This window comes from Bos indicus x Bos taurus, chromosome X (genome assembly GCF_003369695.1).
Source record: "Bos indicus x Bos taurus breed Angus x Brahman F1 hybrid chromosome X, Bos_hybrid_MaternalHap_v2.0, whole genome shotgun sequence".
Classification (NCBI taxonomy): domain Eukaryota; kingdom Metazoa; phylum Chordata; class Mammalia; order Artiodactyla; family Bovidae; genus Bos; species Bos indicus x Bos taurus.
The window spans coordinates 784,277-927,162 of NC_040105.1; the positions used below are offsets into that span (position 1 = coordinate 784,277).

At 51.2% G+C, this 142,886-nt stretch overlaps 2 protein-coding genes across 4 annotated transcripts; both read left to right on the forward strand.

Annotated features, from left to right (window-relative positions):
* The first annotated feature begins 30,282 nt into the window (after positions 1 to 30,282).
* AKAP17A (A-kinase anchoring protein 17A) lies at positions 30,283 to 40,970 on the forward strand. Its single transcript, XM_027534005.1, has 5 exons — positions 30,283 to 30,460; positions 32,690 to 33,467; positions 33,986 to 34,134; positions 37,136 to 37,376; positions 38,997 to 40,970. Exons 2-5 carry the CDS (start codon positions 32,706 to 32,708, stop codon positions 39,948 to 39,950), a joined length of 2,106 nt encoding a protein of 701 aa, XP_027389806.1. The 5' UTR covers positions 30,283 to 30,460; positions 32,690 to 32,705; the 3' UTR covers positions 39,951 to 40,970.
* An 11,746-nt stretch (positions 40,971 to 52,716) lies between these two features.
* On the forward strand, positions 52,717 to 95,675 carry ASMT (acetylserotonin O-methyltransferase). Of its 3 annotated transcripts, none has more exons than XM_027534491.1 (8): positions 52,717 to 53,084; positions 56,071 to 56,245; positions 58,364 to 58,493; positions 59,129 to 59,197; positions 70,324 to 70,442; positions 71,455 to 71,595; positions 74,192 to 74,314; positions 95,398 to 95,675. In XM_027534491.1, exons 1-8 carry the CDS (start codon positions 53,016 to 53,018, stop codon positions 95,511 to 95,513), a joined length of 942 nt encoding a protein of 313 aa, XP_027390292.1. In that variant the 5' UTR covers positions 52,717 to 53,015; the 3' UTR covers positions 95,514 to 95,675. The 3 variants fall into 3 exon arrangements, with proteins under 3 accessions (XP_027390292.1, XP_027390290.1, XP_027390293.1); XM_027534489.1 differs by lacking the exon at positions 95,398 to 95,675 and adding an exon at positions 77,634 to 78,639 and having other exon boundaries at positions 52,747 to 53,084; XM_027534492.1 differs by lacking the exons at positions 52,717 to 53,084; positions 56,071 to 56,245; positions 58,364 to 58,493; positions 95,398 to 95,675 and adding exons at positions 58,561 to 59,050; positions 77,634 to 78,639.
* Positions 95,676 to 142,886: the final 47,211 nt, after the last annotated feature.

The following is a 142,886-nucleotide window of genomic DNA, read 5'->3' on the forward strand; positions in this document are numbered from 1 at the left end:
ACTGAGGCTCGGGAGAGATAAGGACACCCTCTCAAGAGCCAGTTAGACCCGTTTTGCTGGTGGACACCTCTCGCCTATGTAGTTTTATATTTATAGAAGCTCTCTTTTTTTTTAAGTGCAGCATCATTGTGATGAGAAAGTGGTGTTTTTCTCATTTGATGGAAGAGGAAATTGAGGTTTAGTCATTAGGTCACGGGGTGGCCATGGTCAGACACACAGCTAGGGGTGTATCTCAATCTGTGGGAAGAAGCAGACTCCCAGTGGCCTCACCAGACAGACGCACACACCTTCTCACGGTGAGGCCAGACCGTGATGGCCCACTCCGTGATGCTACGGGTGGCCCTGTGGTCTTCCCCTCTGGCCTTCACAGCTTCCCAGAGGATTGGGGCCTGTCTACAGATCCATCCTCACGACGGAGCCCCAGCTGGACACGCAGAAGCAGCTTTGGCCCAAGAGTCAAGGGCGGCCCTTGGTCACACTGCGCTGGACGCCAGCCAGCTAACACTGATGTTCTGGCCGCTGTCTCGAGTATCAGCGTCCCTCAAAACCATGGGCGGTCTGTCCACCAGCTGCAGCTATTTAAACTGGACCCTGCGGCGGTCAAGGGCTTTCTACCGTGGGTGATCAGGCCGCCCCCGCCCACTGGGGACACTCAGCGGTGTGTGTAGCTGTTTCTGGTTGTCATCACCTCCAGAAGGGTGTCCTGGCACGTGGTAGGTGGAGACCAGGGATGCCGTGGGGTGCGGGACTCACCACATCAGAGAGTCGTGCATCCCCAGGTGTCAATAGTGGTGAGTCTGAGACATCCTGACCTAGCTCAAGAGACTTCATCGACTTATGCATGTATCCATCATCACTGATCATCTACCTGTCACTCATCCGTGTAGGAATCATCTAAGTATCTGAAGACCTATCATCTATCTCCCATCCATTCACCCATCCATCTACCTGCTAACATGTATCATTTAACCATCACTCATCCATCTAGGAATCATCTAAGTATCTAAAGACCTATCATCTATCTCCCATCCATCCATCCATCCATCCATCCATCTATTATGATCTATCATTTAACCATCATCCATCCATCTATCCGTCTTCCTATCCATCCATATCTATCTATCATCATCTGTCTATCATCCACCCATCCATTATCATCTATCATTGAGCATCATTCATCCATCTAAGTATCATCTAGTATCTATATCCACCTATCATCTATCTGTAATCTATCCATGCACCTACCCATCTGTCTTTTCATCCATTTGTCTATCTGTCCATCCATCATGTATGTATCTATCCATCCATCCACCATCTCTCTTCACCCATTCATCCATCCACCTATCCATCTTTCTATTCGTCCATGTCCATCTATCTTCTCTGCTCTTCAGTAAGCTTCCTGAGCCCTACACTTCACTCCTGTCTCTATAAGCCTCTCAGGTTCCTGGTATCCTGTCTGGTTCCCCATCCTCTCTCTTGCATGGTCCATTTTAATCAACGTGGACAGTGGAGGAGGAAATGGCAACCCACTCCAGGATTCTTGCCTGGAGAATCCCATTGACAGAGGAGCCTTGCCGGCTACAGTCCATGGGGTCGCAAAAGAGTCGGACACGGCAGAGTGACTAAACAAGGACAAAAAACGTGGACAAAGAGTTATGTTTTCACAGATCAGCCCGGTTGTAAGGCACCTCGTGGTCTGAACCAGGGGGACTCCCCTGGTGGTTCTGTGGCTAAGACTCCATGCTCCCACTGCAGGGGGCCTGGGTGCAATCCTTGGCTGGGGAACTAGAGCCCTCGTGTTTCAGGGAAAGTTCCCATATGCTACAATTAAGACCTAGTGCAGCAAATAAATAAAGGAATACTAATTTTAAAAGAAAGCCACAGACGGGAGGGAGGCTGTACAAAGCCAGCAGCCCCGGTCCCGCTCTGGTGCCCAGACCTGGCCGTCCATCATTTGCATGGCTGTTTAGAAATGGCGATGGCGGTGTTTATTTAGAAGGGAGCTGAGCTTGGAAAGGAAATCGGCCACCCGTGGCGGGGACAGGCAGCTTGTGGTGGGGGGACCTCAGCAACACCCGCGCCATTGGCTTCCTGTGAGCGTGACTCAGAACCTGCAGGAGCCGGCCAGGCTCAGCAAAAGCTCGGGCAGACAGTGTTTATAGCCCGGGATGAGGAAGTCAAGCGTGGGGGTGTGGCGGCCGGCAGCTGCCTCTTTCCTCTCTCTTTTTAAAACGGAGGTACAGCTCACGGTTTGAAAGCATGGGCTCCACTGGCGTTCAGGGCATTCACCGCATGCTGCCAGCTCCGCTCCTGCCTAGTTCTAGAACACTTCCACCATCTCCACGTGGGCTCGTATTTTAGCATCAAGAACAGCCGTCAGAGAGAGGGTTCAGATTCCCCGTGCACGGAGCAGTCCTTATCATCACCATCAATCACCATCATTATCGCCACCACCATCACCACCACCATCACCATTATTATTAGCGTCACCACCACCACCATCAATCACCACCATTATCACCACCACCATTATTATCACCACCACCATCATCACCATAAATCAATCACCAACATTATCACCATCAATCAATCACCATCAATCAATCACCATCATTATCACCACCACCATCATCACCATCAATCAATCACCATCATTATCACCATCAATCACCATCAATCAATCACCATCATTATCACCACCACCACCATCACCATCAATCAATCACCATCATTATCACCACCACCATCATCACCATCAATCAATCACCATCAATCAATCACCATCATTATCACCACCACCATCACCATTATTATCACCACACCATCATCACCATCAATCAATCACCATCATCACCACCACCCATCATTATCACCACCACCATCACCATTATCATCATCACCGTAATAATAAGGCAGTGTAGACCATCAGCTGGCTGGATGACTTTGAGAAGGTAACAGAGTCACTTGCTGCCTCAGTCTCCCCATGTGTAAAGGGATGTCAACAACATTCTCAGAGGGACATCATGACGGTTCCAGGAATCCACCTGAACACCTACAATGACAGCCTACAGGGAATCCTGCAAGATGCGGGATGAACCCCCGAGCATGAAATCAATCAAGGACTTGCTTGCCACCAGTGTTGAACAGACAGGTGGATCTTCCTCAGTCTTTAAAACGACCCTTTTAGGCGATACTGTTCTTATGGAACTTGTTCTTGTGCTTTGCAGCAGGGTTCCGTGAGCAAGTGAGGGGCTCAGAGTGGGGGCATTTGGGCAAGGTCCCAGGTCGCGACTTCTCCAGAGCACCTTCTCTCTCCCTCTGACTAGGATGAAGACAGCAAGACTTCAAGGAGAATTTATTAAGATGTATTCAACCCTGGTGCCTGCGAATGTGGCCTTATGTGGAAAGACAGTCTATGAAGATGTGATTAAGATATAAGTTAACGTTAGCCCATTAGGGTGGATCCTAAGCCAGTGTGACCGGTGTCCTTGTGAAAACAGAAGACGCACAGATTGATGCAGAAACACACAGACAGAAGACGTCTGTGCAAAGATGGAAGCAGAGGCTGGAGGGAGGCGACCACAAGCCCAGGAACACCTGGAGCCCCGAGAAACTGGAAGGGGCAGGAAGGACCCTCCCTTGGAGCCATAAGAGGGAGCACCGCTCTGTAGAAACTTTGACTGTGGAGTTCTGGCCTACAAAATGTCAGAGGAAAAAATTATGGTGTTTTAATCCACTCAGTATGTGGTCATTTGTTATGACTCTCCCAGGAAGCTAATTCAAAGGAACTGACTGGGAACCAGCCTCCTCTTTTGTTTTGCTGTCCATACATTCATTCATTCGTCTATCCATCACAATTCACCCACTCATCCATCCATCAATCCAACAAAGTATCCATCCATCCACCCATCCATCCAGTCACTCACCCAACCATCCATCCATCCATCTACCCACCCATCCATCCATTCATCCATCCATCCACCCATCTATCCATTCACTCACCCAACCATCCACCTATTCATCTATCCATCCATCATCCACCCATCCATCCATCACCCACCCATCCATCTATCCATCCATCCACCCATCCATCTATCCATCCATCCACCTATTCATCTATCCATCCATCATCCATCCATCCATAACCCACCCATCCATCTATCATCCATCCATCCATTCATCCATCCACTCACCCACCCACCCATCCATTCATCCATCCATCCATTTACCCATCTGCTCGTCCACCCAACTATCCATCCGTCCATTTATCCACCTACATATCTGCCCATCCATCCGTCCATCCATCCATCCATCCACCCATCCATCCATCATCCAACAAACGTCAGCTGAGCCCACGCTGACTGATTCTGGCCCCTCGTTTACAAGGCCGCAGCCCACACATGCTTCCCGCCCATTCATTCTCGGTGGCTGTGACTGAGGAGTTGTCTCTGCTTCTACTCCATCCACCTGCCGGCCTGCTGGTCCAGCCCTGCTCCGACTGCTCAGGTGCCTGTGAGATAAACACTTGGAGACCCATGCCTCCAGCTGCAGGGTAACTCGGAGGAGCCCGCAACCCTGGCTGACGGGCCTGGCCCATGGCGGTGACTGGCCGGGAGGCTGGGATGCGCGTCTCCTAATCCGCCCACTCCCTCCGTTCCCTTTATAGCACAGGATATTACAAAAGACGCTTCCTACACTTCCCGTTTTTTCAGTAACAATGCCACTTGTTGGAGCCCATGCTTGGTTCATCCTTGAGTGGGTAATCCCATGGTATGGCGAAGATGCAAAGGGCGCATGCTGGGGCTCTTTGTATGGACAGTTAAGTTCAGTTCAGTTCAGTCACTCAGTCGTGTCTGACTCTTTGCGACCCCGTGGACTGCAGCACACCAGGCCTCCCTGTCCATCACCAACTCCCTGAGTTTACTCAAACTCATGTCGATTGAGTCGGTGATGCCATCCAACCATCTCATCCTCTGTCGCCCCCTTCTCCTCCCACCTTCCATCTTTCCCCGCATCAGGGTCTTTTCCAATGAGCCAGTTCTTTGCATCAGGTGGCCAAAGGACTGGAGTTTCAGCTTCAGTATCAGTCCTTCCAGTGAATATTCAGGAGTGATTTCCTTTGGGATGGACTGGTTTGTGTGGACAATGGGGTCTAAATCTTGGTCCATTTGGAACGGAGCAGGATGCTATGGTCATTGCCCACCACCCCCATGTCATCTGCCTGCCTTTTAATCAGAGAAGTAGGAGATGCAGAAACAAAGGAAAATAGTCAAAGGAGACTAAATAATAATAATGTAGTCTTTAAGCTGGAGAAAGCTGAGCCCCGAAGAATTGACACTTTGGAACTGTGGTGTTGGAGAAGACTCTTGAGAGTCCCTTGGACTGCAAGGAGATCCAACCAGTCCATCCTAAAGTAGATCAGTCCTGAGTGTTCATCGGAAGAACTGATGCTGAAGCTGAAACTCCAATACTTTGACCACTGGATTCGAAGAACTGAGACTCATTGGAAAAGACCCTGATGCTGGGAAAGACTGAAGGCAGGAGGAGAAGGCGACGACAGAGGATGAGATGGTTGGATGGCATCATCGACTTGATGGATATGGGTTTGAGTAAGCTCCGGGAGTTGGTGAAGGACAAGGAGGCCTGGCGTGCTGCAGTCCATGGGGTCGCAAAGAGTTGAACGTGAGTGTGCGACTAAACTGAACTGAGTCATTAAACATAGACAGGGACCTTTACCTCTTTCTCAAGGACTCTATATTCTGAGCCATATCCTGTGAGCTGTCTTATAGATACTAGAACATCAGGTAGAGAAGATAACTACATGATGACCAGATTGTACCGAGGACGTGAGCTGCCACTGTCCCGAGAGTTGGCCACAAAGAAATGGAAACAAGTGCATCCCTGGAACTGAAGACGAACTGTAGCTTAAACAACCAAGATGACGCTGGTGAGATCACTGATGTCCGATGTGAAGGTGACTGTTCAGGATGACTGTTCTGTTTCAGCATATAGTGCTCCCTCCTTCTGTCTATAAAAGCTCTCACCCCTTGCTTGTTGGAGCGGGGGTGGTGGTGGTGGGGGTGGGTAGTTGGCCTCTGGACAGATGTCCACCACTCTCCGCCACCCCCCACCCCCCACCCCCAGCCAGTTGCCAGCATCTGAAATAAAGCAAACTTTCCTTTCCACCAGCCTGGCCCGTCTATTGGCTTTTAAACAGCCAGCAGCCAGATTCCACACCCTCTTTCAGTAACACATTGCCCCGCCCAAAGCGTGCTCGTGTATCCCGTACCTGTGATCTCAGCACAGCACAGGGTCTTCTCCCATTTCATTATTGTATTACAGAAACAGGAGCATGTGGCTAAGCTTGAGACATGGCAGAAAGTGGCCCAGCAGGCTCTGAAGCGGTGGGTTGCCACCCTGAGACCTGGGGCGGGCGGGGGGGGGGGGTAGGGAGATGTGAGGTGGCCTTCTCCTCGAGCCCCATGGCTGCACTCGTCCCTCCACCATTTCCTTGTCCTTTCCCTGGTGGTCATGAACTGGGGCGGGGGGGGGGTGATTCTGCCCCCCAGAGGAGGCTTTGCTGATGTCTGGGGACAATTTTGCAGGTGACGATCTCTGGGGATGCTAGAGGCCTCTGGTCGGTGAAGACCAGAGATACTGTTTAATAGCCTACAGTGCAGAGCAGGGCCAAGAATTATCCCATCTAAAAGGCCCGTATCAGTGGTGTGAGTAGAGAAACCCTGTCTAACCACAAGAGCCGTCTATCTCAGGATCTCTGTACCTACCTCTTTCATCTATCACTCTCTCTATATACATCTCCATTCCTACATCCTATCATCTATATCTATCCATCTATCCATCCATCTATCCATCTATCTGTACACCTATCCATCTATCCGTCATCTATCCATCTATCCGTACATCTATCCATCCAGCCATCTATCCGTCCACACATCCATCCTCTATCCATCCATCCATCTATCCATCCATCCATCCTTCTATCCATCTATTCATTGATCTAGCCAGCCAGCCATCCATCCATTCATCCATCCATCCATCTATCCATCTATCCATCCAACCATCCATCCATCTATCCATCCATCCATCCATCCATCTATCCATCTATCTATCTGTACATCTATCCATCTATCAATCCATCCATCCATCTATCTCTCTATCCCTCCATCTATCTGTCTCCATACTTACCTATCATTTATACCTCTCTCTGTCTTCTATCTATCCATCTATCCTCCATCAGTCACCCAAACTATCATCTATTTATCCATCTATCATCCATCATTTATCTATATTTTTCTTTATGTGTGTGCTATATATGTTTACCTATCTATGTGTGCATGAATGCTAAGTCACTTTGATCATGTCTGACTCTTGGTGACCCCATGGACTGTATGTAGCCCCCCAGGCTGCTCTGTCTTTGGAATTCTCCAGGCAAGCATACTGGAGTGGGTTGCCATTCCCTCCTCCAGGGGATCTTCCTGACCCAGAGATTGCATCCAAGTCTCATGCATTGGTAGGCAGATTCATCTACTATTTTTTTTTTAATCCCTCTGTCTGTCAGTCTATCATCTATGCATCTATCTCTGTCATTTATTATCTCTGTATCTGTCTACAAATCAAAAAATTCACCTCCTTGTCTGTCTATCCAACTCTCAGTTGTCAATCTGTCTACCATCTATGAATCATCTATCTAATTTATTTGCAATCTGCTTGTCTATCTGCCTAGCATCTACTCATCTTCCAGACCCAGGGATCGAACCCACATCTCCTGTGTCTCCTGCAATGGCAGGCAGAACCTTTACTGTGGAGCCACCAGCAAAGCCCTGAGTTCCCTGCCAGGCTCAAAAGCAAACCCGGTCACCAGTTGCCTGTCAAAGCATGGCTTTCCCTAAGAGAAGGCAGACCCTGCATCCACATGTCCGTCTGTCCAGCCAGGAGTGGGTGGTGGACACGGCTGCAGGACTCTCCCTGGGGGCTCCCAGCGCTGACCCCAGGGGACGTTCCAGGGGACACCACCCTGCAGGCCATGTGTGTGCTCATCTGCTGGGTCAAGGCTCCCTGAGATGTGGTGTTGGCCCTGAGGAGGGTCTGTGGTGGGCATGGGTCATCTCCTGGGGGAGCAGATGGGGGGCCTGGACAATTTCCCACAGTCAGGGACCAGGATAAGGTACCAGAGGGGCATGGGATTCCCGGTGTCTTGTCCACTCCTGACTCCTCCCAGACAGGAAAGGGCCCTTGGGCAGGAGCCCAGGTGGTGGACACACCCATGGAGGGAGGGACAGAGAGGCTGGGCCAGCGAGGAGGGGCACCCTGGGGAACCCCCAACGGCCCACCCCCCCAATCCCTGTTACTAACCCATCACTCCCGGCCTTCCCACCTTCATCCCTAAGATGAGAACACAGGCCTCAATAGGTTTGGAGGGGGTCCCAGGTGACCTCTCAGGGGTGGTATTGCCCCTTCGCCCGCCTGTGTCCGTTCAGCTGAGTGGGGATGTTTCAGAAACCAAGGCTGATGTCTGGAGGGTCGGCCCAGCCTCCAGACTCGTCCCACGGCCCGGTTCCTCCTCCTAGAGCGAGCAGGGGTCTCCAGGATGCGGGGACCACATACAGGGGGTGCACCCCCTCCAGCCGCGAACCCTGGCCATGGCAACGCAAGGCTCCCCCTCACCGCCGCCCCCCCACCGCTCCCGAAAACGAAACTGCGATTCTTTCAGCTCCTGGAGGTGTTTTAAAAAGGAAAGTCCGCGCTCACGTTCGGCCCAGGTGCCCATTCCAACCCAACCACTCACCGCACTTCTAAAGGGGCTGACGGAGCGCGCGGGCCCCGCCCGGCCCCGGTTCCTCTGCGCTCCTGCCCCGGGAGCGGGGTAGGGGGGCCCCTTCTGACCCCCACGCAGAAGACACACGACAACCTAACAGAGAGCAGAGAAGAAGAAGGGGAGGGGAAAAAAAAAAAAAAAAAAACCTCCTTGGTTTGGAATCAGAACCATTACGCTGCGTTAATGCCTCCTCGCCAGGCGTGACCCTAAGCGCACAGACTCCCGGTTTGCACCGCCAGGAATTCCCAGGGCGGAGACCAGTGTGCACGTGGGGCTTCACTGCTCTCCAAACTGGGGGTGGTTTATAAAATACAGCTTTCCAAGGAAAGAACCTGCCTGCCAAGGCAGGAGACACAAGAGACTGCGGGGTTCGATCCCCAGGTGGGAAAGATTTGCCTGGAGAAGGAAACAGCAACCCACTCCAGTATTCCTGCCTAGGAGATTCCGTGGACAGCGGAGCCAGGTGGGCTACAGTCTGGATTCGCAGTTTCTGGGTGAATCGGGGCCAGTGAGGTGATCTCAGGGCTCACGGGGGCCCCCCAGTGGCTGGAACCCTCCCCGACCCAGGAGGCCCCCACCCCCACCCCATCCGGCCCTGTCTCCGTCCCCTAGTCGTGCCTGGCCACCTTCAGCGCTCATCTGCTCTTCGCAGGTGAGTTTTCCTGAAGTTTGCACCAGTAGACTGTGTTCAAAGCATCTCCCCGCCAAGCGGTCGCACCTGCAATGCAGGAGCCGCAGCAGACCCGGGTTCGATCCCTGGGTCGGGAAGATCCCCTGGAGACAGGCATGGCAATCCACTCCTATTCTTGCCTGGAGAATCTCCATGGACAGGAAGGGCCTGGCGGGCTGCTGTCCGTGGGGTCGCAGAGAGTCGGACACCACTGACTGAGCGCGCACCAAGGCCCTGTCTGTCTGAAGCTTTTCCTGTCTTGTCCACGCCCCCCACCCCCGAGAGAGGAGGACGCACGCAGCCCTCCTTCCCAGGCTCTCACCCCCGTAAGTCCCTTCCCGGGCGGCGCCCCGGGTTCCACACAACGCGCGTAAAATCGGAAACTGGACGCACCTGGAAAGGCCGATGCGCGTCCGCGGTGCAGACGCAGCCCGGGGCTGGATCCGAACGCGCGGCAGCCGTGCGTCAGACCGAGCCTGGCGTCAGGAAGCCGCCGTCCCGCCGCCCCCGAAGGAGCCCGGGGTGGGTGTCAGGGCGTGGCGCGGACTCCAGCATCGCCGCCCTGTCGGGCGCGCACATTGCGCGCGGGCTTGCACCCTCGCCGGATTCAGAGCCTCGAAAGGTATCCCCTCGCCGGCTCCGGGCGGCCTCCGAGGAGACCCAGGGTCGGTGCAGAAGAAACCCGTTTTGAAATTTCCTGTATAACCGTCTGACGGAATGCAGTCTCCTGGCGTCCAAGCCCGCCGGGGTCCCCTCCTATCAGCGCGCGCCCTGCCCCGGGGGCGGGGTGCAGGGGCGGGGAGCGGGGTGCGGCCCACGGCTGGGACCTCGTGGTGGCTCGTGCCGGCCCTCGCAGAGACTGCTTCGGGGACACGCAGCCTCTCCGAGAAGGTCTGCAGCTTGCAGACGCACACCAGACCCTGCAGACCAGGAGGGGAGGTCGCCGGCCCTACGGTGCCGCCGGCACTGACCTGCAGTGAATCGTAGACCGAACAACGCCTGACGATTTTTATTAAAAAAAAAAAACAAAACAAAACTGTGCTAAGCCAAGAGACTTCCTCTTGCAGGCGAACCTGAGTGCCTGGCGACCTCTTTTGGTTCTGCAGCCAGAAGGTGACCTGCGCAGGTGACCCACGCCCCTGGGGACTCCCAGGAAACCCCTTCCCTCTTCCATCTGGACCGACCCGGATTCATGCCCCACCCTCACCCCGACCCACCCACCCCTGCCCCAGACCCCCGGCCGCTCGGTCGATGGGGCACTCCAGAGCAGAGGGGGAGCTGGGCCGGTTGGCGTGGCCCACGTGAAGAGGTGAGGAAGGGGACTTCACAGCAGGTGCGCTGTGATCAGAAGGAGGCAGCTGCCGGGAAAAGACCCTCCGAGAGCCAAAGTCCAGCCCTGGGGCCCAGGGTCATGCGGGAGAGGGGATGAGGGTGCTGATTCTGGGCGGCCGTCTTCTGGGAAGTCACAGGGGTGCTGAATGAGCGAATGTGCAACCGCAGTTTGGGAAAACCCGGGGTCATCCGTCTACTTATGGGGTATGGAGGATGTAAGTACTTCTATGTGCTTCCCTGGTGGCTCAGACGGTAAAGAATCCACCTGCAATGCGGGAGACCTGGGTTTGATCCCTGTTGGGAAGATCCCCTAGAGGAGGGCATGGCAACCCTCTTCAGTATTCTGGCCTGGAGAATCCATGGACAGAGGAGCCTGGTGGGTTACACTCCACTGGATCTCAAAGAGTTGGACATGACTTAGCAACTAACTTCTTCTTTCTATCTATGTATCTAGTCATGTCCAACTCTTTGTGACTCCATGGACTTTAGCCCACCAGGCTCCTCTGTCCATGGGATTCTCCAGGCCAGAATACTGGAGTGGGTTGCCATTCCCTTCTCCAAGGGATGTTCTGGACCCAGGGACTGAACCTCGATCTTCTGCGTTGAAGGCAGATTCTTTACCATCTGAGCCACCGGGGAAGCATGTCGATTTTTATTTTGTCTTGCTTGATTGCTTTTCTTTGTTCCTGTGTTTTCTTGGTTCTCTGATTGAATGTATTCTTTGGAACTCAGGGAGGCCTGGGGTCAAAGCTTTGCTACAAACTAGAAGGCAGGCTGGGGACACTGCAGGGCAGGTCTGTCCTGGGAAGGCCTCGTAGGCACCTGCCCAGTTACAGTGGGGAGGGACACGTCCATTCTCCACGTGGTATGAGATTATTTAGTTGTTGAAAAGCACTTTCGGATGACAAGATGGCAATCTGGCAGCCAACCCAGCTCCACTCTCATGCAAACGGCAAAATTTGTCCACTTGGTGTCTTTCCAGCAGCTGGGGGGTCTACTCTCCATCCTGGCTCTCAGGGGTCCCGGCTCTAGCAAATGTGAAAGTAGAAGGTAAGAGAAGCCTGATCTGCTACTGAGCAGGGTCAGGCCACACCCCTGGGTGGATGCTGATGACATCTGGGGTGAGCCTGTGGAGGGGAAATCCAGTTGCCCACATTTCCTCTTCCTCCCCACGGAGACCAGACCCATGGGTGGATGGATGGATGCATGAACGATGGATAGATGGATGATGGATGGATGGATGATGGATGGATGATGGATGAATGGATGGATGGATGATAGTGGATGACGGATGAATGGATGGATGGATTATGGATGGATGATGGATGAATGGATGGATGGGTGATGGTGGATGACAGATGGATGATGGATGGATGGATGATAGATGTATGGATGGATGATGGATGTATGGATGGATGATGGATGGATGGATGGATGATGGATGTTTGGATGGATGATGGATGATGGATGGATGATGGATGGATGGATGAATGGATGATGGATGGATCGATGATGGGTGGAAGATGGATGATGGATGATGGATGGATGGTGGATGATGGATGGATGATGGATGGATGGATGAATTGATGAGAGGATGGATGGATGAGTAGATGGATGATGGATGGATGATGGATGAATGGATGGATGGATGATGGTGGATGACAGATGGATGATGGGTGGATGGATGATGGATGATGGATGGATGGATGATGGATGGATGCATGCATGCATGGATGGATGATGGGTGGAAGATGGATGATGGATGATGGATGATGGATGGATGATAGATGATGGATGGATGATAGATGGATGGATGAATTGATGAGAGGATGGATGGATGAGTAGATGGATGTTTGGATGGATGATGGATGATGGATGAAGAATGGACGATGGATGAAGAATGGATGATGGGTGATGGATGGATGATGGATGGATGGATGATGGATGAAGAATGGATGATGGTGATGGATGGATGATGGATGGATGGATGAGTAGATGGATGTTTGGATGAATGGATGGATGGGTTGATGGATAAGTGGCTGAATGGTCTAGGTCATGGTCCTGAGCCTGCACTTTGGTTTCCATCACAGCTTTCAGAGCAAAGTGGGCCCCAAGAGGCAATGAAGCCAGCCGCTAGTTTTGCAGGAACCACAACTGGCCTCTCAGAAAGGCGGGTCCCTGTACCACGGCCTCCGGGTTCCTGTGCAGCCCTGGGTGGACCACTTGGTACGGAGAATCAGGTGAACACACGGGAAGAGGAAGGGACACACCCTTCAGCTCACCTATCAGCGCTCTCCATCAGGTCTGGCGGTTTCTCTTGAGAGGCTGGCACTGACAAAACCTCAAGAGGAAAAACAAGGTCATGGGTACAGGAGGCTCAGGGGGAAGGTTTCAGTTCCCCATAGCCCTGGCACGAGGCCAGGCTGTGAGGTCTCAGTGTATGAGTGCTAAGAGAGTCAAGGGGATCAGAAAGGGCTCTTGGTCCCACTAAGTGGGACCCAGGAGGAGATGAGTCTGCATTGTTCAAGTGGCATGAGTTACAACAGCCCAAAGCTGGAAACAACTGGTGTCCATGCATGGATGGATGGTTGATAAATGGATGAGGGATGGGTGGATGGATGGATGGGTGGATTGGTGGGTGGATGGATAAAGGATGGATGATTGATAAGTGGATGATGGATGGATGATGGATGGTTGGATGGATGGGTGGGTGGATGGATCGGATGGATGATTGATAAGTGGATGAAGGATGGATGATGGATGGATGAGTGGATGGATGGAGGATGAATGGATGATGGATGGGAGGGTGGGTGGATGGATGATGGGCGGGTGGGTGGGTGGATGGATGGATGGTTATGTGGGTGATGGATAAGTAGGTGAATTAAAGGATAGATGGATGGATGGATGATGGATAAACAGCACGGGGTCCATCCACTCAGTGGAATATTACGCAGCCATGAAAAGGAGTGAGGCTCTGACACAGGCTGCAGTGTGGCCGGACCCTGAACACACACTGCTCAGTGAGACAAGCAGACACATCAGGACGCACAGTGTGTGATTCCACCTGTAGGAAACGTCCAGAACAGGCAGATCCACAGAGGGGGAAGTGGGTTTGTGGTGGCAGTGGCCTGGGGGAAGGGGGATGACTTATTGGGTGGTGTGTCTTTGTGGGGGGATGGAGACGTTCGAAACCTCGGTAAAGACGACAGTTACACAACACTGTGAATTTTGAAATGATTCATTGAATGCTATGTGGATTTCACTGACATTAAAAAAGAATCAGACAGACTCTGTCCTTGAGAGTGTCAACTGCCCCAGGGCTTTTGAGTCTCCTGCTGGGTCCCTGCTGCCCACCAACCAAGAGCCCAGAGCCCAGGGAACAGATGGGATGTGTGACGTGGAAATAGGGTCCCTGTGTCACCTGTATGATCCTGGCAAGCAGAACGTGGCTGGCTGCATACAAAACCGACGAGACCCTGGAGATGGTTGTCCGCAAGCAAAAACAAAAAGCGAAACTGACAAATGGTACCAAATCAGTAACCTGCACTTGGCTCACCGTGGTTTCAGATTCGAAAGCCCCTCAGCGTGAGTTCCTCATGACGGTTTCTGTCCTGGCAACGCTGATCCTGTAACTGAAAGCAAGCCCTGCGCTCCTTGAGACGCTCGAGAACCCAGCTCAACATGGCTGGGCCATACAGAGGTGTGCAGGCTCCTGGCCAAGGACGCAGCCCCCCGAGAACAAACCCTCTGCTGCCAGCTCTGTCTCTGTCCTCTGGGTCTCCTGGCCCAGGGTGTCCAGAACCCCGATTTCTCTCCACCCCCCAAAGACTCAAAATCTTGCATGTCTTAAATAATACCACTGTGGTGGTCTCTGGGGGGGGGGGTGTGTCTGTGCTAAGTCACTTCAGTCGTGTCTGACTCTTTGCGACCCCATGCAGCCTACCAGGCTCCTCTGTCCATGGGATTCTCCAGGCAGCAACACTGGAGTGGGTTGCCATGCCCTCCTCCAGGGGATCTTTCAGACCCAGGGATCAAACCCACATCTCTTTTCTCTCCTGCATTGGCACATAGGTTCTTCACCTCTAGAGCCACCTGGGAAGCGCAACCAGCTGCTACAAATGACCATAAGCTGGACATATTAAAATAATTGGAATCTATCATCCCCGAGTCCTGGAAACCACACGTGTGAGGTCAAGGGGTCCCAGGGCTGAGCTCCCTTCACAGTCTCCAAGGGAGGGTCCTTCCCACCTCTTCCAGCTTCTGGGGGCTCCGGGCATCCGTCCCTGGGCTGGTGGCTGCCTCCCTCCCATCTCTGCCTGTGTCTCCACGTGGCTTCTCCTCTGTGTCCATGTGTCTCCTCTTCTGTGTCTTATAAGGACCCTGTCCTTGGGTTTAGGGCCATCGTTCTCCAGAAGGAACCTCACCTGGATTATTGCATGAATTAACCTCTGCAGAGAGTGTTTTCACTTCAGTCACAAGGGTGGCATAAGTCTTCAGGCCCCAGGGCTCAGCCACAGAGAGAAGGGAGCCCCAAGGCTACCCCCAGACTCTCCGTGGGAGCATGGCTTGCTTTGTGGTGGGGAGTGGGTTAATTCTGAGACAACCTGGGGGTTGTGGGCCCACCCGCAGACGACACCCACCTCTGTGTGGTTTCAGGGTTTTCCTCTGGGGCAGGTCTTGGCCCACCCCACATCCAATCTCCTCTCATCAAGGCGAAGACAGAACGGCTCAGAGAGAGGGACCCCCTCCCTTCTTCCTTCTTGTCAAGATTTCCTGGCTTTCGACAGCTCAGAACCGAGTCTGGAGGGGCAGGGAGATGAGGAGACAAAGTAGGGAGGGCGTCCGTCTGGCAAACGTGTCCTGGAACGGCATGCCTCGGGCAGGGGGATGTGTTCATTTCTTCCCTCGTGCCATCCACAGGTGGATGGGGTTCGGAACAAAGTGCTTTATTTTGTGCCCCAGGCAGAGGGGCAAGGTTCTCTGAGGTGGGCCATTGTGTGTGATTATAGTAACAGACGCAACAGAGAGCAAATCCAATAAACAGTTCCAACGTGGAACCAGAGGGGCCTTTTCCAAGCAACACATCCCAGCAGGTACTGTCGCGGGCTGATCCTACCCGAACTGCTTTCCACGTGCAAAACAAAGAACCGTAAAGCTTGTGTGCATCTCTGCATCTGCAGAGAGGCACAGTGAATGCTAGGGAACTGGTTCATTTACGGAAAGACCCAGATGTGAGGGCCCTGGCCACGATGGGTGCTGAAACCCTCTGCACAGAGGGAGAAGGGCCCCATGGCACCCTAAACACTGTTTCCAGCTCTAAAGTGAAAAGTGAAAGTGTGAGTCTCTCAGTCGTGTCTGACTCTTTGCGACCCCAAGGACGGTAGCCCGCCAGGCTCCTCTGTCCATGGGATTCTGCAGGCAAGGATACTGGAGTGGGCTGCCATTTCCTCCTCCAGGGGATCTTCCTGACTCAGGGCTCGAACCCTGCATTGTGAGTAGACTCTTTAACATCTGAGCCACCAGGGAAGCCCTATCCAGCCCCTAAATATCCCTGCAATTCCGCATGTCGGCCATTGTCACAGCAGCTGCAAGATGCCTGGTGAGCAAAGAGGTCAAAAAGAGATCCAAGAGAAGGCAGGAAGTGAAGAGCCGGCCCCACCCAGCCCCTCGCTGTAGGAAGCAGCAAGTTTACCTGTGAGCCAGGCTGGGTGATTGAGATGGGCTGCAAAGCTAGCTACTGTCTTGCGGGGAGGGAAATGCCAGCAAAAACTGGTGAGGGTTTCCCTGGGTTTGCTGATCATACGTCCTTGGGGAAGCTGTAAAACTAGCAGCCCCAAATTCACTGATCAGCAGAGCGATGCTCGTGGCATGCGATCTTTGAGAAGAGCGAAACTTGTTGCAAAAATGCACAAGGAACCAAGCAGTATCGTTTTAAACAAGGATGGGACGCACGAGGTGAAGTTCATGAAACATGAAGTGCAGAGACTGGTGGTCCCTTGATCAAGAGAATTTTGTCCAAAGTGGCAATTCTCGCAACTGAGGATGAGATGTGTGGAGAAGGAGAGTTTGAGAAGGGTGATGGATGGACGGATGGATGGGTGAGTGGATGGATGGGTGGATGGATGGATGAGTGGGTGGATGGTTGGGTGGGTAGGTTGATGGATGGATGGATAAGTGGATGGATGGATGATGGATGGATGGGTGGATGGATGGATGAGTGGATAGATGGATGGGTGGATGGATAGATGAGTGGGTGGATGGATGGATGGATGAGTGGACGGATGGTTGGGTGGGCAGGTTGATGGATGGATGGATAAGTGGATGGATGGATGATGGATGGATGGGTGGGTAGATGGATGGGTGGATGGATAGATGAGTGGGTGGATGGATGGTAGGTTGATGGATGGATGGATGGGTGAGTGGATGGACGAGTGGCTGGGTACGTTGATGGATGGATGGGTGGATGGATGGATGGATGAGTGGATGGATGGATCGATGGATGATGGATGGATGGATGAGTGGATGGATGGGTGTGTGGATGATGGATGGATGGATGAGTGGATGGATGGGTGTGTGGGTGGCCGGATGACTGGGTGGGAGGATGGATAGATGACAGATAGAAGGTTTATGGGTAGGTAGATGGTGGGTGGCTGAATGGATGTATGTGTGCATGATGAATGGATAAAGAGGACAAAGGCGGCCAGTGCTGTGAATTCTCAGACCCTAGTTCATTTCACTTGGCACTGGGATTCTCAGTCCTTGCAACTGTGAATGAGAAATATTGACTTCCGTGTCACAAAACAAAGACGATTGCAGCCATTCAGCCCCTACTGTCACCTGGCCATGAGTCCTGAGGGAACTCAGGACTGAAATAAACGGAATGCACACACCACCCCCGCCCCGACACAGTCCTCAGCCACCGTGGCCGCTCCCAACAGAGCACCCTGAGAGGATGTAGGGGAAAAACAGGATACTGGCCCCAGATTACTGAGGTGCGCACGGAACAAATGACTTCAGTGAGCTCAGACGCCTGCACAGAGATTCCCAGGTGGGACTGTGGTAAAGAATCCGCCTGCCAATGCAGGAGACAGAAGAGACGCAGGTTCGATCCCTGGGCCAGGAAGATCCCCTGGAGGAGGAAATGGCAGCCCACTCCAGTCTTCTTGCTTGGAGAATCCCATGGACAGAGGAGCCTGGTGGGCTACAGTCCATGGGGTCGCAAAAGAGTCGGACACAACTGAGTGACTGAGAATGCACGCCACATGCATGGATTCAGGTGAGAGACCCAAAGACATCATTTCTTCGAAGGGAAGAACTCTTGTTTATCTTGGTTTTGTATCTTTCTCTCCTGTTCCAAAGCCTCTCTCTGATCCTCACAACATCTCACTGTCTACTTCTCACAAAAGAAATAAGCCAAACCCTCTGCATCCTTCACACCACATCTATAACACCACTCACAGACCAACATCTAATGAATTCCCAGAATCTGTAGCACAGGCTGTGCTGTCAGTGAAATGTCCTCCCCGATCCCCAGTTGCTTAGCAACCTTAAACAGCCCAGAGTGGTACCCTGGGTCCTTTCTCACAGAACCTTTTTAATTCTTGCAAGCTCACCATCAAGGGCTGGACACAGGTCACCCCTCCTTGTCCAATCAGCCCCTGGACAATTTCCAGGGACTTGGGGTGGCTTCTGTTTGCCTCGCACCAGCCCTCAAGGGTCTGTGTCTGCAAACCCCAAAATCAGAGATGACGAACGTGTCGTACCATCGGCGGGAGAGAAAGGGAGGCGGGCAGAAAGACTCCAAGAGAACCGTACACATCTCAGCTTTCCTTTCAGGAAGGAGAAAGGGAGAGCTCGGGCTGGTGTCATTTATTAAATAGGAAGACTTTCTTGTGGGGATTTTCTCAAGGCAAGAAAAAGAGTCGGACACGACTGAGTGACTGGAGCACGATGAAGTCGTTGTGGACACAGCGGGTGGAGGAGAAGGCAGGAAAAACGGAGAGAGTGGCGTTGACACCTACACGTGTGTGTGCGTGCTGAGTCGTGTCCAATGCTTTGAGGCCCTATGGAGCCCCCCAGGCTCCTGTATCAAAGGGGGTTTCTCCAGGCAAGAACACTGGAGTGGGTGGCCATGCCCTCCTCCAGGGGATCTTCCCCACCCAGGAATCGAATCGGCGTCTCTTATGTCTCCTGCGTTGGCAGGCGGGTCCTTTACCCACTGAGACATCTGAGAAGATCCGACGCATGTACACGACCGTGTGTGAAACAGACAGCTGGTGAGAAGCTGCTCTATAGCACAGGGAGCTCAGCTTGATGCTCTTGATGACCTAGAGAGGTGGGTGGGGGGAGGGTCAAGAGGGAGGAGATATGAGCATATGTATAGGTGATTCACATTGCTGTTCAGCAGAAACTAACACAACATCATAAAGTGATTCTCCTCCAATTAAAAAAGATCTTATGATAAACCTCAATGGAAAAGAATATTAAGGAGAGAATGCACATAATACGTATAGCCAAATCGCTTTGCTGTACAACAGGAATTAACAATATTGTGAATCAAATTCTTAAGGAGCTGGGAATACCAGACCACCTGACCTGCCTCCTGAGAAATCTGTATGCAGGTCAAGAAGCAACAGTTAGAATCCGACACGAACAATGGACTGATTCCAAATCGGGAAAGGAGTATGTCAAGGCTATATATTGTCACCCTGCTTATTTAACTTCTATGCAGAGTACATCATGAGAAATGCTGGGCTGCAGGAAGCACAAGCTGGAATCAAGTTTGCCGGGAGAAATATTGATAACCTCAGATATGCAGATGACACCACCCTTATGACAGAAAGCGAAGAAAAACTAAAGAGCCTTTTGATGAAAGTGAAACAGTAGAGTGAAAAAGCTGGCTTGAAACTCAACATTAAAAAAATGAAGATCATGGCATCCGGTCCCATCACTTCATGGCAAATAGATGGGGAAACAATGGAAACAGTGAGAAAAAACTGTTTTTTTCTTGGACTCCAAACTTGGACAAAAACTTTTTCTTGGACTCCAAAGTCACTGCAGATGGTGACTGCACCCAAGACATTAACAGACACTTGCTCCTTGGAAGACAAGTTATGACCAACTTCGACAGCATATTAAAAAGCAGAGACATTACTTTGCCAACAAAGGTCCATCTAGTCAAAGCTATAGTTTTCCCAGTGGTCATGTATGGATGTGAGAGTTGGACTACAAAGAAAGCTGAGCCCTGAAGAATTGATGGCTTTGAACTGTGATGTTGGAGAAGACTCTTGAGAGTCCCTTGGACTGCAAGGAGATCCAACCAGTCCATACGAAAGGAAGTCAGTCTTGAATATTCATTGGAAGGACTGATGCTGACATTGAAGATCCAATACTTTCGCCACCTGATGGGAAGAACTGACTCTTTGGAAAAGACCCTGATGCTGGGAAAGATTGAGGGCGGGAGGAGAAGGGGACGACAGAGGATGAGATGGTTGGATGGCATCACCGACTCGATGGACATGAGTTTGAGTAGGCTCCAGGAGTTAGTGATGAACAGGGAGGCCTGGTGTACCACAGTCATGGGGTCGCAAAGAGTTGGACACGACTGAGCGACTGAACTGAACTGAAATCAACAACACTTCAATACAAATAGATATGGAAAACATGATGATTCCGGGGCTCACTGTGTAGATCTGGAGTAGAAAGACTGTGGAGATGCGAGGAGCTTCTGAGAAATGATGGAGGAGACTGCAAAGCCTGAAGACACTTGACTCACGTCTGCAAAGCAGCAACAACCACCCTGAAAATACAGCTCAGCTTTGAATGCCTGGAGCGGGGAGGGCCCTTGCTAAAGCGACCTCCTGCTCCAGGAAACACCGTGTGTGTCTGTCTACAATCTTGTGATGGGCCACATAGGCGAAGGGAAGTATGAGATGAAGGTGGACTTATCGCAGCGAGCTCTAACCACAGCCTCCACCTGGAAGCTGCCGGCAGGGGTATGGTTTGGCTTCTTGTCAATCGGCCAGGATCTTGTTCTCCGGGGGAACTCCACCGGAGGGCTCTGAGCTCCTGGCCCCCAGGGAAAGTCCTCATAAGGACCTTGGGCTACTGCCGCCTGGGCTCCGTGCAGAGGAACCCTGTTTGCAGCAGGAGGCCAGGTTCATCTCAGCTTCCTTCAACGAGCCCTGTGGTCCCTCCCGCCTTTGAAGCTCTCGTCCTGTTCTCCTACGGGGACTCCGCCTTCACCTCCGCAGGCTATCAGCCTTTGTCATCTTCCTTCAAAGCCCTGCTGTAAATCGTAGCTCCTCTGTGCTTTGCTCGTGTGTAGTGAAGATGCTGTTGTTGTTCAGCTGCTCAGTCGTGTCCCAATCGCGGTGACCCTGTGGATGGTAGCCCGCCAGGCTCCTCTGTCCATGGGATTCTTCAGGCAAGAATACAGGAATGGGTTGCCATTCCCTTCTCCAGGGGATCTTCCCCGCCCAGGGATCGAACCCGAGTGTGTTGCATTGGCAGGTGGATTCTTTATTGTTGAGCTACCAGGGAAGCCCCTGGCTTGTATGCAGTGAAGACTTGACCTGACTCAAAGACAGGTCCAAAGCTCCAATCCTTTGGCCACCTGATGCAAAGAGCTGACTCAGTGAAAAAGGCCCTGGTGTTGGGAAAGATTGAGGGCAGGAGGAAAAGGGGATGACAGAGGATGAGATGGTTGGATGGCATCACCGACTTGATGGACATGAGTTTGAGCGACTGGACAACAACAAGGACAGGTCCGTCTTTGCCTCCAGGCCCCGGAGTCTCCTTCTCAGAGGCGTGCCTTTGTCTGCTTGGGGGAGTTAGTAACTGGACCCTTTGATAATGCAATTTATGATGGGGACTCTGGGACACACCATGTCAGATCCAAACTCCAGGGGAAGACAGAGACTGCAAATGTTAGCTTCCTGAACTTCTGGGAGGGGCTGGAGACCAAAGAACAGACACGTGGCTAGTATGTGTTTGAGTATCAATAAATATTGGATGCTGAGGTTCAGGGGAGCTTCCCTGGTGAACAATATTCCATGCATATTGTGACACATTGATGCTGGCATGAATGGATGGATGGATAATTGAACTGGTGGATGGGTGGATGGATAATTGAACTGGCGGTTGGATGGATGAATTTAGGAATGGGTAATTGAATTGGTGGATGGATGGATGGATGGGTGGATGGATAATTGAATTGATGGATGGATGGATGGATGGGTGGGTGGATAACTGAATTGGTGGGTGGATGATGGATAATTGAATTGGTAGATGGATGGATGGGTGGATGGATGGATGGATGGATGATGGATAATCGAATTGGTGGATGGATGGATGGATAACTGAGTTAGTGGATGGATGGATGGAGGGGTGGATGGGTGGATGATGGATAATTAAATTGGTGGATGGATGGATGGATGGATGGGTGAATGGGGGGATGATGGATAATTGAATTGGTGAATATATGGATAACTGAATTGGTGGATGGATGGATGGATAATTGAATTGGTGGATGGATGGATGGGTGGATGGATAATTGAACTAGTGGATAGATGGATAACTGAGTTGGTGGATGGATGGATGGATGGGTGGATGATGAATAACTGAATTGGTGGATGATGGATAACTGAGTTGGTGGATAGATGGATAAATGAACTGGTGGATGAATCAATGGACAGATGGATGAATTGAGGGACAGACATGTGGACTAATGGATTGTGCCCAGTTTTTCTCCTGTCCTGGGGAAGCTCCTCCTACATCATGACCTTTTTCTGATGTAGGCTCACTCTGGACTCCTTACATTATGGGACAGCTCCATTAAAGCTGCAGGTGTCTCGGAACTAACTCAACCCAAGTGGACCCTCTTGCCTCCTTCCTACTCCAGAGTGTCCCTTCCCCTGTGGGTTTCCCCCTCAGCTCATGTCATTGACCTCACTCGGTGGCCAGAGCCTGGGACCTCAGGCGCACTCTTACCCCCGTAATCCAACCAGACACCCCTGATCAAGCTGTGAGTCCTTCATCCCATCCTCACCCTCCTCTCGGCTCCTTCGACCCGGCAGCCGCTACCCACCCCCCTCACCCCACCCTACACTGCCGATCCTGGTGTGGAGCCACCTGGGAACGCCGAGTCATGACAACAGTGGGGGATGTCACAGATCTGCAGCGTAAGGTCTTCCCGTGAGCACGTGGGTGGGTGAGAACATCCGAGCCTGACTCAGCATAGCCGTTACTGTAAGAGCTTACTCGGCATCCTGTGCGTGCCCGAGGGCTGTCTACAGTTTCAGGTCTCCTGCAGCCAGAGCCTTCACTTCACACACCCTTTTACACCTACAGGGACTGTGTGTGCGCGCGCATGCTCAGTCATATGGTCACATCTGTCTATTTGCGATTCCATGGACTGTAGCCCGCCAGGCTCCTCTGTTCATGGGGTTTTCCAAGCAAGAGTACTGGAGTGGGTTGCCATGCCCTCCTCCAGGGGATCTTCCCCACTCAGGGATTGCCTGGGTTGGCAGGCAGATTCTTTTCCAACTGAGCCACCAGGGAAGCCTCTTGCTTGTGTGTAATGAAGAGTTAACCTGAATCAAAGACAGGTCTCTTTTTGCCTCTACGATTGAGTTTCAACTTTGAGGATGCGTGCATGCTTGGTCTGTCAGTTGTGTCTGACTCTTTGCAACCCCATTTGCATCTGACTCTTTGCAACCGCATGGACTGTAGCCCCGCCAGGCTCCTCTGTCCGTGGGATTCTCCAGGCAAGAATACCGGAGTGGGTTGCCCTCCTGCAGGGGATCTTCCCGACCCAGGGATTGAACTTGCATCTCCTGCTTCGACAGGTGCGTTCTTTACCACTAGCGGCACCTTGGGGAGCTGCCACACAAGCGTATGGAATACAGCTTACACATACGCTTTTGTGTATCTGTGGGGAAATCATTCCATAGGACGAATTACCAACTTCGAGATGGCAGACTCAAAGAGAATGCAGGCACGTTGAAAATGGCATGTAATAGAATTGGTCCAACCTCCTTTGGAGAATCAGACGAATTTGTGCACGCAGCACCAGCAGAGCAGAGACTGGATTGTCTGCTCTGTCTTCCATTCGCAGGGTGACTTTTTCTTGTGCTGCGTAGTAGTCATGTACGGATGTGAGAGCTGGGCCACAAAGGAGGCTGAGCACTGAAGAATGGATGCTTTCGAACTGTGGTTCTGGAGAAGACTCTTGAGAGGCCCTAGGACAGCAGGGAGATCAAACCAGTCCATCCTAAAGGAAATCAGTCCTGAATATTCACGGCAAGGACTGATGCTGAAGCTGAAACTCCAATCCTTTGGCCACCTGATGCGAAGAGCCGACTCATTGGAAAAGACCCTGATGCTGGGAAAGATTGAAGGCAGGAGGAGAAGGGGACGACAGAGGATGAGATGGTTGGATGGCATTACTGACTCAATGGACAAGAGTTTGAGCAAGCTCTGTGAGACAGTAAAGGACAGGGAGGCCTGGTGTGCTGTAGTCCATGGGGTCGCAAAGAGTCAGACACCACTTTCAACTGAACAGCAGAGGGCACGAGAAATTGCATTAAAAGTTCTGGACTAAATAAAGAATGATCGAATAGACTGAGCATGAATGAACAAGATACTGAGTTGCAGAAGACAGACGGATTCCATAAACTGGGTAACATTCATGGGAAATGACCAGGCTGATGCCTTTGCTAAGGATGGATAATTTTTTAGACATGTTGGCTTCAAAACCAGACCAAAGGATCAATCTAAGGGAGCTCTCTCCAGTTCATTAAGGAGGTGTATGCGCCATCTGGTGGAAAGGAGTGGTTCTGAGTGAAGTCTTTAGATTTCCTGGTGACTCAGTGGTAAAGAGTCCACCTGCAAAGCAGGAGACACAGGTTTGATCCCTGGGTCAGGAAGATCCCCTGGAGGAGGGCATGGCAACCCACTCCAGTATTCTTGCCTGGAGAATCCCACGGACAGAGAAGCCTGGGGGGCTACCGTCCTCGAGGTTGCAAAGAGTTGGACGTGACTTAGTGAGTGAAACAACAACAACAGACTCGAGAGTCATGGATCTGTGAGGTGGATGGACAGAGGCATGGCCTGATGGGCAGACAGAGAGGTGGGCGAGTGAGGGCACATACAGATTCCCAGGTGGATGGATGCATGGACAGGTGAATGGACACAGATGCATAGGTGGATGGATGGATAGTCAGACCAATGGATGGCTGGATGCATGAGTGACTGATCGGGTGGATAGATGGATGGATGGATAGATGGATGGATGGGTGGATGATGGATGGGTGGATAGATGGATAGATGGATAGATGGGTGGATGGATGGATGGATATGATGGATGGATGAATGGATGGATAGATGAATGGATGGATGGATGGATGCATGAGTGAATGATTGGATGGATGGATAGATGCATAGGTTGATAGATGGACAGATGGATGGGTGGATAGATGGACGGATGGATGGATAGATAGATGGGTGGATAGATGGATGATGGATGGATGGATGAATGTATGGGTGGATGGATGATGCATGGATGGATGGTTGGATAAATGCATGAATGGGTGGATGACTGGATGGATAGATGGATGGATGAATGGATGGATGGATGGATGGTGGGTGGATGGTGGATGGTGGATGCATAAATGGATGGATGAATAGATGGATAGATGGATGGATGGTTACATGGATGGGGGAGTGGATGATGTATGTATGGATGGATGATGGATGGTGAGGTGGATGGATGGATAGATGGATGGATGGATGGATAGATGGGTGGATGATGGATAGACGGATGGATGGATGGATGATGGATAGATAGATGGATGTTGGATGATGGATGATAGATGGGTAAATGGATGGATGGATATATGGATGGATGGTTAGATGGATGGGTGGATGGATGGATGATGCATGGATGATGGATGGATGGATGATGGATGGTGGATGAATTGATGGTGAATGGATGGATAGATGGATGAATTGAGTGGATGGATGGATGAATGGATGCGTTGTTGGATAAGTGGATGGATGGATGGAGAGGTGGATGGATGGATTGCTGGATGAGTGGATGGATGAGTCAACGGATGTTTGGACAGATGGGTAGATGAATAGATGGATGAACAGATGGATACGTAGGCAGACAGATGTTGGATGGAGGCTACGTGTAGAAACAGCACAGTCAGCTCTGCCAGTCATCCTCAGGTCGGTCATCAGTGGTCTGACCAGCACCATCTTGGCTGTTTTAGGTACAATTAATCTTCCATTGCACGGTCGGTTTGTTCCCATTCTTTGAGGCCAGTCCTCAGATCTGTGACAGCTTATGTCATGCCTACAGCCTGGCCATGAAGTTGTTAACTTCTCCCCCTGGTAGAGGGTGTCAGTATCTACAAAGCAGCTCACAGGACGTGGCTCAGAACTTCTATAGCTCTCGCGTGCGTGCTCAGTCGTTAAGTCGAGTCCGACTCTTTGTGACCCCATGGACTGTAGCCCACCAGGCTCCTCTGTCCATGGGATTTTTCCAGGCAAGAACACTGGAGTGGGTTGCTGTTTACAACTTCACTACAGCCCTTCGGGAGGAACTAAAGGTACTTGACTATGCTTTATGAGTCAACTGTTATAATTTAGTCTTGCTTGACTGATTTGGTGTGGTTCTGCCATGTTCTTACTTCTCTGATTAAACTTCTGCTTCAGCTAAAGCAGAAGTTCAAGTTTATTTTTTACAGACAGAAGGCAGGCGGAGGGCATGGGAGACAAGGACCATAGGTTGTTGCTTCGTTTCAAAGGGACACTGGAGATTGTCGGCAAACCGCAGAAAGCCTGCTGACAGACCCGGAGCAGATCCTTCCTGGGAGCACTCGGAAGGAACCGAAATGCACCCATGCCTTGGTTGGTTTCAGACTTTCTGGTCTCCAGAACAGTGAGGGTATACATTTCTGTTCTCTTTGGGGTAACAGCTTACAGCAGCCCTTGGAAATGAATAGAGCGATAAGATTTAAGCACAGAACGCACACCATTGTCTGCATGGGGTAGAGAGGCACACTTTCCTGTGGTTGGTTGTTGTTTGGTCGCTAAATCGTGCCCAACTCTCTGCGATCCCATGAACTGCAGCACGCCAGGCTTCCCTGACCTTCACCATCTCCTGAAGCTTGCTCAAACTCATGTTCATGAAGTTGGTGATGCCATTCAACCATCGCATCCTCTGTTGCCCCATTCTCCTCCTGCCCTCAATCTTTCCCAGCATCAGGGTCTTTTCCAATGATTTGACTCTTCACATCAGGTGGCCAGAGGATTGAAGCTTCAGCTTCAGTCCTTCCAATGAATATTCAGGGTTGATTTCCTTTAACATGGATTGGTTTGATCTCCTTGCTGTCCAAGGAACTCTCAAGATAGTTCGAACGTATCAATTCTTCAGTGTTCAACCTTCTTTACGGTTCAACTTTCACAACCATACGTGACTATAGCTTTGAATACAGACCTTTGTCTGTAAAGTGATGTGTTTGCTTTTTAATATGCTGTCTAGGTTGGTCATAACTTTTCTTCCGAGGAGTAAATGTGTTTTAATTTCATGGCTGCAATCACTGTCTGCTGATTATGGAGCCCAAGAAAATAAAACCTGTCAGTGTTTCCACTTTTCCCCATCTATTTGCCATGAAGTGATGGGGCTAGATGCCATGATCTTAGTGTGTTCTGTGGTTGGTGATGACTTAATGTCCATATGTTTATTCTGGATGTGTTCATCATGTATGGCTGTGTAATAAACGACTTCAGACCTAGAAGCTTCTAAACAACAGACATCTGTCATCTCCCAGTTTCCCTCAGTTGGAATCCAAGCACATATTCCTAACAGGGTCTTCTCCTCAAGGGCTCAAAAGCCTGAGATCAAGCTAATAACCAGGGCTGGAAGGGGGATGTCTCTCCTTGGGGGTGTGGGTCTCTCTTCCAAGCTCAGTGATTGTTGGAAGAATTTCAGTTTCTTGTATCGGAACACTAAGAACCTCAGCACCCAGAAGCCACCTGCCAATCCCTGGCAAATGATCTCTTTCCACTTTGCTTCCTCGAAGGCAACCAGGCTGTGTTTCTATCATTTCAACGCTCGCTGACCCCGACAGCTGATTAGGTCAGGTCCACCTAGAACACTCTCTCATTTCATTAGACTGACAGCATCGATACCTTCACCACTCAGAAGCCACATGCCAATTCCTGCCAAATGGCTTCTTTTTTCCACCAGGCAACTGGCTTCCTCGAAGCCAACCAGGCTGCGTTTCCGCCGTTTCAAATGGTGTGGATCCTGACACCTGATTAGGGCAGGGCCACCTGGAATAACTTCTCATTTCATTAGCTTGACTCTACAGATGATAGACGACTGTAATTTCAATTGTAGAATTCCTTCAGCTGTGCAACATCACCCTGGAAGTGACAGCGTATCCTATTCCCGTTCCTCGTCATGCTCAATGGGAGTGAAATTTACATACCTGGTATTTATCACTCCTCAACAGAGGATTAAAGCTACAGGTCCCTGGGAACTTTGTTTCTGTGTTTCTGGGGGAACATTCCATGGAGGGATATTTTGCTGAAAAATGTAAAAGGACTTTCTTTGACTATTTCCCAGATTATTGCAATCGTCTCTTAGTCTTGCTGGTCCCAAAGAAGTGAGTATCTCACGTCTTAATTCGCTTTGCTTGGTTATTGGCAGTTTCCAAATTTAACAGGTCCCCAGGGCTATATTTTTGCCTGGAAAATCTCACGAACAGAGGAGCCTGGTGGGGGCTACAGTCCAAAGGGCCACAAAGAGCCGGACACGACTGAGCAGTGGGTTGCCATTTCCTTCTCCAGGGGATCTTTCTGACCCAGGAATTGAACCCAGGTCTCCTGTATTGCAGGCAGATTCTTTACCAACTGAGTTATGAGGGAAGCCATTTTATTTATACCATAAAATGACCTAAATGTACGGAGAAGGCAATGGCAGCCCACTCCAGTACTCTTTTGCCTGGAAAATCCCATGGACGGAGGAGCCTGGTAGGCTTCAGTCCATCGGGTCGCTAATAGTTGGACACAACTGAGCGACTTCACTTTCACTTTTCACTTGCATGCATTGGAGAAGGAAATGGCAACCCACTCCAGTGTTCTTGCCTGGAGAATCCAGGCAAGGACGGGGGAGCGTGGTGGGCTGCCGTCTATGGGGTCGCAGAGTTGGACACGACTGAAGTGACTTAGCAGCAGTAGCAGCAGCAGACCTAAATGTATTATTATGCATAAGATACATATTACAGGTAAAGTTATACAGAAGTTCATTATTTTTGCAATGGGTTATAAATAACATGGGTTTCCCACGTGGCATAGTGGTAAAGAACCCACTTGCCAATGCAGGAGACACAAGAGACACAGGTTTCACCCCTGGGTCAACAAGATCTCCTAGAGAAGACAATGGCAACCCACTCCAGTACTCTTGCCTGAAGAATCCCATGGACAGAAGAGCTTGGCACGCTACAGTCTATGGAGTCACAAAGAGTCAGACACAGCTGAGTGACTGAGCACACACACATATAACACATAAAGTATATTATATATTTATATTTAAATTTTATATATTAAGCGATTTAAAATAATAAAATGCATAGATGTATGACAAAAATATAAAATAATAATGATGCAATATGTGTTATTTTCAGATATCCTTAAAACTAAACATGAAACATAAATGTTAAAATGTAAAATTTTTCAATATTAAAATACTAGATATTTACACTAGCACTATATTACCTAAGTGTGTGTAGTTACATTATGGGAAGTGAAAGTCGCTCAGTTGTGTCTGACTCTTTGCGATGCCTATAGTCCACGGAATTCTCCAGGCCAGAATACTGCAGTGGGTTTTCATGCCCTTCTCCAGGGGATCTTCCCAACCCAGGGATTGAACCCAGGTGTCTGGCATTGCAGGCAGACTCTCTATCAGTGGAGCCACCAGGGAAGCCCCGTTACATTATATGTATGCTACGTTATAGCATAATATAACAATGTCATACAAGCAATCCATACTTCTAAGGAATTAAATCAGTAATTAATAAATATGCATTTGTCATAGTTCATAATGAAGTGATATTATATCTTATGTGCGACGCATAACTATAACAGCAGTGTACCCCACACAGCTGGCCTGAGTCCTGAGTCTGGTGCCTTCACGCTGGGGCCCCAGGTGAGGCCTCTGCCTGGACCTGAAAACAGGTAGCAGGGTTGGGGGCGGGGCGGGGCGGGGCGGGGTGGGGGAAGGGCGCGGCGAGCTCGCGCACGCGCACCGCAAAGCCCGGGCCGGCCGGCCCCACCCACGGCCGCCCCGGAAGTCCCGCCTCTGGGGGGCGGGGCCATGGCCAGGAGGAGAAACCTGGACCCGCCGCGCGGCCAGCTTCCGCGGGCCCGAGCGGCGGAAGCGGAAATGCGTCACAGGGGCGGGCGGCGGCGGCAGAGGAGGCGGCAGCGGGTCGCGTCGGGGGCGCCTCCGGCGGACGGCGGTGGCGGCGGCGGCGCCGGGCGGGGAGGCCGGGCCTGCCGGCGTCGTCGGGGGCCCGCGGGAGAGCTGGGGCCAAGGCGGCGGCGGCCTGGTACGTGGACGGGGCCCCGCCCGCCGGCGCGAGGGACCCCGGGGTGTCGGGGGGCCGGGGAGGGCGGCCTCGCGCGGCGGGCGGCCGGGGCGCGGGTCTCGTGGGCCTGCGGCCTTCAGGGGTCGAGAGCCTTTGAGGGGCCTGGGCGCTGGGGGCATGGGGGTGACGGAGAACCGGGGGCCGGGGGCTGAGGGGGTCTCCCGGGACGGCCGGGGCGGGGGTGTCCTGGGCCTGCGGACTTGGGAGTGGGGGTCTGGGGACTTGGGGGTGTGGGCTTTGGGGGTCGAAAGCCTTTGAGGGGCCTGGGGGTGACGGACAACCGGGGGTCGGGGGTTGAGGGGGTCTCCCGGGACGGCCGGGGCGCGGGTGTCCTGGGCCTGCGGACTTGGGAGTGGGGGTCTGGGGACTTGGGGGTGTGGGCTTTGGGGGTCGAAAGCCTTTGAGGGGCTTGGGGGTGACGGACAACCGGGGGCTGCGGGGGTCTCCCGGGGGTGCTGAGAGCGGGGGAGGGGGGGGTTTCTGGGGGGGATTTGGGAGAGGGGACAAAGGCGATTGAGCAGAGGAGGGGAGGTCCCCAGGGAGCTGCGGGGTTGGGTCAGTGGACAGGGCTGTGCAGGCGAATCGGGGTCCACCAGGGTCGGAGGTAAGCAGGCTGTACCGGGGCTGGGGGTGAAGCTAGGGGTTACTGGAGGTTGGAGGGGGTTACCGGAGCCATAGGGGGCGGCTGGGGAGAGAGAAGGTGGGAGTTGGGGCAGTAGGGTGAGCATTTGGATGGGTGGAGGCGATGGGGATCGTGAGGGGCTGCCAGGGGTGTGTTGGGGGTGGGGTGTGCAGCGAAGGGGCTGGGGGTCGTCCCCAGGGTGCAGGGGCAGCTGGGCGACCAGGGAAGATGGGAATCTCCAGGGTTCCTAGTAGGCAGTGGGCTTCTGGAGTCTCTGACTCCAGGCCTCTCTGAGGTCTTTGGGGTTTTCTGCAGGTGGAGGGGGGCTGTCGCCACTCAGCCCAGGCTGAGCCCCCTCATTAGTGCCCCAGACCCGGGCCAGGTGACTCTTTCTCCAGCTGGGATCCCTCCACCCCAGTCCCTGCAGCTTCTCTGGGGTCTGGGTGTGTGTGTGTGCTTAATTGCTCAGTCGTGACTCTTTGTGACCCCGTGGACTGTAGCCCACCAGGCTCCTCTGTCCGTGGCATTCTCTAGGCAAGAAGACTGGAGTGGGTTGCCATGCCCTCCTCCAGGGAATCTTCCCGCCCCCGGGATTGAACCCAGGCCCCTCGGAAGCTTTCAGAGCCATCTGGTGGGCGGGCGCACAGCCCAAGGCCACCTCCATTACTGTGTGCTGTCCATGGGTCAGGTCTGGCCCTGCTTTGCGGAAGTAGGCACCTGTCCGACCGGTAGGGAGAAGCTGGTTGAGGGGGAGGAGAGCACAGTCAGCTCCCCGTCCGTGGCTTCCGAGAGGCCCTGCGGCTCTGATAGTTTTATCTGGACACAGAGAAGGTGCTTCTGCCCTCGGTAGAGATACTGAAGTCAACGGTCCTTAGCCGTTCTCTCAGCCTGAAAGTTCCTTCCTGTTTCTGCGGGCTTCCTCCTGCACAGACCTTCCCAGGTGTTTGTGTGGGTTGTCCCTTCCCCGGTGAGGCATCTCTGCACCCTCCATGGAGGTGGCCTGTCCCCCACACCCCGAGGGCAGGGACCCTGCTCATCTGGGCTCCCGCCATCCCAGCCCTGCTGGAGCTGTGTCTGGGTATTGGGGGCAGCTCAGTGCCCATGGAGGCTTGGGGCAGGCAAGTGTTCCTAAAAGTTTTGCAAACCCATCTTTTTTCCCCCTGTATTTGTGTAATCTGATTAAAAGGGCCCATATGTCAGGGGCTGGGGCTTCCTTGGTGGTTCAGACAGTAAAGCACCTGCCTGCAATGCAGGACACCCTGGGTTCGATCCGTGGGTGGGAAAGACCCCTTCCTGGAGAAGGGAAGGGCAACCCACTCCAGTATTCTTGCCTGGAGAATTTCACGGGCAGAGGAGCCTGGCGGGCTGCAGTCCACCGGGTCCAGAGAGTCTGACACGACTGAGCAACTAACCTTGAGGGGCTGAGGGGCCTTCCCTGACGTAGCGACCAGTGTGTCGGGCAAGCAGAGGGCAGACGGGCCCCCCTGCCCCGGGCCGCGTGCTGGCCAGCCTGGGGGTGGGACACCGGGCCGGCCATGAAAACGCGGCGTGCGCGTCTTGTGTTTCAGGCCCAAGGTCCCGGCTATGGCCGCGGCCACCATCGTGCACGACACGTCTGAGGCGGTGGAGCTGTGCCCGCCGTACGGCCTGTACCTGAAGCCCATCACGAAGATGACCATCAGCGTGGCACTGCCGCAGCTGAAACAGCCGGGCAAGTCCATCTCCAACTGGGAGGTGATGGAGCGGCTCAAGGGCATGGTGCAGCACCACCAGTTCTCGACGCTGCGCATCTCCAAGAGCACCATGGACTTCATCCGCTTCGAGGGCGAGGTGGAGAACAAGAGCCTCGTCAAGTCCTTCCTGGCCTGCCTGGACGGCAAGACCATCAAGCTGAGCGGCTTCTCCGACATCCTCAAGGTGCGCGCCGCAGAGTTCAAGGTCGACTTCCCCACGCGCCACGACTGGGACTCCTTCTTCCGCGACGCCAAGGACATGAACGAGACGCTGCCGGGCGAGCGGCCGGACACCATCCACCTGGAGGGGCTGCCGTGCAAGTGGTTCTCGCTGAAGGAGTCGGGCTCGGAGAAGCCGAGCGAGGAGGTGCTGGTGCGCGTGTTCGAGCGCTTTGGGGAGATCCGCAACGTGGACATCCCCATGCTGGACCCTTACCGCGAGGAGATGACGGGCCGCAACTTCCACACGTTCAGCTTCGGCGGCCACCTCAACTTTGAGGCCTACGTGCAGTACCGCGAGTACGCCGGCTTCATCCAGGCCATGAGCGCGCTGCGCGGCATGAAGCTCATGTTCAAGGGCGAGGACGGCAAGGCTGTGGCCTGCAACATCAAGGTGGGGAGTGGGGGATGGGGGGCGGGGCGGGCTGCGCCCCAGGGCCTCGGGCACGGGAGGGCTGCCTGGGGCCCCCACGCTGCGGGCGCAGAGTCTGTGTCTCAGGAAGCGTGGGGGCAGTGGAGCGCTCTCGCAGCCCCCGCTGAAATGAGGGGCGCTGCCCAGCATTGCCGCGGACGCTGGCCCGGGCGCTGGGTGGTGAAGGCAGCTGGCCACAGGGAGTGGGGGGCGCCCCACCGCAGGAGGGGGGAAGGAGCCACGCTCTCGCGGGCGCCGGGGCAGGCAGGGCTGGCCTCTAGGCGCGCTCGTATTTCCGGCGGAAGGGGCCGTCCTGGAAGGGCTGGGGTCCCGAGCGCTCATTTCGAGCCCTGCCCTCTAGTCCTGAGGTCCTCCCGGTCAAGGGCGTTAGGGGAGCCCGCTCTCTGCGGTGAGTCTGAGGCAGGCCGCCTGCTGAGCGCAGGGCCGTCTGCATGTGCAGGACAGTGCGAGCTCGTTCTAACCCTGCCCTGCCTCCGAAGGTGTCTTTCGATTCCACCAAACACCTGAGCGACGCCTCCATCAAGAAGCGGCAGCTTGAGAGACAGAAGCTTCAGGAGCTGGAGCAGCAGCGGGAGGAGCAGAAACGGCGGGAGAAGGAGGCGGAGGAGCGGCAGAGGGCTGAGGAGAGGTGCGTGCTGCCGGGCCGGGCTCCGCGGGCCTGTGTGCCGGTGGGTGGGGGGGGCGGGGGGGGCGGGAACGCCGCGGGAGTGCGCGGCCTGCGGCCCAGCCCCAGGGCACCGCCGGTTCCCGCTCTGCCTTCCCGCTGAGCCTCCCGGGGCGCCGTGCACCACCTGCTGACGGGGGCACAGAATTTTTGTCCATCTTACAGGCTTTTGGCATTCAGGCTGAGGCTGCCTTAAAGTGAAGTAGGCAAGTGAGGGTATTGTCGGCTTTTCCCAACAAGAGATATTTAGAAGTCCTGTAAAGTAACAGGCCTCTCGGGTCAGGACCTTTGTCTCCCGCTTTTACGTTCCGCGCTAGTGGAGAACCCGCCTGCCTGCCAGTGCAGGGGGCTTACGTGGGTTCCATCCTGGGCGGGGAAGATCCCCTGGAGAAGGAAAGGGCAGTCCACTCCAGTGTGCTGGCCTGGAGGGTCCCGTGGACAGGGGAGCCTGGCGGGCTGCAGTGCGTGGTGCCACAGGGTGGGGCAGGACGGAAGGGACTCAGCCTGGCGCCCTGTGAGCCCCGCAGGCAAGCTGGCCTGTGGACGAGCTGCATTCTGGGAAGGGGGCAGCAGTCCTGGTGCTCCCTCGTGCCTCCTGTGCTTGGGTGTTTCTTCCCCGCACTTGTCCGTGTGCGCGATGGGCAAGGTTTCTCTTGTGTGTTTTGCAGTGTTGAGTCTCAGGCGTGTGTGGTCTGGGGTTCATTCCTCACCAGCCTGTGTGTGTGTGTCTGGGCTGACCTGACTTGCGTGTCGCTCCGGCCTTGGGGCTCCTATGTGGTTCCCGTTTGGTTCCGATGGTCACTAACGCGGATTTGGGCCTGTCTCTGGGGTCAGCGCTTCCCCGGTCTGCCCCGGAACCCATTTCCAGAGCCGCAGGTGCTGGGGATGGTGCCGGCCTCTGTGCAGGCAGCCGGCCAGGATGTGGACACGGGTAGGGGGTCGGGAGCCCCGGAGTGAGGCCGTGGCTGCAGAGAGGACAGATGCCCGGAGAGGGCGGGGTGTCCTGGCCTCGTGGCGGGCCTCAGGTGGCGGCCACAAGCGGGGAGCAGTTTGGATCTCACACTGGACGAGGCCCTAGAGTCGGTATGCCGGCCACAGGCTGAACCAGGGAGCTCCGGCGGCATGCGCACCACGGGTCCTGGTCCCAGGCAGGGCCCGTCCTCTCTCTTCCACAATCGACCTTGTCCGAAGTCCCTGAGCTGGGCGTCACAGAGCTTACCCCACGGCCTTTCTGGGGCGTCACAGAGCTTACCCCACGGCCTCTCTAGGGCATCACAGAGCTTACCCCACGGCCTCTAGGGCGTCACAGAGCTTACCCCACGGCCTCTCTAGGGCGTCACAGAGCTTACCCCACAGCCTCTAGGGCGTCACAGAGCTTACCCCACGGCCTCTCTGGGGCGTCACAGAGCTTACCCCACGACCTCTCTACGGTTTCGGGACAGGCACTTTTCTCCACCTTCACGTTAATGTGGGGAAACCGCCCTGAGGGTGGCCTTTGAGCTCAGGCGGCAAGGGGTGTCGTGGGGGGAGACCAGCTCACAGCCGGCGGGGCGGTACCTCTGACAGGGCTGAGGAGGTTGGGCATGGCTGGCCTGGCATGAAACGTGGGCCCGTGGGTGCCCAGGAGGCCCTCGGGTGTGCAGGGCTGTGTGTCCAAGCCCAGTTGGCCTCACTGTTAGCCTGCGGGCCAGCCCGGGAGCCTGGGCGTCTTGTCCTTCGTCAGAGGCGAGCGAGTTGGTCCTTTGCTGCTAATGAGGTACAGCGTGGCCTGCAGCAGTCCTGTTCCTGGTCACGGGCCCTTAGCTGGACAGCTGAGGGCTCTGGGCACTCAGGGCCCCTGACTAGCAGTCTGAGCGGCAGCCCCTCACTGATCCCTGCCGAGGGAGACCTTCTGGCGTGTGGCCTCCTGGACGCCAGCGTTCTCGCGAGCCGCCTTGCCTCCCTGCGTGGCCGCCTCTGCAGCTGGAGCTTGGGTCCTCCGGCCTCCTTGTCCAGCTGCTTCTCTGCTGACCTGGCACCCTGGGAGTGATGCCGGCTCTTCTGCACAGTATCCTTCCTGGCCCTGGCGTCCCCGTGCCACATGCTGTCCAGGGCGGCCTTGCGTCTCTGCTGTGCCCGCCCTGCCCCTGGCCTGAAGGTTAAGACTGAGGGGTGCGAGTGTTCCATGAGGACACGCTCATTGGTCTTCCTGCCCCTGGAGGTCTGGATCCCTCCCAGTCGTGTGGGGGTCCTGGTTTCTGGATGAGGACAGGGTGCCGTTGGGTCTGAGCTGGCCGGCGCTGTGCGGGTGCTTACGGGACCGCCACTGTCTCCAGGTGCTATCTACGCGGTGACCTCACGGGGTTTCCCCCAGGGATGCGTTATGTGGGGCCCCCCGTTGGGGGACACCCCCTCCCCAGAGCAAGCAGATTGGCTGTGTGTCACTGAGCGTGTGCCTTTTCTGCAAGTCCCCATGAAACGTCATGCTGTGTGCTCTCGGGGGCTTCCAGTAGCTGGGTGCTTCTGGAACCTTCCTGTCACCGGGTGCATGCCTGCTCCCCTCCAGCTCCGGGGCTGGGGGCTCGGGGTGGGAAAGCCCAGGGCAGGGGTCTCTCCGGCGTTGGGAGCAGGGCCTGTCCAGCGCTCGGGCTGTGCCTGTGTGGTGCCCGTGGTGGAGGGCCTCCTCCCTGTGCTGCTGAGGCCCGTCCTGGTTCGTCTGCTGTGGTCCCTACAGGAGCAGCTGGATCTGGTGAAAAACTCCGCTTCCCACCATCAGCCTTGTTCAGTTGTCTGGGCTGGGGTTGGGTTTAGCCAGGCTCTCCCTGGAAACATGGGAAAGCCTCGCCCTGTGCGCGCCTCGCTCCTGGGGTCCTCGGCCGTGGCTGAGATGTCTGTGCGGACAGAGCGCTAAGGAGCCAAGTGCTGCGATCACCAACCCGGGCCCCATGGCCCTCACGGAGCCGTCGTGTCCCACCCGCCCGCCCAGGAAGCAGAAGGAGCTGGAGGAACAGGAGCGCGAGCGGAAGCGCGAGGAAAAGCTGCGGAGGCGCGAGCAGAAGCAGCGGGACCGCGAGCTGCGGCGCAGCCAGAAGAAGCTGGAGAAGCTGCAGGCGGAGGAGCAGCGCAAGCTGCAGGAGAGGATCCGGCTGGAGGAGCGCAAGCTGCTGCTGGCACAGCGCAACCTGCAGTCTATCCGGCTGGTGGCCGAGCTGCTGAGCCGCGCCAAGGTACCGCCCGCCCAGGGGGACGCCCCGCCCTCGGGAAGCTCCGCCCACAGGGAGTGACGCGCCCACAGGGACTGCCAGCCTCTAGGGATGACCCACATCCATGGGCGCTCCACCCATTGCGGGGTGGCCCACGCTCGGGGATGCCTGGTACAGAGGGAGGATCGGCCCTTGGGATGCCGTACCCTCGGGGAGGCCCTGCCCACATGGCCTGCCAGCCTATAGGGATGCCCTACGCTGGGCCATGCCCCCTCACAGGGCCTGCCAGCCTATAGGGATGTCCCATCCCCATGGATGACCTGCCCACGGGTATGCTCCGCCCCTGGGAAGCTCCGCCCACAGGGCCTGCCAGCCTATAGGGATGCCCTACCCTGGGGGATGCCCCGCCCACATGGCCTGCCAGCCCATAGGGATGCCTGGCTGTTCAGGGAGGATCGGCCCTTGGGAGGCCTGGCCTTCACGGACGTGCCGCTTCTCCCTGGCGCCCGGTTCTAGCCCAGGGATGGCGTTTGTCGCGGGGGACCGCGGTTGCAGCCCCCTGTGTTGCCCCAGGCCCGGGCTGTACCCCGAAGAAATGGCAGCGCTGTGGGTCTGCGTCCCCGCAACCAGGCCTCCGAGGCCCGGCGCCGCAGCCGCGGGGTGGCCGGGCTTCCCCAGCGATGGAAGGGCCCCCGCCTGGCCCCACGACTCTCTACGCGCTCCCGCCGAGCCCATGGCACCGGTGTCCTTCAGGCCAGGCGTCCCCGACCGCCCGGGAGGACAGGGCGGGCTCCAGACAAGGCGCGGTCCCCATGTCAGTCCTCGGAGCCGGGCTGTTCTCCTGCCCCCACGGCCGTGAAGCTGGAGGGTCCCTGCTGCCCTGTGTGGGTGGCGCGCGTAGAGCCCAGGCAGGCGCGGGGCGACCCTCACCTGCCATCTGGTTACAGTTGTGACCAGTCTGCGGAAAGGAGAGCAGCGTGCGCGCCGAGAGCTGTGTTCTTATTGCGTGGTGAACGTTGAAGACCCCGAGCAGGCCAGGCCTCCACGCCTCCCACACCCACGCGGGATGTCAACTGTCCGCACAGTAATCTGGGGCCCACGTGGCAGGGAGCGTGCACCGGAGGGCCCGGGCCGCCCTCGAGGCGCCCCCCCACCCAGGGCTGTGCCGAGGAGGTTTGCCGGGCTTGCTCCTGGCTGACGATCGTGGCTTCCGAGCGTGCCACCCGGAGAGGCCTGGTCCGCCCGAGAGGGGCCTTTCAGGAGGGCTGTGCTGGGAATCGGCCGGGCTTGCTCCTGGCTGACGATCGTGGTCTGCGAGCATGCCATTTGGAGGGGCCTGGGCTGCCTTGAGAGGCGCCGCTCCCCGCCACCCCCGCCAGGGTTGTGCCCAGGAGCTTTGCCAGGCAGCCTCCTGGCTGGTGATCATGGCCTCCGAGTGTGCCACCCGGAGGGGCCCGGACCCCGATAGGCGCCCCTCCCCAGGGTTGTGCCCAGGAGCTTGGCCGGACTTAACCCCCAGCTGCCGGTCGCAGGACTCCCGGTGTGGTTGGACCCAGCGGGCCGCGCTCCAGCCGGGCTGTCCTTGGAGCGCCCACCCGCGCTGAGAGCCCGGCTCATGCCCCGCCGCCCCGCTCTGTCCCGCAGGCCGCCAAGCTGCACGAGCACGAGCACAAGGAGGAGAGCCTGCGGCTGCAGCAGCTGGAGGAGCGGCGGCGGCTGCAGGAGGCCGAGCTGCGGCGTGTGGAGGAGGAGAAGGAGCGCGCGCTGGGCCTGCAGCGTCGGGAGCGTGAGCTGCGCGCGCGTCTGCTCAGCCTGCTGCTCAGCAAGAAGGCGGACGAGCCGCGTGCCACCGCTGCCGAGTCGGGCCCCGCCTCCCCCGCCGACCTGCTCCGGCCGGTGTTGGACATCCTGCACACCGTGTCGGCCTCGGCCGGCGCCGCGCCCCGGGACCGGGAGCCCGCGGTGCGGCCGGCCGCCCCCCAGAACCTGAACGGGAGTGCCGCCGCTGCTCCCGCTGCTGCCCAGGAGGAGGCGGCCCCGGGCAAGGAGGGGCAGGACCCTCGAGGCCCGGACGCCGGCCACTCGGAGAAGAGGTGCCCCGCCGTGCTGGCCTGCATCCCGGACAACACCCAGCAGCCCAAGGCCGCGCCCGCCGCCTGCGAGCCGAGTGCGCCCCGGAAGGACGCGCGCTCCGAGCAAGACAAGTGCAACCGGGAGCCCAGCGGGGGCGGCGGCCGGGCCGGCGGCGGGGCGGGCCGGGACGAGGGCGGCGATGGCGAGCGCAGGCACAAGCGGGAGCGCAGCGTGCCGCGGCGGCGGGCAGGCAGCCGGGAGGACGGCAGGCCGCGCAGGGAGCGGCGGGCGCACCGCAAGCGCTCGCGCCAAGGCCGCAGTGCTAGCCCCGAGGAGCGCGGCCGCTCCCGCAAGTCCCGCAGCCGCAGCCGAGAGCGGCGCAGCCGGCGGGAGAAGAGCCAGAGCCGTGGCCGCGAGCGGGACCGCAGGGCTAGCTCCAGCCGGAAGCGCAGCCGCCATCGGCGGGGCGACGACAGGCCGCGCTCAGGCTCCGCCGGCCGCCACCGCAGCGCCTGGAATAGGTAATGCAGGCCGCGCGCCCCGGGGCCGCCTTCCCGGAGACCGGCCGTGCCACGGGCGCCCGGGGAGCGGCCCGGGGAGCGTCCCGGCGAGGAGCGCAGGGCCCCAGGCTTTTCCTCCAGAGTATCCTCCAGGCGGCAGCCCTAGTGCGTCGGGCTCGTGATCACGAGCTTCGGTTTCCCATCAAACTGTTGATCCAGTCGCTTTAATGTCGCCGGTCCTCCCTGGATCAGGAGAAGCTCAGGGGGCTGCGAGCCTTGAGCATCGGAGACCCCGCCGGGCGCAGCCAGACCAGCTGCGCGGCATCGGGCCACCGCAAGGAGACACCGTGTCCTGACCTCACAGGAGCAGAGCCAGGCCGCAGTGACGGGGACGTACCGGCTTCCAGTCCGTCAGCCGCGGCCCCACCGGGCATTAAGAACAGGAAGCGTCTCGCTGGAGGTCTTTGGTTTGTTTTTTGTTTCTCCCGTTTTTTGTTTTGTTTTTCCCCTTTTCTGTAGGGTTAACCTGTCGGGAATGAAGTTTGGGTGGGATGCTAAAGGCAAGTGGCTGTTGACGCGATTGTCACCGGAAGGAAGCTGCGTGCTCCGAAACACGGAAACTCTTTACGGGCGTGGGCTGGTGCAGACGGGATACAGAAGAGTCCCAAACATTCACTTTGTACGAATTCAAGTCATTCAGCATACAACAGAAGAGCGTCAGGTGGTACACAGGGGTCCCAGACATTCACTTTTTACAAACTCAAGTCATTCAGCATAAAACAAAAAAGCAGGCTGGTTTAAAATTAGCTTTGGTTTCTAGTCAAGGTTAGCCTGTGTGGTTTTTTTAAGAAGCCGTTTTGCTAAATTATTTTTACTTGGAACGTTTCAGATTTAAGGCTGCAAACTTGTTAAATTTTATAATTGTCAGCTTCTCCAAGGGAAGCTTGGAAATACTTAAAAATAGCTGTAACGTCCACCTTAGGAGAGATGGTGTTTATTCCAGTTTGCATTTTTATGGTAAAATAAAATCTTTTTTTCCAATGAACTCATGTTTCCCATGCTTACGTGGGGAGTTTTTGTTTTGTTTTCAAGGTCTTTAGGCTGTCACTAGCTGAGCATAATCTAGTGTGTTTAAAATCACTTGGTCATTTGTAAATGTTCACTTCACATGCCATTACTATCCTAACATAACTCCCTGGAGAGCATGGTCCTCAGAGGTGTTTGGTTTGTTTGCAAGTGAAAGCGTTGGTCACTCAGTCGTGTCCAATTCTTTGTGACCCTGTGGACTGTAGCCCTCCAGGCTTGTCTGTCTGGGGGATTCTCCAGGCAAGAATCCTGGAGTGGGTTGCCATTTCCTCCTTCAGGGAATCTTCCTGACCCAGGGATTGAACCCTGGTCTCCTGCATCGGCTGGGAGATTCTTTACTGTCTGAGTTACCCCTTTAGCAAGTTTACAAGAGCAGTTTTTTTTAAAGCTACAGCGCTATTTTGAAAAAGTGATGGAAAGACAGTGGTTGTTTCTAAACTTGAGGTAGTGGGTAGGTGTTGGTGCTCTCGCAGGGACCCTGGTTCTGAGAGAGGGGCACTTGTGTGAGTCACTAATTCGTGTCCATCTCTTTGCCGCCCCGTGGACTGCAGCACGCTCACCGTCTCCCAGGATTTGCTCAAACTCCTGTCCATTGATCCGTGACACCATCCAACCATCTCATCCTCTGTCGTCCCCTTCTCTTCCTGCCCTCAATCTTGCCCAGCATCAGTGTCTTTTCCAATGAGTTAGCTCTTTGAATCAGGTTGCCCAAGTATTGGAGCTTCATCTTCAGCACCAGTCCTTGCAATGAATATTCAGGACGGATTTCCTTTAGAATGGACTGGTTGGATCTCCTCGAAGTGCAGGGGACTCTCAAGAGTCTTCTGCAACACGAGAGTTTGAAAGCGTCACTTCTCTGGCGCTCAGCTTTCTCTATGGTCCAGCGTCACACCTGTATATGACTACTGGAGAAACCATAGCTTTCAGTATATGGGCCTTTTATCGGCAAAGTGATGTCTCTGCTTTTTAAGATGCTGTCTAGGTTTGTCGGAGCTTTTCTTCCAAGGAGCGTCTTTTAATTTCTGGCTGCAGTCACCATCCAGTGTGATTAGGGAGCCCAGAGAGTAAAATCTGTTACTGCTTCCACTGTTTCCCCATCTATTTGCCATGAAGTGATGGGACTGGATGCCCTGATCTTAGTTTTCTGAATGTTGAGCTTTAGGCCAACTTTTTCACTCTCCTCTTTCACCTTCATCAAGAGGCTCTTTAGTTCTTCACTTTCTGCCATAAGGGTGGTGTCATCTGCATATCTGAAGTCACTGATATTTCTCCTGGCAATCTTGATTCCGGCCTGTGCTTGCTCCAGCCCAGCGTTTCTCATGATGTACTTTGCATAGAAGTTAAATAAGCAGGGTGACAATATACAGCCTTGACGGACTCCTTTTCCTATTTGGAACCAGTCTGTTCCATGTCCAGTTCTAACTGTTGCTTCCTGACCTGCATACAGATTTCTCAAGAGGCAGGTCAGGTGGTCTGGTATTCCCATCTCTCGAAGAATTTTGCACTGTTGGTTATGATCCACACAGTCAAAGGCTTTGGCGTAGTCAGTGAAATAGAGGTCGATGTTTTTCTGGAATTCCCTGGCTTTTTCTGTAATCCAGCGATTTTTGGCCATTTGATCTCTGGTTCCTCTGCCCTTTCTAAACCCAGCTTGAGCATCTGGAAGTTCTCAGTTCAGTTACTGCTGAAGCCTGGTTTGAAGGATTTTCAGCATAATTCTTACTAGCACGTCAAATGAGTAAAATTGTGTGGTAGTTTGAGCGTTCTTTAGCATTGTCCTTCTTTGGGATTGGAATGAAAACTGACCTTTTCCAGTCCTGTGGCCACTGCTGAGTTTTCCAGATTGGTTGGCATATTGAGTGCAGCACTTTCACAGTATCATCTTTCAGGATTTGAAATAGCTCAACTGGAATTCCATCACCTCCGCTAGCTTTGTTTCTGGTGATGCTTCCTAAGGCCCACTTGGTTTCGCATTCCTTGTTGTCTGGCTCTAGGTGAGCGACCACATCGTCGTGGTTATCCGGGTCATTAAGATCTTTTTTTGTACAGTTCTTCTGTGTATTCTTGCCACTCTGCTTCATCTCTTGTGCTTCTCTTCAGTCTTTACCATTTCTGTGCTTTTTCATGCTCATCCTTGCATGAAATGTTCCCTTGATAGCACCAGTTTTTTTGAAGAAATGTCTAGTCTTTGCCATTCTGTTGTTTCCCTCTATTTCTTTGCATTGTTCATTTAAGAAGGCTTTCTTTTCTCTCCTTGCTGTTCTCTGGAACTCTGCATTCAGTTGGGTATATCTTTTCCTTTCTCCCTTGCCTTTCACTTCTCTTCTTTGCTGAGCTATTTGTACTGCCTCCTCAGATAACCAGTAACTTCCCCGGTGACTCAGTGGTAAAGAGTCCGCCTGCAATGCAGTAGCCCCGGGAGATTCAGCTTCTATTCCTGGGTCGGGAAGAGTCCCTGGAGGAGGAAATGGCAGCCCACTCCAGTATTCTTGCCTGGAGAATCCCACAGACAGAGGCGCCTGTGAGCTACAGCCCGTGCGGTCACAGAGCATGGGACACGACCGAGCGCTCCCGCAGAGAACCACTTTTCCTTCCTGCAGTCGGACCTCTGTGTGCTGGTCCGACGTCCACAGACTCCACCAGCCTCGGCTGAGAACGGTGTTTACCAGCTGAGCTTGGTTGAATCTGGTGACAGAGAACCACAGATGCAGGAGACGAACTATGGGACTTTAACATTGGAGAACTTGGGTACCAACCGTGGGTCCTGGGAACCCCACCCAGGGTAATGGTGTCGGGGGCTGGGGGACGTTTGGGAGGTGACAGGTGATGCAGGTCGAGCCCCCGTGCACGTCTTCATTAAAGACTCCTGGACTCCCCAGGGAGCTCCCTCATCCCTCCCACCACGGGGCACACAGCGAGAAGACACCCTCAGAGCCAGCAGGAGCACTCAGCAGACACTGTGCCCCCGCCAGGGTCTTGGACATGCAGCCTCCGGGACCCTGAGGAGGGTTCTCTTATTTCTAGGGCCCCCTCACCTGCTGTGGGACACCACGCGAGCCGCAGTACCCGACACCACGTGATGTCTAAGACCATCCAACCACGTCCCCTCTTGCTTTAGGGCAGCAAGCTAAATCATCCCACCGTGCCGTCTCCAGACTAGAAATGAAAAGTGTTACTCCCTTCAAAGAGAAAACACGAGGACAGCAATAGTACTCACCACTGTCCTCGCTGACGGCAATACAAGGGGAAAAGGCGCTGGCAGGGGTGTGGAGAGATTGGCTCCTTGTGCGCTGCTGGTGGGAAGGTAAAGTAGGGCAGCTGCTGTGGGAAGCACTTCAGCCGTTTCTTAAAGTGAAACGCGGAGAAGGAAATGGCAATCCACTCCCGTAGTGTTGCCCGGAGAATTCCATGGACACACTGCAGTCCATGGGGGTGGCAGAGTCAGACACGACTAAGCGACTAAGGCTTAAACGGTCAAACGTAGAAGTTCTGTGGGATCTACTTGCCCCACTCCTACGAATACACCGGAAAGATGTGAAAAGAGTTTTCCGAGAAAGACTTTCTACGGTAATTTCATAACAGCACCATTTACAACGGCCATGAGTATGGAAACCACCCAGGTGCATGGGTGGATGGATGGATGGGTGGGTGGGTGGGTGGATAAATGGATGGATGGCTGGGTTGATGGATAGGTGGATAGATGGATAGTGGGTGGTTTGACAAATGGATAAACAGCATGGGTTCCACGCACACAGTGGAATATAACGCAGCCTTGAAAAGGAGCGAAGCTCTGACAGGCTGCAATGTGGGTGGGCCCTGAGCACACGATGCTCAGTGAGCGAGGCAGACAGAAGGACGCTCGGTGTGTGACTCCATTGATCGAAAACACCCACAACAGGCAGATCCACAGAGACAGCAAGTGGGCTTGTGGTGCCAGGGATGGGAGGAAGAGGCTGAGGAGTGACTTTTAATGGGGACGGGGTCTCCTTGGTGGGGTTGGGAATGTGATGTGATAGGCGTGATGTCTCCACAGCACTGTGAAAGGCCTCAGACCTTGCGAGCTCACTTAACACAGTTTTACGTTATGTGCATTTTTGTTGCTCAGTTGCTCAGTCGTGTCTGACTCTGCAACCCCATGGATTGCAGCACGCCAGGCCTCCCTGTCCATCACCAACTCCCAGAGCTCGCTCAAACTCATGTCCATCGAGTCGGTGGTGCCATCCAGCCATCTCATCCTCTGTTGTCCCCTTCTCCTCCTGCCCTCAATCTTTCCCAGCATCAGGGTCTTTTCCAATGAGTCAGCTCTTCGAATCAGGCAGCCAGAGTATTGGAGCTGCAGCTTCAGCATCAGTCCTTCCAGTGAGTATTCAGGGTTGATGTCCTTTAGGATTGACCGGTTTGGTCTTGCTGTCCCAGGGACTCGCAACATTTTAATGCAATATTGACCATTTTCCTTGAATAAAAACCTAAGAAGAGGGTGTTTTGGCTTCTACTTTTGATTTCTCCTTTCCCTGGGAGGATCACTTGGTGTAATGACTGGACAAAAGTGCACAGAGTTAAAGCCAACCTCCTGACCGTGGGTGGTGGTGAAGGAGAGGGCAGCTTTATTACAGCAGGTGCTGGACGGGGGCTGGACAGGTGTGGGCGGGTGCTCAAAAAAGGCAAACTCCCCCCAAAGGCTTTCAGTCATACTTCTTTAGAAGGCCACGTGGTGCCCGAGGGGCCGTCAGGGAACGTCTGTGATCAGCTGGTGCAGGGCTGCTCGATTCACAGTGAGAAAATGTCACAGCTGGGGTCATGGGGGTGGGGGTGGAGCAGGGGTGGAAGGTTCTCAGCCATCAGTCCTCAGGCGCCAGTCTTCTGAGGGCTCCTTGCTCCTCAGGTGGTTAATTTCAGCCACCTGGTGGTAATTTCAGCCACCTGGTGGTGATTTCAGCATCTGCAAAACAATTCCGGACGAGTGCATCAGAAAAGGTTAGCCGTGAACTTTAGGGAGGAAGTGAATCGGAGGGCGCGGGGGATGGGGTCTCTTCCTGCAAAGGCGCCTTAGGGTCCTGCTCGGTTACAAGGATTTCCTGGGCGCTTTGGGCTTTGTCAACGTTTCAGTCCAGCTCAGACTGCAGCACGCTAGGCCTCCCTGTTCATCACCAACTCCCAGAGTTTACTCAAACTCATGTCCATTGAGTCAGTGATGCCATCCAACCATCTCATTCTCTGTTGTCCCCTTCTCCTCCTGCCTTCAATCATTCCCAGTATCAGAGTCTTTTCCAGTGAGTCAGGTCTTCGCATCAGGTGGTCAAAGGATTGGAGTTTCAGCTTCAGCATCAGTCCTTCCAATGAATATTCAGGACTGATTTCCTTTAGGATGGACTGGTTGGATCTCCTTGCAGTCCAGGGGACTCCCAAGAGTCTTCTTGTAATCCCCAGACATCGGGCAGCCCCGCCCTCTTGGGCCAAGTGCAAAAGATGAGGGTGGCATGGCCCCCGCCCTCCTGCCCCCCAGGCTCCCCCCACGTCCCCCCGATCCCAGGCTCAGACGATACCATCTTCCTCACGTCCACCAGTCCCCAGCGCTCTGTGACCCTCCAGTTACTCGTAATGTAGCCACGCGTTCTGGGAAACACTTATTCAGAAGGACAGTGCAGATGGTGGAGTGCAGTTTATTACACCGGAGGGCCCAAGGCAGAGTCTCCTCCTAGCCAAGGACCCTGACCAGCTTTTCTGAAAACCTTATATACCCTAAGCATCGTGCCCAAACCCACCTCCCCAAATTCCCTGAAACTAGTCTGATGAAGGAAGAAGATGCAACCAAAGTTAACCCGTGATTCGTATGCCTTAAGCCGAGGTGGTTAACAGTGGACAATTATCAATAGGCCTGTGGTCATACCCCAATAAGCAGAATAGAATGTATGATTCTATTTGGTCACACAGATAATTAGGGTATTCTTTTAGACGACTGAGAGTCTAGGTACGAATCCTGGGGTTCTTCCATCTGGGGGTCTGGTTTTCCAGTTGGTTGTTGTTTCCATAGATACTGGGCATAGAGCTCAAAGTCCACAGTCCAGCCGGAAATGGAGTCCTGCTCTCAAGACGGAGCCTGTTCTGTGTTTCCTCCTTTGGAAATAAATCCGTAGGGGTTTTCTGGGGAGCGTGTGACAAATGGCCACGAGCTGGGGACTTAAATAAGAAACACTCATCATGCACGCTTCTGCCCGGTCGTGTCCGACTCTTTTGCGACCCCGTGGACTGTAACCATCCAGGCTCCTCTGTCCATGGCAATTTCCCCTGTAGCTCAGATGGTAAAGAACCTGCTTGCCATGCAGGAGACCCGGGTTCAAAGAATGAGTGAGCGACTTGGAGTTTCACTTGCAGCAGGACAGGGGCCCTTCCCTGGTGATTCACTGATAAAGGATACACCTGCAAAGCAGGAGATGTGGGTTTGATCCCTGGGTTGGGAAGGTCCCCTGGAGAAGGAAATGGCAACCCACTCCAGTGTTCTTGCCTGGAGAATCCCATGGACAGAGGACCCCGGTGGGCTACGTCCATGGGGCCGCAGAGAGTCAGACACGACTGAATGGCTAACACACGTACTGGAGTGGGTTGCCATTTCCTTCCAGGGGATCTTCCCCACCCAGGGATGGAAACTCGTCTCCTTTGTCTCCGGCATTGCAGGCAGATTTTTTTTTTTTTTTTTTTACTAGCCGAGCCAGTGGGGAAACGAAGAGATGCTCATGCTCCCCCTAAGAGTGAAGATTGCGCAGGCCACAATTCACACCCAGTGCAGCCAAATAAATAAATGTTACTTAAAAATCCGTACGTTGATTCCCTGCAGGGCCCCTGCGGTAGGAAGTAGGAATGTGGAGTTTCTTCAAAGTTAACCCGTGAACTGAGGGCACTCACGTGAAAAGGAGGCCAGGGTGTCCCAGGGCTGAGCTCCCTGCAGAGGCTCCGGGGGAGGGTCCTCCCCGCCTCTTCCAGCTTCTGGGGGCTCCAGGCGTCCATCCCTGGGCTGGTGGCCGCCTCCCTCCCGTCTGCCTGCGTCTCCACGTGGCTTCTCCTCTGTGTCCGTGTCTCTCCTCTTCTGTGTCCTATAAGGATCCTGTCATGGGGTTTAGGGCCACCCCCAGCCAGGAGGACCTCATCTCAGACCTTGCCTTTATCACACCTGCAGAGACCCAAGGTTCCAGGAATTTTAGGGGAACAGTCTTCAACCCAGAGCAACATCCCAGTTTCAGAGATGTTAGATGTTTTTGTTTTCTTTTTTTTTCTATGTTTTTGCCACCCACAGTACATGGGGTCTTAGTTCCCCGATCAGGGATTGAACCTGTGTCTTCTGTAGTGGAAACTACACTGCCAGTCAAGTGTCTTAAAAGTTCTTTTTTTTTTTTTTTAATCTGCATTTTGGAGTTGATGCAACCATTTCTCATGTAATGACTGGTGGTTTAGTCACTAAGTCATGTCTCACTCTTTGTGACCCCATGGACTGTCAGCTGCCTGAGTCCTCTGTCCGTGGGATTCTCCAGGCAAGATTACTGGAGTGGGTTGCCATGCCCTCCTCCAGGGGGATCTTCCCGACCTACGGATCGAACTTGGGTCTCCAGCACTGACAAGTGGACTCTTTATTGACCGAACCACCCAATGACTAGCTCGTGTTGAATCTTTGATTTTACACATCGGACCTGGAGTGTTTTAAAAGCCAAAAACCTGATTTCCTGATTCAGGGGATCCAAGCTGGCCCATTTGAATGCAGAGTTCCAAAGAATAGCAAGGAGAGATCAGAAAACCTTCCTCAGCAATCAATGCAAAGAAATAGAGGGAAACCACAGAGTGGGAAAGACTAGAGATCTCTCCAAGAAAATCAGAGATACCAAGGGAACATTTCATGCAAAGATGGGCTCGATAAAGGACAGAAATGGTATGGACCTAACAGAAGCAGAAGATATTAAGAAGAGGTGGCAGGAATACACAGAAGAACTGTACAAAAAAGATCTTCACGACCCAGATAAGTGATCACTGACCTAGAACCAGACATCCTGGAATGTGAAGTCAGGTGGGCCTTAGGAAGCATCACTATGAACAAAGCTAGTGGAGGTGATGGAATTCCAGTTGAGCTGTTTCAAATCCTGAAAGATGATGCTGTGAAAGTGCTGCACTCAATATGTCAGCAAATTTGGAAAACTTGCAGTGGCCACAGGACTGGAAAAGGTCAGTTTTCATTCCAATCCCAAAGAAAGGCAATGCCAAAGAATGCTCAAACTACCGCACAATTGCACTCATCTCACACGCTAGTAAAGTAATGCTCAAAATTCTCCAAGCCAGGCTTCTGCAATATGTGAACCGTGAAATTCCAGACGTTCAAGGTGGTTTTAGAAAAGGCAGAGGAACCAGAGATCAAATTGCCAACATCCGCTGGATCATTGAAAAAGCAAGAGAGTTCCAGAAAAACATCTATTTCTACTTTATTGACTATGCCAAAGCCTTTGACTGTGTGGATCACAATAAATTGTGGAAAATTCTGAAAGACATGGGAATACCAGACCACCTGACCTGCCTCTTGAGAAACCTGTATGTAGGTCAGGAAGCAACAATTAGAACTGGACATGGAACAACAGACTGGTTCCAAATAGGAAAAGGAGTCCGTCAAGGCTGTATATTATCACCCTGTTTATTTAACTTACATGCAGAGTACATCATGAGAAACGCTGGGCTGGAAGAAGCACAAGCTGGAATCAAGATTGCCAGGAGAAATATCAATAACCTCAGATATGCAGATGACACCACCCTTATGGCAGAAAGTGAAGAACTAAAGAGCCTCTTTATGAAAGTGAAAAAGGAGAGTGAAAAAGTTGGCTTAAAGCTCAGCATTGAGAAAACTAAGACCATGGCATCTGGTCCCATCACTTCATGGGAAATAGATGGGGAAACAGTGGAAACAGTGTCAGACTTTATTTTTCTGGGCTCCAAAATCACTGCAGATGGTGATTGCAGCCATGAAATTAAAAGATGCTTGCTCCTTGGAAGGAAAGTTATGACCAACCTAGACAGCATATTAAAAAACAGAGACATTACTTTGTCAACAAAGGTCTGTCTAGTTAAGGCTATGGTTTTTCCAGTGGTCATGTATGGATATGAGAGTTGGACTATAAAGAAAGCTGAGCGCAAAAGAATTGGTGCTTTTGAACTGTGGTGTTGGAGAAGACTCTTGAGAGTCCCTTGGACTGCAAGGAGATCCAACCAGTCCATTCTAAAGGAGATCAGTCCTGGGTGTTCATTGGAAGGACTGATGTTGAAGCTGAAAATCCAATACTTTGGCCACCTGATGTGAAGAGGTGACTCATTGGAAAAGACCCTGATGCTGGGAAAGAACTGAGGGCAGGAGGAGAAGGGGACGACAGAGGATGAGATGGTTGGATAGCATCCCTGACTCAATAGACATGAGTTTGAGTGAACTCCCGGAGTTGGTGATGGACAGGGAGGCCTGGCGTGCTGCGGTTCATGGGGTCTCAAAGAGTCAGACACGACTGAGCAACTGAACTGAAACTGAAGCTGGCCCAGGGGCAGGTCTCTGAACGGCCCCTCCCCCAGGCAACTTGCCCTTGCCGTCAAGATTGAGAATTCGGGCAGATAAACATCCTGTTCCTTCAAGTCCCATCATGGGTCCTGAGATCGGAGACTGTGGCCGACAGGAGGGTGACCGTCCATCTGGAGAATAAGATGTGCTGATGGTCAAATAGTCAGAGGCTCTGAGTCCATGGATCCAGTCCCCATCCTTCCTTAGTTGCAGTTCAGTCACTCAGTCGTGTCGGACTCTTTGCGACCCCATGAATTGCAGCGCACCAGGCCTCCTTGTCCATCACCAACTCCCGGAGCTTGCTCAAACTCATGTCCGTCGAGTCGGTGATGCCATCCAACCATCTCATCCTGTGTCGCCCCCTTCTCCTCCCGCCTTCAGTCTTTCCCAGCATCAGGGTCTTTTCCAATGAGTCAGATCTTTGCAGAATTTCTTGTCTGGCCTCTGATCTGTTCAGTCAGTTCAGTCGCTCAGTCATGTCCGACTCTTTGCAACCCCATGGACTGCAGCACGCCAGGCCCCCCTGTCCATCACCAACTCCCAGAGCTTGCTCAAACTCATGTCCATCTTGTCAGGGATGCCATCCAAGCATCTCATCCTCTGTCATCCCTGATTAGTTTCCATTGATTAAGGAGGCCAGGAAACCCTGGTTAACACTTTCTGCTCCTGGAAGAGTGAATCCAAGCTCCGACCTTGAATTTCAGGGTTCAGTCTCAGGTCGTGCTGATCCTCTTTAACCCTCCATCTCATCACTAAACTAATCGCCTTAAGTGAAGATCCGGGATTGATTCCGCAGCCTCAGGGGAGCTGGCTGAGAAAGGGCTGCCGGCGGTTTAATCAAGCAAATGCACTCAGTGGCCAGTCGTTCTGTCCCCCTGGGGGTCCCTCCTGAGGATCCCCCCATGGCCTTCCCCGTTAGGCTTTCTGCCAATAAACCTTTATCGAAACCCTGTCTACCTACCACCTGTCCGGTTAACAAGGCTTTATTGGAACCTTGTTCCATCACCTGTGTGGTCAGTATTGCTTTATTGGTATCTGTTCCACCACCTTTTTGTCAATAAAGCTTTATTGGCACCTTGTTCTAACACCTCTCTGGTCAATAAAGCTTTATTGGTATCTGTTCCACCACCTTTTTTCTCATCAATAAAGCTTTATGGGAACCCTCGCTTGCCCAGCCACGAAGCACAGAGGACCTCTCTGAGGCACAGCATTGGTTCATAGTTGGAGCTTTCCCCCAGCCCCTTCTCCAGCAGCGTGTGCCCAGAAACAGGGCATGAGGTACAGCGTGGTCAGCGGACACGGAGGTGTGCTTGCCGGGGTTCAGGGGAGGCTGTGTGGTGGGGGGTGGGGGGTGGAAGCTGAAGCACCCATCTGGGCTCCATGAAGCTGAGCGTCAGAGATGGCTGGGAAAGAAAGAGCGTATCCCCAGTGGGGCTGTAGTGGCTCAAGGCAGGACAGCAGCTTAGGGCAGGTTCTGGGCTTCCTCCCACAACAGCATGGCTCACCACGGTTCCTGGCGATTGAAATGCCACTGCCGATCACCGTGATAAACGCGGATGCACTGACCACCCCTGTGTATGAGGCTGAATCACGGGTCCCCAAACAGCTGTCCACGTCCTCACCCCCAGAACCTGAGAACCTGGCCTTGTTTGGACAAAGGTTCTCTGCATACCTGATGGAGTCAAAGATCTGAGATGAGGTCCTTCCTGAATGGGGGTGGCCCTAAACCCAAGGACAGGGTCTTTATAAGACACAGAAGAGGAGAGACAGGGACACAGAGGAGAAGCCATGGGGAGATGGAGGCAGAGACTGGAGGGAGGCGGCCTCCAGCCCAGGGATGGACGCCTGGAGCTCCCAGAAGCTGGACTAGGCAGGAAGGACTCTTCCCTGGAGCCTCTGGATGGAGCTCAGCCCTGGGACCCCTTGAGCTCACACATCTGGTCCCCAGAACTGGGGGAGCACAGATGTCTGTGGTTTTAATCCCACATTCTGTGGTCATTTGTTATGGCTGCACCCAAGACCCACCCTCCCCCACCCCCGCCACCCGCCGAAATGAAGGGCCCAGAGACTGTTCAGTCCATGCAGTGAGTCATCATCCCTAGTGATTAGTGGGCATGTGGGTTTGGGACCAGTTGCACCGCTGATGGTACAAGGATGGGAGGGGGCTGGGGTGACAGGCGATTTTCGGGCTGTGTGCTCATCAGAGACAGAAGGTGTGAACAGAAGCCCCAGGGGTCCCTCGTAAGCTCTCTCATCCCCTTCACCAGGTTAATGGAATCTCCTAGAACAATCCGTCTTGGGCTCGCTCCCCGGCGTCCAGCTTACAGGGTCAGTAGTGACATGCTGGCCATCTGCCCAGGTTGCTCATAGACTGGTGAAGCCCAAAGCTAAGATAGCCGGGGTCCCTCCAAGCCAGACCGGCCCAGAAGGAAGATGTGCTCCCAGGAGGGTGAGGGCTACAGTCTCCTGAAGGAATACGCCAACGGCTTCATGGTCTCCCAGGTAGGAAGAGGCTCCACCGGCTGAGGTTCTGTTGCCGGGAGGTGAGAAGGACAACAGGCACTCAGTGCTGAGCGAGGACGCGGTCTCCTCCGGGGGGCGCGAGGGTGCGCTGGGACTCTGGGCGAGTCCACGGGCAGAAGCTTGGCCATCGGGGCCTGGGGCCCTTCTAGGGATGTGTTGGCCCTCACGGAGTGGCGTCTCAGAACGACAGTTGTAGGGGCTTCCCTGGTAGCTCATTTGGTAAAGAATCTGCCTGCAACGCAGGAGGTCCAGGTTCCACACCTGGGTCGGGAAGACCCCCCGGAGGAGGAAATGGCAACCCGCTCCAGGATTCTTGCCTGGAGAATCCTGTGGGCAGAGAGGCCTGGGGGGCTACAGCCCATGGGGTCAAAAATGAGTCAGACATGACTGACTAACCCTTTTTTCACTGTGTTAGTGAAACAGGAGTGCATACAATCTTATTAGAATAAAACTTAATATAAACCGAGTATTAAGAAATAACATCTCAATAGAAAAAAGGTGAATCCGGCGTTGAGGATAAAACTGAATAGGACCTCAGCAGAACAACAGACTTAATAAAATCGTGGGTGGGTTGGGAGGCTGGGATTGAGACATATACACACACTGTTGATCGTGTGTATAAAACAGGACGGATGAGAACCTGCTGTACAGCTCAGGGAACTCTACTCAGAGTTCTGTGCTGACCTGCTGCTGCTAAGTCGCTTCAGTCGTGTCCGACTCTGTGCGACCCCACAGACGGCAGCCCATCAGGCTCCCCCGTCCCTGGGATTCTCCAGGCAAGAACACTGGAGTGGGGTGCCATCGCCTTCTCCACTGTGCTGACCTACATGGGAAGGAAATCCAAAATAAGAGGGGATATATGTATAAACGATGGCTGATTCCCTTTGCTGCCCAGCAGAGACTAATACAACATTGTAAAGCTACTGCTGTAAAATTAACTTTAAATATTTCAATAGAACGAGAGTGAATCCAGTGTTAAGAGAATAAATGTAAATACAACCTGAGTGGAATGGGAGACTGAGTAAAACTCAGTAGAAGGACGTCCCTGAGGGCTCAGTGACTAAGACTCTTGAGTTCCCAACGCAGGGGCCCCGGGTTCGACCCCCGGTCAGGGAGCTAGACCCCACGTGCCACGACTAAGACCTGGTGGAGACTAAGAAATATAAGTAAAAATAATTTAAAAACTCAATAGAATAAAATATGAATACGACCTTAGTAGGATGGGTTCAAAACATCTCAGACTCTAAGAGGGATTGCAACTTTACTATAATTAGAGTTAATACAACCTCAGTAGAAAAGCGAACGCTATATTAATTGGATAAAACTTAATGCAACCTCAGGAGGAAATTGATAAAACCTCGATAGAACGAGAGCGCACCCAACTTTCAGAGAATATAACGTCCTCCAGCCTTACAGAATGAGAGTCAATACCCCGTTAACAGAACAAGAGCTGAAACCATCTTAATAGAATGTGACTGAAGACAACCTGCGTACGAGGAGAGTTAATGAAATATGAATGGAAAAAAACCTGAGTGCAACCTCGATGGAGTGAGCGTTTATAATATCTCAATAGAATAAGACTGCACCCAACGTTAAGGCAAGAAAATGTACTACGACCACTTGGAATAGGAGTTCATGAAATGTTTTTACATAGAGAGTGAACGAGACCCGAGCACAGCGCTTATACAATCACTGCAGGGTAAGTGTCAGTCACTTAGTCGTGTCCGACTCTGCAACCCCATGGACTGCAGCCCGCCAGGCTCCTCTGCCCATGGGATTCTCCAGGCAAGAATGCTGGAGTGAGTTGCCATTTTCTCCTCCAGGGGATCTTCCCGACCCAGGGATCAAACTCGGGTCTCCGGCATTGTCAGGCAGACTCTTTCCTGTCTGAGCCACCAGGGAAACCCCAGATGCGCTTGTCTGCTGAAACCCAGGAATAGGGAGTGAATAAAACCTGAATATAGGCGCTGGTATAATCATAGCAGGGTAAGAGATCATGCCAACTTCACTGAACAAGAATCAACACAACTTTAACAGGGTGAGAACTGATTCCGCGTTAATAGAATACGGCTGAATACGACCTTCGTACAAGGAGAGTCAATAAAATCCTAATAGAAAAAAATCTGAATGCACTCTTAATGGACTGTTCATGACATCTCAATAGAACAAGAGTCATTACAACTTAATATAATTAGAGTTAATATTGAGCTCACTGCAAGAGCTGATACCATCTTAAGAGGATAAAGCTTAATACAATCTTAATATAGTAGGACTTGGAGCGACCTATTAAGGATAACAACTAATAAAACCTTAAGAAGAGTAGATACAATCTTTACAGAATAAGAGTTAATACCGTCTTAACAGAACAGGAATGGATATGGCCATTTTAATGTAAACATTTAATTTTATACTGGGGTATAGCCAATGAACCGGAGAAGGCAATGGCACCCCACTCCAGTGTTCTTGCCTGGAGAATCCCAGGGACAGGGGAGCCTGGTAGGCTACCGTCTATGGGGTCACACAGAGTCAGACATGACTGAAGTGACTTAGCATAGCATAGTCAATGAACAATGCTGTGATGGTTTCAGGTGGACAGCAAAGGGACTCAACTATACACACCCATGCGTCCATTCTCCCCCAGCTCCCCTCCCACCCAGGCTGCCACACGACACTGAGCAGAACTCCCTGTGCTGTCCAGCAGGTCCTTGCTGGTTCTCCATGTTAAATACAGCAGTGTGTCCATGTCCATCCCAGACTCCCTGACCATCCTTTCTGCCGCCAACCATAAGTTCATTTTCTAAGTCTGTGAGTCTTTCTATTCTGTAAGTTGGGTTGTGTCATTTCTTTACAGATCCCACATGTAAGGGGATGTCGGATGATATTTTCCCTTCTCTGTCTGACTCACCCTCCTGAAGAGTGTGAGTCTTCGGAGAACTAAAGCTGACTCTGTCTTCATTGCCCCGAGGTTCTCTTTGCTGCCTGTGAGCTGGGGGTGTTTGAGCTCCTGGCAGAGGCCCTGGAGCCCCTGGACTCAGCAGCAGTGTCTTCACATCTGGGCTCCAGCCCCCAGGGGACAGAGCTGCTACTGAACACCTGTGTGTCCCTGAAGCTGCTGCAAGCCGACGTGAGGGGAGGAAAAGGTAAGCACCCTGGCTGTTTGGAAGAAGGCGTTTTAAAGGTGCACTTTCAGCACAGTTTTCTGTTTTATTTTTCTGGAAAGAGCCACAGAGTAAGTCTTCTCAGCCTGGAAGGCCGGCCACGAGGTCTCTGCAGATGACACTCATCTCTGCCTTTGGAGCATCAGAGCTGCTGGAGACAGACAGATGGGCGGGGCTGATCCTAATAAAACTTTATTGGCCAGACAGGTGGTGGAACAAAGATCCAATAAAGGTTTATTGACTAAACAGGTGTTGGAACAGGGTTCCAATAAAGCTTTATTGATCAAACAGGTGGTGGAACAGGGTTCCAGTAAAGCTTTATGGGCCAGGCAGGGGGTAGAACATGGTACCAATAAAGCTTTATTAGCCAGACAGGTGGTGGAACAAGGTTCCAATAAAGCTTTATTGACCAAACAGATGCTGGAACAAGGTTCCAATAAAGCTTTATTGTCAACACAGGTGGTGGAACAGGGTGACAATAAAGCTTTATTGTCAACACAGGTGGTGGAACAGGGTTCCAGTAAAGCTTTATAGAACAGACAGGCGGTGAAACAGAGTTACAATAAAGCTCTTCAGCAGAACAGGTTGACGGAACAAGGTTCCAATAAAGCTTTATTGGCAAAAACAGATGGCCAAAACCGGGTACCAAATTCGGGTTGTCATTTGCTGACTGTGGATCAGGAAGTTTCCAGAGGCTGGTGTTTGCACTGAAACCCTGATGAAATATCCAAGCAACGAGACAGAAATGTGACCGAAAAGTTACACGGGAGTAATTTTTCCATCATGCTCAACTGCTTCTTTTCAAGGGTTGCCCTTTGTGTTAAGATCATATTCTTGTTTTGGTATTGAAGCTGCCTTCCTCTTACAGAAGATGGTCCTTGCCAGTTTTTACTTTTAATGCCCCTTCTTTGCAAAATTAAAAATTGTAAGCCCTATATCAGTCACTTAGATTTTTTTTTTTTTTTTTTTAGAATCTTGAGAATCTGTGAAATTGCAAAGTGTAGGGACCACTGCCTGGCAGAATAGGGGTGGGTGGGAGGGCAGTGGTAGAGGTGGGTGATGGGCTTTCTCCTTGAAGCAAGGACTTGCGTCCCCGTTGGATTTATGGGGTGCAAACAGAGAAAGTGAGTTAACTTGAACAGGAGGACGTTGTTTGGGGGTTGACGGTACTCAGATGGCTGTGGGCTTGGGAATCAAGCAGTCACACCCTGTGAGTAAGCTTTGCAGCCCCCTCCCTTTCCCCCACTGGCACCCCCAGCGCGGGCTGCGGTCCAGCCAGGACACACCTGCGGAGGATGGCGGACGTTCAAGGGGAAGCTCTTGGGGGCGGGAGGAGCCTGCTGTACCTGCAGACCCTCGGGTAGGCACGTCAGGATGTGGGCTAACCTGCCGGGCCGGAGACGCTGGGACGCTCGGCTCAGAGACCAGGTTACAGGACCTCCGGCTGCAACGCTGTTGCCCTGGGGACCCCTTGGAGCCCCGCAAGCATTCGGCAGGTACAGATTGGGCAGAAACAGTGAGCGCATTCAGTGCAGTCCAGTCGCTCCGTCGTGTCCCACTCTTTGCGACCCCATAGACAGCAGCACGCCAGGCTTCCCTGTCCTCCTCCATCTAGAATTTGCTCCAACTCATGTCCATTGAGTCCGTGATGCCATCCAACCATCTCACCCTCTGTCGTCCCCTTCTCCTCCCACCCTTAATCTTTCCCAGCATCAGGGTCTTTTCCAAGGAGTCAGTTCTTTGCAGCAGGTAAGGCCAAAGGATTGGAGCCCCACGGACATGTATCACGTGTCGTCTACGGGGTCGCAAAGAGTCGGAGGCGACTGAGGGATTGAGCAACACTGGGGCTCGCTGGCCCTTTCCGTTTGCTACATCGGATCTTTCCGTGGGATTTACGAGGGCTGAAAGCGGCAGGCAGGACACGCAGCCCCTGCACCACAGGCCAGCCGGTCCTTCGGGACGAGGGTCCAGCTGTCGGGGTGCCGACCGTCCCAGGCAAGAATCACGTCTGCAGTCAGGAAGTTGCCAGCATAACTGTTGGCATCTTGGCGATGCCTGGGTGTCTAACTTTATTCCCCCGCCCCTTCTGTTTGTTTTCAGCTGTGTATGCAAACACGGAGCTCGCCAGCACCTACCTGGTGAGAGGCAGCCCCAGGTCCCAGCGGGACATGCTGCTGTACGCGGGCAGGACCGCTTACGTCTGCTGGCGCCACCTGGCGGAGGCAGTCAGGTGCGTGTCAGCCGCGCCCGCGAGTCCCCAGGGCCGCCTGCGGGCTGGCTTCCGGGCGTGCCAGGAAGCAACGTGTTAGGTTTCTTATTGCGCGGGTCTCCAAGCTCCCGGATCTAGGTTTCTTAGCGCGCGGGTCTCCAAACTCCCGGATCTAATGCCTGATGGTGTGAGGTGGAGCTGATGGAGTAATAATAGAAATACAGGGAAGAGTCACTGCAAGGACTGATGCTGAAGCTCCAACACTTTGGCCATTTGATGTGAAAAACTGACCCACTGGCAAAGACCGTGATGCTGGGCAGGACTGAAGGCGGGAGGAGAAGGGGGCGACAGAGGATGAGCTGGTTGGATGGCATCACCGACTCCATGGACATGGGTTTGAGCAAGCTCCGGGAGTTGGTGATGGAGAGGGAGGCCTGGCGTGCTGCAGTCCGTGGGGTCGCAAAGAGTCGGACACGACTGAGCGACTGGACTGAACGGAACTGCAAAGTGGAAAGCGATTCCCGAGTAGTCTTGGGTTACTCGTTTCCCGCGGAGGCCGTCTGTGATGCCAGGGGAAGGTCTGTGAGTGCAAGGCCGCGTGAACGGAGTGCAGTGACGTCTCGGGGCCTGAGTGACGGTCTCCTCCTCGTTTTCAGGGAAGGGAGGAACCAGTATCTGAAAGCCTTCGGGATCCCGTCCGAGGAGCTCTTCTCTGCCATCTACAGGTGACGCCGCCCACCCACTCCCATAGCGTCCTGCTTGAGAGTTACATTTGTGTATTTCTCATTGAAGGATAATCCCTTTGCAGAATTGTGTGGGTTTCTGCCACACATCCGCATGCATCAGCCATCGGTTGGCCTGCGTCCCCTCCCTCTTGAACCTCCCTCCCACCTCCCTCCCACCTCCCACCCCTCTAGGTTGTCCCAGAGCCCCGGTTTGAGCTCCCTGAGTCATCCCGCAGATTCCCATGGGCTATCTGCGTCACACATGGTGATGTACGTCTCTCCGTACCTCCCACCTTCTCCTTCTCCCTACCTCCCCGGGTCTGTAAGTCTGGTATGTCTGCATCTCCACTGATGCCCTGCAAATGCATTCACGAGTACCCTCTTTCTAGATTCCATATGTATGTCTCAGTATACGATATTTGTTTTTCTGACTTGCTTCCCTCTGTGTAACAGGCTCCAGGTTCCTCCACCTCATTAGAACTGACTCAAAGGCGTTCCTTTTTGTGGCGGAGTAATATTCCATCGTGTATATGTACCACAGAGTCTTTATTCATTTGTCTGTCGATGGGCATCTAGGTTGCTTGAAATGTTACAGCAGTCGTGTTGATTTACAATGTTCCATTAATTTCCGCTCTACAGTGAAGGGATTTGGTTATGCAAATATACACGATTTCATTTTGTAACAACTGAGTAATATCCCACCCTATATATGCACCACATCTTCTTTCTCCATTCCTCTGTTGATGGACATTGAGGTTGCTTCCATGTCTTTGCTGTTGGGAATAGTGTTGTGATGAATCCTGGGGGGTGCGTGTCTTTTCTAATTATGGTTTTCTCCAGGTGTATGCCCCAGCGGCGGGACCACAGGATCGTGCGATAGCTCTCTAGTTTTTAAAGAACATTCCATACCGTTTTCCATAATACCTGGACAAGTACACATTCCCACCAAAACTGCAGAGGGCTCCTTTTTCTCCACGAGGTCTCCAACACTTAATGTTTGCAGAGTTTTTGATAATGGCAGTTCTGACCGGTGCGAGATGATTTACCTGTTGTAGGTTTGATTTGCGTTTCCCTAATACTCAGAACCCCACTCCAGTCCTCTTGCCTGGAAAACCCCATGGATGGAGGAGCCTGGTAGGCTGCAGTCCATGGGGTTGCTAAGAGTCAGACATGACTGAGCGACTTCACTTTCACTTTTCACTTTCATGCATTGGAGAAGGAAATGGCAACCCACTCCAGTGTTCTTGCCGGGACAATCCCAGGGATGGGGGAGCCTGGTGGGCTGCTGTCTATGGGGTCACACAGAGTTGGACACGACTGAAGCGACTTAGCAGCAGCAGCAGAGTTGAGTTTCCACCTGGTGGTTTTTTTTTTTTTTTTTTCAGGTATTCCAGAGTTTGATTCAGTTATACATAGAGGTTTATTCTTTTTTAGGTTGTTTTTCTCACAGAGGTAGTTACATCATGCTCAGTGACTTCCCTGTGCAATTCAGCACAGACTTTTGGATCATCAATTCTGTATATATGAGTGTGTACATGTTCATTCCTAACCCTTCATTTGTCACTTTCATATAACATTTTTTTTTTTTTGGTAGTCATAAGTTCCTTTGAGCTTCCCTGGTAGCTCAGCTGGTAAAGAATCCTCCTGCAATGTTGGAGACCCCGGTTCGATTCCTGGGTTGGGAAGATTCCCCTGGAGAACGGATAGGCTACCCACTCCAGGATTCTTGGGCTTCCCTGGTGGCTCAGCTGGTAAAGAATCCACCTGCAATGCTGGGAGACCTGGGTTTGATCCCTGGGTCAGGAAGATCCCCTGGAGAAGGGAAAGGCCACTCACTCTAGTATTCTGGCCTGGAGAATCCCATGGACTGTATAGTCCTTGGGGTCGCAAAGAGTTGGACACGACTGAGCAACTTTCACACATAAGTTTCTTTACTCCGTTTCAGAGTCTGGCTCTGTTATGTAAATTAGTTCGTTTGTGTGAACACCCAGAGCCCCCCGTCATGGTTATATGATAGCTGTCTTTCTCTGACTTCCGTCACTTGGTACCGGAGTCACTCGGTCCATCCAGGCTGCTGGCAGCGGCCTTATTCCGTTCTGCTCTGCGGGTGAGCCGTATTCTTGCACAGAGAGATCTGCCTTTGTTTTCCTGTCAGGGGACGTTTCGGTGGATTCGGTGTCTTGGCCAATGTGCATTGTGCTGCCCTGAAAACAGGAAGGCGTGTGTTATTTTGAAACATGACTTTTTTTCTGGATCTGAGCCCAGAGGTGGGATTACTGGATTGTACGGTTTCTGGATGCTGAAGTTTTGTAAGGAACCTCCATGCCGTTTGCCACGTTTGCTGCACCAGTCTAGCTTCCCACCAAGACTGCGGGAGGATTCCGCTTGCCGCCTGCCCTTTGCAGCACTTGATCTTTGTAGATCTTTCTGAAGATGGCCATTCTGATCTGTTCGAAGGGATGCGTCATTGCACTTTCGATTTGCTTCTAATAATTACTGATGCTGAGCATCTTTTTATGGGCCTGATGCCAACCTGTATGCCTTCTTGGACGAGATATCCATTTTGATCTTTGGCATATATATATATATATATTTTTTTTTTTTTTTCCTTCTTGGGTTGTCTGTGTTTGTCATATTGAAATGCATGAGCTCCTCATAAGTTTTGGAGTTGAATTTCTTGTGAGTGTCTTCATTTGCAAATACTTTTTTTTTTTTGCAGTCTGAACACTATCTGTTTCTTTCGTTCAGGGCTTTCTTTGTTGAGCAAATGCTCTTCAGGTAGATGAGGTCCTGTTTTCTTTTTGTTGATTATTCATTATACTAATATATATAGTTCAGCTCAGTCACTCGGTCGTGTCCGACTCTGTGACCCCACGAACTGCAGCACACCAAGCCTCCCTGTCTATCACCAACTCCCGGAGTCCACCCAAACCCATGTCCATCCAGTCGGTGATGCCATCCAGCCATCTCATCCTCTGTTGTCCCCTTCTCCTCCTGCCCCGAATCCCTCCCAGCATCAGGGTCTTTTCCAATGAGTCAACTCTTTGCATGAGGTGGCCAAAGTACTGGAGTTTCAGCTTTAGCATCAGTCCTTCCAATGAACACTCAGGACTGATCTCCTTTAGGATGGACTGGTTGGATCTCCTTGCAGTCCAAGGGACTCTCAAGAGTCTAGGCTCCTCTGTCCATGGGATTTCCCAGGCAAGTATACTGGAGTGGGTTGCCAATCACTTCTCCAGGGGATCTTTCCATGACCCAGGGATGGAACGTGGGTCTTCTGGGGTCTTCCTGACCCCGGGATTGAGCCTTGTGGGTCTCCGCACCGCAGGCGGATCCTCTACCCTCTGAGCCGCCGGGGAAGCCCGTGTGTTACGGTAGAGCACGGCTGCTTTCCCGCATTGCGTTAATTTCAGGGGTGCGGGAACTTGATTCATTTATACACAGACATCTGTCCATTCTGTCTCGGGCTCTCTTTCCCATCTAGGTAATTAGCGTCTGTTCAGTAGAGTTCCCTGTGGTGTTCAGCAGGTGTTTTTGATCATCACATCGTATATGGGAACTGGAATATGTCCATTCCAAACTCTGAAATAACCCCATCCCCATTACAGCTTGTGTGTGTGTGCATGTGTGTGTGTGTGTGAGACACTTATAGGTAATTTCTCTCAGTTTCAGAGTCTGTCTCTGTTGTGTAATTAGTTCGTCCGCATGAATATCTACAATCCAGGTGTAGGAGGCATCTCAGGACCTTTGTCTCCCCGTCTCTGACTTCCTTCCCTCCCCGAGTGTGACGGCCACTCGTTCGGGGCATGCCGCTCTCCGTGGCCTTATTCCGTCCTCTGTGTGGCTGAGTCGTGCTCCAGGGGAGAGGTGGGCCCCACTCTGTCTTCATTTTCCTGTCGACAGACATTTCGGTCGATTCGCTTTCGTGGCCTTTGTAAATCACGCCGTCCTGAAGACAGGGGTGCGTGTGTCATTTCGCATCGTGATGTTTCTCTGGATCTAAGCCCACAGGTGGGACTGCTGGGTCGTACGTTTTCTGGAGGGTTAGTGTTCTAAGGACGCTCCTTGCTGTTTTTCACAATTCCTGCCCTGATGTAGTTCCCTAGCAAACGTGTAGGAGGATTTCCTTTTTTTCTCCGCCCTTTGTTAGCACGTGTTCTTGGTAGAATGTCTCGATGATGGTCGTGCTGACCGGTGTGAGGAGATCCCTCATTGTCTTTGAGTACCTTCTAATAATTAGTGATGCTGAGTGACTTTTCGTGAGTGGAATGGCCCTCTGTATGCCTTCTTGGAAGGAATATGTATTTTTATCTTTGGACCCTTTTTATCTCTGATGTTTTGTGGTTTTGATATGAGACGTGTGAGCTGTTTGTAGCAATTGGAGGTGAATTTCTTGTGTGTATCTTGGTTAGAAAAAATTTCTTTTCCATTCTGAGAGTCTCTTTCTCTATCGTTTTCGATGTCGTCAGTTGTCAAAATGCATTTAAGGTCTGTGCCCACATGCTTTTTTCTTATTTTTGGCTCATTGTTCATTTTCTGTGTGGTGGATCCAAATGAACCTCTTCACGATTGTTCAAGAGGGTTGTGAAGTAAAAGTCGCTCTGTCGGGTCTGACTCTGCGACCCCATGGACTGCAGCACGCCAGGCCTCCGTGTCCACCACCATCTCCCAGAGCTTGCTCAAATTCATGCCCATGGAGTCGGTGATGCCATCCAACGGTCTCATCCTCTGTCGTCCCCTTCTCCTCCTGCCCTCAATTTAATGACAGCAAGCGCAGCTTTTATATGTGTCGTTACAAAGCCCAGCCACGAGGTGGCAGAATTTCTCCAGAAACTGTTTTTTTTAACCCCTTTTTGTAGTAGAAATGTTAGTTTACTTTGGAGAACGCTTCATTCCTCCGATATTGTATTTGTTTCAAGGGTACAGGAACTTGGATTTCCTTATACATAGATATTTATCTCTTCTTTATTTTTCCACCATATAGGTGGTTAGAGTGTGTTCAGTAGACGCCGTTTTGCTATTCAGTAGGTCATTTTGGATCATCTGTTTGATTATATTATAATCTGGTGGCTCGGTGGATAAAGAATCTGCCTGCAATGCAGGAGATTAGGGCTTGATCCCCAGGTTGGGAAGATCCCCTGGAGGAGGGCATGGCAGCCCACTCCAGTGTCCTTGCCTGGGGAATCCCACGGACAGAGGAGCCTGATGGGCTACAGTCCACGGGGTCGCAGAGAGTCGGACACGACTGAGCCACTCAGCATGAACAAATGTGTGTGTTATCAGCAAACTCTAAATGGATCCATCATCACTAACTTTTCTCGTTTTTATAAGCGTAAGTTTCTTTTCTCTGTTCCAACGTCTGTTTCTATTGGGTAAAGCAGTTTGTATCCATTGTTAGATTCCAGCCACAAGTGGTCTCCTTCTCCCTGTCTGCCTGGCTTCTCTAGGGCTGATCATCTCTGCTTCCTTCTCTCACACTGGACATGGCATTCTCTCCTGCTCGTTCGTGGGTGACTTGATGGTTCGTCGTGTCTGTGAGGCCCCCTCTTCTTTACCCGTTCACCTGTCCCCGAACACTCAGGCTGTTTCCGTGTCGTGGTTATTTTCCTGGCGCGGCTGTGATCTCCCGAGTGTACCTATGTTTTGGAAACCCTGGGGCTTCTCTGGCTCTGTGCCCATGGTCGGGGTGAGCGTGTCCTAAGATGCTTCTCTGTTTTCTTTTCTGAAGGACCCCCATACTCTTCTCCCTCCTGCATGGACCGATTCCCACTCCCAGCAACAGTGCAGGGAGGCTCTCTCCCCTCCACACCCTCTTCAGTGTTTATTTTGGAGATTTTGTGATATGCCCATTCTCACAAGATGGGCAAGGTGTATGGTGATACCTCACGAGACTTTTAAGTGGCCTCTCTCTAATAAGCAGTGATGCTCAGCACGTTTTCATGTCCCTAATGCAATCTTTCTGCCTTCTGGAAGACATACCCATTTCAATCTATGTCCCCTTTATTTCTTGTTTTTTGTGTGTCTGTGTGTGTGTCTGTGTGTGTGTGTTTTTGACACAGAGCCGCACAAGCTGTTTCTGTGTTTCGGACACAAGTTTTCCGTGGGTATCTTGGTTTGCAAAGATTGTTTGCCATTCTGAGCATTATCTTTTCATGTGGGATTCCCCGTGCTGTGCAAATTCTTTTGCGGTTAACTAGATTCTGTTTCGGAGAAGGCAATGGCACCCCACTCCAGTACTCTTACCTGGAAAATCCCCTGGACGGAGGAGCCTGGTAGGCTGCAGTCCATGGGGTCGTTCAGAGTCGGACACGACTGAGCGACTTCACTTTCACTTTTCACTTTCATGCATTGGAGGAGGAAATGGCAACCCACTCCAGTGTTCTTGCCTGGAGAATCCCAGGGACGGGGGAGCCTGGTGGGCTGCCGTCCGTGGGGTCGGACAGAGTCGGACACGACTGAAGCGACTTAGCAGCAGCAGCAGATCCTGTTTTCTTACTTTGGGTGTATATTTCCCTACTCTGAGTGGACGGCAAGGCTGTCCTGACTGTATTTTCGTGCAGAAGCTCACATTCTGTGTCCTCCGATTTAGACCTCGGTCTTTCCTGAAGTGCGTCTTAGTGTACGGTCTTGGGGAATATTCCCGTTTCCTTCTGGCTTTCATTGTTTCAGGCGCCCCCTACGCTGTCCCCCGTGACGCCCGTCACCTGTTTGGATTCCCAGCAGCCCAGGAGGAGGGCCCCGTGCTCTTCCACCGCGTCTGCGGCATTGGGTGTGTGTAGAGGGTTTGACCATGAGCATTCTCAGCTGTGTGAGGCGATACCTCGCTGGAATTTGATCTGCCTCTCCCTTATAATTCCTGGTGCCGAGCACTTTTCATGGATCTAATGCAACCTCTATAGTTGCTTGCAAGAAATATGCATTTCCATCTCTGGCCCCCCTTTTTTTTTTTTCCATGGGTTGGTTGTGTTTTTGACATTGAGGTGTAGGAGCTGTTTGTATGTTCTGGAGATGAATTTCTGGCAGGTATCTTTGTTTGAAAATGATCCTCCCCCCCACAATTTTAAGGATTTCTCTTTCCTTGAGGATGTCCTGGCTGTGGAAAGGCTTTTAAGGTTAATTAGGTCCTGTTTTCGTTTTGGGTTTAGTTTTCATTCTTCTAAGTGAAAATCACTCAGTCGTGTCTGACTGTCTGCGACCCCGTGGACTATACAGTCCATGGAATCCTCCAGGCCAGAATACTGGAGTGGGTAGCCTTTCCCTTCTCCAGGGCATCTTCCCGACCCAGGAAAGGAACCCAGCTCTCCCGCATTGCAGGCAGATTCTTTACCAGCTGAGCCACCAGGGAAGCCCAAGAATACTGGAGGTGGGTAGCCTCTCCCTTCTCCGGGGGATCTTCCCAACCCAGGAAGCGAACCAGGGGTCTCCCGCATTGCAGGATTCTTTAGCTGCTGAGTTACCAGGGAAGCCCCATTATTCCAAGGGGTGAATGTCAAAATGTGTCCCGCATGTACCTCCCCTAAGAATTTCATAGAACCTGTCCTTCCATCTAGGTCTTAGGCTATTTGCAGATTCTTGCTGTGTGTGGTGTTAGGGACTGTTCTGATTGCCTTGTCTCTCTCTCTCCCTTTTAATTGTCTGAGGAGCATCCAGACTGTTGTCCATAGTGCTAGGCACCATTTGCGTTCCCGGGTGGTAGGAGGAGAATTCTGTTTCCTCCACAGACTCTTCAGCACGGAGTGTTTGTGGACTTGTTTACAGCGGCCATTCTGACCGGTGCCAAGTGATTCTGCATTGAAATCTGGTTTGCCTCTCGCTAATAATCCCTGATGCTGCGCGTTCTTCACCCCAGGAAAGTGGTTCTGTTATGCTAAGTGCACCGGGCTTCTTTCTCCTTTTGCGGCTGAGTCATATTCCACGGTGTGTGGATACCACGGCTTCCTCATCTGAGTCGTATTCCACGCCTTGCTCATCTGCGCCTCTGTCGGTGGACAGCTTGATTGCTTCCACATCTTGAACATCGTGACGAGTGTTGCTATGATCATCAAGGTGCGTGCATTTTTTCAAATTATGGTTTTCTCCAGGTATATGCCTCGAGGTGAGATTGCTGGGCCATGAGTGCAGTGCAGTCGCTCAGTCGTGTCCGACCCTTTGCGACCCCATGAATCGCAGCACGCCAGCCCTCCCTGTCCATCACCAGCTCCCGGAATTCACTCAAACTCACGTCCATCGAGTCAGTGATGGCATCCAGCCAACTTATCCTCTGTCGTCCCCTTCTCCTCCTGCCCCCAATCCCTCCCAGCATCAGGGTCTTTTACAATGAGTTAACTCTTCGCATGAGGTGGCCAAAGTACTGGAGTTTCAGCTTTAGCATCATTCCTTCCAAAGAAATCCCAGGGCTGATCTCCTTCAGAATGGACTGGTTGGATCTCCTTGCAGTCCAAGGGACTCTCAAGAGTCTTCTCCAACACCACAGTTCAAAAGCATCAATTCTTCGGCGCTCAGCTTTCTTTATCGTCCAACTCTCACATCCATACATGACCACTGGCAAAACCATAGACATGACTAGACAGACCTTTGTTGGCAAAGTAGTATCTCTGGTTTTTAATATGCTATCTAGGTTGGTAATAACTTTCCTTCCAAGGAGTAAGCGTCTTTTAATTTCATGGCTGCAGTCACCATCTGCAGTGATTTGGAGCCCCCCCCAAAATAAAGTCTGACACTGTTTCCACTGTTTCCCCATCTATTTCCCATGAAGTGATGGGACCAGATGCCATGATCTTAGTTTTCTGAACGTTGAGCTTTAAGCCAACTTTTTCACTCTCCTCTTTCACCTTCATCAAGAGGCTTTTTAGTTCCTCTTCACTTTCTGCCGTAAGGGTGGTGTCATCTGCTTATCTGAGGTCACTGATATTTCTCCCAGCAATCTTGATTCCAGCCTGTGCTTCCTCCAGCCCAGCGTTTCTCATGATGTACTCGCATAGAAGTTAAATAAGCAGGGTGACAATATACAGCCTTGGCGGACTCCTTTCCCTGTTTGGAACCAGTCTGTTGTTCCTTTCCCTAATGTTTGACTGTGTTGAGATCATTTTATGTGATATGTTTTTAACGAGTGCAAGTTAAAGGTACCTGTTGACGTTGACTTCGTGATCATCTGCCCAGTTTTGAGTTCTTGTTCACTGAACACCCCTAGGAGACTCCTAGGAGGGCAGAAGTACTTGGAGCCCTGCAGAGCTTGGGAATATTAACGTGAATGTGAAGTCGCTCAGTCGTGTCCCATGGACTGTAGCCTACCAGGCGCCTCTGTCCGTGGGATTTTCCAGGCCATAGTACTGGAGTGGATTGCCATTTCCTTCTCCAAGGGATCTTCCCAACCCAGGGATGGAACCCGGGTCTACCGCATCGTAGACAGACGCTTTACCGTCTGAGCCACCAGGGAAGTCTGGGAATATTAAGTGCCGGTCAACACAGCTTTTATAGTCGCTGTTACCAAACATGGCCACAAGAGGGCAGCATTACTCCATGCGATGCTTTTGCTTTTTTCCGTTTGTTCTTTGGCTGTTTCTTTACACTGGAGCAGAGTTGAGGATCAGTGATAGGTTTGTTTCAAGTGTACAGGAAGTTGGTTCAGTGAGACACAGCCACGGCTATATTCTCTTTTCGGTTCTTTCCCCCATATAAGGTGATTCCTGGGTGTTCCCTAGACTGCCCCATGTTACTCAACAGATCCATTTTCATCATCTGTGACATATATGTTCAAGCCTGGGAAAATCCCATGGATACAGCAGCCTGGTGGGCAATGGTCCATCGGGGCAGAAAGACTTGGACACGACTGGAGTGCTCGAGGATGCGTGCCCAAATGGCATTTGTTATTAGCCAACTCAATTTTTCCTTTCTCCCTTTCTTTTTTTTCTAAATTTTTTATAATCATTACTTGGTTTTCAGAGTTTAGGTCTTTCCTGTTCGCTCAGACTGTAAAGAATCCGCATGCAATGGTGGAGATCTGTGTTCAAACTCTGGGTCGTGAAGATCCCCTGGAGGAGGGCTGCCATGGCAACCCACTCCAGTGTTCTTGCCTGGAGAACCTCATGGACAGAGGAGCCTGGCGGGCTACAGTCTGTGCGGTCGCAGAGGGGCAGACAGGACTGAGTGACTAACGCTTTCTAAGTTTGTGAGTGTGTTTGTGTTGGTAAAATGGTTGATTTGCCTAAATTTCTAGCACGTACCTGTCGGTGGTATAGGATCTGCCTTTCTCTCTCTGAGTTCCTTTCCTTAGCATAAGAGTCACTCGGTCCATCCAGGCTGCTATCAATGGCATTAATCTGTTCTTTTTCTTGGCTGAGTAATATTCCAGTAGAAAAGTTAGGCACTCCTTGGATCTGTCCAGAATGAGCGGGGAAATCCTTTTTCTTTTGGGGCGGGCTGTGGAAAGAGACAAGCCTGGGGCTTTGTAGGCAGCACCAGCGTCAGCTGTGGGTGACTCGTCAGATGACGTATGACGCCACAGGGGTCAGACCTTGCTGGTGACTCCGTGACGACGTGTCAGACGATGCTGGTGGCTTCATGACTGTCTGAAGTGTGTGTGGCTGCTCCCAGGCTGGGGCAGGAAATGCACCAACAATTAAGGAGGGAGGGTGGTCACTGCTGAGGGTCCTGAGACCCGGGGCAGGCTGTGCACCCCGTGCATTCTTCCCTGCCTCCTTACCTCCCCACTGCCTCCAAAACCATAGAGCAGCCTCTGCAGAGGGTGAGAGACGACAGGCGGCCCCCAGGAGACCCTCACCGCCCCACTCTCCCGCCCATCCTGCAGCGTCGTTGGCTCCTTCTCACCTCTGTCCCCTCCCGAGAGCCTCCTCCCCCCTCCTCCCGGGACCCAGCTCCCCCTCCACTTGTCTCCACGTCCCTGAATCCATCATGCCCAGCCCCCTCCCCCAGCCTGTGTGGACAACACTCACCGGCCTCCAGCCTCCAGCCTCCCGCATTGCACAGCTGATCCGGTTGCCTGGCGCTCCACCCCGGTGGGTGAAGGCCCGGGTCTTCGCTCAGCTCGGGGGCCCCTGGGTTGTTGCTCAGGGTGATACCTACTGGACTCCACAAGGTTCTCATGGGCTCATCTCATCGTGTTCCAGGTCTGAGGACGAAAGGCTGCAGTTCATGCAGGGTCTGCAGGACGTGTGGAGGCTGGAGGGGGCGACGGTGCTGGCCGCCTTCGACCTGTCCCCCTTCCCGCTCATCTGCGACCTGGGGGGTGAGTGTCCGCCCCGGACCCTGGAGCTGCGTTTGGAACCCTCTTTGTAGACCCTAGGGCTTCCCTGGTGGCTCAGATGCTAAGGAATCTGCCTGCATTGCAGGACTCCTGGGTTCGATCCCTGGGTCGGGAAGATCCCCTGGCGGAGGGCATGGCAACCCACTCCAGGATTCTTGCCTGGAGACTCCCATGGACAGAGGAGCCTGGGGGGCTACGGTCCACGGGGTCACACAGAGTTGAACACAGCTCATGTGACTTAGCACAGGCACACATATTGAGTAGAATTCCCTGCGCTGCACACTAGAAACTTGTCAAGTATCAGAGTGATTCATAGCAGCGTGCCCACGTCCGTCCCAGTCTCCTCACGTATCCCTCCGCTCGGTCCCCTTTGCTGTGTTTGTTTCCCGTGTCTGAGACTCTGTTTCTGTTTTGCGCAGAAGTTCATTAGTATCACATTTTAGGTTCCACGAATGAGTGACGTCACGTGGTATTTGTCTCTCTCTCTCTGACGAACGTCACTTGGTCCGATCATCTCTAGGTCCGTCCGCATCGTGGCGATGGCATCGCTGTGTTCTTTTTCACGGCTGCGTAATATTCCACTGTGTATGTGTGCGACATCTTCTCCATCCATAGGTCTGTTGATGGACCTTTAGGTTGAGGTTATTTTATAAAAGTGGATTCCTTGACTCTGAGATGTTCACACTGCTGGCATCTGGAGGGAGGTCTCCATGTCTCACCCGGGTGTCCCCTGGAAATGTCTCCCACAGGGAGACATGGGCACGTCTTCCTGTGGCATCTGCCCAGGGGCTTCCTCTGCCTGGCTGTTGTCTGTTCTTGGGCGGACGAGGGGAAGCCGTCAGGTCAGAGTCTACATGGAAGGTGGATGTGTGGGTTGGTGCAGCCAGGAAGTTGCCTTAGATACAGGGCTTTGTACGTGAGCCTGTCACCATGGAGACCAGACTGTGGGTACCGCCCAAGTCTGGGGGCTGTCACAGCCCACATTCTCTTGCAGGCGGTTCTGGGGCTCTGGCCAAGGCGTGCGTGTCCCTGTACCCGGGATGTCGGGCCATTGTGTTCGACATCCCAGGAGTGGTGCAGATCGCCAAGAGACATTTCTCAGCCTCGGAGGACGAGCGCATCAGCTTCCATGAAGGTGGGTGTCTGGAACACTGTCTGTGTCCGCAGGGAAACACGTGGGTCCTGGTGGGCTGGGGAGATGGAGCCAGTGGGTGTTCAGCATGGCTTTCTGGACCATCCAAATACACCCCCTTAAGATGGAGCTTCCAGGGGGCTCAGTGGTAAAGAATCCGCCTGCCAGGGCAGAATACGCAAGAGATGCAGGTTCGATCCCCGAGTCGGGAAGATCCCCTGGAGACAGAAATGGCGACCCACTCCAGTATTCTTGCCTGGGGAATCCCCATGGACAGAGGAGCCTGGCGGGGCTACAGTCCATGGGGTCATGAAAGAGTCGGACACGACTGAGCACCCGGGCATTTAAACCTAGAACTGTGATGCAGGATGGGTGGGAAATGTGGGAGGGTATTGTTTTCTTGCAGTTAATTCTTTCCTGAGTGTTGTACTGAGTTCAGTGTGTCTCCTCACCCAGAGTTTGTAAACAGGACTTTAGGAAATAAGGTGTTTGCAGAGGTGATGGAGTGAAGGGTCTGAGATGAGGATCCTCCTGGATGGGGGTGGCCCTAAACCCCAGTGACACGGTCCTTATAAGACAGAGAAGAGGAGACACACGGACACAGAGGAGAAGCCACGTGGAGACGGAGGAAGAGATGGGAGGGAGGCGGCCACCAGCCGCCTGGAGCTGGATGGACACCTGGAGCCCCCAGAAGCTGGAAGAGGCGGGGAGGACCCTCCCCTGGAGCCTCTGCAGGGAGCTCAGCCCTGGGACACCTGACCTCAGACGTCTGGTCTCCAGGGCTGGGAGAGGACAGATGTCCTGGTCTCTGGGCACTTCTTACGGCCGTCCCGGGAAACTCACGTAGGTATTTACAACCAGCTCGTGTGCGAGTGGCAATGAGCGACGTGGGTTGAAGGCAAGGTGAGGGGACAGTTATCGACTGAAAAGACAGAAGCTTCTCAGATGTCCCAAGGCTCAGAAACCACAGCAGCTTTGCGGACCGCTGCGAGGGACTTGTGGTTGCCTTGGAAATGGGGGGCGCGGTTCCCAGCTGCGGGCCGTCACTTAGGTACCGAGGTCTGAGCTGCAGACACCGTGTACCTCCATGTGTAGACACAACTGGCTGTTTGTGACTCTTTTTCTCTGCTGTGTCAGGAGGAACACAGCAGGTGGGGGTATCATTTCTGTCCACTCTGAGATCTGCCAAGAACTCCCTATTATTATGATTATTGTTATTATTTTGGCCATTGGATGCAGCTTGTGGGATCTTAGTTCCCTGACCTGGGATTGAACCTATTTTCTTGGTAATGAAACCATGGAGTCCTAAACGCTGGACAGCAGGGGAATTAATTCCTTATTTTATTTTTTTAAAAAGTTCACCTCCAAGTTCAGGGCATCTCAAGGGACAGGCCGCCAGCATTCCATCCAGGGCCGTATGCGGGGGGACTCTGACTGACCCGGGTGAAGGGTCAGCTCCTTTCCAATGACTCTGCGTCCGACAGGCAGATTTGAAGGTGACCAGAATGTGCCAGACTGTGTTCTTAAAGGACGGGATGCTGCCTTTATTTAAAATTCTGAAATGTAGACCATCAGGAAGTTTTCTTTTTTTGGGGGGTGCGGAACGGGGGGCTTTATGCTGGATTTTTTTAAACTGTTGAATTAAAATATACTGAATCTGAGTGACTGAGTTTGGGGAGCCCCCTTTGATTTTGTGCTCAGAAGGAGGACCTCGGTGTGAAGTTAACCACCTCTAGGGCATCTTCTTGGAAATACACACGCTGACGGTGTCAGTTCTGTGCCTCACCCGGGAAATGGGGTGAAGAAGGAGCCTTTGGGGGACTTCCTTGATGGCCCAAGTGGCTAAGACTCTGAGCTTCCAGGACAGGGGGCTCTGGTTCCACTCCTGGTCCAGGAGCTGAGTTCCTGCATGCTGGAAGACCCAGTGCAAGAAAGAAAGAAAGGGGTGGGGGAAGGAAGGCTGAGAAAGACAAAAGAGAAGAAAGAAAAAGAGCAGAAGGAAAAAGAAAGCAGGAAAGACACTACAGGTCCCATTGGTTTTTAAAAAAGAAAAAGAAGCAGGCTGTGGAAGCTGGGAAAACCAGATGGACGTGAAATGAAGTGGTTAGTTGCTCGGTCGTGTTCAACTCTTTGCAATGCACGGACTGTAGCTGCCAGGCTCCTCTGTCCATGGGGATGCTCCAGTCAAGAATGCTGGAGTGGGTTGCCATTCCCTTCTCCAGGGGGAATCTTCCCAACCCAGGGATCAAACCCTGGTGTCCTGCGTTGGCAGGCGGATTCTTGACCATCTGAGCCCCCTGGGAAGCCCAGGAGGGTTGGGACCGCTGCTTTAAGGGTGCTATTTACACGAGACTTTCTGAAATCAAGTAAAAATAAAACCGTTCTCCAGAGCTGACGCGGAAAGGGGGCGTAAAGGGAGTATTGCATTGTTCAGAATCGTCTCATCGTCACACGGAGACGTCTTCTGTTTCGGGAGGTCAGCAGCTGGGGGCATCTGGGGCCAGGTCTGTGTGTATGAGTGACCCGGCCACACGGGGCGTAGGTGTCCTCACTTGGAATTGAGGCAGGCTGACAAGGGGCCCCCTCGCCTGTGTTGCAGGGGATTTCTTCAAAGACGCCCTCCCGGAGGCGGACCTGTATATCCTGGCCAGGGTCCTGCATGACTGGACCGATGCCAAGTGCTCCCACCTGCTGCAGAGAGTCTATCGGGCCTGCAGGACAGGTAGGTGGCGGGGACGCCGGGCGCCGGGCCCGCGGGTCCACTCAGGGCAGAGGGACGGGTGTCTCGACGCGATGAGGGCTCGCAAACCCCGTCACGGGGACATAGACGCGCCTCTGCGTGTGAGGAGGCCGGAGTTCCGGCCGGCCTCTGGAGGCTGCCCTCCTTTTCGAGACACCACCACGTCACGGGCTCCCTCATATCGTCTCTTCATCGCCACACTCTTCCATTCCCCCCACCCTGAAGTTGCGGTTCTCAAAGTACAGTGTCATTTTCAGAAGTGAAGTCGTTTCTGGAGGGTTGTGTCTAGAGCCCTTCCGTGGGGGAGCTCTAGGAAGTGTGTTGAGCAAAAGTGAATTATTTATGTTTCAATGCACACTGACATTACTTGATGGTGACTTGAGTTGTTTATTTTTTTTTTTGACTTTGTGTAGAGGGACGTTTGCAACCTTGGTCCTTTAAGTTTATTTTTACCGATTCATTTCTTTAGCTGTGCTGGATCTTAGCCACGGCGCTGGAGATCTTCCATCTTCGTCGTGGGATACGGGATCCTTTGTCATGGCTTGCAAACTCTTAGCTGTGGCAGGCGGGATCTAGTCCCCTGGCCAGGCGTGGAACCCGGGTCCCCTGCTTTGAGTGTACAGAGTCTTAGCCAGCGGACCCCTGAGGACGTCCTTCATTGAACCCTAGTATCATTATTATTATTAGTTTGTACAGACAGGAAAATTGCCAAGGAACAGATATATATGTATCTGTAGCCTGGAGAATCCCATGGACAGAGGAGCCTGGCGGGCAGCAGTCCATGGGGTCGCACAGACTCAGACACGACTCAAGCGACTCAGCCCACAGCACGCACGGCTGATTCCCTCTGCTGTGTGGCAGAAACGAACGCAACATTGTCAAGAAGCTGTAGGTCCATAAAAAATTAGTTAAAAGAAAAAAAAATAGAAAAAGTTGCCCAAATGGGTAGTGGCTTGCCTGCGGTTTTTCTGTTTAGAAGAATGTGCGTGGCTCGGCGTCTCCAAGGTCACGGAAACTATGAGTTTCTCCCGGGGGTGATGCTGTGTGGGCTCTGGTTTGCTTCCCGTATTTCAGTTTGGTAGCTCAGTCGTGTCCAACTCTTTGCAACCCCATGGACTGCAGCACGTCAGGCCTCCCTGTCCCTCACCAGCTTCCGGAGTTCACTCAAACTCACGTCCATTGAGTTGGTGATGCCATCCAGCCGTCTCATCCTCTGTTGCCCCCTTCTCCTCCCGCCTTCAATCTTTCCCAGCATCAGGGTCTTTTCCAATGAGTCAGCTCTTCGCATCAGGTGGCCAAAGGATTGGAGCCCACACACATATATATACACAAATCCCAGGTGGTGCGAGTGGTAAAGAACTCAGCTGCCAGTGTAGGAAATGTAGGAGACTCTGATTCGATCCCTGGGTCGGGAAGATCCCCTGGAGAAGGAGATGGCAACCCCCTGCAGTATTCTTGCCTGGAGAATCCCATGGACAGAGGAGCCTGGAGGGCTACAGTCCATGGGGTCGCAAAGAGCTGGACACGACTGAGCGACCGGACATGCACATATATAATACATAAAGCATGTCATATTTACATTTAAAATTTATATGTTAAGCGTTTACTTTTAAATAGTAAATGAATGAATGGATGTCAAAAATATAAAATAATAGTTACGTAATTTGTGTTATTTTTGGATATCCTTAAAAATAAATATCATGAAAAATGTTTAAATGTAAAAATTTAAAATATTAAAATACTATATATTTACAGTAAAAGTATATTACATTTGTGTATGTAGTTACATTATGGGCTGTAAAAGTTGATCAGTCATGCCCGACTCTGCGACCCCATGGACTATACAGCCCATGGAATTCTCCAGGCCAGAATACCGGAGTGGGTAGCCGTTTCCTTGTCCAGGGGATCTTCCCAACCCAGGGATCAAACCCGGGTCTCCCGCACTGCAGGTGGATTCTTTACCAGCTGAGCCACCAGGGAAGCCCAAGAATACGGGAGTGGGTAGCCTATCCCTTTTCCAGGGGATCTTCCCGACCCAGGAATCGAACCTGGGTCTCCCGCACTGCAGGCGGAGTCTTTACTCACTGAGCGATCAGGGACACCCGTGTACATATGGGTACGTATGTGTATGCATGTCTGTGTTACACGTGTCTGCATCGGTATATGTATGTGCGTGAATATGTATCGGCACACTCAGATGTTGCGTGCATGGTACAGACACGACCTTCCAGACAGCGCAGCTAGGAGAATCCCCCACATCTGGAGGCAAAGCTCTTTTCCTCACGTTCTCGCTGCTTGGAGGTCCCATCTCCGCCTCTCCCCACGAGCCTCCTACTGATGGTCAGCCCCACTGTGTCTGCATCGCTGCAAATTACTATCAATAACGCACGGATCTTACTTTGACATCACGGGGAGGGAGTGTGGGCATTCCTAGCCACGAGATCCATTGTCCAAAAAGGACCCAGGACTTGGTGACTTTTTAAAGAAGCCAGGAGAATGTGGTGTTTGGTCTGAGAATCGGGTACGGAATAAAACGGGTCAGAACGTGTGTAAGGGTTACTTTGATCGCTTGATTGGCACACTCGCCTTTGAGCTTTCAGAGAAAATGACGTGACACACCGTTTTGTGGATTTGTTTCTAAGCGATGAAGCTGGAAAATAAGAACGAACGGTCACATGTCGTTTTCCAGGGGTGCGTTCTGAAGGATGCGTTTTGAGGATCGATGGTCCTTCCTCCCCGCCTCCCTCCCGTCTCTGCCTCTGTGTCCACCTGGTTTCTCCTCTGGCTCTGTCTGTCTCTTTTTCCGTTTCTCATAAGGACCCTGTCCTTGCATGGCAACCCTCTCCAGCATTCTTGGCTGGAGAGTCCCGTGGACATAAGGAGCCTGGTGGGGCTACAGTCTATGGGGTGGGAAAGAGTCAGACACGGCTGAAGCGACTGAGCCCGCTCCTGGTTACCAGCCAGAGGCGGGTGGACAGTGTTTGTAGACACAGCCCTGCTTAATCGTGTGCTCTGTCCAGCGCCTACGGGCCACGCTGGCCTCTAAAGCTGGGAGGAAAGAGGGGACGATGGCTGTGTGTTCTAGGTCAGGCTCTGTCCCGCGGGGGGTCCTAGGTCAGGCTCTGTCCCGCGGGGGGTCCTAGATTAGGGTCCATCTTGCAGGGGAGGGTGGGAGATGCCCGGAGCTGTGGGCTAACCTACGAGCCGGGGGTGTGTGCAGGAAGCCGGGTGAGGAGAGAGTGGCCAGTGGGTCCTGGGTCTGGGCTGACCCTCACTCAACCCCTCACCCTCCCCGCGGCAGGTGGCGGCATCCTGGTCATCGAGAGCCTCCTGGACACGGACGGGCGGGGCCCTCTGACCACGCTGCTGTACTCGCTGAACATGCTGGTGCAAACGGAGGGCCGTGAGCGGACCCCCGCCGAGTACCGCGCGCTCCTGGGCCCCGCCGGCTTCCGAGACGTGCGGTGCCGGAGGACAGGGGGAACCTACGATGCTGTCTTGGCCAGGAAATGAGCCCTGCAGCGTGTGACCCCGCACCCCCGTCATGACGCAACGCCTGCAGTGAAGAGACGGTGTCGGTCACGTTTCATTCTTATCTTTTCTTCTTCTTTTTTCCCATTCTTGTCTGTCTATTTTGCATGTTTCTTGTTTTTCTGCCCTGTCGAGGGATATGAGGTTTATGCCCACGGATGGTCACTTTGAGTTTTATCTTACTTTCTTTAATTATCCTTATTTTCACTTGATTCCAGTCCATTCTATTTTGCTTCCTTCCTGTGATGGAGTTAAAGGTCTGAGATGAGGTTCCTCCTGGATGGGGATGGCCCTAAACCCAAGGACAGGGTCCTTATGAGACACAGAAGAGGACAGACATGGACGCAGAGGAGAAGCCACGTGGAGACGGAGGCGGAGATGGGAGGGAGGCGGCCACCAGCCCAGGAATGGACACCTGGAGCCCCCAGAAGCCGGAAGAGGCGGGAAGGACCCTCCCATGGAGACTCTGCAGGGAGCTCAGCCCTGGGACCCTTTGACCTCAGACATCTGATCTCCAGGACTCAGGGAGGGTGAATGTCTGTGGTTTTAAGTCATGATCCCATTGGTTTGTTTTGATCGACCCAGGACACTCACATGCAAGGAAATGGATAGATCGTGGACACATCTCAAATTGTTTAAGTTTGAAAAAGCAGAAAAGAATTGCTGGTCTGTTTTGCACCATAGAGTCCAAGAGGTCTGTCGTGAGGAGTTTTAATATCTACTCCTTTAGCAACTTTCTGATATGCAATAAATATAGCGTCATGAACTACCATCAACATGCTGCATGTCGTGTGGCTTATACCTGGAATTCTGTGCCTCTGACCGTCCTTCCCTGTTTCGTTCACCTCCCAGCCCGCACCTGTGGCAACAAGCTGTCTGTATCTATGAGGTTGTTGCCAAGGTAGCTGTTCCCTCCTCCAGGGGATCTTCCAAGGTAGCCATTCCCTCCTCCAGGGGATCTTCCAAGGTAGCTAATCCCTCCTCCAGGGGATCTTCCTGACCCAGGGATGGAGCCTGGGTCTCCTGCCTTGCAGGTGGATTCTTTACCCTCTGAGCCACCGGGGAAGCCCATCACAATCTCTAGGTCTATCCATGTGGCTGCCAAGGGCTGTATTTCGCTCTTTTTTAGGGCACGTAATGTTCTATTTTATGTATGTACCCCATCTTCTTGAACCATTCCTCTGTCAATGGACAGCTTAGTTTGTTTCCACGCCTTGACTGTTTTGTAATTTCGTTTGTGGTATCTTTTAGGTTCTGCATGTGAGCAATATAATAGAACGCATTCGTCTTTCTCTGTCTGACTGACTTCACTTTGCATGAAAGCAGGAGTTTATGTTCGTGTTTCTTCATGGTGGCATAGCCTGGGTGGGACGTGGGATCTTTCCGGACCGGAGATCAGACCCGTGTCCCCTTTCCTGGCAGGTGGGTTTTTAACCACTGGATGGCCGGGCAAGTCCTGTTAGATATGTTTTATAATCAGAAGCAAGACAAGACTTCAACTGTCATTTCAGAAGAAGCATTTAATCTTTGTTTCCGGTTGTGCTGGGTCTTTGTTGCCGTGTGGCTTTTCTGTAGTTGCGACGAGCAAGCGCTGGTCTCTTCTTCCGCTTCCTGTCTGCGTTCTACTTTCCACTTGGGAGCTTCCTCTCTCTTGCTGCAGAGCACAGGCTCTCGGGCACGCGGGCTTCAGGAACTGCTGCTCGTGGCCTCAGTAGTTTTGACTCCCGGGCTCTGGAGCCCAGGCTCATTGGCTGTGGTGCGTGGGCTCTGTGGCTGCAGCGACATGTGGTGTCTTCCCGCAGAGATCGAGCCTGGGTCTCCTGCGTTGGCACGTGGATTCTCAACCACTGCACCGCCAGACAAGCCCAGCTAGCTGTTAATGATTGTCGTGTTTGTATTTATGTATATGTTTCCTCCCGAATTGTAAGCTCTGTGATCACCCCCGAGGGGCTCCATCCCAGGGGAGTCATTTCTCCGAGCTTCAGGCCCTTCACTGTCCGCATGAAACCGTCACAGCATTGTTAATCGGCTGTTCAGTTAAGTTCAATCGCTCAGTCGTGTCCGACTCTGCGACCCCGTGGCCTCCCTGTCCATCACCAACTCCCGGAGTTCACTCAGACTCACATCCATCGAGTCGGTGATGCCATCCAGCCATCTCATCCTCTGTCGTCCCCTTCTCCTCCTGCCCCTAATCCCTCCCAGCATCAGAGTCTTTTTCAATGAGTCAATTCTTTGCATGAGGTGGCCAAAGTACTGGAGTTTCAGCTTTAGCATCATTCCTTCCAAAGAACACCCAGGACTGATCTCCCTTAGGATGGACTGGTTGGATCTCCTTGCAGTCCAAGGGACTCTCAAGAGTCTTCTCCAACACCACAGTTCAAAGCATCAATTCTTTGGCGCTCAGATTTCTTTATAGTCCAACTCTCACATCCATACATGACCACTGGCAAAACCATAGCCTTGACTAGACGGACCTTTGTCAGACAAGTGATGTCTCTGCTTTTTAATATGCTGTCTGGCTTTGGATGGTGCCAGCTGAAGCGTCTTGGCCGCGTCTGATTGACCGCTCACTTGGAAACGCTGAGCCGTGCATTGCGGGTCGGCCAGGCGTGGCTGCTCTTCGGAGGTAACAGAGCTGACGGCTGAATCTGACCTGGGACAGGAGCGTTCATCTCGGGTGTTGCATCCTGGAACCTCTGGGTGCCGCCTTCGTGAGGCTGGAATTGAGTCTCAAGCTGATGCAGTTACGGAAGAAAGATGCCTGGAGGTGGTGCCTGGGGGCACTCGTTTTGCCGGAGACATGGGGTTGGAATTGGCTTCCTGTCTACTCATGTCTGACTTATGACTTCTAATAATTTCCCCGCTGTTCCGCCTGAAGACTGGACCGGTGTATGAATTGATGTACCTACTTCTGTGGTTATATAGCGGCTTTTTATACTGCAGCCTGGCGTGCTGCAGTCTGAGGGGTTGCGAAGAGTCAGACATGACTTGGCGACTGAACAACAGCATACATGGTTCTATGATGCAGAAAACAGATGTGTGCCTATCTGTACATACCTACATGTATGTGTGTGTGTGTGTGTGTGTGTGTGTGTGAGTGTCTGTGATGATAGCCCTCTATCCATGTCTTTATTTCTGACCACACTGGTCTCTTTGTATTATCTGGAACCTAACTCTGTCGTCTGTCTGTACGTATAGGAAACCTGTGTGTGCTAAACACATTTTTTTTTTCCCCAAAACAACTTTACTATTTATTTCAATAAATGAAATCTGTATATATTTTTTTCTTTTTACAACTACTGAGACACCTCGTTTATTCCAGGTGGTCATAGAAAGAGGTATTCCACATGACTGAATTAGATAAAGTCTGAATTAAAATTTTATTTTCTGGAGTATATGCTAAGCTGTGCTTGGACTTAGATGGTGAAGAATTTGCCTGCCATGCAGGGGACCTGGGTTTGATCCCTGGGTGGGGAAGATCCTCTGGAGGAGGAAATGGCAACACCGCCCAGTATTGTTGCCTGGAGAATCCCATGGACAGAGGAGCCTAGGGGGCCGCAGTCCATGGGGTCTCAGAGTCGGACAGGACTGAGCGACCTACAGTTATGCTGTGCTAAGTCACTTCAGTCGTGTCCAACCCTTTGTGCCTTCGTGGACGGGAGCCCGCCAGGCTCCTGTGTCCATGGGATTCTCCAGGCAAGAACACTGGAGTGGTTGCTGTGCCCTCCTCCAGGGGAGCTTCCCAACCCAGGGATCGAACCCGGGTCTCCTGCCTTGCAGGTGGATTCTTACCACCAAGTCACGGGTATTCACTGTTTTTCACATTCTTTTCCCATATAGCTCATTACATAGTATTTTTTTTTTAATCTCTATTTTTTGGGGAGGAGGCATTTGGACCAGCCTGTGGGAAATTAGTTCCCTGACCAACGGTTGAACCCACAGCCCCTGCAGTGGGAGGACAGAGTCTTAACCACCAGATGGCCCGGGAAGGCCCGTAATAGATCGCTGAGGAGAGTTCCCTGTGCTATGCAGTCAATCTTCACTTATCTCTTTCCAGTTTATCCCTCCTGCTTAACATTTTTTTTTTTTAATTGGAAGGACTGATGCTGAAGCTGAAGCTCCAATACTCTGGCCACCTGATGCAAAGAGCAAGGAGCTCCAACCAGTCCATCCTAAAGGAAATCAGTTCTGAATATTCATTGGAAGGATTGATGCTGAAGCTGAAGCTCCAATACTCCGGCCACCTGATGCGAAGAGCAAGGAGATCCAACCAGTCCATCCTAAAGGAAATCAGTTCTGAACATTCATTGGAAGGACGGATGCTGAAGCTGAAGCTCCAATACTCTGGCCACCTGATGCGAAGACCTGACTCCTTGGAAAAGACCCTGATGCTGGGGAAGATTGAGGGCGGGAGGAGAAGGGGACGACAGAGGATGAGATGGTTGGATGACATCACCCACTCGCTGGACATGAGTTTGGATAAACTCCGGGAGTTGGTGATGGACAGGGAGTCCTGGCGTGCTGCGGTCCATGGGGTTGCAGAGAGTCGGACATGACAGAGTGACTGAATAACAGCAATAGAAATTCCGTGCATAGAGGGTCCTAGGAAATGCCATCAGTGTCTCCACGATGGAAAGCATGTTGCCCAGGCAGGGGGGAGACGGGCCTGAGGAGGAAACTGGGGGAGTGATGCTTAGGGCCTCTTCTTGGTTACCGTTTGTGGGTCTTTCCCTGGAGGACTACCCTGCACTTGCTCTCCATGGAGGGGAAGTCCTGTGCCTTTTAAGTCAAAGGGCATGACTTTGCTGACTGTGAAGAGTCAGGTGAAGGGAAAGGAACAGGTTCTGTGTGTCTGACAGAGCTGGGGGGTGGGGAGGTTGTTCTGATTCCCGTGGGGCTCAGGTGTTGACCTTGACATCCCCCCAGATGTCTGTTTCCTGCCTGCTCCTCACCTCTGGCTTCCACTGCACGTTTCTCGGTTCAGTTCAGTCGCTCAGTCGTGTCTGACTCTTTGCGACCCCATGCACTGCAGCACGCCAGGCCTCCCTGTCCATCACCAACTCCTGGAGTTTACCCAAAGTCATGACCATTGAGTCGGTGATGCCATCCAACCATCTCATCATCTGTCTTCCCCTTCTCCTCCCGCCTTCAATCTTTCCCAGCATCAGGGTCTCTTCAAATGAGGCCGGGTGTTCACATCAGGTGGACAAAGTATTGGAGTTTCAGCTTCAGCGTCAGTCCTTCCAGTGAATATTCAGGACTGATTTCCTCTAGGATGGGAAGGCAATTTCTCACGGCCCCTCTGAGTTCATCTTCAGCGACTTCAGTGAGGCTTCCCGAGCAGGTGAGCCTGGACTGAGTCAGACACACAGAGCTCTCCCTCTGCTGATTCTGCTGGGTCCTGGGTGCTCTTGAGGACCCTGAGGTAGCGACCAAACCCCAGTTTACACAGGAGGCGAGGATGGTCAAGGCCAGAGGTCCCCAGCCTTTTTGGTACCAGGGATCAGTTTTGTGGAAGACCGTGTTTCCGTGAACCTTCGGGCGGTGGGAATGCTTGCAGGCTGCCTCGAGCCCCTTGCACTAACTGGGCGTGCATGCTCAGTTGTGTCTCACTCTGCGACCCCGTGGACCGTGGCCCTCCAGGCTCCTCTGTCCATGGGATTCTCCAGGCAAGAATATGGAGTGGGCTGCCACGCCCTTCTCCAGGGGATCTGCCCACCCCAGGGATGTAAGCAGCGTCTCCTGCATTCGCAGGCGGATTCTTTACCACCTCCGTCACCGGGAAAGCCCACATATACGTATATGAACATAAATCACATTTATAAATATGTAACGTACATTTCTTTGGCTCCTCTGCCCATGGGATTTCTCCAGGCAAGAATACTGGAGGGGGTTGCCATGCCCTCCTCCAGGGGATCTTCCCCAGCCAGGGATCGAACCCAGGTCGTCTGCATTTCAGGCGGATTCTTTACCAGCTGAGCCACTGGACAAGCCTTAATTTTTTGTTTTGTTTTGTGCAGTTTATTTCTGTTATTACATCAGCTCCACCTCATGGCATCCTTCAGGCATCAGATCCCAGAGGCTGGTCCAGACTGGTGGGGTGGAGGAGACCCTGCTTCATTCTACCTGTGTTGGTTCATGGGTCCCCTTGCAGCGTAGCTGAACACCTCCGTTTCTGCCACATGCTAATTTCCAGAGCCTTGGACACTTGTTGGGCTTCCCTGGTGGCTCAGACGGTAAAGAATCCGCCTGCAAGTCAAGAGACTTGGATTTGATCCCTGGGTGGGGAAGATCCCCTGCAGGAGGGCATGGCAACCCACTCCCATATTCTTGCCTGGAGAATCCCGTGGACAGAGGAGCCTGGCGGGGCTACAGTCCACGGGGTCACCAAGAGTCAGACACGACTGAGCAACGGAGCACCCACATGCGCCCTTTCGGGATTTTTTCTCCCCCATTTGTAACCTTCACACCTGTACCGTTCCATTTTCTTCCCCTTTCTTCATTTCTGTTTGAGCCATCCACTCTTGGCGGCTATTTTTACCTCCTGAATAAGCAGGGTTATTTATATACGGAGAAGCGGAGGCACATTATTTGAAAAAAGGAGAAGTTGTTACCTCAGACCCAGGTTTTGGGTATTTGTAAAAATCAGAAGGAAAATGAGCATCGGGCCGTACCTGCTTCGACGGAGGTTTCGTGCAGACCTGAGCTCGTGGCTTCTGGGAACGTGTATATGAGGGCAGGGGCAGGTGGGCTTATGAGCCTGATTTCCATTCTGGGTCTTTGGAGAGAGGGGTGATCCACCTTCTGTGCTGGCCGTCTGGGTTGCCACGGACAGCTCAAGCTTATTGATGGATTAGCTGGTTAAGATATGGCAATGCTGGGATGCTTCTCAATTGTGCTGCTGGAGAAGACTTTTTTTTTTTTAAATATATAATTAGTTTACAATATTGTGATGACTTTCGCCATGTGTCAGCATGAACTGGTCATAGGTACACGTGTCCCCTTCATTCTTGACTCCCTTCCCAGCTCCCTCCCCACCGCGTCTCTGCATCACAGAGCTCCGGCTTTGGGTGCCCTGCGTCGTGCGTCGGACTTGCCCTGGTCAGGTCTTTTGCCTATGGTAACGTACATGTGTCAATGCTCTTCCCCCAAATCATCCCAACCTCGCCCTCTCCCACAGAGTCCAAAAACTGTTCTATACATCTGTGTCTCTTTTGCTGTCTCGCATACAGGGTTATCGTTACCATCTTTCTAAATTCCATGTATATGTGTTAGTATACTGTATTGGTGTTTTTCTTTCTGACTTTCTTCACTCTGTATAATAGGCTCCAGTTTCATCCACCTCATTAGGACTGATTCAAATGCGTTCTTTTTAATGGCTGAGTAATACTCCATCATGTATATGTACCACAGCTTTCTTATTCATTCATCTGCTGATGGACATCTAGGTTGCTTCCATGTCCTGGCGATTGTAAACAGTGCTGCGATGAACATTGGGGTACACGTGTCTCTTTCAATTCTGGTTTCCTCGGTGTGTATGCCCAGCAGTGAGTGGGATTGCTGGGTCATATGCCGGTTTTATTCCTAGTTTTTAAAGGAATCTTCATACTGTTTTACTGAGAGTGCCTTGGACAGCAAGGAGAGCCAACCATTCCATCCTAAAGGGAATCAGTCCTGAATATTCACTGGAAGGACTGATGCGGAAGCTGAAACTCCAATACTCTGGCCACCTGATGCGAAGAGCTGACTCATTGGAAAAGACCCTGATGCTGGAAAGATTGAAGGCAGGAGGAGATGGGGGTGACAAAGGATGAGATGGTTGGATGGCATCACTGACTCAAGGGATATGAGCTTCAATAAGCTCTGGGAGTTGGTGATGGACAGGGAGGCCTGGCGTGCTGCAGTCCACGGGGTCGCAAAGAATTGAACACGACTGAGTAGCTGAACAACAGCAACCACCAAAGGATGTCCTGTTTTCAGTGGGCATCCCCCAAAACGTGTGCATATGTTTATATCCAGAATCCGTGACAGTGACCTCGTTTAGAGACACGGTCTCTGCCAATGTTATTAATTGAAGGATCTGCAGATGACGTATTCGGGATTATCTGGTCAGAGGACATAAGAGGTTTCTATTGTGTTCATGTTAGTCTTGCCTACAGATTTGGGCTAGGCTCCAGAAACATCCCAGGACAAAGCGTCGACTTAAGAAAGATTGCACAACCTGAGACTTTGGAGTTACGTGTTATTTGGGGCCTAAATGAGGAGCACATCCTGGGAGAGAGCCCCTCAGATGGCTCTGAGAAGTTGCTCCAAAGAGGTGATGGTCAGTGTCGATGTGATTCTGGTGAAGCGGGAGTTCACGCAAACATTTCTCTTTGCAAAGAGTCTTCTGTTAGTCACCAGGAGTTGATGTCATCTCCCCATGAAGAGATTTAGCGCTTTCCAGATATGACAAGATGCAAGAGCTGGCTTCATAACATCGCCTCCTGAAAATATCTATGTGAAGACCTGTCCCACCAGTCTTTCCCAGAGCGCACATGCCTGATGTCTGCTCTCCACCCTGAGCTCCTTTCGGGGGGTGTCGAAGGTCTGCAGCTGCAGCAGCAGCTGATTTAATCCTTGTCGAGGTGGAAGGCGGGTGCCGTTTTATAGTGGGAAAAGCAGAAGGAACCGGGTTTTTTTTTTGTTTAGTGGGAAGAAAATCCTGCATTCGTGGCTGAACCAGCCAAGCACAACCATCCTGCTCCCCTTGCAGGCATGAGCCGTTGTTCAGTTAAGTTTAGTCGCTCAGTCGTGTCCGACTCTCTGCGACCCCGTGGACTGCTGCATGCCAGGCCTCCCTATCCATGGCCAACTCCCGGAGTCTACCCAGACTCACGTCCATTGAGTGGGTGATGCCATCCAACCATCTCCTCCTCTGCCGTCCCCTTCTCCTCCTGCCTTCAGGTTGGAGCCACGTTGGACAGAAGTGAGTGACCTGGGGACCCACTCCTTGCGGTTGGAGTTGAAGTGGGGCTAAGCCGTTTACCCCCGTGGGGTCTGCACTAAGTCAGCTCATATCAGGGTTGAACTGAATGGTAGGGCGCCCAGAAGGTGTCCGAAGAGAACTGGGCCATTGCTCGGTGTGGAAAAGCCACCCTTTGGGTGTCGGAAGAGCTTTGAGCAGAGAGAGAGTTTTCCTTTAACTACTACAAAAATTTTTTTTTCAGCTGTTTAGAGCAAACACCTCCTGCTGGCTGAACTCCCTGCTCTTGCTGTTTTTTCCTGTAAGCGGAGTTCCTCTCTCTCGTCAGAATTCTCTAGAACACCAGTTAGATCCTGTCTGTACTTGTTAACCATCTCCCACCGCCATGGCTCTCGTGGCTGTTAGGAAAAAAAGCTCAAATTGCCTCACCTGTTTGGCGGCTGGCGAAGGCGCACGCGGCGATGGGTGGTCCCTGATGTAACGAACACGCTTAGAAAGTGAACGCTGCCCAGCCGTGTCTGACTCTTTGTGACCCCCTGGCCTATACAGTCCATGGGATTCTCCAGGGCAGAATACTGCAGTGGCTTGCCATTTCCGCCTCCAGGGGATCTTCCCCACCCAGGGATCGAACATGGGTCTCCGTGTCTCCTCCATTGCAGACAGATTCTTTACCTGTTGAGCCTTCGGGAAGAACTGTATTATAAAAGGTTACAATAAGTTGTTATAAGTGACCACAGATCAGGTGGTTTAAAACCACAGACACGGAAGATGTATATCTTCCCTGAGTCCTGGAGACCAGACGTCTGAGGTCAGGGGGTCCCAGGGCTGGGCTCCCTGCAGAGGCTGCAAGGGAGGGTCCTTCCCGCCTCTTCCGGCTTCTGAGGGCTCTGGGCGTTCATCCCTGGGCTGGTGGCCGCCTCCCTCCCGTCTCTGCCTCCGTCTCCACATGGCTTCTCCTCTGTGTCCGTGTCTTGGGTTTAGGGCCACCCCCATCCAGGAGGACCTCATCTCAGACCCTTCATTTCATCACACCTGCAGAGACCTAGTTTCCAGAGAAGGTCCCGTTCTGAAGTTCAGGCTAGCACCTAACACTTTGGGGTGGGGAGAGACAATTCCGTTGACAACAGCCTCCTCCAGGCCGCATGTGATATATATATTTTATTTGGGTGAACATGCACACTTGACCTGCGATGAGTGCCTTAACACACGTGGAAAGTTTCCTCCTGAAAGCCTTGGTCCTCCTTGTGAAGGAGGACACCTTTTATCTAGCACGGGCGAGACCCTCTCACTTTGTCAGCGGCCAGCGGTTCCCGTAAAACGCGGACATCAGAGTTGTTTTGGGTGAAGCCCATCCGGGGTGGACTGACCAAGCTCCTCAGCTCTCGGGGGCTCTGCCTTTGAAAGACAGCCTCTGGATGCGGGTTGCCTTAACCACGGTCGTGAGGGCGTCTTGGGACGCGTGCCCGTCTGCCTTGTCCTTCCATATGTATGCTGGCGTTGCCTGGAGTTTGCTCAGCCTCAAAGAGATCGGGTCGTGTTTTCTGGCTGGCTCGTGACCCAGGCTGATGTGTACAAAGAGTTGCCATTTCAGAATTAGGGGCACCCGGATCCCAGGGGAGAAAAAAGAGGCATGTTGTTAGCACCAAGGTCTGGACGTGTTGACGTTTGTGCGTTTGAGGAGTTGAGGAAAAGGTTGGAGGCACACTGGGGCGCTGATCCTGGGACCAGCCCGGAAGATTTCAGAGCAGATGGGTGTCCCGTGTGGCTCAGATGGTACAGAATCCACCTGCAATGCGGGAGACCTGGGTTCGATCGATCCCTGGGTGGGGAAGATTCCCCTGGAGGAGGGCATGGCAAACCACTCCGGTATTCTTGCCTGGAGAATCCCCTGGGCAGAGGAACCTGGGGGCGCTATGCAGTCCACAGGGTCGTAAAGAGCCGGACACGACTGAGCGACTGAGCACAGCACACACGCCTTCTTGCAGTTGCGTTCTCTGTGTCTGTGACCATAAGACAGTCGTGAGGGCGTCCTGGGAGGCATGGGCTGTCTGTCTTGTCCTTCTGTACCTATGCTGGCGTTGCCTGGAGTTTGCTCAGCCTCGAAGGGATCGGGTCATGTTTTCTGGCTGGTGCCTGAGCTTGGCTTCCCGCAGACACGGCTGAGCACCACGGCGCCCTCATGGTTCCTGGGATGGCGGGAAATAGAGAGAGGTTGTCTTCCCTGGGGGAGGAAGTCGCCGTGGTGGTGGGGGGAGATGCTGAGTGCCTTGGTCACCTGCAGCTCACCCCAGACCACAGGCAGAGTCCGGGCGCCTTGGAGATCACTCATCTCCTCGAGACAGGGGACCCCCAGCGTCTGGGATCCGGTGCCTGACGGTCTGAGGTTGCAGCTGGCGTGAGAATAATAGAAATGACGTGCTTGATCAATGCGATGCGCTGAATCAACCTGAAACCATCCTCTCCCCGCATCGCTCCGTGAAAATTTGTCTTCTGTGAAAGCGGTCCCTGGTACCTAAAAGCTTGGGGAGCACTGTGTTGGAAGGATGGAGCCCCCCACTTTGCTGTGGAAGGCTGTGAAGGGGGATGGTCCCTGAGGCTGTGTGTGTGTGTCCAGGTTTTTGTCGGTCTGTGTGTGTGTGTGTGTGTGTGTATCTGTCTCGGTGTCTGCATTCATCACTGCATCTGGGCGTCTCTGTCTAAAGCTCTGCGTATGTCACATTTACCACGCACCTGTGTGTGTGCATTTAGAGGTCTGCATCCACCTCTTTTTCATGAATCTCAGCGTGTGCATTTAGAGTGTGGTGACTTCTCTGGTCATGGACCACAGGCTCAACAGCCATGGTGCACAGGCTTGGCTGTTTCCCCGCATGTGGGATATCCCCAGACCAGGGATGGAACCCGAGTCTCCAGCGTCGGCAGGCGGATTCTTTCCCACGGAGCCACCAGGGAAGCCCTGGCTCTGCAGTTATATGTCTGTGTGTGTGTATTTCTTCCTGTCTCCGTGAGTCCGTGTTTATATGAGTGTGTTTCTCGTGCCTCTGTGTTTCTCGTATCTCTGTGTTTCTCATGCGTCTGTGTGGGTCTGCAGTTATACGCCCAGGAGCATCTATATCTGTTCCTGTTTCTCTGTGTCCGTATTTATGACTGCGTCTGTACGTCTGTGTTTTTCCTGCCTCTGTGTGCGTCTGTGCACATTGATCTGTGTCTCTGTATTTATTATTGCGTCTGTGTTTCTCGTGTGTCTGCGTTTATACGCCCGGGAGCGTCTATATTTATTCCTCTTTCCGTGTGTCCGTATTTATCACTGCATCTGTACGTCTGTACTTTTCATGCATCCGTGAGCTTCCCACACGGCTGTGTTCCCCGAGTCGCTCTCTCAGTGACAGCAGTGACCTCTCTGACCTCACTGATCTCTCAGTGACCAGGGACTCCTGTGCCATAATGCCTGATTTAGGGGTGATTATACGTTGCTCCAATCCCTGGGTCTGAACAGAACCCTGGGATCGTGAATGAAAACTTTAAGCATCGGGACTGCCCTGGGGGTCCCGTGGCTAAGACTCTGCACTGCCAGGGAAGCGGGGCAGGTTCCATCCCTAGGTATGGAAGGGGATCCCACATGCTGCAACCACGTCCTGTGCAGCGAATACATAAATATTAAAAAAAAAAAAAAACCTCAGTAACCATGCACTGCTGCTGCATTGCACGCAGATTCTTTACCAGCTGAGCCACCGGGGAAGCCCAAGAATCCCGGAGTGCATAGTGCATCCCTTCTCAAGAGGCTGCAGATACTGGGAGCGCCCCTGAGGAGAACACGTGGACGGGGGCATTCACCCCCGGGGGGCACTTGGCCCGATTCTTGAAGCCCCCCTGGGAACCATAAGGTTATTACAGAGTATTGAGCAGAGTTCCCTGTGCTGTGCAGCGGGTCCTTGCTGGCTCTCCGTGTTAAATACAGCAGTGTGTCCATGTCCATCCCAGACTCCCTAACTATCCATCTCCCATGGCAAGAAGTTAATTTTCTAAGTCTGTGAGTCTCTTTCTGTTTTGTAAGTCCATTTGTAACATTTCTTCTTAGAGTCCACATATAAGGGATGTCATATTTCTCTTTCTCTGACTTCAAATGGCATTATTTCACTCTTTTTTACGGCTGCATAATATTCCGCCGAATATATGCAGCACATCTTCTTCATCCCCTCATCTGCCGATGGACGTCTAGCTTGCTTCCACGTCCTGGCTCTTGTAAGCTGTGCTGCGGTGAACACATGGGTCCCTGTATCTTTTCAGATGCTGGATTTCACCGTTTATGTGCTCAAGAGTGGGACTGCAGGATGATATGGTCAGCTCTCTCAATTTTGATCGAGTTAATGATGGAGTCTTCAAAACTGAAATAATGCTAGTTTTCCGTTTGCACCACTTTCTGATTTTTTTTTTCTTCCTGAGACGTGGGTTCCTGAACTGTTTCGCCTTCTCAGCGCGCTCCTTCGCATCCCATCTCTCTCCTCTTTGTCCTCGCCACGCCGCGTTCCGCCGTATTCACTTGAATTGCCTCCTCCGCTCTCCATTCTTAGGACCCTGGGCCTCCGAGGCTCTGAATTTCGTGGAACCGCACAAGCATCCATGTGTTACAGTTTGGCAGAGGGTGGGGGACTGTCCTTGGTGAAGATCCCGGGTGATGGAAGTGCCCAATACGGGATCTGGGGGGGTGCCTGCTGTGGTTCCGCGAGGAGAAGCGTGTGCTGTTCTTTGGTTGTAGGTTTTTAGGTAAAGCTCCTGGAGAGAGAGAGAGAACAGACAGGTAGGTAGGTAGGTACATAGATACGCAGGTAGATAGACAGACAGACGTGTAGAAGGACAGGTACGTAGATGGATAAACAGGCAGATAAAGACACAGGTAGGGAGGGAGACAGGTAGATAGTTAGAAAGGGAAAATGAAAGTGAAGTCGCTCCGCCGTGTCCGACTCTTTGCGACCCCGTGGACTGAAGCCCACCAGGCTCCTCCGTCCATGGAGTTTTCCAGGCAAGAGTACTGGAGTGCGTTGCCATTGCCTTCTCCAAGTGAAAATGAAAGTTGCTCCATCGTGTCCGACTCTTTGCGACCCCATGGACTGTCCATGGAGCTCTCCAGGGCAGAATGCTGCAGTGGGTAGCCTTTCCCTCCTCCAGGGGATCTTCCCAAGCCAGGGGTCGAACCCAGCTCTCCCGCATTGTGGGCGGATTCTTTATCAGCTGAGCCACCAGGGAAGATAGTTAGACAGGGAGATAAATAGAAAGGTAGGGAGACAGGTAGATAAATACACAGGTAAGGGGACAGGTGGGTAGACATTTAGATAGCTACACAGGGAGATAAATAGGTGGGCACGTAGATAGGTAAACAGGTAGATCAGTCATAGGTAGCTGATAGGTAGCTGGATAGACCACAGGCAGGTGGGTAGCTACCTAGATAATACACAGAGATTATACATGCAGATGAAAGTGTGGACAGTATATTGTGGGGGCCCTGAGGTCCTTGGCTCTGTACCCTCCCAGGTGGACAGACAGGTAGACAGGCAGACAAGCAGACCGGTAGGCGTCAGTCACCACTTGAGCAGTGTTCTCTCTGCAAGCCTTCGTGTCCTGCGCTTCCTTTCTTCCCAGTTTGGGTCCTCGGTTTCCACCGTCGCGGCCGCCCTGCCGCCTGGCTCACCGGCTCGGACAGCCGTCCCTTGCGGGCTGACCCCCGTCTCCCAGACGCTGTGGGCCGGGCCGGGAGGGCCGCGCTCAGAGCTCACAGCCCGTGGGGGCGTCCGTCTCCCCGCAAGGTGCCCTTCTCCAGAGGACGCTTCCTCCTCCAGCCTCTGCCCCTTGCAGTTCCAACTCAGCGCCTGCAACTCGCGTTTCTCTGTTGCAGCAAAGCTCGTCGCTGCCCCCAGCACGAGACCTCAGCCTTCTGCCGCGAATCCACGGTCCTTTCTCCTTTCCCCACTTTGCAGTTTGGATTTATTACCGTTTGGCCAAAGACAGATGCGTGTATGTGTGCTGAGTCCCTCCGGTCGTGTCCGACTCTTTGCAACTCTGTATGATAATAGGGAGAAGCTCTTTTCTTTCTGCTGTTCTGCATTGCTTATCGCTTGAAGCTTCAGGGCCTGAAGCTTATTAGTCATTTTCCCTGTGAGAATACATAAAGGAAAACCACGTAAGCAAACATAAAATCACATAAGAAAAACAGGTAAGAAAAACACGTAAGCTTGCCTCTTTAAAAAAAAAAAAAAAGATTTAATTAATATTTTTCTTCTGGTTTTATTGTGTTATAACCGACCCATAGCACCGGTAAGTTTGTGGACTGAAAAGTTATTCACAGCCTAAAATTGACAGTTAGGTTTTATTCACGCAGGGGCGGGGGAATTTTTTGGACTCCCAAGCCTGGGAGGCAGTATTTCAACTGACCGTGAGGGAAGAGGAGGCGAGGGGAAGAACCAGGTTATACAGAAATTTTGCAACAAAAGACAGGTATTGGGAACATCAAGAGATGATTGTAAAGAATGCAAGATAGTCCACGCCTTCCTCAGTGGCTCAGATGGTAAAGAATCTGCCTGCAACGCAGGAGACCCAGTTTCAGTCCCTGGGTGGGGAAGATCCCCTGGAGGGAGGGCATGGGAACCCACTCCAGTATCCTTGCCTGGAGAATCCCATGGACAGAGGAGCCTGGTGGGCTACAGTCCACGGGGTCACAGAGAGTCGGACACGACCGAGGGACAAACACATTCACATTTGGAGGCTTTGAAGTCGCCGTTGGCCTTTGCATCCGTGTTTATTGATGTGACCGGAGATACTCCATTTCACACAGCCGTCGTTTACAAGACTGAGCTTTCTTCCAAAGGGCAGGGACTCAGGAGGAGTCACTGCCCGGCGTGTGTCCCGAAACTGCCTGAGACACTGTTATTTCCTGCGGTCCTCTGAGCGGTCAAGCAGGAGTCTGGACATCACAGCATCACGTGAACAAACGAGGAGCCAGGAGGGTAAGACCGAAGGACTCTGCTTCTTCTTCTTCCTGAAGGGGGAAAGTTCTGGGCATGTCCCAGAAGCCCCCAGAGGAGCTACGGACCCCCTCCCCACTCCAGGGACATAACGAGAAGTGCATTTCGTCTCTGCCCGTTTCCCATTTCAGTCGCTCAGTCGTGTCCGCCTCTTTGCGACCCCATGCACTGCAGCACGCCAGGCCTCCCTGTCCATCACCAGCTCCCGGAGTCCACCCAAACCCATGTCCATTGAGTCCGGTATGCCATCCAGCCATCCCGTCCTCTGTCGTCCCCTTCTCCTCCTGCCTTCAATCTTTCCCAGCATCAGGGTATTTGCCCATGAGTCAGTTCTTTGCTTCAGGTGGCCAGAGTATTGGAGCTTCAGCTTCAGCATCAGTCCTTCCAGTGAATATTCAGGACTCATTTCCCTTAGGCTGGACTGGTTTCATCCCCCCTTGGCTACTGATTTCATCAGTCATGCCTGCAGGACTGAAAAGGTCACTTATATAGACTGGAAAAAAAAAAAGACACCAACCTATGTCGACAAGAAACTGTCCCACCATTGTTAATCGGCTCTGTTCCAGTATAAAATAAAAAGTTTTTAAAGAATGAAATTGTCAGGATCTGTGTGCGGGTTGGAAAAGAATTTCCAGACATGAGGCTTAAGAAGAATTAAGTTTATTAGAGTGGAAGACGCTGTTAGAACAGGGGGCTGGCTCAAGAGAGAGCCAAACCCTTTTGCAGGCTACCAGCCGATTTTTATAGCCTCAAGACAGAGACATTTCCTGCTGGCAGCATGGCATTAGCTGAGTGGTTAGGATGCTATCTAGGCTGGACGCTAGGGTGGGTATTTTACCTAATACGGGGTCAGGGAACTGGCTGGTTTACCTCTGGAGTCTCATGGCAACAGTTGCTATGGGGCTTGGTCCGTTCCAGAGATTTTTGTCCTGTGACCTTGCTATATGGTTCCGCAAAAAATGAGCTTAACAATTAAGACAATGCACAACTTAGGCTTTCCTGGTGGCGCAGATGGTAAAGAATCTGCGGACAATGAAGGAGACCTGGTTTTGATTCCTGAGTCTGGAAGAGCCCCTGGAGAAGGAACTGGAAACCAACTCCAGTGTTCTTGCCTGGAGAATCCCGTGGACAGAGGAGCCTGGCGGGCTACAGTCCATGGGGTCGCAAAGAGTCAGACACAACTGAGCAACTAGCAACAACTTATGTCCAGCTGAAACTGTCACAGCATTGTTAATCGTCCCTAAGAAAGTGTTAGTTGCTCAATTGTGTCTGAGAGTTTGTGACTCCATGCTGTGTGGATGGTAGCCTGCCAGGCTCGTCTGTCCGTGGGATTCTCCAGGCCAGAATACAGGACTTGATCGCTATGCCCTCCTCCAGGGGAATCTTCCCGACCCAGGGGTGGAACCCAGGTCTCCCTCATTGCAGGCAGATTCTTTACCGTCTGAGCCACCGGGGTATTCTCCACTATAAAATGATAAATTTTAAAAAGTAAAAAAGAATTTAGCAGTTAAAAGAAAATGCACAACTTATATGTTGAATCGTGTTTTATTTGGCAGAGAAAACTGAGGAATTAAGCCCAGAAGGCAGCCTGACAGATCGCTGTGAGGGGCCGCTGCGAAGAGATGGGAGAGCGGCAGGTCGTGGAGGAGTTTTTGCAACAAAAACCAGGTAGTGGGAACACTGAAAGATTCCTGTTAATGAAAGAAACCAGGCGTCTCCAGGTAACGATATCACAGCTTTCCTTTGTATCGTTGATCTTCAGTTTCCAAGTCGTGTCTGACTCTGCAAACCTCAGTGACTGCAGCATGCCAGGCCTCCCTGTCCATCACCAACTCCCGGAGTTTACCTAAACTCACGTCCATCGAGTCGGTGATGCCATCCAACCGTCTCATCCTCTGTCGTCCCCTTCTCCTCCCACCTTTGATCTTTCCCAGCATCAGGGTCTTTTCCAATGAGTCAGTTCCTCGCACGAGGTGGCCAAACGATTGGAGCTTCAGCATCAGTCCTTCCAATGAATATTCAGGACTGATTTCCTTTAGGATGGACTGGTTGGATCTCCTTGCAGTCCAAGGGACTCTCAAGAGTCTTCTCCAACACCACAGTTCAAAAGCATCAATTCTTCGGCGCTCAGCTTTCTTTACAGTCCAACTCTCACATCCATAGATGACCAGTGGAGAAACCATAGCTTTGACCAGACGGACCTTTGTCAGCAAAGTGACGAAAAGCAGGCGTCCTGTTTGCTCCCCCAGGGCCCTCCTTCCTGCCTGAAGGAAGTGGTTCGTAGCTTGACCGACAGCTGCTGTGTCCTTTGTTGACTTGGCAGGAGACACTTTCCACTCACTGCTAACTATCAATCGACAAAGGGTGCTGAGGCCTCCAGCCCTCTTGCCCCAACAGTGACCCCGAGGGATTCAGGAGGGGAGAGAAAAGGATGCCGGCCCCAGAGAAGCACAGACTCTGTTGCATCTTCCCACAGACAGAGAAGCATCGGGGACCTCCCTCGTGGTCGAGTGGTTAAGACTCTGCCTTGCAAAGCCGGGGATGTGGGATCGATTCCTGGCTGGGGGACTAAGATCCCACGTTCTGCGGAGCGGCTACGTCCTGACACAGTCAAATAAAGAAATACTTAAAAAAAAGTTCTTTTAAGAAAAGACGCTGCCTTACAAGGCAGGGGGTGCTCGTTCAATCCCTGGTTGGGGAATTAACATCCGTTCGATCCCTGGTTGGGGAATTAACATCCCACGTACCTTGTGGTCAAACCGGTCCATCCTAAAGGAAATCAGTCCTGAATATTCCTTGGAAGGCCTGAAGCTGAAACTCCAATACTTTGGCCACCTGATGCAAAGACCTGACTCATTGGAAAAGACCCTGATGCTGGGAAAGATTGAGGGCAGGAGGAGAAGGGGACGACAGAGGATGAGATGGTTGGATGGCATCACCGACTTGATGGACATGAGTTTGAGTGAACTCCAGGAGTTGGCAATGGACAGGGAGGCCTGGCGAGCTGCAGCCCACGGGGTCCAAAGAGCCGGACATGACTGAGCGACTGAACTGAACTGAGAATTTGAGAGCTGTGTTTTATTCAGTGGGGGAATTTTTAGGGCTTCAAGCCCACGGTCAAAGCCAGTCAAGTCAGAGGATAAGACAGGTTATCATAGAGGCTCTGCAAACAAAGACCAGGTCGTCCGAACGTCAAAAGATGAGTGTGAGTTAAAGAAAGCGATGTCCCGAGTTACGGAGCGCAGTGCCTGTCTGTGTATGGGACGAGGCAAGAGTCTGGATTCCCTGAATCACTCCTTTCACACGCATCCAGGTGTCTGCCGTCAACACCCCGTGTGTTCGCCACCTGAGCTTCCCCAGGGCTCTCTGTGGGGAGCTGGCTGCAGTCAGATGGCCGCTAGATGACAGGTCTCCCTTCCCTTCCTGAGCTCCCTCTGGGCTCACCGGCTCACCGTCCGTGAAGGCTCGCATCGCCGATGACTCTGACAGCCTTTGTTTACTGCCTCGGAAGGAAATATTCCATTTCTGAAATCCCGTGAGGACGCTGCCTGTGTAAGTTCTGTACGCCCCTCTGGCAGGTTAGGGATCCCATAAAACGGGGTTGTGGAACCTCCCGTTTCTACCCCATTGATCGGAAGCACGGGGGCATTTGTGGGCGTATTCCCGGGACTCTTCATGGGCGTCTGAGGTGGGCGCTGTTTTGTCAGGCTGAGCCCTTACCCTGTGGCTTCAGCTCGTCCCTTCACAGTCATGTCTGGACTGAATTACATGGTTGGGCACCCAGCTGGTGTCTTGAAATCTGAAGGGTTACTTGATCTGGAGGCCAGAGGAATTGAGAGTAACATGATATATTAACAGAAACAGCACAGAGTATAGTAGTTTCTGCCGTTTAGTCGCTCAGTCGTGTCAGATTCTTTGCGACCCCATGGACTGTAGCCCACCAGTCTCCTCTGCCCGTGGGATTCTCCAGGCAAGAATACTGGAGCGGGTTGCTATGGAGTGCGTTCCTATGGCCGGGGGATCTTTCTGACTCAGGAACGGAACCCGTATCTCCTGCATTGGCAGGCAGATTCTTTACCATGTGAGCCACCAGGGACGCCCACCTCTCTCGGAAAAAAACAAGCTGCTGGGGATCACCTCTCAGATAACTTGCTTGTTGTAGTTCACTCAGTCGTGTCTGACTCTCTGCAACCCCGTGGACTGCAGCACGCCAGGCCTCCCTGTCCATCACCATCTCCCGGAGTTTGCTCAAACTCATGGCCGTTGAGTCAGTGATGCCATCCAACCATCTCATCCTTCCTTGCTCCCTACTCTTTGAGGATCTGCGTGGGAGGAACGTTTGGGGTGCAGAACTCCCCTACCCTCTGTGCTCTTGAAGAAGCATGAAAAAAACACAGGAACAGCAGCCACCAATCGGCTCATTTTTCAAAATCTGTGTGCAGCTCATGGTATGTGGATGGAACGGGGTCTTCTGTGTATGGACTTGCAGTCACAGGCTGATTCTTTGCCTTGGACGGCAACATAAATGTCCTTCAACAGGGATGGATACAGAAGATGTGGGGTGTGTGTGTGTGTGTGTGTGTGATGGAATATTACTCAGCCATTAAAAACAATGAAATAATGCCATTTGCAGCTGCATGGATGAACCTAGAAAGTCTCGTACTCAGTGAAGTAAGTGAGACAGAGAAGGAGAACTATCCTATGACGTCCCTTATATGTGAAACCTAAAAAGAAACGATACAAATGAGCTTACAAACAAAACAGAAACAGATTCAAGAGAGTTTATGGCTGCTGGTGGGAAAGGTAGGGGGAAGGGATAGTCAGGGAGTCTGGGATGGACATGGACACACTGCTGTGTTTAACATGGAGAACCAGCAAGGACCTGCTGGACAGCACAGGGAACTCTGGTCAGTGTCACGTGGTGGCCTGGATGAGAGGGGAGTTTGGGGGAGAATGGATACGTGTGTATGTGTGGGTGAGTCCCTTCGTTGACCGCCTGAAACCATCCCAACATTGTTCATCAGCTCTACCTCAAAACAAAATGAAAAGTTTAAAGCAAGAATAACCTGGTTCTTCGCAACTAGAGATGGTCCTGTGAAGTGAGTTAAGTCAGACAGAGATGAATGCCAGATGATGTCACTCAGCTGTGAAGTGCAAAATATGACACAAGATGAATTGACCCGAGAAAGAGAAGCAGAGTCCCAGACACAGAGGACAGAACAGCAGTTGCCAAGGTGAGGGGGTGACGGATGGAAGGGCTGGGAGTTTGGGGTTTCTGGATGGAAACTATTCTGTGTAGGATGGATAATCCAAGTCCTCCTGTAGAGCCCAGGCAACTCTGTGCAATATCTTGAGATAAACCGTCACGGAAAGCAATGCTTTATTTAAAATACGTGATCCTTGTTTGCTCAAAGGCGTCAGGAGAAGGGTGAGCGGTAGGATACCCACGGACAGAGGAGCCCGGTGGGCTACAGTCCACGGGGTCACAGAGAGTCGGACAGGACTCAGCGACTAACAGTCTTTACTTTGAAGGGGCAAAAAGCCCCTCTGTGAAGGTGACAGCTACATACCCTAAGAGACAGCTATCACTGTTTCGTATCAATGACCCAAACGGTTTTCTTCTCTGACCACAGATAACGAGCTCCCAGTGGTTTTCCTGCTACATAATTAAATGTTCTCCAGATAGCTTCAGTCAGTAGGTAAATGGCCACATAGACTGTTTTCATTCTAATGAAAGATGCTCAAAGAATCCCCTGGATGTTTCTACGACGTCTACACTCCAGACGGGAAAAAAATCGCAACAGAAGCAGCAATATTTCTGCTTATTTCTGCTCTGCAGATAGGTGCATCCGTAATATTTTTCTAGATTCCACCAATATGTGTTCATACATGATATTTGTTTTTCTCTTTCTGACTTACTTTGTAAGATAGTCTCTAGGTCCATGCCTGTCACTGCAGAATGCATTGCTCCATTCTTTTTCATGGCCGAGTAATATTCCACCATACATAAGTATCTTCTTTATCCGTTCATCTGTTGATGGACATCTAGGTTGCTTCTCTGTTCTGGCTGTTATAAATAGTGCAGTTGTCAACATTTTGCAGTGAGGATGTCTTTTTGAATTAAGGTTTGCTCCCGGTGTAGAGATGCAGACGTAGAGACAAATGTACGGACCCCAAGAGGAGTAGGGGGTGGAATGAATTGGGAGATTGGGATTGAGACTCACACGTTATTCGTTCAGTTCAGTCCAGTCACTCAGTCGTGTCTGACTCTTTTCGACCCCATGGACTGCAGCACGCCAGGCCTCCATGTCCGTCACCAACTCCCAGAGTTTGCTCAAACCCATGTCCATTGAGTTGGTGATGCCATCCAACCATCTCATCCTGTGTCATCCCCTTCTCCTCCTGCCCTCAATCTTTCCCATGTATGTGTGTTAATATATGATATTTGTTCTTCTCTTTCTGACTGACTTCAATGTATAACAAGCTGTCGGTCCATCCGCTTCACTAAAGTGAAAGTCGCTTCAGTCGTGTCTGACTCTTTTCGAACCCATGGACTGTAGCCTGCCAGGCTTCTCTGTCCATGAGATTCTCCAGGGCAGAATACTGGAGTGGGTAGCCCTTCCCTTCTCCAGGGGACCTTCCCGACCCAGGGATCAAACGCAGGTCTCCCGCATTGCAGGTGGATTCTTTACCGTCTGAACCAGGGAAGCCCATCCACTTCACTAGATTGGACTCAAATTTGGTCTTTTTTATGGCCACGTAATATTCCAGTGTATATATGTACCACCTCTCTTTTGAGTTCATGTATCACAAACCCTTCAGGGACACAGACGCAACAAAAAAGCCTTTGTTTATAAGTCAAATGTTTCCATTGTTAAAAAAGGGAAACATAAAATCATTGACATGGTGTCCCTTTATCAGCTGAGTCTCCCGACAGCCACCTTGGCGCTGAGTATCTCCTTTCCCACGGTTCCTCAGATTGGCCTCCGTCATTGCAGTAAAGAAGCAAATCTGCGTGCTGTCTATTCTTGATGGTTGTTATCCCAATTCTGATGTTAATGGAAGGGACTCCAGCCTGGAATACCAGGAGATGCAGGGAACCGTGGGGATGGTCATCTTTCCTCGTTCAAGGTCGTCTCAGTGTCGCAGAGCTGCAAGGGCATCAACAGATACCCCGCTCCTCCGTGTCACAGGTTCTCTGTTCTCCTCCACCATCAGCGGATCCTCAGCCAAGGGGTGAGGAATACACAGAGGTCCTTTCCCTGAGCTTGTTTTCCAACGTGTGCAGCAGGGAGCGGCTGCTTGCTGCTGGAAGTAGGGTCTCTGCTTCCCAGACCGGACCACAGGGGCCTCCGGGGCCCGCAGTTAGGGCTCAGGTCCCTCGTCTTGCCTGTCTAGTCAAGAACAAACTCAGGCAGGGAGGCACACGGCAGACAGTAAAGTCAAAAGGCTACTGAAAAGAAAAGTACCTGCGGAAAGGCACCAGGGTGAGCTCAGAGAGAGAGTCGTGTCTTTGGGAACTTTAAATTCTTTATTGTTGTTGCTCAGTGGCTCAGTCGTGTCTGACTCTGCGACCCCATGGACTGCAGCACGCCAGGCCTCCCTGTCTATCACCATCTCCCGGAGTTTGCTCAAACTCACGTCCACTGAGTCAGTGATGCCATCCAGCCATCTCATCCTCTGTCGTCCCCTTCTCTTCCTGCCCACAATCCCCCCAACCCGCGGTTAATTTGTCTCAGGACCCTCCCCTGGAGGGCGCACGCACACCCTAGCGTACCTATATCTTGAAGGGAAGGCTTCTGGGAGGAGCAGGACTCATTATGGTCTGGGATTATGCTCTGACTTTTGACTGCAAGGAGCCTTTCTGCGTAGGTGTGGTGTCTCCCTTATCAGACAGGCTTTTTCCCCTTCCTTGTCCCTGCCTTGATCATTCCCTTGAGGGAAGAGAAAAAGACTGGCTAACCACCCTGTTTTTGGTTGGTTGCAAAGTCCTCAGCTGCAGCCCACCTATCTCTCATCTCAAGACTTGCAAGTGGAAAAATGTGAAATTGTAATTCACTCCATCCTGTCTGCCTCTTTGTGACCCCATGGACTGTAGCCCCACCAGGCTCCTCTGTCCATGGGATTCTCCAGGCAGGAATACTGGAGTGGGTTGCCATGCCCTCCTCCAGGGGATCTTCCCCACCCAGGGATCTAAGTTAGGTCTCCTGCATTGCAGGCAGGTGGAAGGGTGGCTGATTGTAAATTTGCAACCTTGAACCCGTCTGTCTTCCTACCTCAAGCTGATGCCTGTCTGGCTCTGGGCTCCTCCATCTGTTTGGCCAGCTCAAGAGTCCCCGTCCCTCCCTCTGGGGAAAGATTCCTGCAATTTGCCCGATGGATTTTGTTTGCTGATGCCCTGGAGCAGGAGCCGGGACCCTCGGGGATGACCTTGCACTTTGCAGACCGCAGCACTGCAATTCCTGGATTCATGGGAAACACCCATCCCTAGCTGGGCATCCCTGGTGGCTCAGATGGTAAAGAGTCTGCCTCCAGTACAGGAGACGTGGGTTCCGTCCCTGGGTCGGGAAGATCCCTTGGAGGAGGAAATGGCAACTCACTCCAGTATTCTTGCCTGAGGAATCCCAGGGACAGAGGAGCCTGGGGGGCTACAGTCCTCCGGTCACAAAGAGATAAGACTGAGCGACTTAACACAACACACCCACCCCCAACCCGCACTTGAAGGCCCCTGGACATTCCAAGTCTTCTTCCCAGAGAAAGGGAGGAAGCCACCTTCTGCAAGGGAGGGATGCCTTCATCTGCATTCCGCTTCAGATGGAAATTCTTCACACAATAGTCCTTTCTCCTCATTTCTAGCCAGAGAGGCTTGAGTAATTTTCTTTCAGAGAAGGAACTTTTAGTATTTTTGGGGGTGGGGAGGGGAGTAGGGGGGTCAGAAAGGAAGATTATAATCTCATTTCTCTAAGAATTAAAAAAGAGAGCGACGTGTTGTTTTGAACTATTTACAGATTTTTAAAACATACGTTTGTAGTGTGTTGATATAAAAGTAAATGCAATTGTCACGGACGAGGCGAGTATGTGTCACCCTATTAAAAGCAAATGTAGATGAAGAAATATGTAACATGTCTGGATATTAAAAGCAAATATTGAGGAAGAAAATATAGAAAATGTCAGCACATTAAATGCAAATATAGACAAAGAAGCTATGTAAAATGTCACCATATGACTTGCAAATATAGACAAATGAAGACAATATATAAAATGCCATAATATTGAAAGCAAATAGAGACATAAAAAGAAAATATGTAAAATATTACCCCATTCAAAGCAAATGTAGAAAAAAGTACATAAAATGTCACCATATGAAATGCAAACACAGACAAATAGACAGGATATAAAATGTCATACTATTAAATGTAAATCTCGACAAAGACAATATATGAAGTGTCACCATAATGAATGCAAATGTAGGCAAAGAAAATGTGCAAAATGTCCCCAGATTAAATGAAAATTTAGACAAAGACTATATAATGCCACAGTATTAAAAGAAATACAGACAAATAAGAGAAAATATGTAAGCTGTCACCAGATTAAAAGCGAATATAAAAGAAAAAATATATAGAATGTCACCATATTAAATGCAAATGTAGACAGAGCCAACACATAAGACAGCATCAGACTAAATGCAAATGTTGATAAAGAGAGTGTATAGTGTCAGCACAGTGAGTGCAGATATGGGCAAAGATAATACCTAAAGTGTTACCGTTGTAAATGCAAATATAGACAAAGACAATATATAAAATGCCATAATATGAAAAGCACCTACAGACCAATAAAGAAAATGTGAAAAAGCACAATATTAAATGCAAAGAAAGAAAGTGAAAGAAAGAGACGCTGCTCAGTCGTGTCCGAGTCTCTGCGACCCCACGGACTGTAGCAAATATAAATAAAAATTGTTTCAAGTTCTTGCATCTGCTCCCTCTTAAATATGTGCTGACATTTTATCTATTTTCTTCCTCTATATTTGCTTTTAATCTGCTGACGTGTTACATGTGTCTTTGGCTATATCCACCCCACTGAAGAAACGATGGTGCTCTAAGGAAAGCATCCTGGGTAGGCTAAGTGCTCCGCCAACTCGATGTCCTTATGATCCTCACTCGTATAATGTCTGCTATGCTCAGTCGTGTCCGACTCTTTGACACCCCATGGACTGTCGCCCACCAGGCTCCTCTGGCCATGGGATTCTCCAGGCAAAAAGACTGGAGTGGGCTGCCATTTCCTCCTCAAGGAGACCTTCCTGACCCAGGGATGGCACTGGCGTCTCCTGCATTCATTGCCTGTCGGTTCCTTACCACTAACGCCACCTTCTCTGTGCTGAGAACCGTGGTACTGGAGCTCCTCAGAGTCCTCAGAAATGACACCAGTAGGTTCCACTAGCATAACATCCCAGAAATCCAGGTTACAATTCAATCTTTACAGCAATAGCCAGAAAAGTCTCAATGTCTGGAAAAGATGCTCAACACACACCTACCTGAAGATGACATAGATACTGGAATCATCACAGATATAGTTTTTTATTTTATTTGGAATTTAAAAAAACCAACTTTAACGTATAATATATATAAAATAAAGTCTTCCCTAGTGACTCAGCTGGTCAAGAATCTGCCTGCAATGCGGGAGAGCCAGGTTCGATCCCTGAGTTGGGAAGATCTGCTGGAGGAGGGCATGGCAACCCACTCCAGTATTCCTGCCAGGAGAATCCCATGGACAGAGGAGCCTGGTGGGCTACAGTCCACGGGTTCACAGAGAGTTGGACACGACTGAGCGACTCACACTGCACAGGTTTGTGTTATGTCAGTTACGTTTTCGGGAGAACTATGTGTGCTGAGCTGATGCATGGAGCCGACTGGCGGAGAAATTCAATATTTGTTCATAACAGTGTGAACCTATCGGAGTCCCCGGTTTCTGCCGTGCTTTCCTGGGTGTCTGCAGCTCTGATGGGTTATCTGCAGAGATGCTGGCTGTGATCATTTCAGACATGCCCGGGGAGGCGGGCGTCTCCCTTTTAAAAGGGTGCAGGAACCATCTCTGACGACGCAAATATCCCAGGCAGTGCTGTCATTGAAAACTGACGCTCAGGGTCTCGCTCAATTCCTTCTGAAGATGCTGGATGTCAGAAAAGAGACGGGCAGAGAATGTCATCAAGGACCACAGGCTCAGTCATGTCTGACTCTCTGTGACCCCGTGGACTGCAGGCCCGCCAGGCTCCTCTGTCCATGGGATTCTCCAGGCCAGGATAGTGGAGGGGGTTGCCATGCCCTCCTCCTGGGGATCTTCCTGACCCAGGGATCGAACCCACGTCTCCTGTATTGTAGGCAGGTTCTTTACCATCTGAGCCAGCAGGGAAGCCCCGTCAGGGGACCATGTAAGGGGCAGAAACAGCTCTGAATATTTTGTAGTTTTGTGAAGTGACGTGCTGCCATTGTGCGGCTTCTGGGACTAAATAGTAACCCTCCCACCCCCACCAAATTCATGTCAAGGCACTGTTGGTCTCTGTTGGGCTTGCTGACTTCCGCTTTTTCAATCAGGGAACCGTCCTGGGGAATTCTTTGACCCCACCCCGCTCCCCAGGGACCTAAGGATGTGACTGCATTTGGAGATGAGGGTCTTTGAAGACGGGGATGAAGCTGAAATGAGGTCACTAGGGTGGGTCCTGACCCAAAGAACTGGGGTCCTCATGTCAAGAGGGGATGAGGACCCAGAAACACACACCCAGGGGCGAGCTCGTGAGCACACGGGGAGGAGACGGCCGTCCACACGCCCAGCAGAGAGGCCTCGGGAGGAGCCAGCCCTGCCCACACCTGAGTCTCACGTTATAGCCTCCGTGACTTGGGGCCATGAACGTCTATGATTTGAGACACTGAGTCTGCGGTACTTTGTCATGATGGCCCCCAGGGGAGTCATGCATTCCTTTAACGCTCTATCAAAGCTCAGTTGGAGATTTTAGGGGGCACGGTTGGCAATTGGAACCCCAATTATTTTCCGTTTCTGTCCACAGGTGATCCCTGGCACGGAAGCCACTCTACCTCAAGCAAGAGTCGTCAGTTTCAAGCAGGCGTCGTCAAGCTACCGATTTCTCGACTAAGGTTATAAAGAGTTCAAGGCATTTCTGTAATGCTGGGTGAATTAAACATCCACATTTTCCCCTGACATTTTTAGTAGTAAAGCATTAAAATATAGGCCATTAAAATTTCTGGCCACGTGGGGTTTTTGAAGAGTGATTTTTTTTTTTCATATGTACTGTTGGCTTTGGTTGGGTTTGGCGACTACCACTTTTTTTAATCAGGGAAGTGTCGTGGGGAATTATTTGAGAACGTGTGGATGACCTTGAATTTTATGTCCTGGGCAGAGTGGAGTGTTTCTCTTGTCCCCGCCAAAGCCCATAAAAGCCAGGGATTGAATGTTCATAGCCCTGGCCCAAATACAGCCTTAGAAAGCTGAGGGTTGGGAAGCCATTCGTTTCTTTCCCTTGGCTGTTTATGACTGAAGTATAGTGGATTTACAGCGTCGTGTTCATTTATTCTGTGCAGCACACCGACTTAGTTATACAGATCCATGCCTTCCTTTTCATATGCTTTTCTGTGATGGCTTATCACTGCATAATGAATATAATTCCCTGTGCTATATAGAAGGACCTTGTACTTTATCCATCCAATATAAAATAGTTTTCATCTGCTAGCCCAAACTCCGAGTGCATTATTTCCCCTTGGCAATGACACATGTTCTGTATGTCTGTGAGTCTCTTTCTGCTTCACAGACAAGTTCATTGGCACCGTATTTTATTATTTTATTTGGTGAATTTTATTTATTTTTGAATAATTGTTATTGGAGTATAGTTGACTGACAATGCTGTGTTAGTTTTGGGTATACAGCAAAGTAGTCCAGCTCTCCACATGCAGATATCCGCTCTTTTCCAAATTCTTTTTGCGTATTGATCATCACAGAGCACTGAGCAGAGTTCCCTGAACAACACACACGATCGTCCCTGTGTGTATACGGAACTGTACCTAATTACTAACCAACAGTAACTATGATAGTTCTCTATTTTATATAGAGTAGTGTTTATGGGTCGGTCCTGACTCTCCTAAGTTATCCCTGCAACCACCGTCACCCTTCCGTGACTGTAAGTTTGTTCTCTAGGTCTGTGAGTCTCTTTCTGTTTTGTAAATAAGCTCATTGGTACCATTTTAAACTGTTTTAAATAAGTGATGTCGATTGTACGGGGTCTTCCTAGCTGCAAGGGCTTTCTCTGGTTGCTGTCAGCGGGGGCTACCCTCTAGGTATGGTGAGTTGGCTTCTCTTCGCAGCGGCTTCTCCCGCAGAGCACACAGGTTCCAGGCTGTGCAGAGTCCAGAGTGGAGACACGTGCCGTTTTTCCATGGCATGTGGGATCTTCCTGGACCTGTGTCTTCGTGCATTGGCCTTTTACGCCTGAGCCACCAGGGAAGCCCTGTAGCATTTTTTTTTTAGGTTCCACATATTCGTGATGTCATATGATACGTGTCTTTCTCTATGTGACTTCACCTAGTATGCTCATCTCCAGATCCATCTGTGTTGCTGCCAACGGCATTATTGAATCATTTTTCATGGCTGCATAGTATTCCATCATGTGTACGTACCACATCTTCGTTATCCATTTCCTCTGCCGATGGGCACTTAGGTTGCTTCCACGCCTTGGCTGTTGTGAATAGCGCTTCAGTGAACACTGAGGTGCAGAGCTATTTAATTTCCGATGACACCTTCTTTGATTTCCTTCACTGGTCCCAGGCTCTCCCACCTGTTGCTTTCCGTTGGCCGATCCACTGAGTAGTACAGTATTACTGTTTGTTTTTGTTTGTTTGGTCTTCTCCTTATCGTAGATTCTGTAATCACTTTCAAATACGGCTGCTCCAGTGGAGGAAGCTCATAGTTTCTACTGAACTGAGCTCAGTCACCATGGAGCATGGCTTTGGGTAGATATGAGTTGTGTTGTTTTCCTATATGAAGGTTGACAAGCTGGCCTCCGGGTTCCATACGGCTCTGGTTCTCTCTCCCTTGTGATTCTGGCAATGTTGCAGGTCTGGGCTGCTCCATCACCCTGGGTCCTGGTCCTAAGAAGAGCTGGAAGCCCACTGATGGGCAGGTAGCCTGCGTGTATGTGAACCACTGAGGTTCTGGGGCTGTGTGTTACAGCAGCCTCTGGTAGCCTATCCTGGCCAATACCTCCATCAACGGTCCTCTTTCTCCTGGGCTGTTTCTCTCAGTTCTGAATTTACAGGGTGAAACGGCTCCTGTGTGCAGAAATGCAAAGAAGATGCACCTTGGGGGTCCACAGTTCTTTCCACGTTGCTTTTCTGGGTGTGATGGTCAGCCTGATCGATTATGGTTTGGCAATGGCAACCCACTCCGGTACTCTTGCCTGGAAAATCCCATGGACGGAGGAGCCTGGTGGGCTGCAGTCCATGCGGTCGCTAAGAGTCAGACACGACTGAGCGACTTCACTTTCACTTTTCAGTTTCATGCATTGGAGAAGGAAATGGCAACCCACTCCAGTGTTCTTGCCTGGAGAACCCCAGGGATGGGGAAGCCTGGTGGGTTGCAGTCCATGGGGTCGCTAAAAGAGTCGGACACGACTGAGTGACTTCCCTTTCACTTTTCACTTTTGCATTGGAAAAGGAGATGGCAACCCACTCCAGTATTCTTGCCTGGAGAATCCCAGGGACAGAGAGCCTGGTGGGTTTCCGTCTATGGGGTCACACAGAGTTGGACACAACTGAAGCGACTTAGCGGCAGCAACAGTGGAGAAATTTATACAAAGAGGCAACAGCTCAGGTTTATTCTGGTTTTGACTTAACTTCTTAGAGGAAAATCTGAACTAACTTCTCGGTCAAGCCAATACAGCTGTTTCCCAACCATTCTGCTCAGATCAGTTGAGAAACAGAGTGGATGGAAGAAAATGCCTCCCCCACCACGAGGGATCCTCAAAGTGTTCCCTGAGGGTGCCACAGGGGCGACCATTTTTCATATGTTACTGACCTGGGCATTTTTGCAGAAACTAACGTCTGTGGCTAGCGATTTGTTAGGAAAGTGAATATTGAAACAGTCCTCTCAATAACATTTGGGAAACAAAAGACCCTAATCGCTATTTTTTTTTTAAATAAAAGTGTAGCATTCTATTCATTCTAAGCCAAAACAGTGGAGTCAAAACGTCATTAAATTTTTAGTCAAAAAATTCATAACTTTTCTAAAATATATATTATATATATTATTTATATGTGTATACAAAGCATTTATACGTATATATATGTATACAAAAGGGTTTCTGTGCTGAGAAAGCCTTGAGGAAGAACATAAAAAAAAAGAGATGGAGGAATTGGAGGACATAAACTAAATGAAATGGGAGCACTGAATATGAAATAGAAAATATGAAACAAACTAGATACAAGTAAACGATCGTCATACGGTCCAGCTGTTTTTAAACATGGCTGCTCATTAGAAACATATCTGGAGTTCTGGAAGGGAAAAAAAAAAACCAATACCTGAGCATTTGTATTTTTCAAAAAAAAAATAAATTTCCAATATAACTCTGGTATGCAAATGGATGTTAAACAGAGATTCCAAGTGTTGCTTTCTGGTGTGTGGTCTTGTCGAATTTTGGGTCCCCTCCAGCATGGGTGTGCCACGACTCTCCAAGGCTGCAGGTGAGCTAACTGAGGCTTAGGGTTTTCTCTCAGCTTTGTGACCCTAGAAAACCTCACCGCAGAGCAGAGCTGCTAGATTCAGGCTTTGCGGCTGAGACCTTGAGATCTCAGGTGTGTGTGTCTGTGGTGTGTTTGTGTGTTGTGTGTCTTTGTGTGTGAATATCTAAAGGAAGCATGGAGATTTTCTGCAGAACTCCAGGACTGGAGTGAAGGCTTATCTTTTTTTTTTTTTTTTTTTTTACAATTTTGCGGTTGTTCAGTTGGTCAATCGTGTCTGAGTCTTTGCGACCCCATGTACCGCAGCACGCCAGGCCTCCCTGTCCATCACCCACTCCCGGAGCTTGCTCAAATTCATGTCCATGGAGTCAGTGATGCCATCCAACCATCTCATCCTCTGTCGTCCCCTTCTCCTCCCGCCTTCAGTCTCTTCCAGCATCAGGGTCTTTTCCAATGAGTCAGCTCTTCTCATCAGGTGGCCAAAGTAGTGGAGCTTCAGCTTCAGCATCAGAAAAGATATTTTTTTAAATTAATTATCTTTACAAAAAATTGACTTACTTGGCTGTGTTGTGCCTTCAGCCGTGGGATCTTTCTTTGTGGCTCATGGACTCCATAGTTATGTTGAATATTCCCGGACCAGGGATCGAACACGTGTACCCTGCATTGGCAGGTGGGTTCTCAACCACTTGACCACCACAGATGTCCCTGAAAGGTTATCTTGATTCTGCATCTTCAGAAGTAATTAACCACACATTTGGCTGAGCGGCAGCCTTAATACTGACGGTCGGGCTCAGATTCTTACCTGTGTGTCTGCAGCCCTGGAAGTAGATTTTGCTGTCAGAAGCCTTGAGTCAGTGTCTGCCAGGCGGGCTGCAGAGGCTCCGGGGATGGCGGCCAGCTTGGCTGGTTCTGTTTACCTCCTGGAAATGTCAGATTTGGAGGCTCAGTGCGTTTGTCAGGGGCAGCTGCGTGTGTGTCGGATGGCACCTCCTCCAGCCGTGCCAATGGGCTTCTCTGCTCTGTTGCAAAGGTCCCGGCGAGCCGGTCCCCGTCCAAGGGTCAGCCCGTGGTTCCAGTGGACGTGACGCCCTCCTACATCGGAACGGGGGCCGGGGCACCCGGCTCTCAAAGCCGTGTCCGTGTCACACCGCCAGGGAAGAATATGGGCGTTGCCAAACCTTGACGTCCCGGCAGATGGGAGCCTCCGATTTAGTTCTAAGTCACGTCTTAATGATGAGTCCGGGCCAAAGGAACCCGTGGAAATATGTGACAGGTATCAATTTAGGCAATGTATCTGCGCCAAAGAGGGAGTTTTCCTGCAGCGTTCTCAGGGGGACAATCTCCAACCCTGAATCAGAATATCCCACAAAAAAGTACAGACTTGACCAGCTTCCATAGCACATGTGGGCGTGTGGTGTGTGTGTCTGTGGTGTGTTTGTGTGCTGCATGTCTTTGTGTGTGTGACGTGTGTGCAGTGTGTATGTGTGTGTATGGCATGTATGCATGTGTGTGGCGTGTGTGACAGGTGCACAGTACACGTGTGTATTTGTGGTCTGTGTTGTGTGTGCAGTGTTTGTGGGTGTATACGACGTGTGTGTGTGGCGTGTGTGTGTGTCTGGCATGTGTGCATTTCTGTGGTGTGTGTATTGTGTATACGTGTATTTTTGTGGAGTGTGTGTTGTGTGTGTATGTGTATATGGTGTGAGTGTGTGTCGTGTGTGTGTGTTTATGGCGTGCATGTGTGGCATGTGTATTGTGTATTGTGTGTATGTGTGTATGTGTTTATGGTCTGCGTGTGCTGCGTGTGTGTGTGTGTCTGTGGTGTATGTGTGTGTGTGGTGTGTGTGTATGGTGTGTATATGTGTGTGTCTGTGTGTGTCTGTGGTGTATGTGTGTGTGTCTGTGCATCTGTGGTGTGTATGTGTGTGTGTGGTGTGTGTGTCTGTGAGTGTGTGTGTGTATGGTGTGTATGTGTGTGTGTGGTGTGTGTGTATGGTGTGTATATGTGTGTGTCTGTGGTGTATGTGTGTGTGTCTGTGTGTGTCTGTGGTGTGTGTGTGTGTGTGTGTGTGTGTGTATGGTGTGTATATGTGTGTGTCTGTGTGTGTCTGTGGTGTATGTGTGTGTGTGGTGTGTGTGTCTGTGAGTGTGTGTGTGTGTGTGGTGTGTATGTGTGTGTGTAGTGTGTGTGTCTGTGAGTGTGTGTGTGTGGTGTGTATATGTGTATGGTGTGTATACGTGTGTGTCTGTGTGTGTATGGTGTGTATATCTGTGTGTGTGGGTGTATGGTGTGTATATGTGTGTGTGTGTGGCAAGTCTGTGTCTGTGTGTGTGTCTGTGAGTGTGTGTGTGTGGTGTGTATATGTGTGTGTCTGTGTGTGTGTGTCTATGGTGTCTGTGTGTGTGTATAGTGTGTATATGTGTGTATGGTGTGTATATGTGTGTGTCTGTCTGTGTGTGTCTGCCCCGGCCATCCGAGCCCCTGTCAGCACCCTTTGGGTTACTGCAGGTCTGAGACCCATCCCACGGTGTGTGTGTGTGTGTGTGTGGTGTATGTGTCTGTGTGTTTGTGTGTGTGTGGTGTGTATATGTATGTGTGTGTGCCGTGTGTGTGTCTGTGAGTGTGTGTCTCTGTATGGTGTCTGTGTGTGTATGCTGTGTGTGTGTGTGTATGCTGTGTATATGTGTGTCTGTGTGTGTTTGTGTCTGTGGTGTCTATGTGTGTGTGTCTGTGTATGGTGTATATATGTGTGGGTGTCTGTGTGTCTGTGTGTGTGTGTATGGTGTGTATACGTGTGTGTGTGTGTGTATGGTGTCTGTGTGTGTCTGTTTATAGTGTGTATATGTGTGTGTGTGTATGGTGTGTATATGTGTGTGTGTGTGAGTATGGTGTCTATGTGTGTGTCTGTGTACGGTGTATATATGTGTGTGTGTCTGTGTGTGATGTGTGTGTCTGTGTATATACAGTGTGTATATGTGTGTCTGTATATACTGTGTATATGTGTGTGTATGGTGTTTATATGAGTGTGTGTATACATGTGTGTGTGTGGCGTGTGTGTGTGGTGTCTATGTGTGTGTCTGTATATGGTGTGTATATGTGTGTGTGTGTACGGTGTGTGTGTACGGTGTCCGTGTGTGTGTGTGTATCGTGTGTGTGTGTGTGTGTGTGTGTGTGTGTGTGTGGCGTGTGTGTGTCTGTGTGTATCTGCCCCGGCCATCCGAGCCCCGTCGGCACCCTCCGGGCTGCTGCGGAGCTGAGATGCGTCCCACGGTGTGCAGGGGCCTCAGCCCCACGCGGACCCTCCCGGTAAACAGGAGATGTTGGGGGCCGGGAGGGGTCTGGGGGGCGGCCCTTGTTGGGGGGTGGGGGCGGCGACTGCCCGAAGAGACGCCTCCTGCACCTGCCTCTGCTCTGCGTCCTGCAGGCGGGCCTCTCTGCCGTCTCCCCGCGGGGACCCAGCACGGCGCACACGGTGCGTCCGCCGCGGGCGCTGGGGAGTTGGGCCCTGGGGGGCCTTTCCGTCCTACCTGCGCGTCACACAAGCTATCGCTGCAGAGGGCAGGCAGGGGCCAAGCCCCTGGGTCACAAGATCACACCCATCTCTGCTTTAATGGCCCACAAGGTCATCTTATTATGGGATACAGAAGCTGGCCTTCCTGTATTTTGCAAACCGGTGACCACCCCTCGGAGGGAGGCTTGGATGACTAGTTATCAGAGCCCAACATGCGTCAGAAAACGTTCTCGTGCTCTCGAGCAACTCAGAGGTATTGGTGCAAATTAGCTGGAAATTCGAGGAGTGATATTCCGCCCCACAGTTGCATCTGAGATGACTGAGACTGATATACCATTTTTGGGGGGGGGGGGGGCAGAGGGTGGGCTTCCCAGGTGGCTCAGTGGTAAAGAACCCACCTGCCAATGCAGGAGACGGGAGAGACGCCAGTTTGATCCCTGGGGCGGGAAGATCCCCTGGAGAAGGGAATGGCAACCCACTCCAGTGTTCTTGCCTGGAGAATCCCATGGACAGAGGAGCCTGGTGGACTGCAGTTCGTGGAATCGCAAAACAGTTGGACATGACTGAAGCGACTGAGCACCATTTTTTTCTTCTACTTCTGTGTCAATTATTCTTGTAAATATGAGGAAATTCATTTAAATGCTGCCAGATCCAGCAAAATAGAGTAGTATTTTCCCTACTGTCTGTATTTTCCACAGACAGAAACGACCCACGAATGTAGCAGGTTCTAGACAGAAAGCAGAGCTGACCAGCAGGTCCGTTGATGGCTCCCAGTCAGCCTGGTGGAAGCTTCTTACACCCACGCAGCCTGCAATCACCACTGTGGTTGCCGCTTACTGATGGTTTGGGCCATTTTTGTGCTTCTTTTTTTTTAAACTTTTAATTTTATATTGGAATATAGCCAGTCAACAATGCTGTGATAGTCCTAGGTGGACAGCGAAGGGACTCAGCCATACAAATGCGTGTATCCATTCTGCCCCAAACTCACCTCCCATCTAGGCTGCCACGGGACACTGAGTGCAGTTCACGGTGCTGGAACTCAGTACGTTCTTGCTCGTTAACTATTTTATACATACTGTATATGTGTCAACCACAGCCTTTTTAAAAAAAATTTATTCATTTTTTATTGAAGGATAATTGCTTTACAGACTCTTGTTTTCTGTCAAACCTCAACATGAATCAGCCATAGGTATGCATACATCCCCTCCCTTTTGAACCTCCCTGGTGCGGCTTCCCTGGTGGCTCAGCGGTTAAAGCATCTGCCCGCAATGCGGGAGACCTGGGTTCGATCCCTGGTTTGGGAAGATCCCCTGGAGAAGGAAATGGCAACCCACTCCAGTATTCTTTCCTGGAGAATCCCATGGACAGAGGAGCCTGGTGGGCTACAGTCCACGGACTCGCAAAGAGTGGTCCACGGGGTCACAAAGAATCGGACGCGACTGAGCAACTTCACTTTCACTTTCTTTCCCACCTCCCTGCCCACCCCACCCCTCTAGGTTGATAGCCACAGTCTTTCTTTTAAAAAATACTTTTTATTTTATATTAGAGTATAGCCGGTTAATAGTATTATGAGAGTTTCAGTGGACAGCGAAGGGACAAAGCCGTATGACATATACATGTATCCATCCGCCCACAAACTCCCTTCCCCCCACCCTTTTTTTTTTTTTTTGATGTGGACCATTGTTTTTTTTTTTAAAGTCTATTGAACTGGTACATTATTGCTTCTGTTTTTTTGTTTTGGTTTCTTGGCCACAAGGCGTGTGGGATCCCGGACCAGGGGTGGAACCCTCACCGTGTGGGCTGGAAGGTAAAGTCTTAACCACTGGATCCCCAGGGAACTGCCTGTGATGAGTTGTGTTTAGTGGCTAAGTCATGTCCAACTTTTTGCAATGCCATGGAGTGTGAGTGCCAGCCTCCTCTGTCCATGGGGATTCTCCAGACAAGCATACTGGAGTGGGTTGCCATGCCCTCCCCTGGGGGAATCTTCCTGACTCAGGGATCGAACCCACGTCTCTTGTATTGCAGGTGGATTCTTTACCATTTTGAGCCACCAGGGAAGCCCTGTAGGGGAGCAGAGAACAGGGAGAAACAGCTCTGAACAGGGACTGAACCTGGGCCGCCTGTATTGCAGGCAGATTCTTTACCCACTGAGCCACTGGGGAAGCCCCTGAGGTCTATATTGATCTAAGCAAATCATAGAGGCGTTTCCCCCGCGCTTGGGGATGGTGGCAGCTGGCTTCTCCAGGTCAGCGCTGTGTTTGGGATTCCTGCTTGGGAGTCTGTATGTGTCTCCACGTGTCCCTTACAGCTGGTTCGTTGCTGGCTTTGGTGATAAGGATTCCTCATTGATTTGTCCATTGTACTGCAGAGAGGGGTTTAGAATTTCTCCTGCCTGGGGGTACGGATGCTAACGTGGCTGAGAGGGGTCTGCTCTGTGCCCTTTGCTGTGCTTGGGTTGGTGTGTCTTTGAGGGGGGCGTCCACCCTGAGATGGGATTGACGGGTTATGGGGGTGTGGGCACCTTCCTGTGCGGGTGGGGGGGCCTTGTTGAACAGCATGCTGGGGTGTTGGTGGAAAGAAACGATTCACCAGAAATACGGTTCTCAGGCTCCCCAGTGTCCCCAGCCCCCACGCAAGCCCAGCCCCACTGTCCGTATGACACGCTTGAGGGGGTGGCAAGCAGAGGTCCCCCTGCCCTGGGTCACGCAGCTGGGAACGTAAGACCCGCCTCCTGGTACCCAGGGTCACCTGTTCTAACAGAAGCTCTGATGAACGCCCACATAAGGGGTCAGCAGTCTCCTACATCTCCATCTGTATTCTTGCCCTGCAGAGACGGCGGGGGAAGGAGAGGGTGGGGTGAATTAAGAGAGTGGCTCTGACGTATACACACCACCATGTGTGAAACACACAGCCAGTGGGAGGCTGGGGATAGACAGGGAGCTCAGCTCGGGCTCCGTGAAGACCCAGAGGGGTGGGTGGGGGTGGCACGCAGGCTCGAGAGGGAGGAGATGTAAGTGTCCTTAGAGCTGATCCCTGCTGCTGGGAAAGACTGAGGCAGGAGGAGAAGGGGGCGACAGAGGATGAGATGGCTGAATGGCATCACCAACTCGACGGACATGGGTTTGGGTGAACTCCGGGAGTTGGTGATGGATAGGGAGGCCTGGCGTGCTGCAGTCCATGGGGTCGCAAAGACTTGGACACGGTTGAGCGACTGAATGACAATAAATAGCTGATTCGCCGAGTTGTAGAGAAGAAACCAACACAGCATTATAAAGCAAGAATCCTCAAAAAAACAAAACAAAACAAAAAACCAAACCCAAAAACCATAAAGGAAAAAAGAAAAGCATTCTGTTCCCAGTGTAATCATATGACCCAGTCTTCATTTACCAGCTCATCAAACAGCCCATTCAAGTGTCTGAATGATGAACATTTTATTTTTCCTGTTTTTTCCAAATTAAAAAAAAAATCGAAATTTAATTTATTACACTGTGACACCTTTATTTTTCATAGGCATTTTATTTTTAAACATTTTGCCTTGAGTGAAACATTCTTTAAGGTCCATAGAGCTTTGCAATTTTTTAAAGTTTCATATGCATGGTTTTTATTTTTATTTATTCTTAAGCTTTTTATTTTATATTGGAATATAGCTGATGAACAATGTTGGAACAGTCTCAGGTGGACAGCAAAGGGGCTCCGCCACACATACACATGTACCCATTCTCCCCCAGCTCCACTCCCATCCAGGCAGCCACGTGACACTGAGCAGAGTTCCCTGTGCTGTCCAGCAGGTCCTCGCTGGTTCTCCATGTTAAACACAGCAGTGTGTCCATGTCCATCCCAGACTCCCTGACTATCCCTTCCCCCATCCTTCCCCCGGGAACCATAAGGTTATTACAGAGTATTGAGCAGAGCTCCCTGTGCTGTCCAGCAGGTCCTTGCTGGTTATGCATTTGAAATATGCATATGGCTTTACATAACCCTGTAATAACCCCTTTTTAAAAAGCCCTCTCCCACATCTTGCCTCCCCCCAGCACCGGTAACCACTGATTTGTCTTCTGTATCAGTGACTGATTCTCTTTTTTTGTTGTTACACTTACCAGTTGTCTGTACTTTTTAGATTCCACATGTAAGTGATCGCAAACAGTATTTGTCTTTCTCTGAAGTGACGTGCCCTTTAAAAAATGGCCTTTCGGGGAAGCTAATTCCTCCTTTTGCTAAGACAGGAACAATTTAGTTACGATGGATTCTCAACGCCACAGCGATGGTGCTGGTTCATCTGGATCACTTTTCTTTTGTCCTCGTTATTATTTTTTTTCCCTTAAACGGAATTTACTCTCAGTTCCTTGGTAAATACATCTCCAGCTGATCACAGAAAGCGGCGCGCCCCTGTGCATAAATCAGAAGCCTGTCATTTCTCAGTGGCCTTGTGGGCATGTTTCCAAGTACAGGCAAAGTCTAACTAAAATGGCCTGTTTCCAACACTGTCTTGTCTCAGTGGAACCCCCGAGATGCCATGACCTCACAGGGCAGCATGAAAGAGGTTGTTCTTCTGTTGCTAAGTCATGTCCAACTCTTTGCAACCCCATGGACTGCAGCATGCCAGGCCTCCCTGCCCATCACCAACTCCTGGAGTTTACCCAAACTCATGTCCTTTGAGTTGGTGATGCCATTCAGTCATCTCATCCTCTGTCATCCCATTCTCTTGCCCTCAATCTTTCCCAGCATCAGAGTCTTTTCCAATGAGTCAACTCTTTGCATGAGGTGGCCAAAGGATTGGAGCTTCAGCTTCGGCATCAGTCCTTCCAGTGAACACCCAGGACTCGTCTCCTTTAGGATGGACTGGTTGGATCTCCTTGCAGTCCAAGGGACTCTCAAGAGTCTTCTCCAACACCACAGTTCAAAAGCATCCATTCTTTGGCACTCAGCCTTCTTGATGGTCCAACTTTCACATCCATACATGACTACTGGAAAAACCATAGGTTTGACCATATAAAGTAATTTTAAAGAATTAGTTTTTGGCCGTGCTGGATTTTGGTTGCTTCATAGACTTTTCTCTGGCTGCTGTGAGCGGGGGCTACTCTCTAGGTGAGGTCTGTGGGCTTCTCATTGCGGTGGCTGCTCTTGTTGCAGAGCACAGGCTTGCTTGCCCACAGCATGTGGGATCTTCCCAGGCCAGGGATCGAACTCGAGTCTCCTGCTTTGGCAGGTGTATGGTTTACCCTGGAGCCACCAGGGAAGCCAGGAGAAACTAAGTCTTGATTTGATGCCTCATGACAAATCCCTCTTGTTTCCTGGTCGTCTGTCTTCACCCGACCCAGAGCCCCAAGAAGGTGAATCTCCCCAGCAGCCCCCTTGTGATTTCACAAAATCCAACGTCCCTGAGCTACTTCCCTCACTTACAAAATTCACTTTAAAATCGCTCCGCCCGGTGGCAGCATCTTCCATGTGGGCTGGCGTGGTGAGACCAGCAGAGAAGACTGTGTTTCCATCTGTCTTAGTGGCCAAGGATATTTCTACCAGACTTTGCCGACCGAACGCCAGACTGTGTGACTAAATGATCCAGAAAATGTCCTTTCCGGTCAGGGTATGTCTCCAGGAAAAGAAAAAAAAAAAAAAAAAGAAAGAAAACAAAGCTGAAAAGTGTGAATGGACACTTCTTGTAATGCAATCAGACTTGAAGTTGCCAACGTTTGGCAGCGTGAGGTGCAGGACACACTGCAAGTTATATAAATGGCCCAGAACGGGGATGCTTTGTTCTTCCAAGGGCAGGAACCGCACCCTTTGTCTCTCCACCTGTGAAACCACAGCGGGGAGTATCACTCAGATTGGTGGGGGCCATGCGGGTGTGAGAACGGAATTCGTAATGTTAGGACCAGCCAGCAGACGCAGGAGATGATCTTTGGGGGCTCCCCTCGCGGTCTAGTGATGAAGGCTTAGGCTTCCAACGCAGGGGGTGAGGGTTCAGTCCTTGGCCAGGGAACTAAGATCCTGCACACTGTGCAGTGTGGCCAACAAGTGTAAAAAAAAAGAAATTAAAAACATAAAATGCCGTCTTGGATTAAGACACTTTCTGTGGTGTGAAGTGTAGATACCGCAGATAACAGTATGGAGGTTCCTCAAGAAAGTAAAACTAGAACTACCATATGACCCAGCAATCCCACTCCTGGACACTTATGCAGAAAAGACAAAAACTGTCATTAGAAAAGATACATGTACCCCAGTGTCCCTTGCAACAGTATTCAGAATAGGCAGGACATGGAAGCAACCTAAGTGACCATCGACAGACAAATGGATAGATGTTGTGGTCCTATCGTATATATATATATATATATATATACATATATATATACATATATATATAATGTATACACACACACACACACACACATACACACACACACGATGGAATATTACTCACCCATGAAAAAGGAACAATTTTGAGTCAGTTGAACCAAGGTGGATGAACATAGAGCCTATTATATAGAGTGAAGTACATCAGAAAGACAAGAAGCAATATTGTATATTAATGCATATATATGGAATCTAGACGGAGAAGACAATGGCAACCCACTCCAGTACTCTTACCTGGAAAATCCCATGGATGGAGGAGACTGGTTGGCTGCAGTCCATGGGGTCCTGAAGTTGGATAGGACTGAGCGACTTCACTTTCCCTTTTCACTTTCATGCATTGGAGAAGGAAATGGCAACCCATTCCAGTGTTCTTGCCTGGAGAATCCCAGGGACGGGGGAGCCTGGTGGGCTGCCGTCTATGGGGTCGCACAGAGTTGGACACGACTGAAGCGACTTAGCAGCAGCAGCAGCATGGAATCTAGAAAGATGGTGCAGATGCACCTATTTACAGAGAAGAAAGGGACGCCCAGATGTAGGGAATGGACATGTGGGCACAGTGGGGAAGGAGAGGGTGGGATGGATCGAGAGAGTATCCCTGACATTTACACGCCACCCTGTGTTAAACACACAGCAAGAGGGAAGCTGCTGTGTAGACAGGGAGCTCAGCTCGCGGCTCCTGATGACCCAGAGGGGTGGACGGGGGTGGGAGGGAGCCTCAAGAGGGAGGGGATACGTGTGTACTTGCAGCCGATTCACGTGGTGGTACGGCAAAAGCCAGGAACGTTGTAAAGCAACTACCCTGCAATTAAAATAAAACCTTTGCTGTGCTAGAAAGTCAGGAAAGTTAATCCATCACTCTCCATTAATACATTTAACTCATCGCTCTAACACGGTTATGAAAGCTGTTGTCAAGATTTCTATCCCAAGGACGTGTTGATCGACCTTTCCGCTGACGTGCGTCAGCTTGAAAATCCTTGGGAATCCGCGGAAGTGCTTGCCAACGAGGCAGCCAGGGCTGTGATTAGCGGGCCGAAGAGGCGCCGTCCTTGACGATGCCGTTTCTAACCCCATGACGGCACCGGGGAGATTTACGGGGAAAATTCCGACGTGCGCCGTGGAGGGCTTCCACTGGAACGTAAAACATTAAAGACAGATACGGCTGCAGATGTCTGATGAAGGTCAAATTCACACAGACGATGGGAGTACTGGGTTCTCCGAGGGTTCTTTTTCTTCTTCGTCTTTCCTCCCTTTGATGAAGCAATTTATTTTACTTTCATAGAATGATGTCGATGTTTTCTAAAGGATGCAATGCAATATCCCCCCCGTTTACAATCAATGAAAAACCTTAATAAATGACCTTGAAGCAGAGAAGCAAATAGCACTTGTCCCTGCCTACGGACGAGTTCATCGAAGTGGAGAAACAAGTCTAGGTTCCAGGTTCAGCTCGTGTCAGGAGACCCTGAGCTTGGGTCTGATCCGTGGTCCCATATTCTCTTCATCCTGACGTTACCCTGGGTTGTTGTTCTTCTTGTTCAGTCTCTAAGTCCTGTCCGACACTTTGTGACCCCCTGGACTGCAGAACGCTAGGCTTCTCTGTCTTCCAGTATCTCCTAGCATTTGCTTAAACTCATGTCCATTGAGTTGGTGACGCCATCCAACCATCTCATCCTCTGTCGTCCCCTCCTCCTCCCTCCTTCAGTCTTTCCCAGCATCAGGGTCTTTTCCAATGAGTCAACTCTTGGCATCAGGTGGCCAAAGTCTTGGAGCTTCACCTGCAGCATAAGTCCTTCCAATTAGTATTCAGGGTTGATTTCCTTTAGGATGGACTGGATGGATATCCTTGCAGTCCAAGGGACTATCAAGAGTCTTCTCCAGCAGCACAGTTTGAAAGCATACAAAGATGTCTAGCCCTGTCTCCAGAAGCCATAAGACGCGTCCACGGTGCTAGGAAACTGCATCTCTGCTTAGCTGCTGTTGGAACGACTCATCTTGCCCACCTTCATAGAGTGGTGTCCACCACGGAAACTCACGGAAGCCGCGATGGCCAACTGTCTTTTAAAATTTGCGTTTGTTTTGTGACTGCTCTGGGTCTTCGTCACTCAGGCTTTTCTCTAGTTGCGGCGAGAGGGGCTACTTTATGGTTGTGGGGAGTGGGCTTCTCATTGTGGTGGCTCCTCTTGTGGCCGAGCACCAGCTCTCCGGCACATGGGCTCAATAATTGTGGTGCATGGGCTCAGTTGTTCCATGGCATGTACGATCTTCCCGGGCCAGGGACTGAACCCACGTCTCCTGCACTGGCATGTGGATTCTTAATCACTGGGCCACATGGGAAGTCCCGCCAAGCTGTTTATCCACCACTGAAAGCTGGGCTACCAGAGGGTCCCCACGTTGGACAAATCTGAGACTTTGCTCACGCAGCGTGAGCCGTGGTCTTCCACTACTGTTTTCTGAGACCAAGAAATCCTGGGCTCCGGACACCCCAACCCTGCTGGGGGGTGAGCCGTCCTATACACGCAGCCGTAATGGAACAAAAGCTGGAGTGTGGGGTCCACCTTCCGTAAGATTAATATCATGTAATGTCATTTGTATGGACAATCTTAAAAAAAAATGATACAGAATTGATGCTTTTGAACTGTGGTGTTGTAGAAGACTCTTGAGAGTCCCTGGACTGCAAGGAGATCCAACCAGTCCATTCTAAAGGCGATCAGCCCTGAGTGTTCTTTGGAAGGAATGATGCTAAAGCTGAAACTCCAATACTTTGGCCACCTCATGCAAAGAGCTGACTCATTGGAAAAGACTGATGCTGGGAGGGATTGGGGGCAGGAGGAGAAGGGGACGACAGAGGATGCGATGGCTGGATGGCATTGCTGACTCGATGGACGTGAGTCTGAGTGAACTCCGGGAGTTGGTGATGGACAGGGAGGCCTGGCATGCTGCGATTCATGGGGTCGCAGAGTCGGACACGACTGAGCGACTGATCTGATCTGATAATGCAGTTACTTTGCTGTCCACTTGAAAGAAACACACGATTGCAAATCAGGTCCACTGCTGTGCGGGTTTCCCAGCTGGTGCTAGCGGTAAAGAACCCGTCTGCCAATGCAGGAGACCTAAGAGTTGCAGGTTGGATCCCTGGGTTTGGAAGATCTCCTGGAGGAGGGCATGGCAACCCGCTCCAGCGTTCTTGTCTGGAGAATCCCATGGACAGAGGAGCCTGGTGGGCTACAGTCCATGGGGTCGCAAACAGTTGGACATTACTGAAGCGATTTAGCATGCACGCATGCGCCAATATGAAAGTTTAAAAAAATAAATTCTGTAGATCTGTATGGTCTTCCTGAGCAACCTCTGAGTTGAGCAAGCTGTAGAACCTTGGAGGAAGGGTTGGATGTCTCCAAGCCTTAGTTTCTCCCCTGGACAGGGTTAGATAATCGTTCCCCTGTGCCCATTGAAGAGTTGCAACACGGCGGGGTGCACACCAGTGCTTTGTCAACTTGAACACGCTTTAGCTGTGCGAGTTGTTCCATTGAACTAATGACCCACGTCAGTGCTTTGCCTGAATTTTGGCTATACCAAGCAACATGTAGAACTTTCCCGCCCAGGTTTTGAACTTACATCCGCTGCATTGAAGGTTCAGAGACCTGACCGCTGACCACCGCTACGGGGGGAAGCCCCGAGTCAATGCTTCCAAAAGGGTTCCAGTGTCTTTGACTGAGGGCTTCCCAGATGGAGCCCGTGGTAAAGAAAGGACTTGCCTGCCAATACAGCAGACGTAAGAGATGCGGATTTGATCCCTGGGTCGGGAAGATCCCCTGGAGAAGAGCATGGCAACCCACTCCAGTCTTCTTGCCTGGAGAATGCCATGGACAGAGGAGCCTGGCGGGCTACAGTCCATGGGGTTGCATAGACTCAGACATGACTGAAGTGACTGAGCACCCGTGCGTGCACGCCTTTGACCTAGGACACACGTCCATGAACAGTTCAAATGTATGAACTTTTCCTTCACGCACAGCACGTCATAGGCAAGTTTGAAACTGAAGCACACATTTTTGTCGAAAGGGGTTGTAGTCACTTCTTTGCAACAGGGTGAACGGAAGGTGGGTTTTCAGACGCGTCCCACCTCGTGGCACAGACTTTGTTAAGAGGTGTCTCTGTTTTCTGTGTTGTGTGTTTACTGACGGTGACAGAGGGAGCGTGAGGGAAGGGGTTATGAAAAGAAAGGAAAACGGAAAATCCCCAGAACACCTGTTCTTAGGAGATAAGAACTCTGTTCTGCTCACAAGCGTAATTATAGTCATCACTCTCCCCATCCGAATGAGGACAGGCAGGGAGGCAGTTCATTCTCATTGAAATCCCTGAGGTCTTCATTCTTTCTGGGTGTTTGGTTGGAGAAAAAAAAAAGAGTGAGTTTATTTCATTCTTTTCCCCAGAGTGTTAAGAGCCGCAATCGCTAGTCTGAATGCATAATGAGAGCCTCTTATTGTATCCGTGAAGTGGAGCAGTGCCAGTCTCACTTAATATCATTATTTTACTTTACTTGCAGGACAAGCAAACTCTAGCTCTTTTATTAAATATTAAACCTGTACCTGGATGCCTCATGCAGTTATACCTCTGAGATACCATGAGTGGGTTGGGTTCTGGATCACAGCTATCAAGCGAATATCACAATGTCATTTGAATTTTTTTTGTTTGTTTGTTTCCTGGAAACATCGACCAATCCATCCTAAAGGAAATCAACCCTAAAGATTCACTGGAAGGACTGATGCTGAAGCTGACACTCCAGTCCTTTGGCCACCTGATGGGAAGAGCTGACTCATTGGAAAAGACCCCGATGCTGGGAAAGATTGAAGGCAGGAGGAGAAGGGGACAACAGAGGATGAGATGGCTGGATGGCATCACCGACTCCATGGACATGAGTTTGAGTAGACTCTGGGAGATGGTGATGGACAGGGAGGCCTGGCGTGCTGCGGTCCATGGGGTCGCAAAGAGCTGGACACCACTGACTGACTGAACAACAGCAATTCTCCATGGATAGTTATGTTTACAGTAGGTTGTAGTCTGTTTGGTGTACAATAGCATTTATCTCTAAAAAATTCAATGTAGATCCATTTATTTCTAAAGAGCCCTCTGTATCTTCTGAGACTGCAGTGAATTGTAGTAGTCACAGCAGAGATCAGAGAGGCCATTCCTAGTATAACCATCATGAGGAAGTTTGAAATCCTGTGAGAATTACCAAAGTGTGAGACAGAGACACAGAGTGGACGCGTGGTGTTGGAAAAACGCTGCTGACCGACTTGCTCGATGCAAGGCCCGAGACAAACCTTCCATCTGTAAAGAGTGCAGGATCGGGGAAGCAATCCTGGTTTTTCTCTGAGTTGATCTTGGTTCCGTGAGGTCTCTGTTGCTGTGTGCAGGCTGCTGTCGAGCTGTGGCCCACGGGCTTCTCACTGGTGGCCTCTCCCGTGTAGACGCACAGCCTCTTCATACATGGGCTTCGGTCGCTGTGGCTCATGGGCCTCGTTGGTCCGAGGTGGGTGGAATTTTCCTGGACCAGGAATGGGAGCTGAGTGCCTGCATTGGCAGATGGACTCTTAACCACTGGGCCTCCAGGGAAGTCTGAAGTCTTGTTTTTAAACTTTATTTTCAAGGTGGTCAGAAAGTGCCCATTAAAAGAAAAAATCCCCCTCCTGTCTCATCCCATCCATCCATCCATCCATCCATCCATCTATCCACACATCCATCCATCCATCCATCCATCCATTCATGTATCTGTCTACCCATACATCCTTCCATCTATCCACCCACCCATGCATCCTTCATCCATTCACATATCTATTCATCCATCCATCATCCATCCATCTACTCATACATCCACTCACCCACCCACCCACCCATCCATCTATCCACCCACACATCCATCCATCCATCCATTCATGTATCTGTCTACCCATACAACCTTCCATCTATCCACCCACCCATGCATCATCATCCATTCACATATCTATTCATCCATCCATCATCCATCCATCCACTCATACACCCACCCACCCACCCACCCACCCATCCATCATCCACCCACCCACCCATCCATCCATCCATCCATCATCCACCCATCCACTGATCCATCCATCCACCCATCCACCCATCCATCCATCCACCCACCCACTGATCCATACATCTACCCATCCATCCATCCATCCACCCACACATCCATTCATCCATCCATTCATGTATCTATCTACCTATCCATCCTTCCATCTATCCATCCACCCATCCATCCATCATCCATTCATGTATCTATTCATCCATCCATCCATCCATCCACTTATACACCCACCCCCCCCACCCATCCATCCATCCATCCACCCACACATCCATCCATCCATCCATTCGTGTATCTATCTACCCATCCACCCTTCCATCTATCCATCCACCCATCCATCCATCATCCATTCACGTATCTATTCTTCCATCCATCCATCCATCATTCACCCATCCACCTATCAATATATCCATCCATCCACTCATACATCCACACACCCACACACCCACTCATCCATCCATCCATCCATCCACTCACCCATCCATCCACCCACCCCACCCCCACCCTAGTCCCTGGAAACCACTAATCCACTTCCTGTCTCTGTGGATTCGCCTGTTCTGGATGTTTCCTATCAATGGAATCACACACAGTGTCTCCTTCTGTGTCTGCCTCTCTCACTATGCATAGTGTGTTCAAGGTCCAGCCACACTGTAGCCTGTGTCAGGGCTTCACTCTTTTTCATGGCTGTGTAATATTCCACTGTGTGCATGGACTCCATGCTGTTGACCCATCCATCCATCCTTCCACTCATCTATCTGTTCATCCACCCACCCACCTATCCATCCATCCATCATCCACCCACCTATCCCCCCACCCACCCATTCCCCCACCCATCCATCATCCACCCACCCACCTATCCATCCATCCACCCACCCACCCACCCATTTATCCATCCATCCACCCACCCATCCATCATCCACCCACCCATCCACCCACCCACCCACCCACCCATTTATCCATCCATCCACCCATCCATCTACCTACCCACCCATTTATCCATCCATCCACCCATCCATCTAACCACCCATCCATCATCCATCCATCCATCCTTCATCCACCCACCCATCCACCCATCCACCCACCCACCCATCCATCATCCACCCATCCACCCACCCACCCATCCATCATCCACCCATCCACCCACCCACCCACCCATCCATCCATCCATCATCCAGCCACCCACCCATCCATCCATCCTAACACCCCAATCTCTGACTTCTAGCCTGCAGAACTGTAGGGACTCTGTTTCTGTTGCTGAAGCCCCCAGCCTGGTATTTTTCTATGGCAGCCCAAGCAGACCCAGACACTGTCCTTCCGTGTCTGCTTCTCTCCCTGAATATTGTGTATCCAAGGTCCGTTCACACTGTAGCCTGTGTCAGAGCTTCACTCCTTTTCGTGCCTGCGTAATATTCCACTCTGTGGATGGACCTCATGACGTTTACCCGTCCATCAACTTGATGGACAGTTGGGCCCCTTTCGTGTTTTGGCGATTGTGACTAGTGCAGCTGTGAAGATTTGGGCGGGTCATTTTGTTTGAATGTTGGGAGCTGCGTTAGGCATTACTGACAAAATAGAGGCACAGCCCTAAACCCCCTCCCTTTGTTCTGTAGGCACAGACCCGGAATGAAGGAGTTAGGCTTTGTGATTCTGACTTGTTTTTCCCTTTTCTCAGCTGAGTTGACTGAAGAGAATATTAAGGTGCTTATTGTTTTTGAGAGGAGCATGAGAAGGCGTAAAGCCTTCTGCAGCTGTGCTCAAAGAATAATTCATAAAGTTAATCACTGACATTTGTTCAAGGACTTTTGCAAAAAAGTGTTCCAGGGTGAGCACACAGGCCGCAGCTTGAGGCCATGGGAGGGATTGCTATCTGAAGCCCATTTGTGAGAAAAGTTTATGGCAAAGGAGTTTGCTGAATTTAGGGCTTAGGAATAATTAAAATAGTTAGAAGCTAAAGATTTAAGGATGGCTGTAATGTTAGCATATTCTACTATAGCTTATAGAAATTAGGGACTTTAGAGATATTATTAAGTAGATGCCCTTTCTAAGAAATAGTGACCTTAGGATACTAGGGGCAAACAGGGCTTAAAAAGATAAGAAATAAACTGAGGAATGTGGTATGCAGCCCAGACATTAGCATGAGTTACAGTGTATTCAGAAGGACACATGAGAAGAAGTAGATAAGAGAATCGCTGAAGAAGGAACTCCATTTGAGGGGCAACAATGATTTTTGGAGTAAAATAAATCTGGGTCCATGGGAACTAAAAATAGAAAACCTCTGACCTAATGCTTTTATAAAAGTATAAAAGAGAATCATAAGCTTGAAATAAACAGGCAGTCCAAGTAAAATGAGAGGCTGCCTCAGTTTCTCTCGCCGACACCGCTCACCCCTTCAGGTTGAATCCCTGGCTGCTGGAGCTGGACTCTGGCATTTGAACCCTAAGTTTCCATTCCTTTGGGTCTATATCCAGGAGTCGAATTGCCGGGTTGCAAAATCAAGTGAAACTTTTCCACATTGGCACCTTCCTTTCCATTCAAACCAGAGGGTGTGGACGAGTCCTACTCTCTCCAGATCCTGGTTAACTTGCTCATTTCTGTTTTTTGGACTAGAGCCATCCTGGTGGGTGTGGAGGTCAGCAATCTGACGTGGTGAGGCCATCATGGACCACCTTTCTGAGTTTCTAACTCATTGTTCGGGATGAGGGAGGGAGGGATGGCCGTCCTTCTCACTGGTCAGATTCTGGGCTCAGCAAGACATCCATGGAGGTGGCTCCTCCACACATCTGTCTCTCCTTCCCATATGTCTGGCACCCTCATCAGCTCTTGAGTTGACAGCGATGTTCTTGATTGCCCATGGGAGATGCACTCGGCGGTCCGCACAGGTCACAGCCCTCCTGCCCAGGGATGGTTCATCACATGCTTTGGTTCCAGTCGCCCAGCTGGAGAAACTGCCCCAGTGACACCTGGTTTCCTTACGTCTCTTAAACCATTATGACAGCGTCGGGGCTGACGTCTGCTAGAAGGACGTGTGTTTAAGATGCAGGTTCTATAAGGCGGCACTGTGTTCCTGAAATATTTGCTGCGTTGTGGTCAAATTATGGGGGATACGGGTAACTGCCTGGTGCAGAGTGTCTGGGCGCGGGGCTCCCGAGATCTCATCCGAGAGGCGTCCCCCTTGTTGACTTGCTCGTGAGGGCAGATGCCCCATCGTGGTGGGGCTGTCCCGAGCTGGGCTGGGTGTCTGGACCATGCTTGGGTTCTGTTTGTTGAGCTCAGATGGGTCTCTGGGTGCCCCATGAAATGAATGAGGCTGAGCCCACTATAGGGCTTGGGGAAGGACCTCCGGCTTCGTGGCTGAGCGTGGCAGGGGGCAGAGAACCCAAAATGCACCCGGCGGGGCTTTGAAACAGCACTCAGCTCAAGGGGCGATGAGAGTATTTCTCTAAGTCGTACAGATGTCCACCCCAGACAGGGGGCCGCTTGCGCTGGGACATCCCTGCATTTGGCATTTCCAGAGATGTTTGGTAGCTGCGTTCACTTTGTTTATTTATTTGCTATTGGCTGCAGTGAGTCTGTTTTTTTTTTAATTAATTTAATTGGAGGCTAACTGCTTTACAATGTTGTGGTGGTTTTTGCCGGACATCAACGTGAATCAGCCTGGGGTGTACATGGCTACGTGTGACTTTTCCTAGTTGCGGCAAGCGGGGGCTACTCTCCAGGGTGTGTGGGCTTCTCATTGTGGGGGCTTCTCTTGGTGTGGAACACGGGGCTCAGTAGTGGATGGGTGGGTAGGTAGATGATGGACAGATGGACAAACGGATAGATGTATAGATAAAAGTGGGCTTCCCCAGTGGCTCAGCTGGGAAAGAATCTGCCTGCAAGGCAGGAGACCCCGGTTCAATTCTTGGCTTGGGAGGAGCCCCTGGAGAAGGGATAGGCTACCCACTCCAGTATTCTTGGGCTTCCCTGGTGGCTCAGACGGTAAAGAAAAAACTTACGGGCAGTGTGGAAGACCTGGGTTCAATCTCTGGGTCGGGAAGATGCCCTGGAGGAGGGCACGGCAACCCACTGCAGTATTCTTGCCTGGAGAATCCCCATGGACACAGGAGCCTGGTGGGCTACAGTCCATGGGTTTGCAAAAGAGTCAGACACGACGGAGCGACTAAGCACAGCACAGCATAGATAAAAGACACACAGAGAGGTTCTTGATAGATGGATAGATAATAAGAACAGGTGGAATTGGTGTTTCTGAAACTGGTGTTTCTGAAGGTCTCACAGGAGGCTTTCTGGTCGCAGGCTCAGTTTTTGTGGCTCATGGGCTTAGTCGCCCCGCAGCATGTGGGATCTTCCTGGACCAGGGATCGAACCCAAGTTGCCTGCATTGGCAATGGAATCTGAACCAGTGGGCCACCATGGAAGTCTGTAAATTCACTTTAATTCCAAGCCTGCACACAGACACGCCAGGACACTGGATCCTTTCCAATCGTGGCCTTGATGGGACCCACTCCCCTGCTGCTATGGCTGGGCATCGATGACCTGGGCAGCTCTGGTCTCTTCGCTGAATGGATGGGCACAAGTGCAAAGCCCGCACCCCCGGCCGATGCTCTTTAGGGGTGGACTGACGCTCCAGGACCCGGCCCGAGACTGGGGCCGCGTCTTTTCCGAGTCCATGCTGCCCTGGACGGATGGTGCTGGCGTGACGTGACAGGAGACTCTGCAGTTTGTGTTTCTGAAGCTCAGCCTCACGGGGGCCTCTGGTTTCAGAAGCAAATGGGGGTTTTCTTCCCAAGTGCATTCTAAGAGTAGCGTGGGTTTCTGGAGGGATGATGTGTGTCTGTTTGCATATGTAGAGAGACAGTACATACGTATGTAGATATAAATCAGCATGATGGTAGGTGACGACAGAGCACAAGAATGAGATGATAAGATACATAAATAGATAGATGGTGCAGATATATAGATGAGAATGGTGGATAGGGGACAGAAAATCGGTAGATAGGAAGACTGGTGACTGATGGATGGATAACTGACACGTGTGGAAGGAAGAGATTGCTGATAGACGGACAGATACACAGCAGACGGAAAACAGGTGGGCAGATAGATTAGACAGAGAGATGAATGTGAAAGTCTTAGTCACTCAGTTGTGTCTGACTCTTTGTGACCCCATGGACTGTAGCCCACCAGGCTCCTCAGTCTATGGGATTCTCTAAGCAAAATGACTGGAATGGGTTGCGTTTCCCTCCTCCAGGGCATCTCCCTGACCCAGGGATGGAACCCAGGTCTCCTGCATTGCAGATGGATTCTTCACCATCTGAGCCACCAGCGGAGCCTGACATTGATGAATAGAGAGAGGAATAGATGATAGATAGTAGAGTGATATATTGGATGGATGCTGCTGCTGCTGCTGCTAAGTCACTTCAGTCGTGTCTGACTCTGTGCAAACCCATAGACGGCAGCCCACCAGGCTCCCTCATCCCTGGCATTCTCCAGGCAAGAACACTGGAGTGGGTGCTAGCCAGCTAGATAATGGATAGACAGATGGTAGATATGATAGATAGGTGGGTAGGTACTTGATTGTCAGTAAAGATAGGTGGATGGATGGATGGGTAGATAGATAAGACAGATAGGTGGGCAGGTACTTGATTATTAGTAAAGACAGGTGCATGGATGGATGGGTAGATAGATCATGATGGATGGACAGATAGATACCAACCTTATAAGACAGGTGTATGGATGGATAGATGGATAAATGGACAGATGTGTACATAAAAGATGCGTAGACTATTGATGGATGGATAATAAAAATAGGTGGAGTTTGTGTTTCTGAAACTAGTTCTTCTGAAGGTCTCACAAGGGCCTCTGGTTTCAGGAGCAAATCAGAGTTTTCTCACACGTGTGTTCTAAGATTAACATGGGCGTTTATGGAGGGACAGAGACATTACTTTGCCAACAAAGGTCCGTCTAGTCAAGGTTATGGTTTTTCCAGTGGTTATTTATGGATGCGAGAGTTGGACTGTGAAGAATGTTGAGTGCCAAAGAATTGATGCTTTTGAACTGTGGTGTTGGAGAAGACTCTTGAGAGTCCCTTGGATTGCAAGGAGGTCCAACCAGTCCATTCTGAAGGAGATCAGCCCTGGCTGTTCTTTGGAAGGAATGATGCTAAAGCTGAAACTCCAGTACTTTGGCCACCTCATGCGAAGAGTTGACTCATTGGAAAAGACTCTGATGCTGGGAAGGATTGGGGGCAGGAGGAGAAGGGGACGACAGAGGATGAGATGGCTGGATGGCATCACTGACTCGATGGACATGAGTCTGAGTGAACTCCAGGAGTTGGTGATGGACAGGGAGGCCTGGCGTGCTGCAATTCATGGGGCCGCAAAGAATCGGACACGACTGAGTGACTGAACTGAAACTGAACTATGGAGGGACAGTGTGTGTGCGTATGTATATATATAGACAAAAAGTAGATACATATATATATGATTATAGATGATATTAGGTCTTAATAATGATAAATACTTAGATTATATAGGTGATGCAGATATATAGATTAGATAGGTAGATAGATGGTAGAAAATTGGTAGATAGATAAATGATTGATAGATAAATGGACAGATATATTGATAAAAGATATATACAGCATTATTGATAGATGGATAGATAATAAAATATCAGTGGATAGAAAGATGAATAGATGAGAGATAGTAGAAAGGTAGATTGATGGACAGATGGATGGATGATAGATAACGGATAAGATGGGTAGATACTCGACTGCTAGATAAGACAGGTGAACGGATGGGTGGATGGATGGATGGATGGATAGATAATTATGGATGGATAGATAATTATGGAGGGATAGACAGATACCTAGATCAGTAGATAAGATAGACAGGTGATGGATGGGTAGGTAGCTAGTTAGGTATGTTGGTAGATAAATAGATAATAATCGAGGGATCGATACCTAGATAATATAGACAGGTGGATGGATGGAGAGACAGATGCCTAGATGGATAGATAAGATAGCCAGGCGATGGATGGGTGGATTGGTAGGGAGATAACGGTGGATGGATAGATAGATATCTAGATTGACAAATGATAGACAGGGGAATGGATGGATGGAAAGGTATACAGATCCCTGGGTAGGTTGGCAGCTGAACAGATAATGATAGCTGGATAGATAGCTAGGTAAGATGGTGAATGGGTCAACAGGCAGATATGTAGACTGAGAGATAAGACAGACAGGTGAATGGGTGGGTGGGTAGATAGACAGGTAGACAATGGAGAGATATCTATTACGAGGAATTGGCTCATGGTGCCACGGAGGCTGACAAGTCCTGAGATCCGCAGGTGAGGCAACAAGCCGGACACCCAGGAAGAGCTGATGTTCGTCTCCAGGTCCTCAGGCAGGAGGAGACCTGGGCCCCCGCGGAGGAGTCGGGCAGGAGGGATTCTCTGTCACCTCAGGAAGGTCTGCGGTTCTGGTCTGTCCAGACCTTCAGCCGATTAGACGAGGCCCACCCACGCTAGGGACAGCCATCTGCTTTTTTCAGCCGACCCATTCCGAGTGCTTGTCTCATCCACAAACATCCTCCCAGACACACTCAGAGTCATGTTTAGCACCTACCTGAAGCTCCTGCAGCCATCGAGTAGACACATAAAATTCATTCTCTCGGGACTCATCTGGTGGGACCAATTCCATCCGTATCTCTATTTACATATTGGCTGAGTGCATGCTCAGTCATGTCTGAGTCTCTGCGACCCCATGGACTGTAGCCCACCAGGCTCCACTCACCATGGGATTCTCCAGCCAAGAATACTGGTAAGTAAGTAAGTGTTAGTTGCCTAGTCGTGCCCGACTCTTTGTGCCCCCGTGGACTATAGCCCACCAGGCTTCCCTCTCCATGGGACTTTCCAGGCAAGAACACTGCGGTGAGTTGCTGTCTCCTTCTCCGGGGGATCTCTCCAACCCAGGGATCGAGCCCAGGTCTCCTGTATTGGCAGGTAGATTCTGTACTGGTTGGCCACCGGTGAAGCCCCCAATTTATCATACGTTGAGTTAACTTTTTTCTGACATGATGTATAGAAGCATGGCGTTGTTCTTGCATAAGGCTGGCCTCAAGGTTTCTAGCACCATTTTTAAAAAAACTATCCTTTCCCCATTGAATTATCTTATCATCTTTGTTAAAAATCAATTTACCCTGTAAGCATGGTTGTGTTTTGGCTCCCTCGTTTCTCTTAATTGATGTCTACCCTGATGTTAGTGACACACTGGTTTTCATTTTTAGCTTTTTATTTTGCATTGGAGTATAGCCGATCAACAATGTTACTAAGTTCTCAGTATATATACATACATGCATTTATGTGTGTTCTTTCTCAGATTCTTTTCCTGTTATTACAGGGTATTCAGTAGAGCTCCCCGTGGTATACAGCAGGTCCTGCTTGTCTGTTCATTTTGTAAACTGTGGTGTGTGTTTGTGAATCTCAGACTCCCAATTCACCCCTCTACTCCTTCCTCCTTGACAACCACAAGTCGATTCTCTACGTGTGTGAATCTCTTTCTGTTTTGCAAATGCTTTCATTCGTGTCTTATTTTAGATTCCATCTAAGTGATGTCATATGGTATTTGTCGTTCTCTGGCTTACTTTGTATGATAATCTCTGGGTTCATCCCTGCTGCTGCAAAGGGCATTATTTTATTCTTTTTTATGACTGAGTCGTATTCCACTGTATGTATATGTGTGTGTGTGATGCCTTTCCCTGGTTGCTCAGCGGTTAAGAATCTACCTGCCAATGCAGGAGACACAGGTTCGATCGCTGGGTTGGGAAGATCCCCTGGAGAAGGGAACGGCTACCCACTCCAGTATTCTGGCCTGGAGAATCCTATGGACAGAGGAACCTTGGGGGCTACAGTCCATGGGGTCAGAAAGAGTCAGACACGATGGGGTGACTACCCAACAACAATAACACACATGTATATCACATCTTCTTTATCCTGAAAGTGAAAATCGCTCAGTTGTGTCCAACTCTTTGTGACCCCATGGACTATAGTCCATGGGATTCTCCAGGCCAGAATACTGGAGTGGGTAGCCTTTTCCTTCTCCAGGGGGTCTTCCCAACATCATGTCTTTTTGACTGTCTTATTTTGTAATGGACTATAGCAAGTTAACCGTCTTTTGATAGTTGCAGGTGGACAGCAAAGGGACTCAGCCATGCGTATACATGTATCCATTCTCCCCTAAACTCCAGCAATACTCAGAAGTGTTTTCAAATTTTTTAACTTTTAATTATTCATCGCTAGTCTATAAAAAATACCATTGACTTTTATAAACTAGTCTTGTTTTGTGACACAGTCTTGCTAGACTCACATGACTTCTCTGAGCATCTTTTTCTGTAGGCACTGTTTAGTCTATCTGGACAGTCATTAAAATAAAATAAAATAAAAAAACCAGAGCTTGCCTGCTTCCTTGTGGTCAAGCTGTATGTTCTCTCTTGGTCTCGCTGTACAATGTCTCGTTGGATGGTGCCCAAGAGAGTGGGTTGGCTTCCGTATCTTTCCCGACCCTCTTAGGGGAGCGGTCTTTAACCATGAAGGATAATTAGCTGACAGTGTTGGTGGGCACTTTGTACAGGTGTAAGAAGTCTATTCTTAGTCTGAGAAGCGCTTTCGTTATTTAATGTGTCTTTAATTGGCATATACTTGCTTTACAGTGTGTGTTAGTTTCTGCTGTACAGGCAGCATGGATCAGCCATGTGGATACATACATCCTCTCCCTGTTGATTCACACCTCATCCCAGCCGCTCTGGGTCATCACAGAGCCCCGAGCTGAGCTCCGTCTCCACAGCGGCTCCCGATAGCTGTCTATTTCACACGTGGCTGTGTAGAGAGGTCAGTGCTACGCTCTCGGCTCATCCCACCGTGTGCTTGCCCTCCTGTGTCCGTTTTTTAGGTCTCCTTCTCTGTTCCTGCCCCACAAGCAGGTTCATCGGTTCTGTTTTTCTGAGATTCCATACCATTTTGAAGAACGTAGGTGAACGCTGACATCTGCCTTTCTATTCCGCTGTCTGCCGTTGTCATGGTGAATCACCTTGGTTTGTTCCAAAGGGGTTGAACCGATATCCCATTTCTAGGAAGGAGTCCTGTTTCATTCAACCCTCGTTTGTGGAAATTGCTCTGTTTGTACTTTTTACTTTTTTTTGGAAGCGATGGAAGCCAGCATTACTCTGATTAAAAACTTGTTAAAATGTATCTATTTTAATTGGAGGATAATTGTGGTCTTGTGATGGCCTGTGCCTTACACCGACATGAATCAGCCATAGGCATGCATGTAGCCCCTCCCTTTGGAACCCCTGTCCCACCTCCCTCCCCAGCCCACCCTTCAGGCTGTCACACAGCACCGGCTTTAGGTTCCCCGTGTCATGCGTCAGGCTGGCTCTCTATTTCACATATGGTCAAAGCAGGCTTAAGACATTACAAGCACACGAAACCCTTGGCAAGAGTTCGTTAACAGCAAATATGTCAAAATCCTTAACATCATCAATTGACATATATTTCCCCTACTTCTGTCTTCTGGCAATGTTTGTAGAGAACAGAGGTTTTTTTTTTTTTCCCCCCTTAAATATTTGGTAGAATTTGCCTGTGAAACCATCAAGTTTGGAGGGTTTTTTTTTTTTTTTTTTTGTCCCAAGTATTTAACTATCAGTCTAATTCCTTAGTAGGCTATTGTATTAATCACTCAGTTGTATCCGACTCTTTGTGACCCCATGGACCGTAGCCCTCCAGGCTCCTCTGCCCATGGGATTCTCTAGGCAAGGTTACTGGAGTAGGTTGCCATGCCCTTCTCCAGGGGATCTTCCCGACCCAGGGATGGAACCCGGGTCTCCTGCCTTGACAGGCAGGTTCTTTACCGTTCACACCACCTGGGGAATCCACTGTAGCAGTTACATGACACTTATTCATTTTTCTCTGAGTGAATTTTGGTAATTTGTGTGTTTTGAGGAATTGAGATCTATTTATCTAAGTTGTCAGGTTGGTGAACATGAATTTGTTTATACTGTTTCTTAGTAACTGTTTGTTAAAGGATTTTTTTAAAAATGTGGATCATTTTTAAAGTCTTTATTGACTTTGTAACAATGTTGCTTCTGTTCTCTGTGTTAGTATTTGGCCAGGAGGCTTGTGGGAGGGTCCCAGCTCCCTGACCAAGGACTGAACCCACCACCGCCTGCATCGGGAGGTGAAGTCTCAACCACTGAACTGCCAGGGAAGTCCCTCTTATTAATTTTTTAATGCAGTCCGTGCGGTCTGAGTGATGTCCATTCAGCCTCCTTCACACTTGGTCTGGTATTTATTTTTGCTTTTATTTCCCGGATTGATCCTTTACCAGCTGAGCCACAAGGGAAGCCCAAGAATACTGGAGTGGGTAGCCTGTCTCTAATGCAGGAGACCTGGGTTTGATCCCTGGGTTGGGAAGATCCCCGGGAGAAGGGAAAGGCCACCCACTCCAGTATTCTGGCCTGGAGAATTCCATGGCCTGTATAGTCCACGGGGTCATAGAGTCGGACACGACTGAGCGACTTTCACTTCACTTCACTTGGCTTCCTGGATTGATCTGACAAGAGGTTTGTCAGTTTATCGTCAATTTATTGACAAATCAGGGAACCAGTGTTTGATTCAATTGCTCATCTCTGCTGCCTTTTTGCTTTTGATTTCCCTGATGTATGCTCGTTCCTGTTTCCTTGTTTCTAATGCTTTGGTGTTGAGTACGGTTTTCCTTAATTTCTTAAGGTGAGAGCATAAACTATTGGTTCTAAACCCTTTTTTCCTCCTGCAAGCATATAACCCTGAAAATACTCCTTTCAACACAGTCTAAGCTGCACCCCACAGATTTCCTTGGGTTGTGTTTGCATTTTTTTTTAAAGAATTTTTTAATGTGAATTTTTTTTTTTAAATCTTTATTTAATTTGCTACAATATTGCTTCTGCTTTCGGTTTTGGTGTTTTGACTGCAAGGCCTGTGAGATCTTAGACCAGGGAGATCTTTGAGATCATTGCCCTGGAAGGCAAGACCTGTGAGATCTTTGCCCTGGAAGGAAAAGTCTTAACACCTTGGCCGCCAGGAGAGGCCCTGTGTCTGCATTTTTATCCAGTTCCAAATACTTTTTCTCTTTCCCTTCCTAGTTCTTTTATTTCCCTTTGGCCTGTGGGTTATTTTGAAACCAGCTGTGCAACTGATCAATCCTGGGGGACTTTACGTAACTTTCTGTTGCTGATTTCCAGCTTAGTTCTGTTCTGGTCAGAGAACGTGTCCTGCAAAATTTCAGCCCTTTAACGTGTATGGTCTTTGGCTTTCTGGCTCAGAATTGGTCGATGTCCGTGGTTAATTCAGGGGCACATCAATGTTTTTCTGTTCCCCTGGGCTCCGTGGTTTATAAACACCCATCTGGTCAGCCTGGGTAATGGGCTTGCCCAGGAGCAATGATTCATTTATATTTAGATTTTTTAAATTACACTTTTATTTTGTATTGGAATGTAGCCCATTAATGATGCTGTGATGGTTTCAGGCGGACAGCAAAGGGACTCAGCCAGACATATATACATGTATCCAATTTCCCTTAAACTCCCCTCCCATCCAGGCTGCCATGTGATATTAAACAGAGTTCCCTGTGGTATACAGAAGCCTCTCGTTGTGTATTTTATGTATGTATGTATTTTACACGGAGTATCAATAGTGTATAAGTGTCGACCACAGCCTTTTCTTAAACTTTTTGTTTTGTGTTGGGATATGGCCGATTAACAATGCCGTGATGGTTTCAGCTGAACAGCAAAGGGACTCAGGCAGACGTACACGTGTCTCTGTTCATCTACACGGATCCCTTCTCCTTGCCGCCTGCGTCTTCCCGCCCCAGTTTATCCCTGAAAGGGGATAGAGGTTCTCCCAGGCCCCGTACAAACAGCTGAGTTTAAACTGGTCACTCTCAATCTGTGGGATTCCGCCTCGAGGGGACGCTTGCCGACATCTGGGGGCCTTTCTGCTGCTCAGTACTCAGCAGGGAGAACGCTCCTGCCGCATGCTGGGTGGACACTGGGGTCACTGCTCCACACCCCACAGGGCTAGGATGCCACCCCGCATCAGAGAGTCGTCCAGTCTGCCGTGCCGGGTCAGGCTTTCTCAGCCTCAGCCACCTGGCGTCTGGGGCTGGGCGAGTCTATGATGAGGGGCGTCCTGGACCCTGTGTGGGGTGTGGAGGAGTGTCCCTGGGCTCCCCCCAACGCACGCCAGGGGCAGCCCCTGCCCCCATCTCTGCCATGGACAGAATGTCTTCAGATGTTATCATATGTCCCATCGGAGGGTAAAGCCCTCCCAGTCTGTGAACCACGGCCATAGGTGCATACCTGGATGGATGGGTGGATGGAGGGATAGATGGATGGATGGATGGATGATGGATGGATGATGGATGGATAGATGGATGGATGGATAGGTACATATATGGACCAATGGATGGATTGATGGTGGATGGTGGGTGGATTGATGGATGGATGGTTAGATGGATGGATAGATACATATATGGATCAATGGTTGGATTGATGGATGGATGATGGGTGGATGGATGGATGGATGGATTGATGGATGGATGGATAGATGGATGGACGGATGGATGCATAGATAGATGGATGGATGGATAGACAGACAGATAATTAGACAGTCATGCCTGCTCAGAGTTTCTCAGCTTAACTCTGATAGACGCATGGATAGATGGATGGATGGATAGACAGACAGATAATGAGACAGTCGTGGCTGCTCAGCGTTTCTCAGTCTCAGCAGGCTGACGCCCGGGGCTGAACGCCTCTCCCATTTAGGTGTCCTGTGTCCAGTGGGGTGTGCAGCAACGCACCCGGTCGGCCCCCACCACACGCCAGGAGCACTCCTCCCCCACCCCATCGCGGTCACGGCCAGAATGTTGTTTCACGTCCCCTGGCGGCGGGGTGGTGGGCAGCTCATCTCAGTTTCCAACCAGAGCCGGAAGTACACACACAGATGGATGGAGAGATGGCTGGATGGGCGGGTGGATAGACAGGTACATAGACAGATAGGTGGATGGACAGACGTCCAGACAGGTGATGTCTCTCGTGCTTGGTCAGGATTTCTCAGCCTCAGCACTGCTGAGACATGGGGCCTGGACCAGTCTCTGATGGGGGGCCTCCTGGGTCGCCCCCACCACACGCCGGAAGCATCTCTGCCCACCCCAAGTCATAACAATTGTCTTCAAACTTCAGCTACTGTCCATCAGGGAATAAAGTCACCCCATTTTGGGTGGTACTAGTGGTAAAGGGCCCGCCTACAAGTGTAGGAGACTTAAAGAGACTCGGGTTCAATCCCTGGGTCAGGAAGATCCCCTGGAGGAGGGCATGGCAACCCACGCCAGTATTCTTGCCTGGAGAATCCCATGGAAAGAGGAGCCTGGTGGGCTACAGTCCATGGGGGTCGCAGAGTTGGACACGACTGAGCGACTCACAGTTTTTCTTTCTTTCTAGTCCAGACGCCTTTCTCTAAGCAAGGTCTTGGTGCAGTATTCATACAAGATTTTCTGAACAAAACAGGAACTGGCTCAGGAGGAATAAAAAGCAAAAACCCTTTGTAATTGGGTTATTGGGCAAAACTCCAGAGCAGAAGCAGGTCATTAAAAGAACTCTGAGTATAGGTGACATTTCTTTCTCTGGAAACAGTCGTTTCAGGACCTTAATTCTTTCATGGTTGAGAAGTTTCAATATTAAGATGTTCCCGGATTACACACACTCTCCCCACAGCCACCTGCATGACCAGAATTTGTGATGAGCTCTCAGACGGGCATTTTCCTTTTGCAGAAGTTTCTGTGCTGGGTTATGATGGTTGTTCAGTGGCTCAGTTGTGTCTGATTCTTTGTGACCCTATGGACTGCAGCACACCAGGCTTCCCTGTTCATCACCAACTCCTGGAGCTTGCTCAGACTCATGTCCATCGAGTCGGTGATGCCATCCAACCATCTCATCCTCTGTCGTCCCCTTCTCCTCCTGCCTCCAGTCTTTCCCAGCATCAGGGTCTTTTCCAATGAGTCAGTTCTTCGCATCATGTGGCCAAAGGATTGGAGTTTCAGCTTCAGCATCAGTCCTTCCAATGAACACTCAGGACTGATCTCCTTTAGGATGGACTGGTTGGATCTCCTTGCAGTCCAAGGGACTCTCAAGAGTCTTCTCCAACACCACAGTTCAAAAGCATCAATTCTTTGGCCCTCAGCTTTCTTTATGGTCCAACTCTCATATCCATACGTGACTACTGGGAAAACCACAGCTTTGAGTAGACGGACCTTTGTCAGCAAAGTGATATCCCTGCTTTTTAATATGCTGTCTAGGTTTGTCGTAGCTTTTCTTCCAAGAAGCAAACGTCTCTTAATTCCATGGCTGCAGTCACCATCCACAGTGACCCTGTTACTCTGGATGGGAGGCTGGCTGCCTCCACAGCCCCTGGGGAAGGCATGAATTTGCTATGTTTGATGACGATCGTTATTCCATTTGCTGCTAGAGCTCAGTTGAGGAATGGGCATGAGTCCAGTCCTGGGAGGTGAGGTGCGGGGGGGTGGAAATTCCAGGTTTGATTCCTGACAACTCAGCACAAAGAACTGCTTAGGGGCTTGGACTTCACGGCCTGGGATGCTGTTTGTATAAACTGAATCTCTGGTTGTGTCCTGTTATGCACTGAAGTGTGTGTGGCCCCTAACTCCTCACTGCCCCCACCCCCAGTAGGACCTTAGGTTGTGGTTCTATTAGGAGATGGGTCTTCATTTTATTTTTCTTTAATTTGTTTTTAACTGGAATATAACTGCTTTCCAGTATTGTTGGTTTCTGCTGTCCAGCAGCGTGAATCAGCCATGTGTACCCATATATCCCACCCCACTAGGTCATCACCGAGCCCCGAGCTGAGCTCTGTGTGTGATACACCGGCCTCCCACTGGGGATCTATTTTACCCGTGGGCGTGTGTATATGTCGGTGCTACTCTCTCAACTCGTCCCCTGCTCTCCTTCCCCTCCTGTGCCCACAAGTTTGTTCTCTACATCTGCGTCTCTGTTCCTGCCCTGCAAACAGGTTCATCAGTATCATTTTTTTTTTTAGATTCCGCATATATGCGTTAATATATGGTATTTGGTTTTCTCCTTCGGACTGACTTAACTCAGTATAACAGGCTGTCAGTTCATCCATCTCAGTTCAACTGAATCACACTCATTCCATTTTATGACTGAGTAATATTCCATTGTGTATACACACCACCTCTTCCTTATCTGTCCCTCTGTCCATGGATACCTTGGTTGCTTCCATGGGCTATTGTAAAAGAGTGCAGGGCTGAACACTGGGGCTGTGTGCATCTTTTTGAATCCCAGAGCCATCATTTCTTTTTAGGATAATCGCTTCACTCCCATTTCTTGATGACCTGAGCAAATCTCTGAAGAAGCGGTCCGGGTTCACTCTATGTGGACGTCTGACGGTTATTCTGATGGCGGATGTAGCTCTTTTCCCGTGAATTCTAGCCGTTGCTTTGATCTCAGTGTTTGCAAATCCCCACCCAGGAGCTGGTTGCTCTCGGTCTACAGATGGTCTAGGGTGTAGCGGTATATCCGCTCTGGGTCCTGTCTTCTGCAACCACCTGGTTTTCCAGACAAAGCTTCTTCACCTTCGTGCTCACCCGTTTTGGGTTCTGACTCTAGGCTGTTTCTGCAGAGAGGCTGCCAAAGCAGCCCCTGGCTGATGCTCCTTGGTTCTGTTTTCTTTGCGATGTAGGTTTAACCACCGCTGTGAACTGGCCGTGTGTGACCCTGAGCTGTCTCTCCCGGGCAGTGACTCACAACTCTGGCTTCCCTTAAGGGACCCCTGGGAGGTTTAAAAAAATCCTGATGGCAGGACCCAGCTCCAGACGCTCAGATATATTTGATCGGAGGTTTGCAGGGTGGCCAAAGGAATTCTAAATTTTCTGCATGGGGTGGTGAAGGGCAAACGAGCTGCTGAGGTGGGCGGGCGTTCCTCACTGTATGCTCTCTCTGTCGTCGCTGGGGAGGGGTTTACCCCCAGGACACCCCAGGAATGAGAGTCTCTACTGTCCGAGCTGCCTGTCATCCCCGCTTTAGCAGTGCAGCTGCAAGGAGGCTCTGTCTCAGGGGACCCCCTCTGACAGACTTGACAAGGAAATGAGGCGAGAAGGTGATGTCATTAAAAAACTTTTTTTTACATTGAAGTATGGATGGAGGAGCCTGGAAGGCTGCAGTCCATGGGGTCGCTGAGGGTCGGACACGACTGAGTGACTTCCCTTTCACTGTTCACTTTCATGCATT

What these genes read in the sequence shown, in the direction of transcription:
- ASMT (XM_027534489.1), top strand. Translation starts at nt 53,016, where the DNA reads ATGTGCTCCCAGGAGGGTGAGGGCTACAGTCTCCTGAAGGAATACGCC. An exon ending in ACGGCTTCATGGTCTCCCAG is followed by an intron (nt 53,085 to 56,070) that starts GTAGGAAGAGGC and finishes CATTGCCCCGAG; the next exon opens with GTTCTCTTTGCTGCCTGTGA. An exon ending in GCGCATCAGCTTCCATGAAG is followed by an intron (nt 71,596 to 74,191) that starts GTGGGTGTCTGG and finishes CCTGTGTTGCAG; the next exon opens with GGGATTTCTTCAAAGACGCC.
- AKAP17A (XM_027534005.1), top strand. Translation starts at nt 32,706, where the DNA reads ATGGCCGCGGCCACCATCGTGCACGACACGTCTGAGGCGGTGGAGCTG. An exon ending in CGGCAGAGGGCTGAGGAGAG is followed by an intron (nt 34,135 to 37,135) that starts GTGCGTGCTGCC and finishes CCGCCCGCCCAG; the next exon opens with GAAGCAGAAGGAGCTGGAGG. An exon ending in AGCTGCTGAGCCGCGCCAAG is followed by an intron (nt 37,377 to 38,996) that starts GTACCGCCCGCC and finishes TCTGTCCCGCAG; the next exon opens with GCCGCCAAGCTGCACGAGCA.